This window comes from Armigeres subalbatus, chromosome 3, assembly GCF_024139115.2.
Source record: "Armigeres subalbatus isolate Guangzhou_Male chromosome 3, GZ_Asu_2, whole genome shotgun sequence".
Lineage (NCBI taxonomy): Eukaryota > Metazoa > Arthropoda > Insecta > Diptera > Culicidae > Armigeres > Armigeres subalbatus.
The window spans coordinates 139,942,145-140,064,040 of NC_085141.1; the positions used below are offsets into that span (position 1 = coordinate 139,942,145).

The window sequence follows — 121,896 nt, forward strand, 5'->3', positions numbered from 1 at the left end:
ATCTCCATTTTTCCTGGTATTTGAGAGGCTTCAGTAAGCTACCTTACCGGGGTCACGTTACCTACATCGCGATGATGGGGCTGCCACCTTAGGTATAGCTGACGCAGGAGGGTGAAACGCCTGTCATCCGCGGTACAGTGGCACTCTATCCAACATCGCTTTTGGTACTTCTGTTTATGGTACCCAGTTTCTGGGTAGTATACACGAATGCAGCGCTCATTTTGGGTGTTTGGTTCGTACGCAGTTAGTGCTCATTACCGGCATTTAACTTCTTTTGACGAAAACTTGCAATTGGTTGAGATACATCGAGCCTTTTGTGTTTGTATGGCTTCTTTATGTCGAAAAATAGCTCGTCGATACTTCCGAAGTTTTGTTATTATGAATCAAACGAACTTAAAACAAAACATTGTACGCCATATTGAATGAAAGGTGGGTAGGCGTATTAGCCTTCTCTTCAGTCCCCTGAGCTGAAGCGATACAGCATTTCGTTGATCAGCCGCTGGGTACCAGGCAGGCTGTTTGAGCCGCACCTCCTGGTGAACAGACGCTCGAGGCGTACCTTCTCACTCTAGCTGATGTCAGAAGGACAACAGTGCCCAGGCTGCACTACCAGCTAAGTACACAACCCTTAGCTGGCGGTCTTTTGTCATCGGACGACCCGTGGAAGCGTGAGATAGGGACTTGTGGGGACCAGAGCTCTGTTGGGCGCTTCTTCCTTGATGTCAACCCACCATTTAGCAACCATTGACGCATATAACAATTGTGCAATACTTACGCAACGTAGCAAAAAATTCTAGGGGACTAATTTAATCCTCTAGCTCCCCTGTAGTTACGCCAATGATTTCATATCAATTCATACGTACATTTGTAAAATACTCTCAACTCTCAGTTATGGGGTTGATGGACCGGAGACCTTTTGACAGTCGATGTATTCAAAAATCAGCCAATGTTCAAGGTTCAAAACTTAATAAAGTGTAATCAACTTGCTGTAGTATTTCGTAGAGAAATGAAACGATGAAAAAAAATCACTCTATGTAGCAAAAATTCTAGGGGGCTAATTAGATTCTAGGTGGGGCTACAGCCCCCCTAGCCCCCCGTAACCCCTATAGTTACTTCAATGCGGACAATACTCAGTAGACCAGAGAGGAATATTTCGCTTATCGAAGAGTTTCCACAACTAGAGCACAAATCGAACAATCGTCTCATAATGTTTACTTCACTGAGCAATATCAACACTCTCAACAAAACATTGAAGAAATTTTCAAGTGGAAAGCTAAATACGTTTCTGTTAAAGATTCAGAATTGTATTACGTGGTAAGATTTAGTAGCGGAATTTGTATGTATAAAATTTTGAAAAGAGTTTGAAAGGCCTTATTTAGCGGCGCAGCTGATTTTTTTTATGAAATAAAAATTCGAATTATTAAAAACTTTTTCCGAAATTCCGTTTAATTTCGTTAAAAGTATGATTTTTCCGTCGAATTTTTTGAAATTTAACGATACGAAACGAAATCAGAAATTCAGATTTCGCCATACTTAAATTCCGCGGAATTTCGTTTTGAATGCTCTAGAACGATTTTTTTTTTCGAAATACCGCATATGCTTACCGTAAACTACTTGTACCATCACTCCCCATAACGGATATCCCATTTCACCTGATGAAATAAAACGAAAGCTGAAATAGATTTAACTTTGGAATTTTGATACTATCCACCAATTTCGGTCGCTCTCACTTGGCATGGAACAATCCTGTGTTGTGCGACGAGTGGAATTACTTCATCAGCAAGAATTTTTACCGCATTCCGGTAGGGGCCATCGTCATGGCACGGCAAATATCATCCAACTGCATAGCATGTCGAATTGGCCATGCAGAGAAAAAGAGCTCAGCGAGCATACCAACTGGAAATTGTTTTGGACAGATAAATAATCGATTTGAAATTAATTGTATCGAGAAAATTTGTCCCAATCTGTGCGGCGTGCGCTCGACGCGTTTACCGATCAATTCATTTACATAATCGTTTGGATTAGTTTTCGGTACTGGAAAATTGCTGCTGTTGGCTGTTATGCAGGATTCGACTGAAATAACATAATGTACTTTGGGGTGTTTGGGACTGGACTGGTGTTGATCGTCTTCGAAAATATATATATTTTCTAAATAACTCAGTATTATTTTACCACGAACGAATTCCTTAAGGACAATTCGACATTTTTTAGGCAAATTCGAATGAATTCTCCGCTTGAGCACCGAACGAACATTAGTTTATCCACTATACAGAACAGAACAGCATCGGCCTATCAGTCCTATAGCCAAAGCTTGTGTCGCTTGAGAATTGGACGAGTTTTGTCAATTTCCCGCTTGTAAATTATTGTTTTGATTGTTTCCTTAGATTTCGATTGATGTTTTATTTGGAAATGGCTTCGTAGGATGTTGGGCGACGATGTCAGTTAACATTGATAGCTTGAATCAAAAGTATCAGTTTTCTACTATCATTTTCATAAAAATTTTCAGAGATTTCACATCCTTAGACTAAAATTTCACTTGATTCATTTCCAATTTGAAAAGCATCAACAATCTCAAAAATCGTTTTTTCGAAGGTGTTGTACATTTTACAACGGTGCAAGTTCCTGAGGGTTAAAATAATCTGACAATGCTATCCGTAACTGTGATTCAACCTATTCAACAGAGTAACATACTTTGAGCTGCAAGACCTGTCTTTGCTTGGCATTGCTATTCAGGAGACATGTTGATAATAAAAATATTTTAAGCTTGTAGTGGAGTGTCTTCCCTTGTCATAAAACTAGCTCATATTATCCCATTTACCACTTGATTGTATCTTCGAACACTCGAGTCCAATATGAGACACTGAAAACAGTTTTACTGTTGAGGTCGAAGTGCGCATCTGTCAAAGGTACAATTAAGTGGTGGAATAAAATGTGATAGTACGACATGACAAGTTTGACATGTTGATTTTTTTTACAATTTTGTGAATAAGTAGAATTTTCGACAATGAAAGGTGTTTTAGTACATGTTTGGATATAATGAGTGTTCTTTCTTGACGACCCATAAGACCCCAAATTTCTCTATTGTGGAAAAATTGGAGCCCCGGGTTCCGCGCCCCTTAATTAGTGTGTTCCAGAAATAGATGCGAACAATGACACTGCAGGGCTGCAGCTCCACAGAGCATAAACGCGGTTCATAATTAATTTTCCATTCGCCACTGTTTCCCGCTAGCAGTGCCAGCGTGATTCAAAGAATGGGTTCCTTCCTGCCATTTGAAACAGAGGATCTCATCTGGCGAGGGTTACCCATCAGAAGCCTCGACAGTAATGTGTTCATTATTCAGTTCTTCGTCACACACCGCCCGGAGTCGGTGCCCACAACCGAACAAAACCGCGAATTGTGCCCCGTTCTGCAAAGAGAACTCTCTTCATTGCAATTCTTTGGCGGGTGTATTTTTATACGTCGGGAAGCAGCGGCGTCATTGAATAAAACTATTGTTAATACCTGCATGGCGTAGGTTCTGCCAGGTTAGGTTGGAAATGTGGGTTCATCCACTTTTCTATGGCTTGAGAGTCGACCAATAATTAACGTTTCTGCGCTGCCGGGTGAAATCTTACTTTAAATATAGGCCATGGCATTATCCTTAATTATGATACCAAATGATATGAGCAACCATCCCCTGCAGGGAAAAAGGGGTTTTCCCTCCATTGTTGGTCGTTAATCAAAATGGGACCGAGAGATGAATAATTCATGTTGAGTAGTTTACTGAACCCTTTTGATTGCCGTAGTGACGCAGTAGTGAGGCTTCTGCTTTATATTTTCGGATGATTTTTTTTTTGTTTCACTTGGAAATTATTTATTTCGAAAGGATTATTTTCAGTTCCGTTTTCAACCTCACACTGTTGGATATATTTTTGGTTTGCGTGAATTTTATAGCCAACTCGCTTTTAGGAATGTTATCGATCGCATTTCGAACTGTGATGTCGAATATTTTGAAGGATGTACGGGAACTGTTCTATTTTCCATCTCACTGAACATATATTCATCTCATCGCAAAACAAAGAAATACAGCACCAATCTTGTCGCAAAAAGAATTTGCTAACATGCGTGCTCACTGTTGAAAAAAAATCACAAAAATAAGAAACAAATCAAATTCGTTTTTATTTCTTTGTTTTTTTTTATGAGATGAATATAGGAACTATGGGATGAAGTGCCGATCCATTCCCCTATATGGTTGCTGCTCCTGGATTTCACGTCACACTTCCTACATATGTTCATCCCATCAAAAACAAAGCAATGAAAAAGAATTTGTATTGTTTTATTTTGGTGATTTTTTCAATAGTAACCACGCATTTCAGCAAATAGAAGCGCCTGAATGCGATGTGCTTCAGTAAAGGTGTGGGCCAAAGTCCTCTAAGTCTGTATTAGTCGAAAAAATAATGTAAACATTGCCACCCACAGTGGGCGGGCGGAATGAAACGTCACGTCTGTTATAAAAATTGTACTGAGTATACCAGACGTGACGTCACATTCGGTCGCCTTCGGCCATCTTCGGCAACCCAGCTGAGAGTTTCTCTCTCAAAAGAGAGAATTTTCGTTGAACAAATACTACTTCAGGGTGTGGGCCACCCCTGTAGTAAAGCACATCGGCCTGAATGGTTGAATGCAGGGTTACTGGTACTCACCTCACACCACTCTACTTCAGTTCGGCAGATAGAACTCAAACGCGAAGCACAAACCATGCGTTCTTCACTCTAACTTCCACCTACTCAGTGACTGAGTAAAATTGTATTGCCATCTCTTTTCTTCCCACGGAAATTTTACTCAGTTTCCGTCAAAAGCAGGATTACTCATAGTTTTGAGTTGTCCTGCTTTTGGCGGAAATTGAGTAAAATTTCCGTGCGATAGAAAGAGAGAGCAATACAATTTTACTCAGTCACTGAGTAGGTGAAAGTTAGCGTGTTGAGCGAACGAACGATGTACACGCTAACTTTCACCTACTCAGTGACTGAGTAAAATTGTATTGCTCTCTCTTTCTATCGCACGGAAATTTTACTCAATTTCCGCCAAAAGCAGGACAACTCAAAACTATGAGTAATCCTGCTTTTGACGGAAACTGAGTAAAATTTCCGTGGGAAGAAAAGAGATGGCAATACAATTTTACTCAGTCACTGAGTAGGTGGAAGTTAGAGTGTAGGTGATAAACATTTTGCTGTGTGAATCGCTCGTAACACAAATTCCGTTCGTGCATGAATGGTGACGCTGCTGAGGATCTCAGCTGGAAACACGCATTGCGTCATCAATGATTCAATCATCGCATCACTTCAATCGGCCGATCACTCACTCGCATTGCATCATCCGCATCGCTTGTTCCAAGATTTTTTTATGTACAGGTTATCTAACTTGTCAATATCCCCAACTCAGCCATCTTGGATTTTTGTATGGAATTTATGCTCGTTTGTTTACGTTTTGCACTAAAAATGTATGTCCCCCCCCCCCGCGCTGGTTATTCCCATCTACTGACGAAGTCGAATAACCTGTATATAAAAAAAATCTTGGCTTGTTCTACACGATCAGAACTTCTGATTCAGAAGGCGAATTCTAGAAGGATAGAAAAAAGTTAACCGACATAAAACTAACAACACCAAACCTGTGCGTGGTAATGTTGTTCTGCTAATGATATGAGCGAGCTACTGCTGACCTCTGCTGACATGTGTTTTTGGTCATAATTTCTGTTAAAAATGCTTGTTGGTGATGGGTTGGATTGAACAATTATAGTTTTATGTTTTATCGAATGTGTTGTACATAGTTGATTTCCACTATGTGGTAACGTTGGTAACTCAAATAACATAAACATTATACAAGCATAAAATTTTAGGTTATTTGTTTAATTATATATTCGTTGACTTAATCACAGCAAAAGTTTCTACAGAGTTTGGTTTTCGATGTTTACATATAAGAATTTCATAATATTAAATACATTATACAAATCTACACGCAAATTTCAGTGTTCTTCATGCAGAGTTCAAAGAATGTGAATGACTTTAATTCTCAACTTCTAATTTGTTATAACCATTTTCATCTAATAAATGATTGCTTCCTATATGTTACATCGCTCTCAACAACATGTTTTTCATAATATATCTAAATATCATATTATTCACCGCTCCAAAACACCACAACTCGTTTATACCAGTGATGATAAAGGATCACAGATAAAAATATGTTGTGATTTTAAATGCATTCAGCGGTTTGCAATATGTTTGTCACCAGAGTTGTTTTTCTTCTATTTTTTAAATACTTCAATCGTGGTTCCAAAGCGTGGTCGAACAGCACCGAAAAATGTTATAGAGAGCCATTTAAAAAGTACGTCACACTTTTACGGGGGATGGGGAGTTCTGAGATGCGTGATCATTAATACAAAACACGCAACGAAGTGGGGAGGGGGTCAAAATCACATTTTTCGCGTGACCTACTTTATGGATCGTCCTTAAAGCGTCGTTTTCTCATTAAACGAATTCAAATGTGCAGTATTATGCATGAAAATATGGATTCATCCGCAAAACAACGAAATTAAAAGGACAAACCTCTGCCCTTAAATCTAATCCCTAATCTCAATAAAACTCCTCATTTACTCGTGGAAAGTGCTTCAAGTGCTTTTCGTCTTCAATAGATCGTAAGTAAGAGCACGTACTGACCATGGTCAGCGTCGTTGCTGACAATTTAAAATGTCTTTATCATAAGTCTACATAAAATTTGGATTGTCTGGTCGAGATGATTAAAAAGAAGCTACTCAATAAACGCTTATTTAAAACAGAAATAAGCTCTTCATCAGATTCCAATGTTTGTTGGGTATTCAGACAATAAATAGGAAAAACACGTAAATTGTGATTTGCTTTGCTTCCTATCTTCAACCCAGCATTTCATCGCGTTTAATTAATTACTTTTAACGAAATTTCGCTTAGCATTCAAAGAGCTATCCGATTCGAAATGTTCGTGACAGTTTTACCTCTGTTTCACCATATATTTCGAGAACTTGTTAATAATTTTTGTTAATCAATTTTTTCACTTGGTATAACTAGAAATAAAATGCATTCCATTATTAGAAAAACTATCGGTGTAGGGGCCATAAAGCAGTGCACTTTAAAAATTAAAAAACCCTGAATAACCCACCTAGCGGTTTTGGTGCCTTTCTCGTGCAAAAAATATACTAAAAAATATGAGTGAGTACTTTTTAGCGTGTTTTGCGCTAGTAGTATTTTGATCAAAACTTCTGATCCCATAGTTCAATCTGGCCAATTTCCAATAGCAAACAATGGGACAGAATTTTCAGTCGAAAGGAACCTGTTGCGAGTGATTCGGCCAATGCCAAGTTCCAAAAAGTGTGTCTACAAAATTTTATACACATAAACACATACACACACATACAGACATCCATTGGGGGCAGCAGGGACTTTGTCCAAGGGCTTGACGACCCCTCCCCACTGTAAGTTAGACCGGGACCATCGTCCCTAACCCCAAATCCCAAGGCGTCAAGCGACCCGTGCCGAGGGGATGCATGGCCAGGGTGGGGAAATAATAAGCTAGGCCTTTAACGGAGCCTATGGGGTACCTGGGCACCCTCCACAGTAATTGTCCCTTACCGCGTCATGCTGGGCTCTGGCGTGGTGGACCTCTTTTCCCGAGCAACTCGTGGGACCAAAATGGAAAACCAAGTCAATTCTTCAATAAGTGGTAGTAGTGTAGGCGACAACCCCTTCGCAAGAGGTGGGTTGTTCAGGTCTCCGCCTAGGAGGCCAGAGGCAATAGTCGGCAGCTCAGTGCGCAGCGCCAGCGTGGGTCACTTAACCATCTCCCAGGCTCTGCCGGTAGAGGTTATAGACGGCCCATGGCTTGTGAAAGCGATGAACCGCAAACTCGATGGGCTTTCGGCCTTCGAGGTGGCGACGGAACAGCTGGACGCCATCATCGACTTTGCGTCATCGAAGCATAATATCAGTAAGGAACTCAAGTGGAGCTTGCTGAAACTTCGAAAGTCGATGTTGGACGTCAAGCTGGAAACGGCGGTTGGGACGGCCAAGTGCGAACCCGTGAAATCTGTGGAGTCGAGGTCTACCCAGACTGAGGCCCAAGAATTCGCGGATTTGGGCAAGGTCGAATCGACCGAGGGCGTGCCAGCGAAGACGGTGGTGCCAAAGTATTCGATGGTGGTAGGCTCAAGTATTCGTGGGCACGTCTGGGGTGACTGCTCCAACGGAGCAGACACAAAAACGGGGAGACAGTCTCCAGGGGATGAGCTCCCTGGGGACCGCTCCAAAATGCGGAGGGTTACTACTCCAAACAAGGGTAGTGGGGCTGGGAAGCTGAACCCCGGCCAGGTACCTCCAAAACCGGGGGAGGAAGGACCTGGAAAGGTCCGCCCACCCAGGAAATACGGTGGTAAGGGGTTACGGCAGGCTGAGAGCTCTCAGTCGCACCAGACCAGGGAAATAGAGGGGGATGACGCCTCCTGGACCCTGGTCAAGAACAAGAGGAAGCCGAAGACGTCAAGGGCCGAAAAGAAGCCCCTGGCGAATGAGGGTAGCAAGAAGTCTAGGGTAGGCGCCAATCGCTCCAGGGGCGATGCCCTAGTCATCACGGCGGACGAGGCCAAGTACTCGGACGTCTTGAAGGCGATGAGGAGTGACGTCAAGCTCGGTGAACTCGGCGCCGACGTACGTCGAATAAGACGTACCCGGATGGGCGAGATGATCCTCGAGTTGAAGCGGGGCGTCTCGAAAAGGGCGCTGCCTACAAGAAGATGGCGGAGGAAGTCCTAGGCGAGACGGTCAAGGTGAGGGCACTCACGACGGAAGTGAATCTAAGGGTTAAAGACCTGGACGAGATCACCGAAGTCGAAGAGCTCGTCACGGCACTGCGGAGACAGTGTGAAGTGGAGACGCCCACCGCAGCCGTTCGGCTACGGAAAGGCTAGGCAGGGACGCAGGTAGCATTGGTTCGGCTATCTGCAGCGGACGCCTCCAAGGTAGTCAAGTTAGGGAGCGTCAAAGTGGGATGGTCGGTGTGCCCTGTGGGCATATACGAGCAACCCGAAGTTTGCTTCAAGGGCCTGGAACCGGGGCACAAGCAATGGGACTGCAAAAACCCTGACAAAAGCAATCTCTGTCGACGCTGCGGATTGGAGGGACATAAGGCACAATGCTGCACGAACCCTCCCAATTGTTTGATTTGTTCCAGCAAAGCTGTAAACAGCAAGCACCCCATCGGGGGTTCGATGTGCCCGGCGTTTAAGCGTGCTGCAAAATCACAGTGCAGTAACGCAGCTGGCTTGCTCGGCTTCGCCCGAGTGTTTGGTGTGCGCAGGTTTAGAGGCAACGGCGGAACACGTGTTGTTCGTGTGCTCACGTTTTCGCTCAATGCGTGACCACATGTGGTCTGGACACTACCCCGGACAACCTAGTTCGGAGGATGTGTAAAGATGAAGTTGGCTGGAACGCCGTTTTATCGGCTATCGCTCAAATCTTCTCAAGCTACACAGAAGGTGGCGCGTGGACTCAAGGATGGCTAGTTCAGGCGCAAATAAGAGGTGGTCCAAGGGATCGGAGTCGGCTTCATGGGTCATACCGGTGGTCATGCTCTGTGGTCGAACTCGATCCTTTTATGGAACAAGTGGCCGCGCGAAGAACAACATGGTGTCGTCGCTTTCGCGGCGTCGGTCAACCGGGCGGGCTCCGAGCCCGAGGACGCAAAGGGGTCCTCGTCAAGGGTGGGGCAGGCATAGGCACCGCATCGGCAAGTCCCTCTGTGTGCTGGCGAATAGGCCCTATCGCAGAAAGGTCAATTTGGGGTGCACGCGGCATCATCATTCTTGATACCAGTCGTGCAGAGGGAAGCAGGCGCGAAGTCGACCCTTCCCACCTTCCGAGGACATAGGGCGTGGTAAGGCCACCTGGAAAGCCGGCAACGCGCTGGCACGATACTACGGTGTTCTTCTAAAAAAGCGAGTTACGATGTTCGGTGCTACAAGGGCACGCAGCTAACCTCGAGGGTGTGTTGTGCACTGGCCCCCCTTTGAAGCATTACTTTCTGGTTGTACCGAAGGGACTATGGGCTTGGCGGCAATGGGAACGGTTTTTTTTTTTTTTTTTACAAGGGAGAATGCATTTACACACTAACCCAGTACACGTGCATTGTAGTTGCCAAACTACCACACGGAAGTGTACTGGAGTGTCGGACTCGACCATACCGGTAATACCGACTAAACTCCCTTGGGCTCCACCATCGTTCCCCCAGGAACTACCTCGCAGTACTACTTCTGGGGGGATGGCAGTACTAAGCGTACTCGCTCATTATCGCTCACACAGGCACTCGTCCTATGCGAGACTGACTTGGGTGCTCGCACACCATTCACTCCATTTGAGTCTTACTTGGATGCTCTCCCGGGCGCTCCGCTGCCATGCCTCGAGGTGTCAATAGCAGTGTTGGTAAAAATTCAAAATCTCAAAACTCATGGATGATTCAAATCAAGCGTGAGTTGAAACGCACCCAACTCAGCACCTAAAAACTCATGGATGAGTTGAATCATCCATTCGAATCATCGTAGGTTTTCTTTTGTTCTCCTTCGTTAAAAACAGTGAATTAACGTTTGTCGCATAAAATTATGTACACTCTTTTATGTATAAGCAATAAATTGCCCCCAAATTGATTTCAAATGCGTTTTTGAACCAAAATGATTTTTTGGCAAATGAGTGAAATGATGCGTTTTAGCATGAAAAACTCAAGCGTGATGCATTCCTTTAAAATCGCAGACGATTTCGATCGCACGGGAGCGCTCGTTGATTGAGGTTTATGAGTGATTTTACCAACACTGGTCAATAGCGGTAACTGCCTGGGCCTACAGATATTACGCTACGACACTCCTGCCTCAGCACGAGCAGATCAATCACACCACTGCCGAAGCAGACCACACGCTACCCTGCCGAAGCAGGGACACTCCCCATGCACCACATGTGCACAACAGTAGGTGTGTGGGTACAACCCACTGCTACCCTGCCGCCGAAGCAGCTTCTCCAAAGACCATTCGCTCCATGTGACCCTTTTTCGGGTGCTCACTCTAACACTCCACTGCCATGCCTCGAGGTGTCGATAGATACCTCGACTCCTACCTCAGCATGTGCAGTCCATACTCAGACTTCTGCTGCGCTTCGAGGTGACAAAAACGGAGACGCGCTATGACACGCCTGTCTCAGCACAAACAGATCTCTCACTCCCTGCCGAAGCAGCTCACGCGCTATCCTACCGAAGTAGGGACCCTCCCCATGCCAATTGGCACTCCCTGGGCTTGTGCTTTTGAAGCGGCACACAGTCGCTTTTATAGAGTCTGATTACGGGCACTTGTGGTTTTTTGGGAGGGATTTTAGCAGAGCCCACTGCTAAATCCCACCACGCCCTAGGCAGTTCTCCCTGACTCGCAGACAGCTGGGGAGGGGTCGTCAAGCCCTTGGACATGGTCCATGCTGTCCCTGCTGTCCCTGCTGCCCCCTGATGGAAACGGCTTAGCGGGTCGGGGATGTAGTCCTGCCTCCCTTGTTTGCTGTTGGAGGTGGTCCCTAACCCCGCACTTCCTGGACAACCCAGGATGTCTGTTGAGCAGATTTCCCCTCTAATGCTTAGGAAGAAAAAAAAAATACACATACAGGCATCACCTCAATTCGTCGAGCTGAGTCAATTGGTATATAACACTATGGGTCTCCGAGCCTTCTATCAAAAGAAAGGCAAAAAAAGAAAATTAAAATGGTGATGAATAAAAAATTCTGGAGATAGGTCGGGAGAATACTGCCGTCAAACGCATATTTGTCCCATGTTTGCTGGGTTTCCTATGTACATGGGACAATTTTGTGTATAACGGCAGTATATAACTAATAAATTTCGTACTTTAATACTGCTAATCAGCTAGTGCACTTAAGAAAATTAATGATAATAATAAAGCTACAAACTATACTACACACATATTTGGTTGATTGTTGTTACAAATTCATTATTTTGTGGTTATACAAAACAGTTCATCTATGGGTTCGTTTTCTACTATATACCAATATACCAATTTTCGGTGAATTTTCACATTGTACAAACTATATCAGTATATTGACACAAAGCTCTAGAACCAACACATTTTTTGCTATTATCAAATCAATTTTGACCAAAATGTCACTTACACCCCCTTGCTTCTATTTATAATTTATTTATTCAGACTAAGGCCGAAGTGGCCTGTGCGGTATATAAGAGTCTTATCCATTCGGCTCGGTCCATGGCTACACGTCGCCAACCACGCAGTCCACGGAGGGTCCGCAGGTCATCTTCCACCTGATCAATCCACCTTGCCGCTGCGCACCTCGCCTTCGGATCGTTGTCGAGAACCATTTTCACCGGGTTACTGTCCGACATTCTGGTTACGTGCCCGGCCCACCGCAGGCTCCCGATTTTCACGGTGTGGACGATGGATGGCTCTCCCAGCAGCTCATGCAACTCGTGGTTCATTCGCCTCCTCCACGTACCGTCCACCATCTGCACCCCACCATAGATAGTACGCAGCACTTTCATTTCAAAAACTCCAAGTGCGCGTTTGTCCTTCCACGAGAATCGTCCAGGTCTCGTGTTCGTAGAGGACTATCGGTCTAATGAGCGTTTTGTAGATTGTCAGTTTGGTACGGCGGCGAACTCTATTCGATCTTGCGGAGTCCAAAGTACTGTAACGTTTTACGTTTGTTTCGATTAAAATTTAAATAAAAATATTCAATTAGAACCGATAAAACAAAAATAAATTTTGAATTTAGTTTTAATTTATGATCGTGTGTCGTGTTTCGTTGGCGTTCGTAAAATCTGTTCGTTCCTGTATCAATTTCAAGTTTATAGTATTTGTTATAAAAGCTCAATTCTTTATGGCACGCATGTGAGCTGCAAATAGGCGGCAAACAGGCGCCATGCCTCCGATCGCCTTGCCAATCGGTTGGCGCAATTTTATTTGAATATGCTTTACAATCAAATTAGCCAGATTTGAATAGTTGAATAGTAAAATGATTTCAAAAGATTCAAAATTTCTTGGCGCAAGTACGACTCAGACTCGCTCATTTCGTCAACGAATCGACTGGAGAGCAGAAGTGCGCGAATGAAATACTTACGTTCAGTTCTTGAAAGTTTAAGATTTTGCTTGAGTAGTTTTAGTTTAATTTGAAGGTAAAATTAGTGAGTGAGTTTTAAAAAAATAAGTGGTGTTAAATGTTCTGTGTTTTTCTTCCTAGCTTAGTGGACCGAGATCCAATCGATTGCGTTTTCTGCTCAGATAATTTTATTGATCTCCATGTGGCCTTGTGGATATTTTTGCGGGGAAAGAAGGTGCTTCGGACTACCATTCCGCGAGAGGCTGCGAAGCTTATGCATCGTTGGCCGTTGTCATTCGATACGGTGTGCAGACTATCCGGTCCAATGACCGGTCCATACATTTTCTCCCTTCCTACCTGTGTGTTCATGTCACCGATGGCGATAATGACGTCCCGCAGTGGGCATCCATCGTATGTCTGCTCCTGCTGTGCGTAGAACGCTTCTTTCTCGTCGTCGGGTCTCCCTTCGTGTGGGAAGTGCACGTTGATGATGCTATAGTTGAAGAAACGGCCTTTTATCCTCAGCTTGCACAACCTTGCGTTGATTGGCTGCCACCCAATCACACGATGGCGCATCTTACCCAGGACTATGAAGCCGGTTCCCAGCTCGTTGGTGGTGCCACAGCTTTGCTAGAAGGTAGCCACTCGATGCCCGATTTTCCACACTTTCTGTCCTGTCCAGCAAATCTCCTGCAGTGCCACGACGTCGAAGTTGCGGGGATGTAATTCATCGTAGATCATCCTGTCGCATCCTGCGAAACCTAGCGACTTGCAGTTCCAAGCTTCCAATCGTGATCCTTCATTCGTCGCCTAGGTCTTTGACGATAATATCGAGTCGCATTATCTCTTAAATTGTTCGTCATTTTTGGTTTTCCAGGCGGCTTATTGGACCTGCGCAAACCTCCTGTCTCGTCGGAGGATCGTCGTGTCAGGGCTGATTAGCGTCCCACCTAACACCAGCACTCGGGCTTGTGCGCTTTGAGCGGCACACGGTCACTTTGGTGGGGACTACTTGCGGATACATGCAACTTTTTATAGAAGTTTAACAGAGCCGACTGTGAAACCCCACTACATCCTAGGCAAGCCCCACAACTCGCAGATGGCCTGGGAGTGATCGTCAAGCCCTTGGACATAGTCGCTGCTGCCCCTTGCTTCTAACAACCTGAATTCAAACTATTTTGTTCAAATAATGTACCCAACAGAAAAAAAAAGATTGCGATCTATCTTGTTGTAACGTCAGTAGAACGAAACATACTGCACCGAGAGAGAGAGAGTATGAGTCGTTTAAATTTCAAGGTCAAATATAGTTACGCCTATTTGAAAAAAGTTTCCAAATATATTTTATTACCCTTACGAGGTCTTGATTCCATGAATGGGAATGGGTATCTATGGTACAAATCTTCGAGGAAATCTAAACTAGTAAGGAGCGCCAATTTTATTTTATTTATGGGTTAGTTACTATTTGCCTTTATCGCATACTAAGAATACGCAAAGAACGTAGAACACCCCAAATCCGAACTTTTTGTAGAAGGCTCGGAGACCCATAGAATTATATACCAAGCGACTCAGCTCGACGAATTAAAGTGATGTCTGTATGTGTACAAAAATAATATGAGACAATTTTTTTTTAACTTAGCCTTATCCGATTGTATTACAACAGATTCGCTATTAAAAATTGGCCCAAAATCCAATTCAAATTTAAAATGTTTGTCCAAATCAAATCCAATCCAAATCTAGCCAAATCCAAATAAATAAAATCTAGCCATAGCCAATGAAATACTCATTCAAATTTAATTAAAATCCAAAGCTAATTTAATCTGAAGCCATCGAAGATCCAATTCGAGTTCTATCCAAATCCAATCCAATCCAAATTCAATTACTCATTCAAATCTAATCCAAATTTAATCTGAATCCAAATCCAATGTAATCCGAATTCAATCCAAATTCAATCCAAATTCAATCCAAATTTAATCCAAAACCATTCCGAATCAAATCCAATCCAAATATAGCCAAATCCAAATATTCTAATCCAATCCAAATGCAATACAAATCCAATCCAAATTCAATCCAATTCCAGTCCAAATCCAATCCAACACAAATCTAGCCAATTCAATTACTCATTTAAATCTGATCTTGAACCTGAATTTAATCTAAATCCACTCAAAACCAAATTTAGCCAAATTTAATCACTCATTCAAATATAATCTTTATCTAATCCCAATTTAATCCGAATCCAATTCAAATCCAATCCAAATTCAATCCAAATCCAGTCCAAATTAAATCCAATCAAAACATAGCCAAATCCAAATAAATACTCATCCAGATCTAATCTTAATCCAATCTGAATCCAATCCAATTCAAGTCCGATTCAATCTGAGTTCCATCCAAATCCAATCCAAATTAAATCGAAATCCAGTCCATTCAAGTCTTTTAATCCAATCCAAATCCAATGCAAATCCAATCCAAGTCGATTCCAAAGTCAATCAAAATTCCAATTCAAATCCAAGTCGAGATCTCATCCCAATTAAATTCAAATACAATCTAAATTAAATCCAAATTAGGTCCAAATCAAATCCAATCCAAATCAAGCGAAATCCACTGAAATATTCATTCAAATTTAATTTAAATACAATCTAAATTTAATCTCAATCTATTGCAAATCCATTCCAAGTCCAATCTAAATCCAATCTGAACCAAATCCAAATTCAATACAAATCCAGTCCAAATCCAATCCAACACAATTCTTGCCAATTCAATTACTCTTTCAAATCTAATCTTCATCCAATAATAATTTAATCTGAATTTATTGCAAATCCAATCCGAGTCCAATCCAAATTTAATCTGAATCTATTGCAAATCTAATCCGAGTTCAATGAAAAACAAGCCCAAATTCAATCCAAATCTCAATTCAAATCCAGATTCAATGGAAATCTCATTCCAATTGAATACAAATCCAATCCTCGTCCATTTCAAGTCCAATGAACATCTCTAAATCCAATGTCAATTCCAATAACGAGATTCAAATTGAAAATCCATCTTTAAATATAATTTTGTTAGAATATATTTTCTAACTCAGTATCAAATTTTAATCTTTTGTTCTTTTTTTTCCTTTTTGCTAATATCTGTCACCCGGTCTACTCCACTGTCCTTCCGTCAGGGAGTCTAACGGGGACGCTAGTCATTTTTGTTTTTGTTTTCATTGTGCTTTCTTTTTTGCACTTTTCTGTCACCTACCGACTTTTCTGACATCCTACCGACTGCGCCATTGTCGTGACCCGACCGAGATTTCTAGTCTCGACCGTTCGTCACAACAATACTCAGCAAACTGATTCTCATTAAGCTCTCACCCGATCATCATCCTACTCATCCTACTTGGTTGGCATGTGTACAAAAATACTTGTGAAAGAGTTAGTTCTGAAAATGTATTGCAAGAGTTCGGCTGGTGGCCCGGTGCTGGGAATTTGGTTTCATCAGTACTCGCTAAGCTGCGGAGGACGACGGAGGTCCTTCGTAGCTTAGTAGGGAAAGCACCTGTTTAGCGTACTGTGTTCGTGGGATGAAACCCCACCGAAGGGGCGGTCACCCTCCAATGCCTTTTCCGAACTAAATCTATCACATGTTGTGCATATGCATAATCGAGTTTCAGACATAGTAATTCAAAAAGTCTTGAAAATAATATTTTTTTGAGATTTTTGCCAAAATCGGGAAGAAAATGTTGCCAAAAACGGGTGTTGCCAAAATCGGGGTAGGCAAAAACGGGTGTTGCTAAAATCGGGATAGAACTGTATTCTAATTAGATATTAACTGAATGCCAATAACACAATGAAATAAAGTGAATATTTTTTCCGACACTTTATAGACCAGATCTTATCTACTACTGAAATTTGAAATTAAAAGTTTTTTTTATACCTTATTCTGTACATTAGAATGAGACCCTTCGTGGTATTTATTTTTGAGGTCATTACTCAAACATGCCTTATTTTACTATAAGTTCAGCAACTGAAATATAAAACGTCTGAGCCGAAAGTTTAATGAGCTACATGGATGTACATATCTGAAACATAATAAAACTGTTTATTTTTATTATGATTTTATATATTATTCATTATTTTCACAATTTGTGAGAACACTTCTTTGCAAAATCTTTTGACCGCTATCTAATTTAAGAGCAAATAAATTTTCTAATGTGTGAACAGTCAAACTGTATTCTATATGCCAGAAGACTGTTTGATGCTGGACATTGTGACTGCTCATAAAACTTTTATATCAACACTAAAATCCGGGAAAAACCATCGTTGAATGTTTGCTCTGCTGGTTAACCTCTAACTACCGGCAGAAACTTTTGTAAGTCTTCTAAACTCATCGTAACGCAATCAACCTACCTTCAACGGCACTGGCAATAATCGTCCAACGCAAAAGCCATTAAAAACATTAATTAATTTCCATTTTCCCCAACTTCTTCTTCTGCTTCTCTACAGAATGCGACTCGCAATGTTCGGACGACATCTCGCCGATGATGGAAGCCCCGCTGCCGCCTCACGCAACCCTTCCGATAGCGTTAGTTCCTCTGCAGAAATCATCCCCGGAGCGGAGGATCACCCAGAAGGAAATTATCGCCGGCGAGGAGCGGCCTAAATTCCTCACCATCAAGCAGGTGCAGGATGCCTCGCAGGGTAAGTTTTATGAGCTGTTGGTAGCCTTCGCAGTGTATGCTGTTAGTTTTCACTTGCATTCATCGATCGTTTCCTTCTTTCTCATTAATCAACCAATCAATCAAACAATCACAAGTTCGAACAGCATCTGAATGCAACTCATTTGAATCATGGAATCGGAAGCATCGAGATCGTTTCGGCGACAAGCCAAAATCGAATGAAAAACAGCACTAATCGCACTCTCTTATCATCATCAATCACCTCGGCGGAGCAACAAAAGGATTCATGGCCGGGTATGGGTAATTGACTACATCTTTTCCCGGCAACGATTTATTCATACTGACTTCTCATTTAGAAATTGGTTCCCTATGTGGCTCTACCTGAGATGCCTCATGATAGTTTTTTTTGCAATTATCTGCAAAAAGATTCAAACAACGTTTAAATTTTTTGTAATCTGCTTAGAACATTCACTAGTTAGAGCCAAAGTAAGCAGAAGCTAGCAAAAATAACAAAATTCTCGAAAGCATCATCAAAAATCAATCTCCGTTGTAAAAGAATATTGCAAACTGTAATCATTTTTAAACATCTTTTTGTCGTTGTCGATTTCAATCAAAGAATTTCAATTTAAATCATTCCATTTTGGGTACCATTTTCCATTTCCGAAAACCTCGAACCCACACGAATTTCACGCATCGCTGCACTCTTTGAAGCACGGCTGGTTTCGTACGTAGAATTCCATCCATTTGTTTTCGTACTGGCACACATGTCGGATCGATATTCGTCACTGCAAAGTCCATGCCAACACCTCTGCCTTGCACTAGAATTCGTAGAACAGTTTAGCGTAGCGTTTTTGACGCTAGGTCAATCGCATACCGAATCCAAGGATCCAACCACGTGTCACATAATTGATTGTGTTCTCTCTATCTATTTCTATGTACTTGCATGGCCTTTGTACATGTGGCGTTACTCGAAAACATGCCAATTATTCCTTTTCCATGAAATTCGTGGCACGGATGTTTCCCGACACTGAAATTCTTCTCGCAGGTGGTGATGATGATAAGAGCCAGTCGTCGACGTCGTCGTCCAAAGCGCCGACACAGCAGCGATACATCGTCGAAACCATCACGATGACAACCGTTACCGAGCGGACAATCATTCAGAAAACCCAAACTGACACAGAACCTCCTCCGGTTACTTCCACTATCATTGCAGTGACGTCGGGCAACGAGACGGGTTCCACGGCGGTGCCGCCTTCCTCCGCAGGTGCTGTCAACGCCAGCGATTTGCGAAGCTTGCAGCAGCAGCAACAGCAGCAGAAGCAACTAACTCAGCAGCAGAAATCTGGTTCCGGAGATACCGCCGGCACACAGCAACAAGCCTCTATCAATAGTCATTATGAAATAGGAAAGCATAAACCATTAAGCACGGCTCAGGCGATAAGCGGCATCCTGAAGGGCGGGAAACTGTGGAAGAACGAACACCAACAGCAGGGGCAACACCAACTGCAGCAGCAGCAGCAGCAGCCAAAGTCACAGCAGCAATCAGCACAGCAAACCCAGCAGGGGCAGCTACAGCAGCAACAACAACAGCAACAACTGCAACTACACCACCAGCAACAGCACAATCAGCAATCGAACCAGGTTAGTGGATTAAAATGAGGTTAATGGGAGTTTATGGGTGATTAATTTTAGCTACCTTGACCGGATAAATGGATTGTACTTTGTTTGGATAGCTTTCTAAGGGGGCACGATGTAGAGCCAACGATGTGATCAAATTATCTTTCGACTTCAAAGCGAATTATTCTCCACAGTTTACAAGTTAACTGAAATAGAGCACGTAATTAGGTTTATGAATTATCCTTACGTTGTGGGCTGTCTCTATCTACATCGAGCATCATTTTGCTTCGGGATTTTCATATCACATATTCGATTACGATTCAGTTTCTTTCTTTCAAAATAAAAATGGTTTATTTATTGTGTTTCATATGGAATATTTGGGTTGTTTTTTTTTTTCCTACGCGTTTATTTGGGTGTCAGGCCATTAGGCCGAAGGCCATTTGGCCGAAGGTCATGAGGCCGAATGGCCATTAGGCCGAACGGTCATTAGGCCGAATGGCCATTAGGCCGAATTGGCAAAAAGAAGCAAAAAGTTAAAAATGAGAAGTTCTTTCTTCCTTCTTCCATCTTCCTTCGTATATCTGTCTTCTTCCTTCTTCTTTCTTCCTTCTTCCTTCTGCTTCTTCCTCCTTCCTTCTTCCTACTTTCTCCTTCCCTCATTCTTCTTCCTTTTTCGTTCTTCCTTCTTTATTCTTCTTTCTACCTTCTTCCTTTTCCATTCTTCGTTCCTCCTTCTTCCTTTTTCTACTTTTTTTTCCTTTTTCTTTCTTCCTTCTTTCTCCCGTCTTTCGTCTTCCTTCTTTCTTCTTTTTCCTTCATTCTTACTTCTTCCCTCTTCCTTCTTTCTTCTTCCATCTGTCTTCTTTCTTCTTCCTTTTTTTTCTTCCTTCTTCCTTTTCCCTTCTTCCTTTTCCCTTTCTCCTTCTTCCTTCTTCTTCCTCCCTTCTTCCTTCTTTCTCCCGTCTTTCTTCTTTCTTCTCCCTTCTCCTTTCTTCTTCCCTCTTACTTCTCTCTACTTCCTTCTTACTTTCTTTTTCCATCTTTTCTTTTTCTTTCTTCTTCCTTCCTTCTTCCTTTTCCCTTTTGCCTTCTTTCTTCTTTCTTTTTCCTTCTTTCTTCTTTCTTCTTCTTTCTTCCGTATTTCATCTTCCTTTTTTTCTTCCTTCTACATTCTTTCTTCTTCATTTTTTTCTCCTTCTTTCTTACTTTTTTCTTCTTTCTTCTTCCATTTTCCTTCTTCCTTATTCCTTTTCCTTCTTCCTTCTTCTTTCTTTCTTCTTTCTTCTTCCCTGTTCTCTTTTTTCCTTCTTCCTACTTCCTTCTTCCTTCTTTATTCTTCCTTATTTATTCTTCCTTCTTTATTCTTCCTTCTTTATTCTTCTTTCTTTATTCTTCCTTTTTTATTCTTCCTTCCTTATTCTTCCTTCTCTATTCTTCCTTCTTTATTCTTCCTTCTTAATTCATCCTTCTTTATTCTTTCTTATTTATTCTTCCTTCTTTCTTCTTCCTTCTTCATTCTTTCTTCTTCCTTTTTCCTACTTCCATCTTCCTTCTTCCTTTTCCTTCTTTCTTCTTCCTTTTCCTTCTTTCTTCTTCCTTTTCCTTCTTTCTTCTTCCTTTTTACTTGTTTTTTCTTCCTTCTTCTTTTTTCCGTCTTTTTTCTTCCCTCTTATTTCTTCCTTTTTCCTTCTTTTTTCTTCCTTCTTTCTTCTTTCTTCTTCCTTCTTCCTTTTTCCTTCTTCTTTCTTCCGTCTTTCTTCTTCCCTCTTCCTTCTACCTTCTTTCTTCTTCTTTCTTCTTTCTGCTTTCTTCCTCCTTCCTTCTTCCATCTCCCTTTTTCCTTCTCCCTTCTTCCTTCTTCTTTCTTCCTTCTTCCTTCTTCCTTCTTCCTTCTTTCTTCTTTCTTCTTCCTTCTTCCTTCTTCTTCTTTCTTTTTCCTTCTTCCTTCTTCTTCATTCCTTCCTTCTCCTTTCTTCCTTCTCTTTTTTTCTTTTTTCCTTCTTCCGTTCTACTTCTTCCGCACTTCACACTACTCAATTCTCACTCCCCAGTTCCCATTCGGCCTAATGGCCATTCGGCCTAATGACCGTTCGGCCTAATGACCATTCGGCCTAATGGCCTTCGGCCTAATGACCTTCGGCCTAATGACCCAGCATCGTTTATTTGATAGATTCAGGCAGGCGTTCGTAGCACTTGATGAAGGAGCAATTTTAGCCGAATGATATTCACAATGGATGTTATCTAATTACTGATTACGAATAGTAGAAACTCAACATCAGAAGTTTACACAATTCCACACGCAAAAAAAAGGCGTTCATGAATTCATAAACTAACGAGTTCACGATCTATTTTTTCGGGAACAACAGTCACGGATTCGGGAATACAGTCACGTTTTATGGAACGTTCTGGAAAACGTGACTGGTGTTCCCGAATCCATGAGTTAAATCACGGTGTATTTTTGCTGGTACACGAATTCGGGATGGGCAGAGTTAAGATTTGAGTCAATCTGATCATTTGCTCATCCGTGGGCATAACATCTTGTGGCGTAGCACTGTGCTGTGGCTATTTCCGTGAGAACCATTGGCGTAAATAAGGGGGGGCTAGGGGGGGCTTAGCCCTCCCTAGAAAAAAATTAGCCCCCTCTAGGATTTGATAAGTTAGTTAGCAGTGATATCAGTTTTCAACATATAGCATAATGAATTACCGAAAAAGTTTGAATACTAAAGAGTTATCTCTTATAATCATTCTAATCATAATCATACTTAATGAAACGAGTGGAAGAAAAATTAGCTTGTTTCTGAATTCCGAGAAAGATTCCCATCAGCATCCGAGAAGGATTCTCATCAGAATCCGAGAAGAATTCTCACTTCAATCTCTAAAGAATTCTTTTCGGATTCATCGAAGTATTTCAATCGTTATCCAGAAGAATTCCTACTGGATTCTTTCCAGTATTGTTAAGCAATACCCTTGGGAATCTGTGAAAAATACCCTTTAAAATCCATGGAGGATTTGCTTTAGAACCGTCGTTGATTTGCTCCGGAATATCTCCAGATTCGTTTTAAGATTGGTTTAGGAATTCCTTGACAAATCAGAATCCTTCGGTGATTTGCTTCGTAATACTTTGAAGATTTAATTCGGAGTCTCTCGACGTTTTGCAAATGATCTGCGTTGGGATCTCTAGACGATAAGGAATCCGGTTGACGATTAGCTTCGGAATCCCGCGAAAAATTGCTTCAGAATCATTAGACGTTTCATTTCGGAATACATCGACGGTTTGCTTTAGAATTTCTCATAGATTTTGTTCAGAGTCCCTTAACGTATTTTTTTTTAAACCATTCGACGATTTGCTTCGAAATCCTTTGATGATTTGCATCGGAAACCCTCAACGATTTGCTTCAACATCCTTGGAGGATTCCCTTCGGGATCGCTGGAGTCGCTCGACGATTTGCTTCGAAGTCCTTCGACGGATTGCTTCGGAATCCTTCGACGATATGCGTCTTCATCCCTGGAACACTGCTCATGAAATACCTGAAACCATCATACTGGAATTCCTGGAGAGTTTCGACGAAATCCCTAGAATATTCCCCTTCAAATTCCTGAAATATTACCGTCGAAATTCCTGGAGGGTGAAGGATCCCTGGTACATTCTCGTCGGAATCCTTGAAATTTTTCCGTTGGAATTCCTGAAACATTCCTCCGAAATCTCTGGTGGATTCCCTTCATGATCCCTGGAGGCTTCCATCGGTATTCTTGAAGGATTTATGTCGAAATATCTAGAGATTCCCGTCGGAGTCCTTGGATCATTCCAGTCAGGATCACTAAAGGATTCTCATCAGAATTCTTGGAAGATTCTCGGCGGAATCCATGGAAAGTTGCACTGAGATAGATAGAATATTTATGTATGCAAATCACGGTGTTTAATTAAATATTATTTTTCAAAAATAAGTACCTCTGAAACACCCACCACGCGAAAGTATATGATCTCCTCTTTCATATCGTGGGTAAGCTAAAATGTTCTATCGGGGGATCTAGAACAATTTTTATTTTTTTCACTATTTTTGATGCAAATTCCATAGAAATCTCAAATGATAGCCGATTTAACCCCCCCAAAAATGTATGGAAAAATTACCCCCGAAAGAACATTTTAAAAATGCACTTACGTGAAAGAGGAAAACCTATACTTTCGTATAGTGAGTGTTTTAGAGATACTGATTTTTTGAAAATAAGCTTCTTCGGGCAAAGACACCGTGAAATATATCCACTGCCTAACGCTAGTCGAGCGCAATTAAACATAGACTGTGAGTTGTTGCTCACACGTGCACACGTGCACGTGCTTGAGAAAAGAGAATAATATGAATGAATGTGATGGATCCGCAATTGCCTTAGGTGGTTGGACTGCATTTGTCACATTACCGCTGATAACTTGATGAGATGTTAAAATGTTCGAGAATTTTCAAAAAGAGGGTCAATTTCGAGAAAAAATATAAAGGGGCTATGGCCCCCATAGGCATACGAAGGTAGTTACGCCAATGGTGAGAACGATTACGAAAATATGATGGAATGATAGCAGATATGAATATTGCGATTATGGGTATCTAACTTCATGGCTTTGCGAGACGATGATTATAGAAACATTTTCAGGATGATAGTCACTGTCCACACTGAGGTCTCCAGTAATAGCCTTACGAGCGAAAGCGTAGGATCGCCAATCCGGAGATGCCAAGTTCGATTCTCAGTCCGCTCTAGGATTTTTTTTTTCTGGTGGGGAAACAGGGACATAGTATATCCCTTGAACTTGCCACACAAGATAGATTCTCATGCAATGGCGAGCATAAAAAAGCTTTCAATTATTAATCCTCCCTTGATACCTTTTAGGCATCAAAAAATGATTTAAAAATCATAGCTCGACCGATTTTGCTGATTCAGCCATCAAACGAACCGGTTAGGTTCCTAGTTTTTATTTCTGGGAGGAGAAATGAGATTGGCCACATAGTTCCGGAGTAATTCCGAGGTCTTTTTTTTAAATATTTGATTTATTAGGCTCAGTCATGTATGACACTTTGCGGAGCCGTTTTCCCCATGTTTTATTATTTTGTATAATTTTTCACTTAAAGCTAAATAAAAAAACCCAGATTAATCCACCTAGCGGCGATGGTGCCTTTCTCGTGCATCGTAAAATGTACTGAAAAAATCACATAGGAAAGGTCAACAAAGCACTTTAGGGGGATAGATCGCATATTTTCTATCATTTTGCATGTTTTTGCATTAATTACTATGCATTTACACCATTCTTGAAAAAAAAATTTTTTTTTCATTTTGAAATTTTTTTTCCAAGGGGGGACCCTTGGGAAAAAACAATGATTTTTCAATAATTCCGGAATGCAATGTCCGATCAGGCCAATTTTCAATAGCAAACAATGGGACCGCATTCCCCGTCGAATGCAACTTGTTGCGAGTAAATCGGGTAATGCTAAGTTCCAAAAAGTGTGTCTACAAAATTTGTACACATACACACATACACACACACACATACATACATACACACAAACAGACATCACCTCAATTCGTCGAGCTGAGTCGATTGGTATATAACACTATGGGTCTCCGAGCCTTCTATCAAAAGATTGGTTTTGGAGTGAAATTATAGCCTTTACGTATACTTAGTATACGAGAAAGGCAAAACTAATCATGATAAACTTCTATCTGCTCTTTCGGAATATTAAGTGCTGTTGCTATTCTCGCCTTGTCGTCTTCAATAATTAGTTTGCGTTTGGTTTCATCTGCAATCCACTCATACGTTGGTACACTGAATCGCCGCTTCCCGAAAGGTGATCCTGACGAGAGCACAGTGGGACTGTCATCACTCTGACCCTCGCTTCTAGGTTCCAGGATCCATTGGTTGCTGTTGTTTTGCGTTCAATTTTTTCGCTTTCGGTTTGATTTTCGTGTTTCGTTCACCGTTGTTGGTGGTATCATTACCATTCCCGGACTTCTCGTCCGAAATTTTATACGCCGCATCCATCATCAAATGGTCTCCTTTAAGTGCTTTCACAAAGAGAGCCATATCAACTAAAGACGGCTGAGCAGCATTCTCAGGGAAAAGGAATGCCATCGTACTTTCCACCGTTGTTTCACTATACATTTCGACCGTGAATACCAGGGACAGAAAAAGTCATTTCAACTACACTCAAACAGCTGACATCCAACACACAATCAAGTTGCTAGTCCTTCCAGAATTTGAATGTGCGAATGAATAAGACGGCATGTGCACAAACAGCAGTAAGCGTCGACTCTCGGTGTCAGCGTTGTTTTGTGCGGTGTCAAAATGAATCTTCAGCTTGGCACATTGATATTCAATTTGAAATCTCAAAATGTGAATATCATTTTATACTGCGGTGCATGGATTCAACATTTTGAAATAAGATTCCTAAAATATATGCATCTGTTTAGTATGTAAAGTAAAATAATCATCTTTTATCGGTGTAAATCAACCGCAATTCAAAATATTCATTTCAGCCCCGGCAGATATTCATTTTTTACGCTCGATTATCAATCGGCTATTGAGGATCGAGCGGTAAATTTGGTATGGAAGTTTGACAGCATGCTGCGAGATGTTCGTACCTGCATTGCCGAGCGTCTGATCAAAACAAACACGAATCAATGACGAAGCTGCCTATTGAGCATCGATGCAACTGATAGTAAAACGAAGATTTCCGTCCCTGGCGAAAACCGTTGACGATCGAATAAGGCACAAGCGAAAACAAACTTACGAGTGAACAAACGCGTCTATTCACCTTGGGATGAGATCGTCTACTGAAATTCCGAGGTCTAGTGAGGTACCTTTTTTTATGAAGGAACACATTCTGCAAGCCTTGGAACTCATCATGGGGCATATCAAACTGTTTTTTTAACTATTGCGTTTATTTAACAGGCTCAGGTGTGTATAACACTGAACGGAGCAGAGACTCTTTATGATATTTATTAACGATATCATTATCATCAACAGTTAGTAAGGGGAAGGTCATGGTACACGAAACAACAAGACAGAGACAAGAAAAAACTGAGAAAGAAAAATAAAAAGCAGAATTAGACTTTGATGTCAGATGAGCAAAGAAAGGCATAGATGGCCTGCATATAAACCACATCGCGATCCCCCAAAACATCTCTTACTTCCCTGTAGGGTTGTTTACCTCGGGCCACAAGGGTATCCAATAGTTGTTCTCTGGAGACGTCGTTTTCCGAGCAATACCAAACTACGTGATCGATGTCATCGTAACCGGCTCCACACCTACATAAATTGCTATCGACAAGGGTCATTCTGTAGAGATGTGCGTTTAGTGAATAGTGATTGGACATAAACCGTGACATCGTGCGAATGAAGCCTCTACTTAAGTCCCCACCTCTGAACCACGCTCGCGCAGAAACTTCAGGAACTATAGAAAATAGTCAAGTTCGTTGTGTGACCAATTCATTTGTCAATTTGCATATCAAACTTTATGACTTCACAAATCATGATCATCAGAGTTTCTTTATAGGTATTTGGATGGGTTGGGCATGATCCGTGGCATGCTGGGAGCTTGGGTCGCTGGGGAAGTGGCCACTTTTTGATGGGTCCCGAAACCCGTCTTGCGACGTATCAAACTACATGATTTCACAAATCATTATCAACTAGTTTGGAGTCTGCGTGGTTGGCGACATGCAACCGAGCTGAATGGAGGAGACTTTTATGCACTGCACAGGCCACTCTTGATGTAGTCTGATAATAAATAAATACATAAATGGAGTTTGTTTGGAGGATCTTGGAAGTGTAATGGCATGTTCCGCGACATGCCGGGAACCTGGTTCCTCCGGAAAAGTAGCACGTCTTCCAACGTTTTTTGATCTCACAAATCATGATCATGATTTTATTAATCCCCCTAATTTTTTAGCTAGTTTGGCTGTAATTTGACTGAGCACGAGCAGTTTGAAGTTTGTATGAAATTTATTATGAAGATAGTAACTTTTGTAGAATACTTTTCCCCAACGTTGCCCATTAACCTCTTAAAATATATGAATACATTGGCAAGATAGGGAATTTAGCACGAGAACCGATCGTTTTTGTTGCGAAACGATTTAATGCTGACAAGAAAGGTAATAATAAAATACTGAATTGTGGGAAAATCGATTTAACCCGTAAAAGATAACATCAACATCATTAATGAGCATTTTTGTTTTCTTTATAGCTTTACTCACAACAGTCAAATCGCTTCGCAACAACATCTGACTTTCAGTTTAGGAAGTGTTCTATGAAGTCGACTTGTTGATTATATTCAGTTAGTTTATGGGCCACTTGACGGAATGGTATTCCACATAAGTAGCGATTTCCTTAGCGATTTCCATACTAACTTCAAATGCACATTCAAATTTCACCAAAACTAGCTAAAAATTTAGGAAGACTATTAAAACAGTAAATACAATCGTTGAAGCATAGGGGAGTCAAAAAGTCAAAATATGAATCACTCTAATGGGCATGCTCCGTGGCATGCCGGTAACCTGGTTCATCCGGAGAATTGGCCACTTTTAGCGGAATTTCGAATCCCAGCTTTGACGCTTCAAACTTCATAATTCCGCAAAGAACGTTTAATAGAGTATATTCGAAGGTTCTTTGGTGATTATGGACAAGTATTTTGTCTGATTTTTTTTTTTGAAATGTCCATTTCCTTGAAATATTTGGCATTCATATTCTGATCGTTTGGGAAAACATACACACTTAAAATTCGAAATTTTACTGCTGCCGAGAATCCAACAGCCGGGATCTCGGCATTTCGACGAATCTCGGTTTTTCAGTAAACTTTACAGAGTCATCGGTAATCGTTACCAAGATCTCGGTAAAAAGTAAATTTTGCCGAATTTCGGTAAAATTATAACGAAATTTCGGTAAAAGAATTACCGGATTTCGGTAAAAAAAAATACCAAGATCTCGGCTGTTGGAAACTCGACGAAAATTCTGCTGAGGTCGGCAAAATAATTAAAATGTGTAGGTTTCGAAATTCCGCTAAAAGTTCCCACTTCTCCAAAAAACCAGGTTCTCGACATGCCGCACAGCATGTCCATACCCATCCAAGTGCCTCCAAACATACTCCATTGATCATGATTTGTGAAATCATGCAGTTTGACACGTCGCAAGACGGATTTTATGACCCATCAAAGCGCACAAGTCCAACAAGAGTGCCAACTGGCTCTTCAGGATTAATACCAGTGAGATCCTGATTACGGTATACTGGTCATGGCAAATAACGCACAAACGCGCGCGAAAGTAATGCAAAATAAACGTAAATTAACAAAATATGTGTGGCTAAACATTCTTATTTAATATCAAATAGAGATAAAATAAGGGTTGCTGTTTTCATGTATTCAACCGTCTAAGACGAATTAAGTACTCTCCATTTAATTCCACTATTTAATTTTCGATATATTTCCAGATACGTATTTCGACCACAACTGTGTGGTCGTCTTCAGTGTCTCGTACTTGACTCGACTTGAAGAAAACAAGCGCAACTTACACTATTTATACTGATGTCGACGTATCTCCACCACTTCTGGGGTAGTATTCCTTGTTCTTGTAGGTTGTTCTCCAGATTCGCCATGAACAGTTCGCACAAAAACGGTGATAGTGGATTTCCCATCGGTGCTCCTTTCGTCTGTTTGTAGTAGTTGCCACGAAATGTGAAGTAGTTCTCCGTCATGCATAGCCTTGCCAGATTTAGGTACATCTTCACCTTTCCTCGCCATGTTGTTTCCGTCCTTTGTGTTGCAGCCAATCCTCTAGAAGATTCAGAGCATCTTTCACTGGAACGCTAGAGAACAATGACGCTACATGTGTATAAGGAAAATCACCCAATTACGGCATCAAACATTAAAATCTTAAGAAATGTCTCTTCCCCATGGAAACTCGATGTAGCTGAGAGTTTGGAAATCCACCGACAGGTACAAACAGCGGTGTTGAATAAGGATCAGGGAAACGGCAGCTCTTGGCTGTTCAAGTTTCTACCTAGACAATAAAGTAATTTACTGTATAGGTAAATAAAGTAGGCAAATAAGATTAGTTTAAGTACCTAGCGTAGCATAAATAGTGTAAGTTGCGATTGTTTTCTTCAAGTCGAGTCAAGTACGAGACATTGAAGACGACCACACAGTTGTGGTCGAAATACGTATCTGAAAAGATATCGAAAATAAATAGTGGAATTCAATGGAGAGCACTTAATTCGTCTTAGACGGTGGAAGGGTTGCTGATTAACATTAGATTTTCGATTGCTATCAATGTAAATACTACTTTATTTTCAATTTTAAACCCATTTCTTTTTTACTTTCCTTGCGTTAAAGAAATGATGACGCGGGCGCTTAATTCAAATGAACAATCGCTCACTTTGAGCGATTGATTATATTTTTTCGCGAAGAATGAACAATTGAACAAATTAAGGAAATGCTAATACTGTTGTAGAAGTTACATAGGTCACATAACTTTCCATGGTGAATCCCGATCTATGTTACTGATTACCCCACCCAACTAACACAACTTTCTTCCCGTGGTAATTGTGGAGATGCAGAGGTATTCTCGGTCTCTAGTAGCAACAATAACCACACACATGTACATTCCCTCCCTTTCCCAACTGACTGTAAGGACTTGCGAGCTGCTGAATCATGCACTTTGAGAATAGATGTTAAATCCCAACCACTATTCACTTGAATCGTAGTGCAATTTGCACCAGTTCTGATCAATCGCGGAGTAGCAACCATTGATATGTACAGTCAGTCTTATCTAAGCTAAGCTGCAACACACTTCTTTTTCTTCTTCTTCTTCAATGGCTCTACATTTCAACTGGAACTTGACCTGCTTTTCAACTTAGTATTCTGTTAGCATTTCCTCAGTTATTAATTGAAAGTTTTCCTATGTCCGCCATTGCATGAGTACGTATCTTGTGTGGCAAGATCAATGGATACACTATGCCCAGAGTGTCGAGAAAATTTCCAACCCGAAAACATCCTAGACCGAACCGAGAATCGAACTCGCCATCTCCGGATTGGCAATCCTACGCCTTTGCTCACAAGGCTACTGGAGACCCCTTCAACACACTATCGTGGGTGATTCTAAGCTTCATTTTGATAGAATAAATATCAAGATAAGTATTTGTTTTGACATTTTGGACTTATGCTCCAAACACACTTAAATCATTTCACAGATTTCGGTGAATTTTGCTTCAATTCACCGAAATCTCAACAGCAGATTTGTTCGGTAATTATTTCACAAAATTTTCGGCGATTTTTTCTTTGTTCAACTGTCAAAACCACCGAAAATCTGTAAAAAATTTCACCGAACAGTTCTGCTGTTGAGATTTCGGTGAAATTTCACAGAAATCTGCGATTTATTTTAAGTGTGAAAACACCTATGCTCTATAACCTTTGTAGATGGCGCTTAAAAACAGCGATAAAATGGTTTTTTCTCATGTTTTCTCGTATAACTTTGGTGAAAGTTTTTCATGTATGCTTTAAAAAAAGAATGATTTTTTTAAAGTTTTTATTTTTTTCAACTAATTTTATTTGCTAATTATCTAATACATGCATTTATCTCTTAGACTAGGTGTTCCGTGTTTTCTTAACACTATGATCCTTATATGCTATGTTACATTTTTAGTTATTATTAATACATTTCAATTGCCTCTGGTAGTTAGGATATTCCCTTTCGTTGAATTGAACCATGTAGGGAAGGATAATGATAATAAAGCTGATCGTGAGGTGTTGCCAAAGTTTTCAAAAGCTTCATTATTGAATAACTTGAAATTAAGTAAAAAAACACTGTTTAGAAAAGTATGAATAACTTATGAATGGGTAGATGGCGGCAGCTGAAATTCTGTTTGAACATAGTTCAAACTTATACTTATCTCGAATATCGAGAAAAAAAGGTGAGACATGTGGGCCTTTTTGTCGTTTTGGTCCAAATTTGGTATAAGTGTGCATTGAAAATCAACATATTACAGAATTTCCGAATGAAATGGATATACGATATCTTCCAATTCTTCAATATTTGGTAGAATCGTTCCTTTCCGGAAATTAATAGACTTATATTCCGTCACTAGGGTGACCAATTTCGGAATTTATTTTCTCAATTTAACACATTATTAAAAAAAATAGAGATATTGGGCAATCCGTTTTGGAGATACATTTTTTTAGAAATAAAAAGTCATTGACTACAAACAATACATATATACACCACACGAATATGGAGATGCATGGTTCCCCACCATGTTAATTGTATGGCGCCCGATAGCTCAATTTTTTCTATAATATGTGAAATTGGGAGATTAAATTTCATGGCTATTGATTGAAAATCAGACCAGTATTTCGAAAGTTAGGCCCAACAACTGTTTTTTAACGGTAATTTTCTGAATCACCCTATCCTATATTGATCACCCAAGTTACAGAATATGAAAGACAAGTCTAATAATTTACAAAAGGGTTGCTTCTACTAAATATTGCAGAATTCGGAGATATCGTACATCTGTTTCATTCGGATTTTCTGTAATATGTTAATTTTCAATGCCTATTATTACCAAATTTGGAATAATCGCAGACATATATATATAGACATGATTCTGATTCTGAAATTGCCTCCGTGGTATAATACCAATGAACTTCATAGAATTTCTAATATTGAGACATTGCAACAAATGTCCAATAAAATAATTTTCAATTTTAGACAAAAATCGTTGCAATCTTCTATTGCATCGATTAGTTCCTTGTACCTTTAGTATAAATTAGGTTATGTTTAGTTTAAGTTGAAAACATTGTAATTCCTACATGGTTCGATTCAACCAGAGGAAAAAATCCTAACTGTCAGAGGCAATTGAAATGTATTAATAATAATTAAAAATGTATCATAGCAAATAAGGATGATAGTGTTAAGAAAACACGGAACACCTAGTCTAAGAGATAAATGCATGTATTAGATAATTAGCAAATAAAATTAGTTAAAAAAAATTAAAAAAAACGTGGATTTCAACGATAAAAACCAGGAAATCAATTTTTCTAGGATGCGCTTGCGAAACAAGCGATAAAAGAGAACCAACGACAAAGCTTTGTTTTTGTCGGAGAGAATAATGACAAAGATCCGATTTTTCTATCAGCAACAAAAAAGAAAACAATTTTGTTGCTAACTTTTCATCCCGTTATTTTGCATTATCTCTACAGCAAATCTCGGTTTTAAGCTATCATAGTTTCTGCTTTTATGGAAATATTCGAGAATCTAACTATGATTACAAAATTATCATCGTATTCTCGGAAATATCAGAGCATGCAGGCCAAATGATTCTTGTCATATTGTGTTTGGGTTCTGACAAAGGCTTGTTGCGAGGTGCGTTTGAATAGTCCATCCTGGATATATGAGCATTAAAAAGAATTGTTCATTCATTTATTTAGTCTACATCTATACAGATAACACTGAATCAACAATTTGACGCCACAATACACGGTTCGAGGCCGCATCTCTCCATCCTCGAATACGCCCCACGCTCGCCAAGTCGTTCTGCACCTGGTCTGCCCATCTCGCTCGCTGCGCTCCACGTCGTCTCGTACCTGCCGGATCGGAAGCGAACACCATCTTTGCAGGGTTGCTGTCCGGCATTCTTGCAACATGCCCTGCCCATCGTACCCTTCCGGCTTTAGCTACCTTCTGGATACTGGGTTCGCCGTAGAGCTGGGCGAGCTCATGGTTCATTCTTCGCCGCTACACACCGTCTTCTTGTACACCGCCAAAGATGGTCCTAAGCACCCGTCTCTCGAATACTCCGAGTGCTTGCAAGTCCTCCTCGAGCATTGTCCATGTTTCATGTCCGTAGAGGACTACCGGTCTTATTAACGTCTTGTACATGACACATTTGGTGCGGTGGCGAATCTTTTTCGACCGCAGTTTCTTCTGGAGCCCGTAGTAGGCCCGACTTCCACAGATGATGCGCCTTCGTATTTCACGTCTAACGTTGTTGTCAGCCGTTAGCAAGGATCCGAGGTAGACGAATTCCTCGACCACCTCGAAGGTATCCCCGTCTATCGTAACACTGCTTCCCAGGCGGACCCTGTCGCGCTCGGTTCCACCCACAAGCATGTACTTTGTCTTTGACGCATTCACCACCAGTCCAACTTTTGTTGCTTCACGTTTCAGGCGGGTGTACAGTTCTGCCACCTTTGCAAATGTTCGGCCGACAATGTCCATGTCATCCGCGAAGCAAATAAATTGACTGGATCTGTTGAAAATCGTGCCCCGGCTGTTACACCCGGCTCTCCGCATGACACCTTCTAGCGCAATGTTGAACAACAGGCACGAAAGTCCATCACCTTGTCTTAGTCCCCGGCGCGATTCGAACGAACTGGAGTGTTCGCCCGAGATCTTCACACAGTTTTGCACACCATCCACCGTTGCTTTGATCAGTCTGGTAAGCTTTCCAGGAAGCTGTTCTCGTCCATAATTTTCCATAGCTCTACGCGGTCTATACTGTCGTATGCCGCCTTGAAATCAACGAACAGATGGTGCGTTGGGACCTGGTATTCACGGCATTTTTGAAGGATTTGCCGTACAGTAAAGATCTGGTCCGTTGTCGAGCGGCCGTCAACGAAGCCGGCTTGATAACTTCCCACGAACTCGTTCACTAATGGTGACAGACGACGGAAGATGATCTGGGATATCACTTTGTAGGCGGCATTAAGGATGGTGATCGCTCGAAAGTTCTCACACTCCAGTTTGTCGCCTTTCTTGTAGATGGGGCATATAACCCCTTCCTTCCACTCCTCTGGTAGCTGTTCGTTTTCCCAGATTCTGACTATCAGTTTGTGCATGCAAGTGGCCAGCTTTTCCGGGCCCATCTTGATGAGCTCAGCTCCGATACCATCCTTACCAGCTGCTTTATTGGTCTTTAGCTGTTGAATGGCATCCTTAACTTCCCTCAAGGTGGGGCTGGTTGGCTTCCATCGTCCGCTGAACTGACGTAGTCATCTCCTCCGCTGCCTTGACTTTCATTGCCTGTACTCTCAGCGCCATTCAGATGTTCCTCGTAGTGCTGCTTCCACCTTTCGATCACCACACGTTCGTCCGTCAAGATGCTCCCATCCTTATCCCGGCACATTTCGGCTCGCGGCACGAAGCCTTTGCGGGATGCGTTGAGCTTCTGATAGAACTTGCGTGTATCTTGAGAACGGCACAGCTGTTCCATCTCCTCGCACTCCGCTTCTTCCAGGCGGCGTTTCTTCTCCTGAAAAAGGCGGGTCTGCTGTCTCCGCTTCCGTCTATAACGTTCCACGTTCTGCCGGGTACCTTGCTGCAGCGCGACCGCCCGCGCTGCGTCCTTCTCCTCCAGAATCTGTCTGCACTCTTCGTCGAACCAATCGTTCCGTCGACTTCGACCCATATACCCGACGTTGTTCTCCGCTGCGTCGTTAATGGCTGCTTTGACTGTATTCCAGCAGTCCTCAAGAGGGTCCCCATCGAGCTCACCCTCTTCCGGCAACGCTGCCTCGAGATGCTGCGCGTATGCAGTGGCGACATCAGGTTGCTTCAGTCGCTCTAAGTCGTACCGCGGCGGTCGTCGGTACCGAACATTGTTGATGACCGATAGTTTTGGGCGCAGTTTAACCATCACCAGATAGTGGTCAGAGTCGATGTTAGCGCCACGATATGTCCTGACGTCGATAATGTCGGAGAAGTGCCGTCCATCAATCAGAACGTGGTCGATTTGTGATTCTGTCTGCAGTGGCGATCTCCAGGTGTACCGATACGGGAGGCTGTGTTGGAAGTAGGTGCTGCGAATGGCCATATTCTTGGAGGCGGCGAAATCAATTAGTCGTAGGCCGTTTTCGTTCGTCAGCCGGTGAGCGCTGAACTTTCCAATAGTCGGTCTAAACTCCTCCTCTTGGCCAACCTGAGCGTTCAAATCTCCTATGATGATTTTGACGTCGTGGCTTGGGCAGCTGTCGTACTCACGTTCCAGCTGCGCGTAGAATGCGTCCTTATCATCATCAGTGCTTCCGGAGTGTGGGCTATGGACGTTGATTATGCTGAAGTTGAAGAACCGGCCTTTGATCCTCAACCTGCACATTCTCTCGTTGATCGGCCACCACCCGATCACGCGCCTTTGCATGTCGCCCATCACTATGAAAGCTGTTCCCAGCTCGTGTGTGCTGCCGCAGCTCTGGTAGATGGTATGATTACCTCTAAACGTTCGCACCATTGATCCCTTCCAACAAACCTCCTGCAGCGCTACGATGCCGAATCCACGGTCCTTGAGCACATCGGCGAGTATGCGTGTGCTCCCGATGAAGTTGAGAGATTTGCAGTTCCACGAACCGAGTTTCCAATCGCTAGTCCCTTTTCGTCGCAGTGGTCTTCGCCGATGGTTCCGGTCCGTACTCTCTTGTTGATTGTTCGTTGCTTATGATTTTTAAAGGCTGGCTTGCAGGGCCTGACACCAAACCCCTAAATTTCCGGAGGACCATTCCTCCTTATTTCCGGTGGACCATGGTGCACAGTTTCACTTAGAGTCCCTCGCTGGCACTCGGACGATGATCAGCCGCCCCTAACATGGAGAACAGACGCTGTTGTGAGCCGATCCTGACATGGAGAACAGACGCTCAATAAGATTTGCACCTCCGGAGAGGAGCAAACCCCCCCTTCCCTGTCAGCATACGACCATAGTTCCCACCGGGGTTGGTTACCCGATCTTCCCTAAGGTTGCTCGTATCCCGGCCAGCACCGCGGGGAGGTAGGGATAGGAGTTGCTGGGTAAGAGGCTAAGGACCGCGAGATGGGGTCTATTTTATTCCTTCAGGTACGCGAAGTACCAATGGTACGCTTTACCCAGCATTTGCCGTGCCTAAAAAGAATTGTGGATCCGCTAAAACTCTTCTAATCAACCACTAGAACACCTTTTGTTTGACAAAATTCTTTTCAAAATGATGAAAAATCAACATTTTTTATTAAAAAATGGCTTTCTTTGAGCCTATTATTGCGGTAGTGCTAAGGTCCTATTGTTGTGGTATGGCTCTCCATTAGAAATACAAGCAATACCGTAACAATAGGACTGACCTTCAAAAAATATCGCAACGGCAACTGCGTCCTATTATTGCGGTAATTTGTTTTTATTGTAATAAAAAACAAAACAAAATAATTTTAGCATGATTGACGTAATATTTACGAAACTAGAGTTAACGAACATTCTATTCGGCCACTGCAATGTGAAAAAAGATGAACAGTTCATTTTTAATAAATTTTCGAAATCAATTATCGAAATCAAATACTAATACTAAGAATACGTAAAGGCTGTATGTTCACTCCAAAGACAAACTCCATAGTGTTATGGCTACTACTCGGTATAGTGCCTGACGGTGGAGCTAGGCAACCTAGGCGATGGACACATCTTTTCATCTTCGACGCTCACTGTCGATGATCTCTGATCTTCACGCCATTTTGCTGCAATGACAACATGACATGCGTTACTGCTAAGGTGACCAGACGTCTCGCGTTTCGCGGGACAGTCCCGCATTTTCGGCATTTGTCCCGCGCTGAAAAGTGTCCCGCAAAATGTCCCGCGTTTCACTTATTTCAAGATAATGTCCTGCGAAATAAAGAAAAAATGATAAAACAGCAGTAATTTAGTAAACGTTCTTCAAGAACTTATAAGATTTTGAAAACTTATTATATTGATTAATGGCATGCGTTTTGTAAGACTAAGTAGCAGAAACGATGAAATGAGAAGACACGCCTGTGTCTATTAACTAAGGCTTGCCATTAATTCCTCACCGAGAGCAATGAGCAAGAGTCAGAGTTCTTTTGATAAGCGGATATTAGCATCAAAACTCACAACAATGAGCATCATCACACCCCAGTTTGTGCGTCACAAAACAAGAGCAAATTTGTCGTTCATCTTTTTCTTGTGGAGCGCGTCACTTACTCTTACTCACACTCAAAATAGCCTCTATGATTTTCGTCACATACAAAGTTTGCTCTTTGTGATGGAGCACCCATCATCCTTAACGAAGAACAATCAATTTTTTTCCTTGATGAAGACATCGAACCCTATGCCGAAACGTCGGACAAAATTTAAAAATTTGTGCTAATAAATCAGACTGCATAGCCAAAAAATCTCGAAAATCAACACTACGTAGAAGTCAATTAACAACTAGAAATAATAAACAAAATAACAATGCTCATTTCGCTCAGATTATGACAGTTCTCAATGCTTGATTGGCTCAAGATCTCTGAATGTAGGATCCCTAGCTCAACAATTTCAACTCACATCGTGTTCGTATGTCGTTATTATTTCAGTAAAAACTTCACTTGAAATCTGAGCAAGTTCGACGAATTTTGAGTAGCTTGGATTATTTTTTTGTTTTAAGCTTATTTATAATAAATCGTCTGTTAGTTTGCGAGGAAAAATAAAAAAACGAATTGTATCTCACATGAAATGAAGCATGAAATAGTTCAGCGTAGTTTATTTTTATAATAAAATACTTAGTATACGAGAAAGGCAAAACCTGAGTACGATGTAGGAATCTTAGGCAAATTAGAGCGCTCACCTAATAACATAAGACGAATAATACGATCACTTTGAATGTTAGCAAAATGAATCATGTAACCAATACAAATAAGTTTAACCTTCAAGGACTCGCATCGTTGTTAAAAGTTGAACAGATTCATTCACAACAGGCAGGGGTGGGATTGCGTGATTGATCCAGGGCCAAGCGAGTCCCAGAGGGGTTTATCAAGTTTTAAAGTTTTAACTTAAGCACGTTTTTAAATAAAAACAAGGATTTAAAAAAATGTCCCGCGCTGGCATAAAATATATCTGGTCACTTTAGTTACTGCTCTATTGACCGCGTTCCACTATTTGTATTTCTATTATTTTTTGGTAGTTTTCGTGATCTTCATGTGAAAGCGAAAACATATTTTCAAGAGACAAAATGAAAATATAGCGTCCCTTTCTAAATAATTTGAATAGATTTGAGCAAACAAGGATGGTTAGTTGATAAAATGAAAATATTGTTCCTGATTTTTTAGGTAAAAGTAATAATAATAACATCATTGAGGCAGAGACAGCTTGTTTATAATACTTTGTTGCTCTTTCATGAAAAAAAAAAATCTGTGAAAATTTGGCGAAAATCCTTTCATTGTTTATATTTTCTATGAAAGCAAGAGAGAACTAAATGTAAATATCGCGCGACTTTTCGCAATGAAAATGAATATCTTAGTGCTGATTTTTAGACATGATGATTAAACAACAAAGCCATAAATCGGCCATCTTGGAAACCACCTGCTTTTTGCTTTTTGCAAAAATAAAATCATGAGCTTTTGGGCATGCTACTATAAAACCTCTATAAACCTAACATAAGTCTTCGAAGCAGCATTGCATGAGGCTACCGTGGTATTCTGCTGTACAGAATCCACACAGAACCTATTTTTTATATTTCCATTACTCATTATTGTTGCCGTTGCCAGTCCATCTCATCGTGAGTCCATTGTGTACATTTGTCCATGTTGTACATCCAATGATTGTTGCATTGTTCGGTTGCCATTCATCCGGTTACGTTGGAGGAATGCCTCCGAGAAGAATAATTTGTCAGTCGTCATGAGGCAGTCGTAACGGTAAGGCGCGTTCCCTAAACGCAAACGCCACCGTATGGGCTGCGCATCCGGCGACTGAAGAGTGACTGATGGAGGGGCTGGGAGTCGAACCAATGACCTTCCGCTTGTAAGGCGAACGTATAGCCAACTTTGCTACAGGACCCCGTTGACATTGCAATTGTATTGTATTAGGATTTTTGGCGGCTACTTGTAACTTTGTGCTTTGTGACCGTCCTCTTTGCATTTTCAACAAAGTTTCGATCTATTTGGACGATAACCGCTATCTGGCATCTTTACCGCTAGGTGGATTAATCTGAGTAATTTGGCGTTATGTTCAATTCTAGACCACAATTTGATCTCTCCAGTATTTTGTCTATGTATATAGATAAGGAATCCGAAGGAATAAATTTTGGCTGTTACGCCCTTTTCAAATGTTGGTCTAGAATTAATTTAAAAACTAGCCTTTTGATTTACTGTCAATAATTTCGCTACGTAATGTATAATTGGAGATTCCTTGGCTGGGCCTAGAAGTGGTCGTTCGTCCCTTCTCCTACGAAAAGTGAAGAAATTGGGTCTTACCTCCAAAATTCACATTAACAAAGAAAAAAAATTGTACACTGTTCAAACTGATTGATTATTTTTGATATTATTTTTATTTTGAAATAAGGAACTTTTGTGGGCCATAGCAGTACACTTACTCTACATTGTACATTAGGCAAGGCCTTAGAAGCACAATCGGCAGAGATTCGGCAGACAATCAAATCAGGCAAATATCAGGTGATGAGGATGATTACGGACTAAGGGATAGCAGATAAAGACAAGAAATTACCAACCCTGATGTGATGGGTTCGATTCCCGGCCCGGTCGAGGTGATCTTTCGAATGAGAAATTTTCACGGCTTCTGTGGAAAAAAAAAGTATAATCGTGCTTTGTCACACATTTCATTTGGCCTTATTGTTCAAGTGCATCTATAACATTGAGAGTTGTCTGTAAGCAATAAGCTTACAAAAAGCTTAGAAGAAGAAAGCCTTGAATATGTGTTAGGTATGTTTTAACAGAATATGTAAGGTAAAATATCCAATAGTGGGCCCGCCAGCCATATTTGCATTATTACTGCTATATTAAATGCTATGAAAAGTAAAAATAAAAAAATTGCGGCCAGACATTCTAAAATACTCACGCTCCTCTAATGTGGACGTGTACTATGCACATGTGGAAGTGTTGGCTTGAGAAATGGATTGCGAGTGATTTGACTATGCGTCCAATTTGGGAATCTCGAGCTCGTTCAGTAGCCGCTAGGTTGCGAAGGCCGACAAAATCAAAATCAAATCTGGTGTCGACTATAGGGAAGTAATTTCTTCTTATGGACCCCAGGGGGTCTACTATAGGGCAAATTCACTAAGGGCCGATTTCTTCACCTCCGCTTAGGCCTTAAACCAGGTTTAAACGTATGGGTAAGCACCGCTTAAGAGTTAAGCGAAGGTGAAGAAATTGGCCCTAAGGGATTTAAATGTAAATTTCGACGAATAACTTCGTGTTTTTGAGTGTTTCATGTATGCATCGTGAAGGAAAAATGCAGAACTTGATTATGTTGAAAATTTCCACTTTTTATGACAGGAAGAACAAAATTCCACTACTTGGGGGTCCACTATTGGGCCTCTTACCCTATATGTACACATAAATTGCATCCATAGGTACACAGCCCAACATTCATTTCTTTTAATGCAACCGTAAACGTGAATGCCCCATCGCTCACGTTGAAAAGTACGATTTTTTCCCATTCCCTTCAAATGATATTTTATTAGCTCGTATGAACGTGCTTGGACTGGGAATATTTGCCAATATTTGCTGTGCGATTCCTGTCGATATCGATTTTCATCAGACAAGGTTAGTTCGGCACCAAGAGGCTGACATTCTTAGTGAACATTTGTTTTTTCATCGTTTTCTATTTTTTTTTCATATTGGTCGTTACTTCCTGGTCAGTACGCACCAATGTCAAAAATTAATTGAAATTCAGTCAAAACTATTGTGTATCCGTCACAAAGTTAGACATTTTCTGTCGAAGATGGATTTTTCTCGAGATACAGGCAAAATTCCCAATTTCGGAAATAGTGCGCTGGGTTCACATAAAGATGCACCAAAAAAACGCATCCTTTAGTTTGACAGATGAAACTTCGGTTCAGAAGTCCCTACTTCCGAATTCTAATTTGGTGATACCCCGACAATATCGAACAGCATGGTGTTGGCGAACACCATTTTACGGAGTTGTCAGTTCCCTGGTCTGCACTCCCAGCACATTTGTGAGAACGGTGCGGAATTGTGTAATGGAGGGAGCATATTCGAAGTTCGACACAGATGTTCTCGCGAAGCTGTGGAACACACGAATGCATGCGGCTGGTTTTGATTTATGATTGAATTTTCCGGAGTAGATGAAATGACTGGATTTTCGCACGATGCTGCGCGGTTTTTCCACCTGAACCGACGTGACCTTGTTTGCCTGTAAAACTTTTAAATGTCTCCCTTCCACCCCAATAAATCGTTTTTGTCATGACAAGGCTTTCAGGTGGAAACGCTCAAACCACTAAGTAAAAAAGTGAGTGTTTGAGCAGAAAAGCTTTTGATTGCTGCCTGTCTTCTGTGCTTTCCGAAGACGATATTGACGCTAATATGAAGGGATAACGATGATGCGGATCATCAATCTGAGAGCTCTCATAATAAAATAACAACAGGTACCTACATTTATAGTAGATATGTAGCTCTATTTACATATTCGAACGTTTTTTACGCGGTTTAATTTTCGTTGATTGTACCCTTCGGGAAAAAAAATCCACAAGCCGAGGAAATCGATGCAGATGTGAAAATTGATTGAATGTTTTTGCCTAAAATGCTTTAATACGTATCCTATCCTCTATTTATCCGATTTCAGAACGATGACTCGACCAACGTCACGTCGGATGAGGAAACCAGTTCGAAGCGGTCGGTTCGCTTTAACGAGGAATCCACCATCCGGGAGGCGTGCTGCGACGGAGAGGTTCAATCCGGCCTAGGTGAAGGCGAAATGGGCACCGGAAAGCCCATCAACTACATGTCCGACACGCTCAAACGGCACTCGTCCGGGCTGTTCCACAACGCACTCCGACCCAATTCGGCCGTTCGGCAGCTGTTCCCCAGCACGGTCATCCACATGTCGTCGACGGCAGCGGCGGCGATGACGACGGCTACCACCACTGTGGCAACGGGTGCGATGCTGGCCGCGGTCAACACGACCAACGCCAACACCACGGCCGGTAATCCGACGGCCCTCACTCAGGAGGCACTGAAGGCATTTGACGACTCGAAGAAGGCCACCCTGGTCCATCAGCACAGCATCACCAGCAATAGTAGTAACAACAACATCAACACCAGTGGATCGGTGGCGAATTCGGTCTCCGGTGGCAGTCCGGGAGGTGGCGGCGGCAGTGGAGGCGGGGCTGGCGAAACCGATACCATCCGGAGAACGATTGAAAGGAACGCTCTGCGGCGGTCGCTCATCAAATATGAACCAAAGTAAGTACTCAACCACGGAATGCAAACACTGAAGCCTGGCGAAAAGGAACAGAAGTTGGAGATAATTTGGGATGAAGAAATTGGATTTTTGGGATGTGTGAAAAAGTCTCATCAGGATGGGGATTTTTTTTTTGCAAGCTTTGCTAGGGTTACTGAACTAGCAATGAATAGTTCGTGTTTGGAAAGCTTCAATTCAAAACCGTTCGATTAGATAAAGCAAGAAATTTCCTGCAATATTAAGGAGAAAAGAAAATTGACAACCAACCACTACATTAATTATTATTTTTTGAATGAGTGTTTGTTGTATGGCTCGGTGTTCCACTACCACCACAATCATAATCTTTCTAAGAACGGAAAAGAAAGACGACCCACCTCCGCACCGGAGATTAATCATTCAGAAAGCTTTTCCGTTCATATGATATCTTATATCAACACTGTAAAATGTTATTTTGCTTTTAATATTTTCCATGTTTTTGATGGGAATTACAATGTTTGACCCTCACAATAAGTTACGCTAGTTTTATAATGGATTCCTACCCCTAAATGTAATTTGACCCTTCTGGCAACACGGTTGATGTTTATGTTTATTTTATGTACTCTGTTTTTATTTACTTGACCATCAACATTGTTGCTGTCCAATGAGCAACTCGAAGTAGCTCGATATTTGTTCCCGTCCTGCTTGTTCTTTTTTGTCAACAAATGGGCATGAGCAGGACAGGGAGAAACTACGAGCTACTTCAAGCTCTCATTGGACAGCACTATTATTTGTAAATACGTTCAACTATGTTAGTTTAAATAAATAGTCCATTCTATCCGTGAATGTCCGCTGTGTTCCGCGATCATTTTCAGCTTCTGAAGTCGGTACGCGAGTGTCCACTAGTGCCAAGTGAGAACTCTGCACCACAACCAAAAGGTTATTGGCATAGAACGAAGATTAGAAGGCGAAAATCGTGAGAAAAATGATCCCGCGGTTCGTTTCGATTTTCTACCGCGAGTGCGCATCTTGTGTTGTGAGAAGATGGTGGATTTGGGCAAACTTTCGTTTGCAAAGCTCAACAACAATAATTGGGCGAGCTGGAAATTCCGCATGGAAATGTTGCTCATGCGAGAAGAACTCTGGTATGTGATATCTGATCCACAACCAAAGCCGGTGACTGCGCGGTGGAACAAAGATGAGCAGAAAGCCCCGGGCTACAATTGGTTTGTGTGTGGAAGACAACCAGTTTAGCTTGGTAAAAACTGATAAAACCGCAAAAGATTTTTGGGAACAGTTGCGCGCGTACCACGAAAACTCAACGCTGACTTCCCGCGTTTCTTTGCTGAAGAAATTGTGTTCGTTCAACTTGAGTGAGGGTGGGGATGTGGAGAAGAACCTCCTAGAGCTCGAAGAGCTATACGATCGGTTGTCGGCAGCCGTACAAAATTTGGAAGAGCCGCTGCGAATCGTCATGATTCTCCGGAGTTTGCCGGACTCTTATGGCTGGTTAGTGACGGCCTTAGGGGGTCTGCTGGACACGGACCTAACAATGCAGCTAGTGAAGTCGAAGCTGCTCGACGAATATGAGCGATGGCGGTTCTGGCGTTTCTGTGAATGCGATGAAGAGTTCAACGTCGCGGGCGAAAGTGGTGTTGCACATGAGCGGAAGTGTTACCATTGTGGAAAGTCGGGTCACATGCAGCGAGATTGCTGTTTGCTAGCGCAATAGAAGAAAAGTGACGAAAGTTTTTTCTCGACGCTGGAGAAGAAGAACGGCCCGAAAGTTGTCCTGGCTGACGGGGAAATAGCGAAGACAGCCGGCCATGGTGAAGAAACAGTGCTCGGTGATCCGGTCGATGTGAAGCTTGTTGACGTTTTGTATGTACCTTCGTTGACGAGTGGGACCATTTCAATGGACAAGCTGACCGCAATTGGTTTCACGGCCGTTTTCAGTGCTAACGGATGTGAGATCCGCGATGCTACCGGCTCATTGACGGTAGTAGGAGAGCGCGCTGGCTGTCTGTACCGGATGAAGCTAGCGGAATCATCAAAGAAAGCTTAAGGTAAGACACACACTACTAATTGTCAGCATCAATGGCACCGACGTTTCGGACATAGGCATCCGGATGTGAGAAGAATTCGCGAGGAGAAGTTAGGCACCGGTATGATCGTTACCGACTGTGGCATCCGTGAATGCTGCGAGGAGTCCAATTCCCAAATCAGCCGAGATCTAGTCCACACGGATCTATGCGGGCCAATGCGGACGACGACACCCGGTGGTAAGAGATTCCTAATCGACGACTACAGCGGATCGACGACTACAGCCGCTTCACCGTCGTTTATATTCTGGAGACAAAGTCGGAAGCACCGGAGAAAGTGAAGGAGTACGTTCGGTATGTGAAGAACCCTTTCAACAGAAGGCCGCGTATAATCCGCTCGGATGGCAGAGGCGAGTACGTGAATAAGGAGTTGGGCGGTTTCTTTGTCAAGGAGGGAATCAAGGCGCAGTATACGATAGCATACACAGGTCACGATCAGCCGCAACGCAAGGTTTTTGGAGCTGGACAACGGGTTGTCTCACGGGGCGGAGCTGGATCCTGCTGCCGTCGGAAGTTCGTCGATTAGTGGCAAGGAGTGGCCTCTTCCGGTAGTGCAAACGAAGCAGCAAACAGCAGAAGAAGAAACAGCCCCCTGCGGTGAAGAAACAGTGAGTGAAGAAAGTGAAAAAAAGGACTATTTTGATGTAGAAGATTCTGAGTCGGACGAAGATCCTCTCGATGTGAAGCAGGAGGGAGATGACAAAGAAGTTGTGAACGGTGCACGGAGATTAGGGCGTCGCACCCGCGGAACGCTACCCAGGCGATTGTCGGGTTATGTGTTTGGCGTCGTCAGGCAGCAACAGCAGGAACATTTCTTCAAGCAGTATCCAGTCAAGAGCGAGGTTTGTGGAAGGCGGCGATGGACAGCGAAATTTAGTCGCACAAGCAAAACGGGACGTGGGAGTTAGTGCCGCTTCCGAAAGGCAAGAAAGTGGTAGGCAGCATTTGGGTGTACAAAATCAAAAGGAACGAATCCAACGAAATGGTCGGCTGCGCGGGATAGTTGCCCAGGGGTTCACGCAATGCCATGGAGTCGATTACGACGAAGTGTTCGCCCCTGTGACCAAGCATGCCACACTACGGGTCCTGCTGTCTATAGCAAACAGTCCGCTCGATGTTGGAACCGGAAGCTAAGGGGTCGTACACTAATTACGTAAGCACTTATGGGGGAGAGGGAGTCTGCCGTTTTCTTACGCTCCATATAAATAAAAAAATATTTACATGGTAAAAATCTTACATGGGGTTGACAAACTCAAAAAAATTGCTTACGTAATTAGTATACAGCCCCTAACCGGTGTTCTGACGGAAATGGCATTACAAGTAAGTTCGGCGGATCCGTGCTTATTTGTGGCAACCAGAGATGGCCTCAGAGTACATCTGATCGTTTATGTCGATGATTTCCTCATCGGATCAGAGAGCGAGGCGGATATTATTTCAGAAGCAGCTGAGTCGGCATTTCGAGATTGTCGATCTTGGCGATGTGAAGCACTTCCTAGGTCTGGAAGTACACAAGGAGGATGACACGTTCTGAGTGAGTCTGGCCAACTACATTGATAAGCTGGTTGCACGAGTAGGCTTAAGCGAAGCGAAGGAGGCAAAAATGCCCATGGATCAGGGCTATCTGAGGAACGAGGTTGATAGCAAACCGTTCGAAGATGCTACGAAGTATCGAAGCGTGGTTGGTGCTCTTCTCTATGTGGCGGTGTGTGCACGGCCGGATATAGCTACCAGTGTGGGAATCCTTGGCCGAAAGTTTAGTGCCTTAAAGGTACCAAAGAAAGGAAGTTGAGGCTTGGAGCCAAGAAAACAGAAGAGTTGGTGGCATTTTCGGATTCTGTTTGGGTAGGAGATACGAGCACACGGAAGTCAACAACAGACTACGTGGTGTTCTACGCATGAGGAGCAGTTTGCTGGGTCAGTCGTCGGCAAAGTTGTGTGACCCTTTCGACGATGGAAGCGGAGTACGTCACCCTAGCCGAAGCGTGCCAGGAAGTAGTGTGGCTTAGGCGACTGTTAAAACACTTTGGTGAAGAACAAGTGGAAGCAACATTGGTAAACGAAGACAATCATGGATGCCTGAGCTTCGCCCGTTCGGAGAGGTCCAGCAAGCGCTCAAAGCATATCGAAACCAAGCATCATTTTGTTCGAGATCTTTGCAACAACGGCGAAGTGGTGCTTCTGCATTGTCTAACGGATCAGATGCCAGCTGATGTCCTGAAGAAGCCGTTGGGATTCGTTAAGCATCGACAATTTGCTGAACAGTTGGGGTTGGTCGGTAAGCGACCAAAGCAAGGTGAGGCGACTAACCATTAAGGAGGAGTGATGGGAATTACAATGTTTGACCCTCACAATAAGTTACGCTAGTTTTATAATGGATTCCTACCCCTAAATATAATTTGGCCCTTCTGGCAACACGGTTGATGTTCATGTTTATTTTATGTACTCTGTTTTTATTTACTTGACCATCAACATTATGTGTAAATACGTTCAGTTATGTTAGTTTGAATAAATCGTCCATTCTGTCCGCTGTGTTCCGCAATCATTTTCAGCTTCGCTGAGCATTTTCGCTTGAGCTGAGATTGGAACAGTCCCACTCACTGGATAGACACTGCACTGTCTTTCAAGCGGAAATATTTGCCATTATGTGTGGAGTGCAATCCACACTGCAGATAGCCAAGCAGCAATTGAAGCTCTTGCTTCGGCCAACTCAAGGTCGAAGTTATTCTTAATTTCTCACTTTTCAAATGAACTATTTGGCAAAATGACCTATTCGGCCAAATGTCCTTATCGACCAAATGACCCTTTCGACCAAACGACCCTTTCGGCCAAATGGTCCTTTCGGACAAATGACTTTCGACCAGATGGGTTTCGGCCTAATGATTTGTTCGCCCTACTGGCGCTCGGCCAAATTCGAAAAAAATCGAAAAAAATTTCCGAATTGCGAAAAAATTCCCAATATGTAGCTTTGTAGCAAGAAAAAGGGTCAGGTATCAGAACGTCGGCTTCAGGGGGATGTTCACCTCAATTAGGAAGATTTGTGCCATCGTCTACACAGCCTTTCTTATCACGCTCTTGACAGAAAAGGAAGTGACGTATACACATTCAAAAGTTCATATCTCCTTACCACAACGGGTTATGAACAAGATAATACTTGGAAGGTTTAGGTTTCTGTAGTCAATTTCACTTAGTAAAGCCTGACCATGTTAAATCTCGGACATCCATCTTCCAAAATTCACAAACCACTGACACAATCCATTTTCATAACAAATGAATCTCTACATTTTATGTGATGCTTTCACTTGGACATTATCTATGTGTCCGAAATTTAACGAGGACAGCAGTGGCGTAGCCAGAAAATTGGTCTGGGGGGGGGTTTTCTGAACAATTTTTTTTCTCGAAAATTTTTTTTTCTAAAAATGATGTCTCTGGGGGGGGGGGTTTATGCCCAAAACCACCCCCCTGGCTACGCCACTGAGGACAGTCTTTAAGTGTTTACCAAATATTTGGAAACGCAGTTGCATTTAAACTGGGCAGTTCTATATCAAATGACCATTTCGGCCAAATGCCCCTTTCGGCCTAATTACCCTTTCAGCCAAATGACCCTTTCGGCCTAATGACCTTTTCGGCCTAATGACCTTCTTGGCCAAACGACCTTTTCGGCCAAATGACTCTTTCGGCCAAATGACTTTCTGTCTAATGGTCTGTTCGGCCAAATGGTGTATTCGGCCGAGAGTTGTCGGCCTAGTGGCATTCGGCCAAATGGCATTCGGTCAAATGGCTTTCGGCCGAATGGGTTTCGGCCAACCGACGCTTCACCATTTTATCGGTGGTCTTCGCAGAATGTACGTAAACTCATTTTGTCTTCAAAATAATTGAATATTTTCGCGAAAAGAGCATTATGTTCTCCAGATCTTGTTCTTGGGAAGAACAGCACGAACTGCCAAGTTCGATAAAAAATATACTTAACCTTATGATAATTGATTATAATTATCTTTTTTTCTTTAGAAGTTTATGTATAAAACAGAATAAAAAGCTTAGGAAAGACGCAATAATCACGCCATTCCCCTTTCCAGGAAAAAGATACCGATCAAGGATGTCACTTCGCTGGAGGAACGTATCCGGCAGCTAACGTGCGATATCGATGAGCCAATCGACGAAAGTGCCGACGGTGAACAGGGACATGACGGAGACCTCAACGAGATGGAACGGCGGGATAGTCCGGCCGGTGAGGAGAACCCGCAACAACCGAAATACATTCCGGACAAAAGCTTTTCGCCTAGTTCGTCGGCTTCCAGTTCCTCGAGCGGATCCAACGGTTCGACCTACAAGAAGATAACAGATCTGTTCCATCGGGATCGACGGCATGAGAAAATCCCCGAAGCGGACGAGAATCCGATTGTGATTATCCCGCAGGTTTGTCCATCGGAATCGGTAGGTTAGGTTGTATCGAAATAACTTAAATTGGCTTTGGTTTTCTTCGCAGGACTGTCGCTGCCCGGCTGGTCCAGACATAGGAATGGGAGTTCAAATTCAGGGTGTTCACACGCAAATCCATCAACCACCTCAACAACGCCAGGCGGATTCACGGAGGCAGTTCCTGTCGACACTGGCTCCTTTGACGGCATGCGTTGCTGGTCAACGCGATGATCTGTCGTACTACACGCTGGCCCAACCTGGGGATAGAAACTCCATGGGAAGTTCTCAATGCACCGAGTATAGCTTAGGGGACATTGATGCCGCTTTGCATGATGACGACGGCAAGAAGGTTGCTCCGGATGTAATTGCCGGAACACCTGGTCAAGAATCGGATGAATTGGCAGCATTTGTACAGCAGGAGGGAGCTCGAACGGAACGTTTGAAGAAACGGTATAGTGCGGAGACATCCACCTCAGCACCCGCCTCGGGTGCTGGATCGGACGATGACGAGCACAATGATTACGGATTTAACTCTAGGCCTACAGTGCGAGGTATAAAACCTCGATTCGGGTCAACGAATGAAATACTTCAACAAATGCAAGCTCAACTGGCCACGCCTACACCACCTCAGGTACCACATTTTAGGTTTAATGATAAGCAACATTAGATTCACTATTGATATTTATTACAGGCAAAGTCTCAAACTAGTGCTGCGCCAACGCAACCCGTTCAATCAAATACGCTTCCAAGGCCTCACACATCAAGCAGTATGCAGCTGGCAGCAGCCAAGCAACAGATCACCACCCATCAGCATACCGCATCTTGGAGTTACTATCCAGTTGAAAGTCCGCAGACTAAAGCTGTGGCGGCAGTGGCTGCAGCTGCTAGCACTGGAACTAATATGGTCACGGCTGTGGATCCGCATGGAAACTATTACCACATTCCAGCTCAAGCTCGCCATAGCTACCACGGCCAAGAGGCTATCTATCAGAACTGCGCCCAATTACCGGCGGGCAACATCCAGGCTAATACAGTGCACGTTCAATCGCAGCAAATCCACACGCAACATCACGCCGTCCATACGGCTCATCACATACACCACGCCAATCAAGCGGCCTACGGTAAGTTTGCGCGAAGTCCAACGCGTAGACCGGAGTCTCCGCCCCCGCTGAGGAACTACCATCAAACGATGGTTCTAATCCCGTACAACGCAGAAACTTACGAACGGTACACGGCTCAGGAGCAGGAGAACTATCGTCGGCAGCACAATATTGTTGAGTATCAACAGGTGAGGTCTCTGAACCTGTGGTTTTAGTAGTGCGCCCATCCTGTCATTCATTTCCAGACCCGCTTTCATGTTCACTTAATTACGGTTTATTGAACTATGTCTAATCAAATTTATGGTTTTTAGGTTACCCAACAAACAATTCGAGTTCCAGTAGGCTACCCCCTACCGGGTATGCAGCTCCACGTAGTCGCTGGTCGAGGGACTTTGCCACCGCACTACTCTACCCTTCCGCGGTTGGGATCCAGCTCTAGCGCGTCCACAATCACCAACCCCACGCCCGGTCCCAACACCAATGCCCCCCAAGGAAAACCACCAGCCTATACGCAGTACCCCGTAGATAAGGGTGGCGTCAAGTTTACCGAGCGGGGCGCTCCCGAAGGGGCGGCCAGTGTTCAACCGAACGACGTCACCAGTTTACTATCGCCCACGTCACAAGGACACGGTCCACCAACGGCAGCATTGGGTCCCCCGACGTCCGCCGCCAGTGCCATCCAGGCTGGCAACACTGCCCAGAACAGCGCTGCCCAGGGTCAGGGGGCCGTATTCTACGCGATGAACGTTTGACACGGCGATTAGATAAATGTCACGATACGAATTGAACCCAAGTCCAAGTGCGCTGGAACCGCGGAGGATGATTCGATGCTAGCGGCGGAGGATTTGGGTGATGATGGCGATAGCGTAAGCATCAAAAGCGATCTCATCTCTCTGGCTGCTTCAGTGGCGTCAAGTGGCCTGGAATAGTGTGCAGAACGAGGGCGAATACAACGATTTATGTACTTCCGATGCGTGGGAGTGGTGTTGCAAGGGCATGTGTGTAAGTAATTGAAAGGAATGCTGTTACGGGAATGCTCAAGAGCTCTATTGCACGTGTAATATTTGTATTCATTAGATTTAGGCTTAGTCGAAAGATTGGCTAGACAACCGAAGATAATTTACCAAAAAATATGAAGTTGAGCGCATTGTACATAGACCGTTAAGTTGAAAGTTTAGGAAAAAATCTCGATTGGACTGATGCAGTCATAATATCGCTAATGTGCTCAATCGCATTCAAAACAAATGGAGCGAATTTAATTGTTGAACAAAACAAAATTTATGTTTTCTAAGACGCGATTCGGTTTGAATCTCTTTTTGAAGGCCTATTCCACAGAGGAATGTACATTCAAATAACCGCGTACTTCTAGCGAAAACCCTGGTAGTAATTCTTAATTTTGGAAGCGTTTCACTTGAAGACAAATGTTGATACGAAGGTTGATATTGAAAGCTATTTTTCCTTATTTGTTATCAATTTAGGATTATGGTGTATATGTTGGAATAGGATTGTGTGCGTAATAGTTTTGGCTCCAATTATCAAGATTATATTTTTATTTTTAAATCTACCCATCCTCTAAAATTGCCGGAGTAGCTAAACAAGACTCTGTTGTCTGTTATCTATCTATATATATAAAACTCAATTTTTGTATGTTTGTATTTATCTTCTTCTTCTTCTTATTGACCTTACATCCCCACACTGGGACAGAGCCACCTCGCAGCTTAGTGTTCATTATGCACTTCCACGGTTATTAACCGCGAGGTTTCTAAGCCAAGCTACCTTTTCTGCATTCGTATATCATGAGGCTAACACGATGATACTTGTATGCCCAGGAAAGTCGAGACAATTTCCAATCCGAAAATTTGTCTAGACCGGCACCGGGAATCGAACCCAGCCACCCTCAGCATGGTCTTGCTTTGTAGCCGCGCGTCTTACCGCACGGCTAAGGAGGGCCCACTATGTTTGTATGTATGTTCCAGCATAACTTCTGAACGCATTGACCGTTTTCAACCAAATTTGGAACACAAATTCATTATCATAAGGAGACGACGATAGGAGGTTAGGGATGCTCTTTACAAAAGAGGGAGGGTATGAGGGGAGGGGTATTGTTTAGCAATCGATCAACTCAATGTAAATTCAGCAATTCAGCATGACTTCTGAACCCATTTATCGATGTTCACCAAATTTGGAACCCATATTATCTGTCTAAGGAAGACTATATCAGACTGGGTAGAAGTGTCATAGCTGAATGAGAGGGATTGTATATTTATTGAACGAACAGTTTAGTATACCTTTTTATCAATTCAAACCAAACACGTAAACACGTAATCTCTACTAGAGGTGTGCGCCGCCGCCGACATTTTTGCATCGGCGCGCCGCCGTTTAAAATTAGTCACGCCGCTGATCTATAATTTTCCACGCCGATTCAAATTTTCAGTGGAAACTCCAAAGATTCAGTGCAATTTCCATATAATTTTCTGATAGATCTCTACAACATCACGTTGAAACTCCAGAGAATTTTCGTGATACCAATTATTTCCATGAAAATTCCATACAATATCTTGTTAAAATTTCAAACAGCTCTCAGTAAAAACTAAGCGTGAAAATTGCGTTGAAATAAAAAAAATCTAATCGAAATTGAATTTTTGATCAGTAAAGAGTCGTTCGGCAGGAAGCCAAGGCTGAAAGTTGTTAGGCCGAATATGTCGTTTAACCGAAAAGACGATTTGGTAGCAGCTTACCAGAGCAAAGCTTAAGAGCAAATCGATAACTTGTTTTAATGTTGTGCAATCATCGATTATGTTTACTTAATTAGATATCTCGATATATGATATAATCGTTTTAACGGTTAAAATAATAAAACGTATTTATAGAAGAAATATCTTGTGACTTCAAATCGAAAACTTTTCCTGCTGTTGATGAGAGCAAAACGAAGACTAATTTTGATATTGGTTTCCGATAACAAAATAAGTACACAGTTTGATGTCATATCATTCATTTTAAAAATCAACAGCAAAATGAGATCAATCATGTAAATCATCATAAACATATAAACATATCTGAAAACAAATTATGAATCAGTTTGATGTCAAAATCAAAATATTTTTTCTATATGCTCTCATTATGTTTTCAGACTTTGCTAGGATATCTAGCCTGAAGTTATTTGGCCGAAAATGTCATTTGGTCGAACAGTTCCTTTGGCTGAAAAAATCGTGAACATGTCCTTCGGCCGTTTGGTCGAAAGGGCCATTTGGCCGAAATGGACATTCGGTCGAAAGTGTCGTTCGGCTGAACTGGTCATCTATATAATAAAAATGAGTTGAGATTTTTTTCCTGACGATTTAACTCGCGAACGGGTTGACCGATTTGCAATTTTTTCCCTAATCGATTCGTTTTGGGATCCGCAAGTTTTGTGTACGCAAAAAGTTGGTGAATTTAACGAGGAAATGTAAAAAATCTATAGAATACAATTTTGGGTCAGCTGTTGAGGAAAACAATACAAACACACGGAAATTGATCTAGTGTGCGGTGCTGCAAATAGTTCATTGTGACATTTTCAACACCCGGGCAAAGCTGAATTTCTTTCGCTTGTTTGGGATATGATCAAGACAGACAATAACGGGAGAATCTTTTGAATTCCGCTTCAAAAATTTGATGAAGTTCCCCATAAAATTCTTCAAGTTTTTCCAGAATATTCATTTGAAAATTATTTCCAGACTTTCCACGGGAACTACTTTCAAGTTTCGAGAACTCTTTGGAATTACCAAGGAAAATTGTTTGGGATTTACATGAGAATTTTCAGAATTTTTAACAGGAAGTTGTTCCAAATTTCTACAGAAAAATATTCGGAATATCCATGGAAAGTTCCTATTGAGTTTCTGTTGAGTTTTCTTTGAAATTCACACAGAAAGAGATGCTGTAACGTTGACTTCCCCAATCTAGATTAATTAAGACTGTTAGTTTTTTAATCCTTTATTAGAGTGATTTTTTCGCAGAGAGAAGTTCATCATGGATTTCTTTAGAAAATTCTTTCTAATTTCGATTAAAAATTCTTGGTAAGTTCCATTGACCGAAAGCGACAGACGGGCGAACTGGTAATTTGTCCGAAAAAACGTTTGCCCTGAAAGGTTGTCTGGGCGAAACGATCGTTGGCCAAAAATGCCATTTAACAGAAATAGTTTTTTGACAGAATGGTCCATTTGGCCGAAAATGTCATTTGGTCCAACGGGTAATACGGCAAAATTTCAATGACTGAACCTCGTACTGAACGGGTAATATGGTCAGAAATGGCCACTTGTTTGGCGAAATGGTCTTTTTGTCAATTGACCATTGAACAAAATTCCATGGCCTCTCTATTTTTAAGTCGATACTGGCCTTTAGGCCAAAAGTGATCTAGCCAGGTATTATTTTGCAAAACTAAACGTTTCATTGAAACTGTTATCAGGTCAAAACTGGTTCACCCGAAAATGTAGTTTGGCCGGAAGCAATGTACAGCCAAAAGGAAAAATTTGCCGGACTTGTAAAAAGTTGTTTACCATAACAGGTAATTTGGCTGAAAATGCCGTTCGGATGAAAAAGTCGTTTGATCGAATATAGATCATTTGATCAAAAATGCCGTTTGGTAAAAAATGTCATCTGGCAGAAAGAGCCATTTGGGCCAAAAATGTACTTTCTGCAACCTTCTTTGAAAAGTGTCGTTCGGCTGAATTGATCATTTTGTCAAAATGACGGTTAGCCGAATAGGTCATTTGACAGAAAATGCCGTTGTTTTGCAGAATAGACATTTTCGGGCCAAATTACTATTCCTACCAAACGGCATTTTTTGTCAAATGATCTATTCAGTTGAACTTTTTTTTCGGCCAAATTATTAGTTCGGCTAAATGTCCATTTTCTCTACTGTACAGAGAATTTCCCGTAGAAATCCAATAGTTTCGAACAATTTTTCGTTGAGTTCTACAAGCCGCACTCTCGTACAATTTCAAGAATTTTCTGTGCAAATTTCGAAGAATACTGAACAGAAACTCAACAAGAACTTTTCGTAAATTTCCGAAGTTTTTCCTTAGTTAAGAATATTTTTTGTGAAAATTCTAAAGTTTCTCATGTAAACTGCGACTAATTTTCTGCTGAAATTCCAATCAATTTTATTTGGGAATTCCAAAGAGCTTCTCTCGGTAATTAAAAAGATTTCTCGAAACTTCAAAGTAGTTCCCGTGGAAAATCCGAAAATATTTTCCAAATTTTGTAAAAACTTATAGATTTGTCTGGAGAAGTTCATTAGATTTTTCATGCAAAATTCAAAAGATTCTTTTAATGTCTTGAAAATATCCCGAAAAAATGCAACAAAAATCTTAGAAAAACGTAATGAAAGAATCGCCACGCCGATTCACGCCGCCGACCAACATTCTGACAAACGCCGCCGCCGCCGACGAATATTGGACCGGCGCACACCTCTACTTAGGATTGGTTTTGGATTGGTTTCGGGGCTTACATTTGGATTGTATAGGACTTCTTTCTACTTGCCCAAATATCGTATAACAAAAAAAAGGCCATTGACCTCGTCAGGTTTGTTGGTCTTTAATCATCCAATCATTAGTTAGATCCTAATTTAAAATATGGAATAGATTTGTGGGACAAAATAGTAACAAAATTATGAATTAAGATTTGTCTTTCGCGACCCACCACTGAACAGCCCACGACCCCCATGGCGGTCGGAACCTCTGCTATAGACCCTGTCTCATTCCGCGTTAACGAGCTCATTTCTTAATCGATAGCCGTTTCCACACATCCCAGTAATTTCGCTTCTTCAACTCGTTCTCTACGAAATTCGCCGTGTTGAGCACAAACCTTGGCAAAATCTCTGTGCCAGCCGAGCGGCCCTTGACCGTTTGATTCTTCTCTTCTATATTTCATTTTCACTCGAATTTTCAATTCTCGTTTGCCTTAGCTAACCTAACTGCCTATTACAACAACAATTGATTATTATCCAACAGTTATTTATTACCCGCGAAACCAGTCAGTGTCAATGAAGTCCACATTACGTGCCATTACTTTCCTCTTAGCATTCTAATCACTTTGGCATCAAGTTTACTTCTTAGCTCCTGAGGTACGTGTACCTGATTTCGAAGACTCGGAAGACACTGGCCACAGTTCATATGGTGTTTGTTTGATTAAAATTTAATCATTAAATTAAATCACAGCATTCATACTTCTGTGCATCAAGTAAATTTTTTCCATACAAATCATTATTTATATGGAAAGTGATAAAATGGCAGTCCCCTCCCCCATCAGTGCTTACGTAATTAGTGTACGACCCCTAAGCTGCTGTTTATGTTGTTGTCAGAAGCACTTTTCGATACCTGGGTCAACATTGAGCTGCTCTTCCGTTGGGAGTGCCACTCCCAGTAGAAAATCTGTGGAATTTAAGGTGAAGGTGGGTTGAGTACCAAAACAAAGCTTTGAAAGTATTGGTACAATAAAAACAGTCATATACTGTAGTAGTATTGGTATCGTATTTATAAAAAAACAAAGAATATTGGTAGGGTGGTTTAAAAAACGACTCAGCACCACCACGCTCACTCGATTCCGTCCCATGCTCCGAGTGTCCTCCAAAAACCGATTTGAACAAAAACTGGTTGAGCGCAAGCCGGTTCAAGTTTGTATGAAAACTAGTATGGGAAACTAAACTTTTTATTACACTGGCTACAGTGCCTCCCCTCCAAACGCTGGCGAAAAGAGAACCCACATAGCTGAAAGCAACATTCCTGAGACTTCACTGAACGAAAACCGCACCGCAGGAAAAATCCATTGATTACGTAACGCAAAAATAACATTTTATACCCCACTCACCCCCACGTCACACTTTTTGTATGAAGCATTTGCCCCTTACGCGATTGTGTAGACTAGACTAGAAGTATTTTGCCCTGGTACGATAGATATCACAGACAAATTCTGGGTATTTTGTTGAATTGCACGTTTCACTGATGCCTTCTGAGAAGCCTAATGATCATGCTAAAGATTCGCAACCTCGCTTAAAATCGACTCCCAACTATTGGAACTACCATTCTATATGGATTGTCTGAGGAGCAGAAGCTCTTGAATATTTCATCCAGTCATATGGTCTCCCTCCTCGCCATCGCCCAATGACGAAGAGCCAGAATCAGAATAATGTTAAATTCAACCTCGCCATATCAACTGTCATACAAACCTGAAACGACCTGTACACGGTAAGCCTCTAATCAAACCAGCCCAAATCATCGGATGACACCCAACTTATAAATCATAATCGGCTGAGCGCGGCGGAGCGAAATTATTTTTTGAGCCACCCTATTTATTAGTTTGCTGCTGCTGGTGCCGTTGTTTACATTCGCTCCGCGATCAGTTTTTAATCGTTTTTTTCGGGCAAAAATAGCAGTTTATATTAAGTTTTCGCTTTAAACAAGTGACTGATTCCGAAAATTGATGTTTAATTTGCATTCCATCAACATTTCGGGGTGTTCATGTGCGGAGAAGTGAGTAAAAACTTGTGCCCTTTGAGAAGAAGTGAAGTGCAGTGGGTTTATACACCAAATCGCGAACGGCAAATAAATTGGCACGAAACTGCTAATTTATGATATTATTCGAGCCGAAATACATAGGACTCTTTGGATAAACATGTTCATTATCTTTTTTTTTTGTTAAATATCTTGGCTGTGCATATGCACAGCATATGTTTCGAAATGGACAAATTGATATGAAATTTGCGAAAGAATCCACGTGTCTTGGAGGGACTCGAACCCTCAACCTCCTACTCTCTAGATAGGCGTGATAACCCCTACACAACAAGACCACTTAAAGGTCACGTTTGCGGAAAAGCCATCAGAATCCGAGTACCAACCTCCACCGCGGTTAGCTCTTTTTAGCAAATTGAATATTTTTCGGATGCTTGATTTGCCCAATCTCACATTTGCTTTACTGTTGTATATCCACAGCCAAGCGAGTGCACATTGTTTATTAAACGAGAGGATCGCACTCCATGCCCCCCAGCAACGGACTGGGCGGGACGGTATAGAATGCGAATTCAATCGCACTCTGCTGTGCCAAAGGCTTGCTTGGCTAAAGCATTTGATGAGTTTGATTGCCTTTGCGTAAACGGTCGCGTGTACTCAGACGACTAATGACGGTGAAAGACCGACACTTGATTACAATTAATTGCATATTATTCGGCAACTCGGCCGTACGAAAACCATTTTTTTGTTAAATATCTTGACTGTGCATATGCATAAAAAGAGCTAACCGCGGTGGAGGTTGGTACTCGGATTCTGATAGCTTTTCCGCAAACGTGACCTTTAAGTGGTCTTGTTGTGTAGGGGTTATCACGCCTATCTAGAGAGTAGGAGGTTGAGGGTTTGAATCCCTCCAAGACACGTGGATTTTTTTTTCGCAAATTTCTTATCAATTTGTCCATTTCGAAACATGTGCTGTGCATATGCACAGCCAAGATATTTAACAAAAAATGGTTTTCGTACGGCCGAGTTGCCGAATAATATGCAATTAATTGTAATCAAGTGTCGGTCTTTCACCGTCATTAGTCGTCTGAGTACACGCGACCGTTTACGCAAAGGCAATCAAACTCATCAAATGCTTTAGCCAAGCAAGCCTTTGGCACAGCAGAGTGCGATTGAATTCGCATTCTATACCGTCCTGCCCAGTCCGTTGCTGGGGGGCATGGAGTGCGATCCTCTCGTTTAATAAACAATGTGCACTCGCTTGGCTGTGGATATACAACAGTAAAGCAAATGTGGAGATTGGGCAAATCAAGCATCCGAAAGATATTCAATTTGCAAAAAGAGAGCTAACCGCGGTGGAGGTTGGTACTCAGATTCTGATGGCTTTTCCGCAAACGTGACCTTTAAGTGGTCTTGTTGTGTAGGGGTTATCACGCCTATCTAGAGAGTAGGAGGTTGAGGGTTCGAGTCCCTCCAAGACACGTGGATTCTTTTTCGCAAATTTCATATCAATTTGTCCATTTCGAAACATATGCTGTGCATATGCACAGCCAAGATATTTAACAAAAAAATGGTTTTCGTACGGCCGAGTTGCCGAATAATATGCAATTAATTGATGTTCATTATCACCGGAAGTGAATAAATATGCTTAGTAATATGGTTAGTAATTTGAATATTTAACTTTTGTTAGATGCTGTTTGAAGAATTCGAATGCTGGTGGGAGAGGGGTGCGGGAGGTGTGGGGTTGACCCGTGGAAGGTCCGGTGCCATCTTGACTGCCATCGTGGTACTCTTCCAACTATGTCCTTAAAAGCATTTAAATAACCTCAAAGGTCTGGAGAATGTAGAAATATAATATTGAACATTAGTTTTATGTACGGAATCAAATCCAGAATTTTGCGCTTGGTAATGGCGGCGTAAGTTCCCAAGACTTTGACTTTCAAGAGGTAAAAACATTGGAACTCATCATAGTCAACATTGATTCTCAATGATTTTTTTTGCAATTCCTGATCATAATATCTGGTTTACAGTTCGTCTTTGAGTGATAAAACGGCCTACTTTTCCATACAAACGAAATGGGTGCTTTAATAAACATTATGCAACTCAAATGGGTTGCATAATATTCATTATAACACTCTTGGGTGCTATAATTAGAGGTGTGCGCCGTTCCGAAAATCGTCAGCGGCGGCGTTTGGCAGAATTTTGGTCGGCGGCGGCGGCGTTTTCAGCGTCACGCCGAAAGCCATTTCAGCCGGCGGCGGCGGCGTGAATCGGCTTGGAGATTTTTAACGTTTGTTTAAAAAAAAAATCTGCATTTTTTCTGGTGTTTTTAAGACTTCAACGGGAGAATTTTTTGCATTTCGTCGGAAAAATCTGATGAACTCTCCAAAATTCTCTGAGTTTCTCCAAAATTTGAAAATTATTTTCGGACTTTCAATGGCAACTACTTTGTAGTTTTGATAATTCTTCTTTATAATAGTTTCCAAGGAAGCACTGTGGAATTTCCAAGGAAAATAGTTTCAGTTTCTAAATTAAAATGTTCAGAAAATCCACGGAAAGTTTCTGTTGAGTATTCTTCGAAATTTAAACAGAAAATTCTTAAGATTTCCCGCGGGAGATTATTCAAAATGTAGACATCAACGAAACAAAATTAGATTTCAACGGCAAATTGTTCTAAATTTTCATAAGAAATTCATTGGAATTTGCACGGGAATTTTTTTAAATTTTCTATGGAAAATTATTCGGAATTTCTAAGGTGAACTTTATGGAATTTACCAAAATTATTTAAAGCTTCTACGAGTTTTTTTTTTGTTTTTTTTTTATACGGGAAACCGTTTGGTATCTTAACAAAAAAGAAAACTGATTTTTACAGATTTTTTTTGGATTTCTACAGGGGATTCATTGCATTGTCCATAAGAAATTCGTCGGAAATGCAATGAAAAATTATTAAAAAGAAGAAGGGTCGTTTAACCGAAAATTATTTGGCGAAAGCCGAAAGACCGAATAATACGTTAAGTCAATAATTATCCAGCCGAATTATATTTGGTCGGGGTTCATCCAAACCGCATCAAGCGGCTTTTTGACTGGCTTGTGATATTTGGTTCGCAAAAGGAAAACGGAAAGTATTTTATGTCAAATCATGCGTACATTTGTTGTAAGATATCCTTAGTTATGGCGTTGAACGATGTCCGATGCGATTTATGATCAATTGAATCTGTTACACGAAAACTTTGGCAATAAAATTGGAAATTTTTCATTGACGTTTGGTGTGATTTGGCAGAACCCCGACCATTTGATCGAAATAAACGTTTGGTCAAAACGGGTATACAACGAAAAACAGTTTTGCCAAAAAATTCATTTGGCTAAAGCAACGTACGACCGAATTGGTAATTTGGCCAAAAAAGCACTCTTCCCTAATACGTCATTTGGCTGATATAGTCGTTTAGCTAAATAGGTTATAAGGCCGAAAATGTCGTTACGCCGAAATGGATGTTTCACAGAAAGGGTCATTTGATCGAAAATGTTAATTACTGAACGGTAATATGGTCAAAAATATCCACCCGTTTAGCCAAATACCATTTTTGACCAAATGGCCTTTCTGCGAAACGACCATTACAGTCAAACAACTTTTTGGTCAAACGACTTTTTCAGCCAAATGGCCAGTCGGCTGAATGACGTTTTCGGCCGTATATCTATTTCAACTAAATAAAATTTACAATGTCATGAAAACTCATATGTGAATATGTACGTTATGTGGAAGATATTGATTTGAAAAATGTATTGGAGGTAACCACTTTCCCTTCGATGGGACTCGAACCCATGACCCTACAGTACGCTAGACTGGTGCTTTAACCAACTAAGCTACGAAGGCCTTTCGTCGGCCTTCGCAACCTAGCGGCTACTGAACGAGCTCGAGATTCCCAGATTGGACGCATAGTCAAATCACTCGCAATCCATTTCTCAAGCCAATACTTCCACATGTGTATAGTACACGTCCACATTAGAGGAGCGTGAGTATTTAGAATGTCTGGCGGCTGTACACATTCTTCATCAACAACTGTACTGATCAAGTTAGGTTGTGTTAGCTATTTGCCAGTCGGTCGTCAAGCTCAGACCCGACCGCATTGCGTAGGCAAGAGCACGCAACTCAGGTGAAAATATTTGGATTTCAACGGGAAATCCTTCGAAATTTACACTCGAAGTTTATTTTACTTTTCAAGGTGGTATTTTCGAAATTTCAACGGAAAATTGTATGGAATTTTTAAGAATATCATACCAAATACCAATTCCACGAAAAAATATCTGGAATTCTAACAGGATCAACCGGAAAAATCTACGGAAATTTCATTGAACCGTCGGATCTTCCACGGAAAATTCTGTGAATTTCATCAATTTTGAATCGGCGTGGAAAATTATAGACCACCGGCGTGAAAAATTTTAAACGGCGGCGCGCCAGTTCAAAAATGTCGGTTGCGACGGCGTGCCAAAAACTGTCGGCGGCGGCGGCGCACAACTCTAGCTATAATGAAAAATCAACATCAGAACAGTAGTTGCATGACTACATTTTGCTGATAAAGCTTGGGTAAGTGCTCAAATAGTGTAATCTATGCACCCCGTAATAAATTAAATAGTTTGGTGGACATGGCTTCAAAAATTTCCGAAGGCAAGTACATCTATCGCTTCACGGCTTATCGAACTATGCAATGTGGCACGATAACATGAAATCTGATTGTTCTCCGCAGCAACATAATTTATTGGCAAGAATGATCATGTAAAGTAAATAAGACTGTACAATTATGGTATACAGATTTATCAAATTAAAGTTTCATATTTCGTCATTACAAAAAATAGCGTTTGAAACTCGTTGCAAAACTCAATTTTTTCTGCACTCGTAGTATTCAATGTACAACTCGTGCTGAAAAAATCATCTTTTTGCAACTTGTTGCACAAAATCCTTGTTAAATATTTCATAAACCAAGGCAGACTTGATGAGTTCCAATGTTTTCTACCTCTTGAACGTCAAACTCAATGGAACTCACACCGCCATTACCGAGCGCAAAAAAATGGATATATGTCGAAATATTTTGAAAAGTTTGGCTCATGACTATGATCTGAAATAGAAGGCAGATCACAATTCCGGATCTGAAAATAGGGATGTCAGAAAATGTGTAAAATCTGGAGCATCCATAGATCCGTAAAGATCTAAAAATTAGTAAAATCAGGAAAATGCCTGAAGCACTTGAGGATTGAAACAAAAACAATTTCACCGTTTTCATTCAATGATTCTCCTGACTAAACACTTACTTACATAAGACAATGGACAACAGAAAATACCCAACAGACAAGTGAAAAATGTTTAGCTCATGGAAGAATTTAAACGACTGAAGCAGGAATCGAACCTTCAGCTCATAATACACAACGTACATACACATACTATACCATACGCTCAAACGACCGGCGCCGCAAAGCACAAGGCCACGATATCAAGATTGTAAAACAATGTTTTCAAAAATATTAAGAAAATCCAAAGTTATCGTTTCTAAGAAATCGAGTAGCTGGCTTCATACTGGGTGTTGAAGGTGGACGGGAAACAGAATTTTTTTGAATCGATTTGATAAGCTTTCATAATAAATAATGCATCAAGTGTCTCGGATTGACCCTAGAAAAAACTGGACACTTTACTCAATCCTTTATCGATTCAAAGTTCCCTTAAACTCGATAGTAAATGTTTCAAACATCTCGGGTAATTTCGGCTTTGAACTTATATGTGCAGCTGTATTTCAAAAGTCTCATAATGGGAAGCATCAGACAGATTCGCATCGTTAGGAACAAGAATCAAAAAATACCGAAAAATATATCGCATCAAAAGACGCAATTGGTTTACATATTGTTTCACGTGAAATAAAGTTTAACGGCTTCTAATATACTCTCGAGATAATTGGATTAAAGTATCAAAGAACAAATAGTAATGAAATGAGCTTAATTCTTCAACTCTTTAGTGTTTCATAGAACATAAGAAATCAATAACTACTACGACAAAACGACCGTTTTTGAATTTCACTTCAAATATATGAGTACTTATATGATAAAAGTAGGATTCGATATTTATTGGTGTCGATACTTTGAAGTAAAAGTATCGATACCTCAGTGGTATCGTTTCATCCCTACGGTCTCACTACTCATTTCTTGCTTCTCAATTTTTACAGTGAGAAGAGAAAAATTGAAGAGTGAGAAGTGAGACGTCTTTCTTCTCATTGTCATTCCAAGTTTCTCACTTTTTAAATTGACCTATTCGGCCAAATGACCCATTCCGCCTAATGACCCTTTCAGTCAGATGACCCTTTCGGCCCAAGTTCAATTTGACCGAAAGGGTCATTTGGCCGAAAGTGTCATTTGATTTGGCCGAAAGGGTCATTAGGCCGATAGGGTCATTAGGCTGAAAGGGTCATTTGACTCTTCATTTTTATCTTCTCACTGTAAAAAGTGAAAGCGCGAAATGAGCCAGCAAACAACGGCCGAATGGGTTTCGGCCAAACGACCCTTCCCCCGAGGTTTTTCCAATCCACAATAACGCCATTCTTGTTGCGTCGCACCACACAAAATTGTAATCATTCTAATCTGCAACAAATCCTATCGTCTTGTGGACTTCTGACTAACGCAGAGGAAGAGTTAATTGTATGTTGGCGTCCCACCACGCAGAATTGTGGACACTACGATCCACAATAACACAATTCTTCCCACCAACGCAGAGGAAGAATCTATTGAACGCGGGTGTCCCATCACCTAGAATGGTGATCATTCCGATCTGCAATAACACCAATTTTCTTGAAAGCGCCCCACTAGCGCAGAATAGAGATCATTACGTCTCTAATTAGCCTTGCGAACAAAGCCGTAGAACTGCGGATCCGGAGATGGCGAGTTTGATTCATGGTCCGGTCTAGGAGGAGGTTTTCAGATGGGAAACATTCTCGACTACCTGACCATAGTGTCTCCATTGTACTTGTCACACAAGATAGATACTCATGCAATGGTGTGCATAGAAAAGCTTTCAATTATTAACTGAGGAAATGCTAATAGAATACTAAGCTGTTAAAGAAGACGATCCACAAGAGCACTATTTTTCTTTTGAGCGTCCCACTAACGGCAGAGGAAGAGTCTCTTGAATGCGAGCGTCACCCACTATTGTAATCATTCCGATTTGTCATTCTTCTTGCGGGGGTCCCACCAACATCGAGGAAGAATCTTTTGAATGCAAGTGTCCCTTCACGCAGAACTATGATCATTATGATCCTCAATAATACCATCCTTTTTGCGGGCGTCTCACCAACGTAGAGGAAGAAACATTTGTGAAAGTATTTGGGGTACTCATGGAATAACATTTATTTATCCAGCTTTCCACGTTCGCCATAATGGCGACTGCTATAAATAAATCTGACAGTAACTGCTTCCGACCTAGGATCTTCCGACGCTTAACTGTTTTCGACGCTGATCTGAATTCAACGGTGCTCGTATCTTAGCAACAATTTTCACACTGTTTATTTGTATTTATCTGAGCAGGAACCGCATGGAAAAATTGCAGCAAATTCAATTCTTAGTATTTCAATGACTATAAACTATTTTATTATTTGACAAATATATTAACATTTTTATGTTGTAGGTGCAAGAATGGCCATTTGGCAATACGGAGCGAGCATCAATATCCGCATGATTGAACACAGCATTCAAATACAAAAAAAACAAAAAGAGGTCCCATACTGTTTGCAAAAGTACAAGCGCTTCTGGTTCAGTTTTCAACCATTTGCAACGCAACAAGTTTTAGTTTAGTTTTAGAACTCAGATCCGAGTATTTCTGAAGCAATCGGATTGAAGGCACATCAAATACAAAATCGGAGATTCTAGAACCCGTCATAAGACGAGTTTATACCATCCCATTGAATTCCACCACTTAATTGTATCTTGACAGATACGTATTTCGACCTCAACAGTAAGGCCGTCTTCAGTGTCTCGTACTTGACTCGACTGTACGAGACACTGAATACGGCCTTACTGTTGAGGTCGAAATACGTATCTGTCAAGATACAATTAAGTGGTGGAATTCAATGGGATTGTATAAACTCGTCTTATGACAGGTGAAAACATTCCACTAAAAAGCTCAAAATAATTTTCTTATCGATTCTAGAACGTTGATGGCAAGTGCAGTTATCCACGTAAGAGAAGTTTGAATTCTTCGGTAATACTTGGATTCAAGTAGCAAAATCTAAACCAAAAAAGTTCATATTAAGCGTGTAGTAATACATAGTAGTACTGTGAAATGTGTTTACCATATCTGCACAATTATCTGTTAAATACGACATATATTTGAATTACATATAGTCACGCTAGATGCATTTATAAAAATAAAAGAATCCGTTGCAACTAAGGAATAAGTTTATTGTTTGGGGCCTTATTCAAATGTGTTGTAATCTGTTTTACTTTCATTTATTTATAATGGATAATTGTTCTCATTTCCAGTAGGTCAATTTTAGAAAGTATATGAAGGAATCAAAAAGCTCACCAGAATTAATTTTAGTCACAGTTCTACATATATTATCTGACATGTGAACCTTTACCAACGTCATTTTGCTATTACCAACGCAGTATTTAGAACATGATTTTGCTTTGTTTTCAAGATTTATGTCTAATTTGTAACCGTTGGTTCCAATGTGTAGCTTGTTAGCTCCTGCATAAGCATCCCAATGTCTCGACCCCCACGCTAGTAAGCACCTAACGCCTAGTCCATTTCGAATCGATTTAGTAGAACAGCCCGATCCCAGATTCAAGGTACTTCCGGTAATTTATTTAGCATCAGTTCTATGAGCTCCTCCACACTTTTCCCTCCGTGGTTGAGATAGGGCTCATACCCCTGACTAACGGGAGTCCTAATTGCTACTACCGCTACGGTATTGCTGCCAACTTTTGAGAAGTGCTAAGCTGTCAAACTTCGACTCTTCTCAAAATCCCCAAGAATCAGCAAAAGAGGGTTGATTCTTAGACATAGTGTTAGTTTTGGGGAACCGAAAGACTCGCGGTTTAGTCAAGGTTGGGGAATACAATATTACAGTAGGAAAGGAATGGATTTTAGGGTACTTAAGTAATTACAAAGCTGTTCACAAAGTTGACATTCCTTGCGATGTTTCACATCTGTAACGGGACAAACTTTTTTTTGCGAGACAACGACGAGAGGAAGACATACGGAAGGGATTAACGACAGACATTGAAATGTACAACAAGAGGAAGACATTCGTAATGGGGTACGACAGACAAGGGAATGGGCAGACAATGATTACAGTCTTTCATCAGCAACTTTCATAAATTGGTGGACCAGGGACATGTACTCAAGATCAAGGCCCGACAACACTTCCCTAATAGGCTTTGGTTGTTTTCCTCGGACCCGAAGATGTTCCGTTAGCGCAGATCTGGGGTCACGATGCTCCTCGCACGCCCACACGACAATGATCGATGTCCTGATAATCCTCGCCGCAAACACAGAGATTACCTTCCGAGAGCCCCACTCTGAACAGATGTGCATTTAAAATGTAGTGATTGGACATTGGAAGACACATGGTTCGAATGAAGTCTCGTCCCGTATTCAATTTGTTGAACCATGGACGCTTCGAAACCTGCGGGCGCATTGAATACAGCCATCTACCAAACTCTTCATTTGTCCATTTCTTTTGCCAGTTGTTCAAGGTTTCCTAACGAACTAATCATCAAAAGAGGGTGTAAGTAAAGGCTGAAAGATTGGCCCGGGTTGTTCTCTTCCGTATCGACTGCCACAGTCGGCAGAAGTGCGCGCCGATCAGTAAAAGTTTCGGTCTTCAGATTTGTTTAAATTTTTACAAATATATTATCAAAAGTTCGTTTCTAGTGAAATTGGGAACTATTCAGTAGCCAGTGCATAGTAAGGCTAGCATAAAATAGGAAAGTAGAAAAAATAGTTATTTCATTGTTTTTCTTTGTATAAATTGTATAGTCGTAGTAAACACAACAGAAAAAAAAACATCCCGCACCGATAGCCGGTGAAAAAACATAAAATAAGGTAATTGTCTACCTATTGTTATAATAGAGAATGGTGAAGTATATGGCATGGTAAGAGAGTGACTATTTGGTATTAATCCTGTGGGGCAGGTTCGGGTCTGTTTCCGGTCCTTTTTTTTCCGTTGGCCTCGGGTGCAATACCCGGAGGACCCCAGCGACGACGACGACCAGCGGACCATGAAGAAATCTCATACGAAGCACGACCCAGTGCTTGACAACTTCCTTCCACAAAATTTGTTTTTTTTTGCTTGACTGGATAAATTGGGCTTCTTCTATGAATAAGGTAACGTGAAAATCCTCAATTTCAAAATTTCTCACTCGCATGTACCGAAGAACATTTTTTCAATTCTTTCCACAGTTTAATACTGAGATTCTTACATTAAGCTTTGGTCTTGAACACCTCAGAACACATTAGAATTTGGAAGCTAAAATGCGATGAATTTGATAATGCATATTGTATGGTTATACCCGTGCTGCATTTGTCATGTTTGTAATTTTCGAATTGTAAACTCCACATTTACAGGGGTTTCAAATCTCGCATACAAACTACTTGAACCTTCGGAGAATTACTTCAACCTAAAACGAAAATGCATATTATATTTGTGACGTTAGTTTAAATTTAGAATTAGTTTAAAATTATCTGAAGCTGGTTACAAAAAATCTCCGTTTGCTTCGAGTCTTGCTTTTTTCGATAACAATAAATAAACAATGTAAAAATGGTTGCTGAGATACAACCAGCGTCGATTACAAATTCAGCATCGGAAGCAGTTACTGTCAGATTTATTTACAGCAGCCGCCATTATGGCTAGCGTGGAAAGCTGGATAGCTAGCAGACCCGACGAACTTGGTTTCGCTTAAAATTTATTCATTCCATGATTTTTGTTTTAGATTCGCAATTATTTAAAAGACCGTCAATAAATCGATTCTCCAGGTGAGGGGTCATAGTCACCATTGAAACATTTCTTGCCTACCAAAACCTCCACATGTCACATCGATTTATGAAAAAATGTTTTTCGTTTATGGGAGTCTGGAACCATCTTAGGAACCTTCCCCGGCTCCAAAAACCTCTGCATGCAAATTTTCGCGCTGATCAGTTCAGTAGTTTCCAAGTCTATAAGGGTCAGACAGACAGAAATTCATTTTAATGTATATAGATAATTCTTATATTTCCGTTAACAATACTGAGAAAGTTTTCAAGTAGAAGATGAAGTATACTGCCGCTAACCGCAAGTCGAGCACATCTGTATATGGGCCTCCATATACAGATGTGCTCGACTTGCGGTTAGCGGCAGTATAGATCTGGTGATAGAAACTCATTCCGTGGACCTCCTTTAATTTGACCTTCTTTAATCTGATCACTTGAACCTCGTTAAAATTACAAATAGTTCGTCATTCATCACGTTTGAAACGGAAAAATGTAAACCGTGAAACGCAACGCAGCATAAAAAAGGCAGCAAAAAGATCAGTTTTTCTGATGCTCATAGAGTGTCCAGATTTCAAATAAAAATAACTACGTTGATATTGTTGAAGTACCTTACAAATTATCGGAGGTTCACGGTATTGAAGAAAGTAATAGTAAAAGGAAAAAGAATTCAAAATGAAGATCTTGACATTTTGTATTTTCTGTATGAGTTTTATTCGAACAAATTTTTATTTATTGAACATTCATTTTTATCACATACGCAATCCTATTTGACGGTATACACTGTAATACGGGATCCTTTATGACGCCATGATTAATTTTAAACCTGAGAATATGGAGCTTGATTTAAAAGATTTAATTGTCTTCTACAGAAATCCTCTTTCACAAAATAGACCACGTACTATTCGCTTGGTTTTACGCATGAAAGACACAATTATAAAATTGAAAAAAGTAGACAACCACAACATCAGCACAAAACAATAAGTGAATACACCAAATATAAAATTGAGGCAAGTTTTAGATAGTTTGACAGCTAATAAGAGCATAATACAAACAAAACAACAAACCATCACGTAAGCCAATATGTTTCAAATACTAAGCATAACAAGTGAATTGATGATCTACAAACATACACCACTTATTGTAAAGAAGTGAACAATAATTGAATGAAGATGTAAAACCAATTAGTAAACATCATAGTCCCCTCCGTTAGTGATCTCTCTCATGGAAAGTTTCAAGAAACCTGTTGTAAATATTGCACTCGAGTCAACCGGACTTCATACAGACACATACCGAAGATATTATAAACTAATGACTTAACGTAAATATAGCCCATTAGCGTATAGGTCCGAACGCATAAACAAAACTGAAACAAGTTGGAACAAACACCCTCTCACAAACAACAGACAAAAACTTTGATAAAAAAAGCTCACGAGCGCACCTGTTTTGATCATCGATTGTAACTATTACAGCAGACACGGCTACAATTCGGCTTCATAAAGTATACCCACAGAGTAAAATGTCCGAATAGTCACACGACACTCAAACACAATACTACTTACTACTTAGTGCCAAAGGAAGAATGGATCAACAAAGCAAACCGAACTCATCGCCAACCATCACCTCAACTATTTCCTTAACAGTGTTTTGAAAACCAAAATTGTTCACCAAAGATTGTGTCCAAATGTTAATTAAATGCTTTCGATTACGTTTATTTAGCGTTCGATTTACTTAGTCCTGTGTTAGTCGTTTATCAAAGAATCACGAAAGTCTTCTCATTTAGTTTTTATGGACCGCGCACTTCGCTAGAATCTTATTTAGGATACAATTTCCTCATTCATCACAACGGACGGGAATTAAATAGCTCTTAAGGCAATTTGTACATCGCACAACACATACACGGAGATGCAAAACATTTTTGTTGTTTTTTCGGAACGTACATACACATTGGCATTGCGAGCTAAGAATAGCAATAGAAGAAATACATATAAAACTATACCCTCAAAAGTACACATACATAGTCTTAAGTGGCAGCAAACACAAACATTGATAAAATTTTCTAGAGCAAACGCCAAGTGTGTAAATTATAGTAGGGAGGGTAGGAAAGATAGCATTTCGAAGTGATGATGTAACAATGTCAACCAGCAGAGTATGAGGAAAATGAAATTGAAAATATTTAAGAGCAGAGAAATGCAATCAAAAGCCAATGTACTTAAAAATGAGCATTATAAAAGCAACAGAAAACATGAGTGAAAGCATTTGCAAAGCACTATAAAAAAATCTCAGAAAGTCAACAATTCAGAAAAAAAGAACTTCAAAATCTCTCTTTATATATACATCAAACGCAAAACCAAAGTATTTATTGGAATCTCATCATTTAGGCATATTATTAGAAAAAGGTCTACGATAAAAACGCTAGTGAAAATTGTGTCAAGTTTGATCGTTATTTTGGTACGTTGACTCCAATGAATAAGGTGTGGTGGAAACCCCAGAAGCTTTGGAAAAACAACCAAAACAAAAAAGTGTGTATCTTTAAAAAAAAAAGTCTCAATTTGTAAAGATTGGTCTATGACACAAAGAAGAATGTTGTTAAACTCACTTACTAACAAAGTATAATAACTTAAAACAGAAATGCAAACAGTGAAAAAAAAACACATAGTAAGAAGGAAAAACTGAAATAAACAAGTAACAAGTTTAGTGATGAATAGATTATTAAACTGAAGAAAATTGAAATAAATTATTGTTTTTAATAAAAACGATTGTTTGATTTGATTTGCCGATTTGATCCCTAGTAGGGAATCGATTTTTAAAATGAGGAAGTAAACCTCCGGGCATATTAAGCTTGCATACAATATATACGTGCTAAATAATATAAAGTACTGAGGGTCGAAGGTTCGAATCCCATCGATGGAAAATATCTATCAATTTTATATCTTGAATCAAATCTGTCACATATCAAGCATTATCACATTGAGTTATGAAAACTTTGTGATTAATTGCATGTTACCGACTTATTGAAGCTCAATCATAATATTAAATTTGTTGCTTTGATCTTCATAATGGATAATGATTTATATTATATTGGCAAAATATTTGCATTTTCGTATCTTTCTCTCTTTTCAAAATATGCAATAAATGGGAAAATCTCGGATAATTTACTTCTCTCAAGGTCCAATTCCTACAATGTCAACCAGGCGATATTACAACTGGCTATGACGACTGGTACAGCCAATCAGCATCGCGTGTATTACCCGCAAAGGAAATACCGGTCAAGGTCAGCGGGCTCCCCAAAAACAAACGAGATCCACGGTTGATCACCACCGCCACCGTCGCTTGGCTTGGGAAGGTGCTCTGCTGTTGACGCCATCGTCATTAATATTCGCTCATGATCATCAACGCGGCAAATTTAAACACCCACTCGGACGGCGACGACGGCAGACAGTCGATTAACGAGAACGCTGTTTGACTTAGCACCATCATCGAGAGGTGCTTGCGGTAGGATGGGTGATGATGATGCCGTCACTTTATACAATTGGAGAGTGATGAGTAAGGGGCATTTCTTTTGTCTGGCAAATATTTGTTGCGGAGTTAACAGGGGGATATTTCATCATAATTGATCAACAACATTGCTAGATATCTCTATTCATTTGTCCAATAATTCGATGTTAATTATAAGAATCAATTTATATTGGGGGGAGATAGAAGAAAAAGAGAACGTTATTTTTGGCAACCGACCTGGCAACGAAATAAGGAGTATGATTGGAAACTCGGTACCTGGAATCTCAGGACCCTAAATGAACCTGGACTTGTGAGCCTTCTGGCTCGTGAACTGCAGAAGGTTGGAGTGAACGTGGCAGCTATTCAAGAAGTACGATGGCCTAGATCCGGAGAACGTGAATTTCGAGTCGTGGGCCCCACGACCAACACTGTATTCAAGTATAACATCTATCACAGCGGCGGCGGAAAAGCAGAGCATGGAGTTGGTTTCGTAATGATGGGCAAGCAGATGAAGCTAGTGATGCGGTGGAAACCCATTAGCGAATGAATCTGTGTGTTGAGGATAAGGGGCAAATTCTTCAATTACAGCCTGATCAACGTTTACGCACCGACAAACGATAAACCCGACGACGTTAAGGACACGATTTATGAATGTCTTGATAAAACCTATGGACAGTGCCCAAAGCATGACGTGAAAATTGTTATCGGAGACGCTAACGCTCAGGTCGGTAGAGAGGACTTTTTCCGTCCCATAATCGGTAGGGAGAGCCTTCACTCCGCTACCAATGACAACGGTCTACGGCTAGTAAATTTCGCTGCTGCCAGAGGGATGGCCATCAGTAGCACCTTCTTTGCACGGAAGAACATCCGAAAGCACACCTGGAGACACCCAAATGGTGAAACTTGCTTGGACCAGATAGACCATGTTCTGGTGGATGGGCGCCATTTCTCGGATGTTATCGATGTGCGGACATTCAGAGGTCCGAACATTGACTCTGATCACTACCTCGTTGTCAGTAAAATTCGATCACGGTTGTCAACTGTATCGAAGGAAAGATCACAGCTGTGAAATCGGTATTGAGCACACACTGTCGCCCAGCACACAACCTGCTCACCCGGTAGTTCGAACACCAAAGAGACCAACTTTTTAACGTTCAAAACAGCGTCTGCTTTGATGCGCGTATATCAGGGATGTATCGAGGAGTGCATAAATACTATGCATTACGTTGTACGATAGGGTTATCAAGCAGCCTCTCACAACAGCGAACGATGCGTTACAATATCCAGAAGGAGTATCGGCTGAGTACCGCCAGAAGCTCGACGGACGGATAAGTGCAATCAACGTTAACGACAACATCAACGATCTATGGGAATCGATCCATGGAGCGATGAGTACAACAGCACGAGAAGTGGTAGGCACTGCACAGAGGTGACCCAGGACGCGTTGGTTCGATGTGGAGTGTCAGAGAGTTACAGATGAGAAGAACGGAAGCCGGATGTTGGTGTCGGGTACCCGATTGAATAGAGATCGATACAAGGAAGCAAGAGCAGCCGAAAAACGAACCCACCGCAGGAAGAAGAAAGAATATGGTTAGCGAGGCGCAGGAAAAAATAGAGTAGAATTTTATGCGCAGGTTTTATGAGTCTGTCAATGGCGTGCGGAGAAAGACAGCGCCATTCCCCGTCATTTGCATCGACCAAGAAGGGGATTAGCTGACAGATAAAACCGAAGTGGCTGCCAGGTGGAAGCAACACATCGAGACTTTATTGAATAGTGGATGTGACGGTGCATCGATGAACAGAATAATTATTAGCGATGATGGACAAGCTGTGGAATCGCCTACACTAGATGAGGTTAAAAAAGCTGTTAAAGAGCTGAAAAACAATAAGGCTGCGCGGATGGACCAGCTCCCGGCTGAACTTCTCAAACATGGCAGTGAGCAGCTTTATGAAGTTCTGCACCATATTATGTCGAAAATATGGGAAGATGAGGAATTGCCTGTTAGCTGGTTGGATGGCCTCCTTTGCCCTCTCTTTAAGAAAGGGAACAGACTGGAATGCGCCAATTATCGAGGAATAACCCTCCCTAATTCGGCGTACAAAATTATGTCCCGTATTCTGTTCAACAGATTGAGACCGCTTGAAGAGTCCTTTGTCGGCGAATACCAAGCAGGTTTTCGTGAGGGCCGATCAACGACAGATCAAATGTTAACCCTGAGAAAAATCCGTGATAAATTTCGGGAGTACAACTTGCAGACACATCATCTGTTTATTGATTTCAAGGCGGCGTACAATTCAGTGAAATGGAATTAATTATACTTGAACATGGTTTTCCGACGAAACTGATACGGCTGATTCGTATAACGTTGGACGGATCGAAATCAAGTGTAAGGGTTGCGGATGAAATATCGACGTCATTTGTAACCTTAGATGGATTAAAGCAGGGTGATGCACTCTCGAATCTACTGTTCAATGTAGCGCTTGAGGGAGCGATTAGGAGAGCTGATGTGCAAAGAAGCGGTACCATTATCACAAGACCGCATATGCTTCTGGGATTTGCGGACGATATCGATATTATCGGGATTGATCACCGTGCCGTGGAAAAGACTTTTCTGCCTTTTAAGAGGGAGACAGCGAGCACATAACATATATGCATCTTTGCCGTAGAATGTGGTCCTTCCCTGATTTTGATACACTAGCGAACCTAGCGGTGGAAGTCAAGCTTTAGTCAACAAGGAGCATAAGACAGAGCAGCAGCGCATGCTTTTCTGTTTCTCTCTATCGCCTTGGATACACGGAAGGACCGTTCGTCGATTGTTGATACACAAAAAGTTCACTTTCAATTTTGCTATTTGTTCTATGATGTCTATCTGTTTTGTGCAGCGAGGATTGGACTCATGATCAATACCAGCAATACGAAGTACATGGTCGCTGGCGATCAACGTGGGTTCATTAGTGGTGGTGGTAGCGAAATGGTGCTGGATGGTGAAAAATTTGAAGTGGTAGAAGAATTTGTGTATCTTGGAACATTAGTGACGTGCGATAATGATGTTACCCGCGAGGTGAAAAGGCGTATTGCAGCTGCAAATAGGGCTTATTACGGACTTCGTAACCAGCTTAAGTTCCGTTGTCTGCAAACGAAGACAGAATTCGCGCTGTATACTACTCTGATTCTTCCGGTGACTTCATACGGCCATGAAACATGGACGTTAAGGGAGGCTGATCGAAGAGCTTTCGGAGTGTTTGAGCATAAGGTGCCGCGGACAATACTCGGCGGTAAACAGGAGAATGGTACCTGGCAGCGTCGCATGAATCACGAGTTGTACCAGGTGTATAGAGGGCTGGATATTGTTAAGCTTCTACAACACGGCGGACTACGGTGGGCTGGACACGTTGTTCGTATGCCGGAAGAACGTCAAGCGAAGATAATATTTGGTAGAGAACCCGGAAGAGATGGCTTTTTGCAGTTGAAGAGAACCTGAGGGCGCTCAACGTTCAGGGCGACTGGAAGCGATTGGCCCAGGATCGAGTCCAGTGGAGAAGGATACTCTATTCGGCGTAGGTTCATCGAAGAGCTGTAGCCTATCAAATTGCGCAAAAAAGTCAATTTCTATAGCATAGGTCAAATAAAAAGTGACATAATGCAATGCTGAAGGTGGCTAGGTTCGATTCCCGGTCTGGTCTAGGAAGTTTCCGGGTTGGGAATTTTCTCGACTTCCCTAGGCATGAATGTATCATCGTGTTAGCCTCAAGATATAGGTACATATGCAAAAAGGAAACTCGGCTTAGACACCATGCTGTGAAGCGCTTAATCGATTCAAAACGGATTTTTTTTTTCGTCATGTTTCAACATAAATTTTGGACATTCTTCTTCAAAAACGGATGCAAACCATGAAAAAGTAGAAATATGGGGAAAATAATTTTTTTGAGATCTTCTAGGGCTCCCAAACCTTCCTTGAGTTCAGATCTTGATGATCTACATAAACAACATTGATAAACATAATTGAACTATTTTTATCAAATCGCAGTGTTACCAGAACATCAACGGTACTCCGAACTATTCTTGAGTTCGGATCTTGGAGGTCTACAAGATCAACAGAGTAACTCATAGATTCCCGAGCTTGTGTGTTAGTTGAAGAAGCCCCATGGAACATCATTACAGCAGTATATACAAAATACAACATTCCCAGAATATCTACGGTATTCCAAACAATTCTTGAATTCAGATCTTGAAGGCCTACAAGATCAACAGAGTGATTGTTTGGTTCCAATTTTCGGTTGGGAAATTGTCTCGACTTCCCGGGGCATAAAAGTATCATCATGTTAGCCTCATGGTATACGAATGCAAAAATGGAACTTTGGCTAAGAGACCTCGAAGTTAATAACTGTGGAAGTACTTAATGAACACCAATCTTCGAGGCGGCAATGTCCCAGTGGGGGATGTAATGCCAATGAAGAAGAATTAGTAGATTGACAAACCTGTCATTATACTTAGCTCAAACTGTGCTTGACTTTTGACGCATGAGCTTTCTGAACATAGAAAGAGCATAATTTTTATGACGGTATGAGAAAGCTGCAAAAAACACAGATTGGGTTAAGTAGTTTTGAGATAAAACAAATCTTTCAATGTGATTTGCAAAGTATTTTATTGAGCTAAATCATTTTTGCCATAAACGTTACTCATCTACTGAACAAAAACAGAACAATAAATGCTTTATTTAAAAATTACTATGATTCACGAAAGTGACCCACCTTGACCAATACAATCGAATCGTTAATCGCCGACTTTCCTTCGGATTGATGATCAATTCATTGAGCCTCAAAAGAGTTCTGCAAAATTTAAAAACCCGTTTTCTCAGGAGCACAGTTTGTCAACTGAATGCACACATTGGTATTCGCATTTAGCTTTCCGCTTTCCTGAGTGTAGTTTGAGAACCATGCGCCCACACGAAACAAATATTAAATAAACGCTAGCCTTCGTATCGTGCGTAGGAACAAGCTCGTAAAAGCTCAATGACGCCACAACGTCATCAAATTTTTATTGCAGACTCGACGTCATAGACCTAATTCGCAGATTTTAAGCCACGAGTTCATTCACCATGCTGCGCTCTGGTCTTTTACCGACTTAGTATGGAACAGGTTCCGTTGGAAGTGGCAAATTGCAACACAGTTGGTACGTGGGCCTTCCGATTATAAAACTATGGGATGTCATAGTGGTCAGGATTGAAGAAAATATGTATTTATGCAATGTTGGTTCATAATGTAACTGTGTGTAAAAAGACTGGATCACCGTCTTTGAACAAAAATTGAGTTGCACTTGTGTTGCAATTGAATAGTTCAACACTAAGCATTAGACAATTGACTGACAATTTAAAAACACAATGTTCTGAAGACCAACAGAGAATTTCTCGCTTTCAGTTTTGTCTTTCAACTAGAAGGGAATCGAACCCACACTCCATACCCTAAAACACATATGATCGACTGACACTGTGCATCCACGAAGACCAGTAAATTTGTAAGTTTGAATGGTGAAGACCTGAAAATCCCACTGTTCGGTTTCAGCTGAGTTCTTCTCAAACTGAAACTAACCAAAAGAAGAAATGACATCAATTTTCTACCACCCAATCAAGTGCCCGCTCAAAGAACAGTACGGAGTAGGTACCTTCAGCAGTGTACTGGCGCTTGCTTGGTAGGTCAAACATTTCGCAAGCACGCATCGAACGGGTTACCCCACTTCTCACATCGGCCAAACATGCTTTCTGGCTGCCGGAGATTTGACCGTCCGACAGACTACGAACGGTCGGCGTCGCAGATTAATCAGTCTTTAACGAGGGTTGTGGCTAACAAACGTAGGTGTCAACGCAAACGCACATTCAGCGGGGTCGAAAAAAAATATGAATGAATTATGCATTTCTAGTTTTGTTTTTTTGCGAAGCTAAAAGTGTGAGTGATTGGGACTGTCGACCAGTCGGAGGGGATCCTGAACTATGGTGGTGGGAACTTTACTTATCTGAATTGGATGTTTTCGAAAGGCTTACTTTTGCGCCAAATTGTTTGCCATTCAAAATTCAGTTTACCCGTGAATCTCGTAATGAGTGGATTGCTTTTTCAGTGAAAGAAGTAGTCGAACTGAAAATGGTGCAACAGCTGTGATTATGTGATACTTAACTAAATAATGAAACAAGAACTCTACATGCAATGGGCGAAACGAAATTGGTTAGTGTTGCGTTCTGAAGTGTGTATTTTTGAATGAATATGTCTGCTGCAAAAGGAGCTTCTGAACAATGTGACGATAAAATAATCGTATTTGCAGTGGAATTGTGCAAAAAAGGATCAAAACCAAATTGCTTGACTGGTCCGGTATATGTATTTTGGAAAAAAAATCTGAAAAACGAAGAGTATAACTGACCAAGAATCTAGTCACATGAACAGATACAGAACTCTTATCATTATGTTTGGGGTCTACAGTAGCCTTGCGAGCAAAGGCGTAGGATTGCCAATCCGGAGATGGCGAGTTCGATTCTCGGTCCGGTCTAGGATGTTTTCGGGTTGGAAACATTCTCGACACCCTGGGGATAGTGTATCCATTGTACTTGCCACACAAGATACATACTCATGCAATGGCGGGCATAGAAAAGCTTTCAATTAATAACTGAGGAAATGCTAATAGAATACTAAGTTGAAAAGCTAGGCCAAATTCCAGTTGGAATGTAGAGCCATTGAAGAAGAAAGAAAGAAGAAGATCATTATGTTTATTACGAACTCTGTAGCAAATAGATTGTGATCAATAGACTCAACTTATGCCACATAATTTGGCAAATTTCACCGCTGAATGCTCACAAATTATTTTTTAATCTGCATGTTTTTTCCATTGTTCAACTGTTAAAACTACCGAAAATCTGTAAATTGTTCAAATAACAATTCTGCTGGTGAGAAATCTGAAAGATTCTTAAATGATTATTTCAAGCGTGTACTTTATCGGAAAGGATGTTTGTTTTAGTACGGACATTTATCGTATGGTATTGGCGAATAAAGGTTGCATGAAGAAGATGAAGTCGATTTTTTTAAACTCCTCTCTAAAATTCTAGAAGCAATTTAATTTTTCACCATTTGCCGATACTGAAGACACAATTTCACTGATCTTCGAAGATTCCACCGAAGGCGAAAAAATATTTAGATGTCGAAAAGAGGTGATGAGCTTATTGCCGAATATAGGATGCATGAAGAAGATAAAGTCGAAGGATGATATTCGAAAAAAATGCAAGGGATACTACACGGATTTTTTTTAAACTTTTCTAAAAACTTCTAGTAGCAATTTAAATAAAAACGGTTAGCAGTACGGGGTTGGACTACTCTTACACTATGTATAAGGAGCAATATCACAAAATGAAATTCAAAATATAAAGGATGTGTTCATTATACAATATAAGTAAAGTCCAACCCCGCACCTTTCATTTTGTTATATTGCTCCTTATACATAGTGTAAGAGTAGTCCAACCCCGCACTGCTAACCGTTTTTATTTAAATTGCTCCTAGAAGTTTTTAGAAGAGTTTAAAAAAAATCCGTGTAGTATCCCTTGCATTTTTTCGAATATCATCCTTCGACTTTATCTTCTTCATGCATCCTATATTCGGCAATAAGCTCATCACCTCTTTTCGACATCTAAATATTTTTTCGCCTTCGGTGAAATCTTCGAAGATCAGTGAAATTGTGTCTTCAGTATCGGCAAATAGCTGGTGAAAACGATGCATACACATTTTCTGTAATTTTATCCAACGTCATGGAGTATAGCGTAAATAAACAACTCGCACCGCTTAGAGACTACCGAACTATCAAACATTTTGGAGAGACTAAAGGTCAGCTCCTAATCTCCCTGTGCTGTGCTCATGCACTTCTTCTAAAATTCCGACCCCTAGCTTAGGCTAGTTTGACGACTGGCTTGCTGAGATCCACTGCTACGTTATCTCGATCCATCGGCGGTAGTGCAACCAACTTCCTAACTCGAATCCTCCTGACTCCCCCCGGCATCGAGGGTGGTCCACCAGTTCCGGTGAAGGAAACTTCCGCACTGATGGTGCCCGGACTACCGGCGGTTATCGCAGGAACGCTTTTGCGCATTGCGCCGTCTTCGGGTTGAAGAGGTGGTCCGACAGTTCCGGTGGTGGATGACGTCCGGTGCCCTACATACCCAAAGCACTTCCTTCTCCTTTCTATTTTCTTCGGCAGGTTGGCGGTTCGAGTACCGAAGTCGGTACGACGATTCCGGTTGGCAGAAGACTTCTGCTTCTCTGGCACCGCAACGACCCGAGACCAAACACCGTTCCATTATCCGCATTCCCCACTCCTGCTGCCACTTCACTATAGTGTCCAGTATCACCGCCATCCTCACATTTCTGGTATTTCTCCTTTGGTAGCACTCGATATCCTCTGCTAGGGTTATGCAGATTGGAATCATCCCTGCGATATCGCAAACTGTCTCCGACGAAATGGTTCGGTACGCACTCGCGACCCGGATGGATAACATAATCTTTACACCTTTGGGCAACTTCAGCGTCAGCACCCCGTTGTACATCACATTCCATAACGTTGGGCCTAGTATGGACCCTTGTGGAACGCCCGCCGCACACTGCACAATGGGGAAATCCGATTTCAAAGGTGGAAAAAATTAATAACTTTCTTCACGAACAACTTACAGATGAGATCAAGAGCTTATTCGAAAGGGAATTTTGCAAAGAATTCAGTGAGTGCTGATTCATGGACGTGGAACACTTCTGTATGTAGTTATTGAGCTCGTTTTGCCCTAATGCCCCATATATTGCGAGTTTCCAAACTATTTGTCATTTTATCTTCAAGACATTGGTCTAAAATTGTGTTTATCTCTTCACTGTGGATCCACAGAAGGGCACTAAATATATTTTCTTGGTAAAAGTTGGAAATTTAAGGGATTTTGGGGTCAAATTTGCATCAAAGTGCATTTTATGCGCAATTTTCATGTATTCTGTAAAAAATAGTAATATTTACAGATAAGTGTTGATATTATTGTCTCAAAGTGTTGAACAGATATTGACAAATGTTTGCCGATCAAAAATTAAAGAAATAAATCGTTTCACAAATGTTTTATTTGGTTATTTATTGAGTTAAAAACGATATTTAAAAACTTTTGAATAGCACCGATGCCAAACATTTCCAAACCATACCCGATAGCACAACTAGACAAGAATAGTCATATGTTATGAGTCTTGATATGATCATAGATAGGAGGTGATGGGAGATACTCTTTTTTCTTACCTTTTTGCCCAAATTCCCCTATGAAATAATATATCTCAATGATTCTGAGCAAGGAAATGATGTAGTAATGTTAATTTAATTGATACTTTCCAATGATATAATGAAATATTGAATTATAGGGGATTTAGGGGTCATACAGCTCATTTTATGTAACTTTTTATACAAAATAGGATAACTTTTCTCACGAGCGACTCACAGATAAGATTGAGGGCTTATTCGAAAGAGAATTTTCCAAGAAATTCAGTGAGAGATGTCTATAGACGTGAGACACTTCTGTATGTAGTTATTAAGCTAGTTTTGGCCCAATGTCCCATACATCAAAACTTTTTATATTTTGGTACTTTTATCTTTCAAACTGTTTTCCTCTTCATTGTAGGTCCATACATAGCACTATACATATTTTGATGGAAAAGTGGGAAATTTAAAGGATTTTGGGGTCAAATAATCATCAAACTTAAGGGTTAATAAACGGTGATTTAAAATCTTGTAAACATTGATGTAGCTCTACATATGGTCAATTTTGGCGAAATCTACAGACTATTGATTATTCAGATATTTACAGATATTAGTTGATATTATTGTCATACATTTTTTTTAACAGAAATTGATATCATAAAAAAAAACAAATATCCATATATTACATTGAAAATGGATTTTTAAGGCATTTTAGGACAAATAAGTGAAAAAAAATCATTAATTATGAATTAAAAAAAGGTTCTGAGGCCTAAGCCCTTGGATTTTTTATTGTTCAATGCAATCTACGAATATTTGTTATTTTTATAGTATCATTGACAAAATATAATTGAATCAATGTTACTCCATCATTTCTTAACCCAGAATCATTGAGCTATATTATTTCATAAGGGGAATTTGGGTGAAAGGTCTTGAGGAAAGAATATTTCCTATCTATTCCTATCTATTATCACATCGACTAATATATTTACTCTTATCTAGTTGTGCAAACGGGTATGGTTTGGGAATGGCACTTTTCAGAAGCATTTAAAAAATCGGGTTTTATTTATTAAATCACAAAACAAAACACTTGCGAAATGATTTACTTCATTAGTAATTGTTTCGCAAATATTTATCAATGTCTGTAGAATATTTTGGGGAATAATAATATTTTTATAAATTTTTACAGAATACATGAAAAATTCACGTAAAGTGCAATTTAATACTTATTTGACCCCAAAATCCCTTAAATTTCCAACTTTTACCAACAAAGCATGTATAGTGCTTTTCTATGGATCTATAATGAAGAGGAGAACACATCTTTAGTACAATACTTGGAAGATAAAAGCACGAAAATATGAAAAGTTTTGATGTATGGGACATTGGGGCAAAACAAGCTTAATAACTACATACAGAAGTGTCTCACGTCTATAAAACATCTCTCACTGAATTTCTTGGAAAATTCTCTTTCGAATAAGCCCTTAACCTTATCTGTGAGTCGCTCGTGAGAAAAGTTATCCTATTTTGTATAAAAAGTTACATTAAATGAGCTGTATGACCCCTAAATCCCCTATAATTCAATATTTTTAATGAATTATATGATTATTTGTTATTTTCATTATATCATTGGAAAGTATCAATTAAATTAACATTACTACATCATTTCCTTGCTCAGAATCATTGAGCTATATTATTTCATAGGGGAATTTGGGCAAAAAGGTAAGAAAAAAGAGTATCTCCCATCACCTCCTATCTATGATCACATCAAGACTCATAACATATGACTATTCTTGTCTAGTTGTGCTATCGGGTATGGTTTGGAAATGTTTGGCATCGGTGCTATTCAAATGTGTTTAAAAATCGTTTTTACTCAATACATAATCAAATAAAACATTTGTGAAACGATTTTTTTCATTAATTTTTGTTCGGCAGACATTTGTCAATATCTGTTCAACACTTTGAGACAATAATATCAACACTTATCTGTAAATATTACTATTTTTTTACAGAATACATGAAAATTGCGCATAAAATGCACTTTGATGCTTATTTGACCCCAAAACCCCTTAAACTTCCAACTTACCAACAAAATATATTTAGTGCCCTTCTGTGGATCCACAGTGAAGAGATAAACACAATTTTAGACCAATGTCTTGAAGATAAAATGACAAATAGTTTGGAGACTCGCAATATATGGGGCATTAGGGCAAAACGAGCTCAATAACTACATACAGAAGTGTTCCACGTCCATGAATCAGCACTCACTGAATTCTTTGCAAAATTCCCTTTCGAATAAGATCTTGATCTCATCTGTAAGTTGTTCGTGAGGAAAGTTATTAATTTTTTCCACCTTTGAAATCGGATTTCCCCATTGTGCACTGGCTCAAAAGCCCCCAAAACGTGCGTTTTTTAGTTTTCGACCTGGAAATTACATTTTAGAGTCATGATGTCTTCAGAAGAGTTGAAGGATATTTCTTGGGCTTTCTTTTGATAAGAAAACATTAATGATCTATCCACCTTAAAGGGCGGTATGAAATTAAAAAACCCAGATTAATCCACCTAGCGGTGATGGTGCCTTTCTCGTTCGTTCAAAAGGTTTGGAAAAATTTGGAAGAAATATGTGGATTGGTCTTATTTTTCATATTTGTTTATGTATGTATGTATGTATGTAGTTAGCCACCATCCTGGCTGGAGTCTTGCTCTGCATGCGGTATTTTGGCCATAACTTCTGATCCCATAGTCCGATCTAGCCAATTTCAAATAGGAAACAATGGGACAGGATTCTGCGTCGAATGCAACTTGTTGCGAGCAAATCGGTTGAGGATAAGTGCCCGAAAAATGAGTGACATTTTTTGAGTAGTTTTGCGCACACACACACACACACACACACACATACACACACACACACACACACACACACACACACACACACACACACACACACACACACACACACACACACACACACAGACATCACCTCAATTCGTCGAACTGAGTCGATTGGTATATAACACTATGGGTCTCCGGGCCTTCTATAAAAAGTTTGTTTTTGGAGCGATCATATAGCCTTTACCGTATACTTAGTATACGAGAAAGGCAAAATGGTATAATTTTCGATCCCATAGTCCGATATGGCCAATAGGAAACAACAGGACAGGATTCTGCGTCGAATGCAACTTGTTGCGAGCAAATCGGTTGAGGATAAGTGCCCGAAAAATGAGTGACATTTTTTACGCGATTTTTTTGTATGAATTTGTATTTTGGCCATAACTCTCGATCCCATAGTCCGATCTGGCCAATTTCAAATAGGAAACAATGGGACAGGATTCTGCGTCGAATGCAACTTGTTGTGAGCAAATCGGTTAAGGATAAGTGCCCGAAAAATGAGTGACATTTTTTACGCGATTTTTTTGTATGAATTTGTATTTTGGCCATAACTCTCGATCCCATAGTCCGATCTGGCCAATTTCAAATAGGAAACAATAGAACAGGATTCTGCGTCGAATGCAACTTGTTGTGAGCAAATCGGTTGAGAATAAGTGCCCGAAAAATGAGTGACATTTTTTACGCTATTTTTTTGTATGAATTTGTATTTTGGCCATAACTTCTGATCCCATAGTCCGATCTAGCCAATTTTCAATAGGAAACAATGGGACAGGATTCTGCGTCGAATGCAACTTGTTGTGAGCAAATCGGTTAAGGATAAGTGCCCGAAAAATGAGTGACATTTTTTACGCGATTTTTTGTATGAATTTGTATTTTGGCCATAACTTCTGATCCCATAGTCCGATCTAGCCAATTTCAAATAGGAAACAATGGGACAGGATTCTGCGTCGAATGCAACTTGTTGCGAGCAAATCGGTTGAGGATAAGTGCCCGAAAAATGAGTGACATTTTTTACGCGATTTTTTTGTATGAATTTATATTTTGGCCATAACTCTCGATCCCATAGTCCGATCTGGCCAATTTCAAATAGGAAACAATGGGACAGGATTCTGCGTCGAATGCAACTTGTTGTGAGCAAATCGGTTGAGAATAAGTGCCCGAAAAATGAGTGACATTTTTTACGCTATTTTTTTGTATGAATTTGTATTTTGGCCATAACTTCTGATCCCATAGTCCGATCTAGCCAATTTTCAATAGGAAACAATGGGACAGGATTCTGCGTCGAATGCAACTTGTTGTGAGCAAATCGGTTAAGGATAAGTGCCCGAAAAATGAGTGACATTTTTTACGCGATTTTTTGTATGAATTTGTATTTTGGCCATAACTCTCGATCCCATAGTCCGATCTGGCCAATTTCAAATAGGAAACAATGGGACAGGATTCTGCGTCGAATGCAACTTGTTGCGAGCAAATCGGTTGAGGATAAGTGCCCGAAAAATGAGTGACATATTTTGAGTAGTTTTGCGCACACACACACACACACACACACACACACACACACACACACACACACACACACACACACACACACACACACACACACACACACACACACACACACACACACACAGACATCACCTCAATTCGTCGAACTGAGTCGATTGGTATATAACACTATGGGTCTCCGGGCCTTCTATAAAAAGTTTGTTTTTGGAGCGATCATATAGCCTTTACCGTATACTTAGTATACGAGAAAGGCAAAAATACGTAGATGTACAAAACCAGTGGTTGTCCTCTGCAATGTTTTAAAGAATGTGAATTGGAACATCTTTTCTGAAGACACAATATTGGAACAACGGTTTTGTAACGAGTTAGAGCACGTTTTGTATGAATGACCCCCAACAATCATATTTTGAGCATAACTTTTTTGAAAATAATTTTAGCGGTATGGTTTGTTCTAGAAAGTTGAGCATAATGACAAAAAACATGTTTGTCTAGAAGACTACTTTGATCTACCTTGAAACCTTTCAAAGTTGTTGAGGAATCTTTCGAAAAATTGTCAATTTTCACATCAACATACCATCAAAAGCGGCAAGAGGCGGCAAGCCAAACAGCCACCATCTGAAAGATTCAGTTTTAAGCTATCGAATGCACAATGTTATCACGGCATGTTCAGTAGAACAATATTATCACAAAAAAATGAGCATGGCTAAAATTTCAACTACGTGAAAATATAGCTTCTTATCTTTCATTTCCTGGGTATTTTAAAAAAATTTACCGGGGGGGCCCGAACCACTTTTTTTTTCCTTTCCAAATGGAACCTGCATTCTAATCTAATACCAGCTGCCAGTCACGAGTCCCTCACGAGTTGACTCGTCATTTATTTTTTTAACTATTTTTCATGAATTAAATGCAAGGAATGAATATTTTTCATGTTCTTTTATTTTAAACCTAATTTAAAAGGCTTAAATATGGAAAAGCATGACGGAGCCAAAATTATTAAGTTCAACATTTGGCTAGCAAACATACTGCTTCGCAAGGGTTGAACCCACTAATATTTTTAACAGTGTTTGTTTAGTTTCAATTTTATACTTTTTGGATTTAAATGAAAATTAGCGAAATTCGTAGAAATTATTCCAGATAATTGAGAAATTTCAAATTGATTGTTTGAGCTCAAAAAACGGCAGGATTCCGACATTCAAGACATAACGATTTCTGAAAACCTAATGATTTTTTATAACATTTCCAAGATAATATAAAACTATTTTAACCTACCGAGATAAGCATGCCAAGACCATGCTGCAAGTGGCTGAGTTGTATTCCCGTTCGGTCTAGGAAATGTTTAGGTTGGACATTTCCTCGGCATTTCTATGTGGGATGGTTTTATAAAGATATTTTGGTTTTTAAAGTAAGGAATGCATTTTATTCTATGGAGTTTTTATAAATATTAACGGGGCTTAATAATTAGTAAAGCTTTTCTAAATTACGCTTCTGATCATTGTTGAGCTAGATTTTTCCACTAGATAGATGCATAAAAGTAAAGCTCATCGATTACTTCAAAGTCTGGTGGTTGTACCAAGAGTCATGAAAATAAGTGTCTTTTTAGAAGAAGATGCATTTGATGCATAGGGCAGGAGATTGATTTTCGTTTACTGGTTAACTTTTCTGAACTCTTAGGCAATTTAGATTTTATTAGAGTCATCCCATTTTGTGTCTAAAAATTCAATCTCTTCTCCAAAAATTCTTAAACTACCCTGGTTTTGATCGTCCAGGTTTTGTGTTTGCGTTTTATGTTGGTGGTATTCGGCTTGACCAAATAATTGAACGTTATTGAAAGTGATTGCCAAAAGCAAAATAGCAATAATGCGACAACACAATGAAAAGTGGATTAATTTTTAAATTGGTAATGAATTTCGTTTCGAATGACTATTTCTCCAAGCTCACGCAGTGCAATATCATAGAAAGTTGCATGTTTGCCACAACATTTGTAGTAAAATGAATTTGCTTGTCTGGATGAATCACTCGTTCTCATCAACTATGCATCGCAGCGATATGATCTCTAGGACAAAATACAGTAAGGTACACCGGGGCAAGTTGAAATGCGGGGTAAGTTGAAACAGAAGCTGTAATTTAGATCTGAAATGACCGAATGTCCTGATTATTTTTTTCAACAAACTACTCCCCTAAGCGCACCTTCTGACTGCCATTCCCGAAAGATTGCAGCTACTAGAAGCAATTCCTGCCATTGTTTATTTTCCACCCTTTGCAAAATCTAAACCAACTATTTGACGTGCCAATGAAACAGGTCTCAAAATGATGTTTGGAATAGTTTTTTCATCAAATTTGCATGGTAGGCAATCATCCAATGTTGAATAAGCATAATGATTATGAAAAATCGATGGAAGATCCATTTTATTTTTTGAAATATGGTCGTTTGAAATTGATCCGCATTTTTAACTCATCGGGGTAAATAGAAATGCGTGGTGTGGGGCAAGTTGAAACAACGATTCAAAACGTCACCCTCGCAATTTAAAGTAATATTTTTTCTCCAGAATTCAACATGGTCCGTATATACATTCGGAGAACATAAATTTATGAAAAGGTCCAAGCTTCTGAAAATAAATTTAATAAATTTCCGCCCATCCCGCCATGAATGCTACAATCTTTACTAAAGAATAGGATGAAAAACGGTCATGGTTAAACTGCATGGTCTAGGTTTAAGATTCTTAATATACTTCTCCTCGTAGTGAGCACTGTCACTCAAAAAATAAAACATAGAGCATGCAAACATTTCGGTAACTTCACTTCCCCAGTCCTCTTTTTCTCTAATTGAGGAATTTATGAGAGATACGCTGGTTAATTAATGTGAATTTATGGAGAAGCCACAACCGAATTAATTAAGCACACAATTCATGTGAACCAACTAATGAACCATCCTGAAAAGTATTCCGAGTGATCATCAGTAGGACGTAATCAATCTGATAAATTTTCAGCGTAGTGCGATCTCTAGAATTTGGTCCCTGAAAATTACGTTTGTGACTTTGTTGTATACTGTCCTTATTCGCATAAGAATTCAATATTTAAGTTTATTTTTCTGTAAAGGAGTATCAAAATCTGGAATGTGACTTGTATGAGAGTAAATAGCAAGATGAGACAACACAAATTGGAGTTGATTTTCAAATTTCTAGAACAAAGTCTACTATTTTATCATTTTTTCTCAAACAGGAGACAATTTTGAGCTCGTTTCTGAAAGAAAATAAAAACCGTCATAAATTTACATGGGACTCTTTTGCGAGTCCGGGCAGTACAGTCATCTTGATAACCTCGTGGATCTTGAGTCTCACTGAGTACATATATTTTGTTTTTAATACGGCAAAATTAAGTTATGTCTGTATATAGCGCAGTGTTTCAACTTGCCCCGATATGTGGGGCAAGTTGAAACAATGCATATAAAAAAATAATTTCAGTATACAAAATATTTATAAAAAAGTTGGGTAAGGTTTCTTATTTTTTATGCATAATCTTCGGCCCGAACTATCAAACACCGCAAACGGATTAAAAATTTATAAAAGGATGATTTTTTTACAGCACTTCAAAGTTCAACTTTGAAAAAACCGTTTCAACTTGCCCCGGTGTACCTTACATATTTTTAATTTTTTTTATACCCATGTCACTTTTTGTTAAAATCAGAAGAGATTTTATTTTAAACTAAAAGCTAGATATTTACTTCCATTTTTGCCTTTATTGTGCACTTAGCATGACTCATTTTTGCGCTCATCTGTTTACCGTATATCAATTGAAATCTGATTTCTATTTGAATGAGGTATTAAGGATTTCTATGAGCATGTTGGATAGTTTTTAGTGATAAATTGAAGTTACACAATCAAAATACGACAGAAAAAAGTGTAAAAAGTGAATTATGTGTATCTACATTGCTTCTCCTTCTTCGTTTTGGCATTACATTCCCCACTAAGACATTGCTGCCTCAGGGGATAACATAAATATATCGAGTTCGGCTTCGTCATGCACTTTGACGCTTGAGCTCCAACAAACTATTAATTTAGACTATAACTTGGTAATTTCGGTACCCCTGAGTTTATATATGATTATTGGAATAAAAAAATCCAGGAATCTCATTTTAAATGGGACGCGATAAATAATAATCGTTGGTCTTCCAACTACAAAGATCCGTTTCAAGGAGAAAAAAAAAGATGTTCGAGACCCCTCGGTAGATTTTTTTCAAATAGTCACGAAATGAAAGCTTAAGAGCTATATTTTCACGTAGTGAAAGTTTTGGCGATGCTCATTTTTTTGTCATAAAGGTCCCCCATACACACGCCGTGTTATGTTTTGTTCCGCCGTGTTTCACTATTATTTTGAATCAATTTAAAATAGAGCTAAATGTACATTTTTCAGTACAACTGTTACTACAGAGCATAAAGTATTCACTTTCATGAAGCACATTCACTCCGACTTTTGACATTCGTGTTTTGATTATTCAAAACATAGAATGACTTACTCAGTTTACTTCTTCATAAATTCATTCAATTGATTACCATTGAGTATCAGGTATCAGAAAATTGGCTCAGGCGGCACGTTCCCCTTCAAGAGGGAGATTTGTGCCTCGCACTCGACAGCCTTGCTCATCACTTACCCGATGGAGAAGAAGGGAATGTGGGATAGGAAAGGTAAATGGAAATTGAAGTAATTGATAAAAATGAGAAAGGATTAATTTCATACATGCACCCCTGATAGGATGTGTGTATGAATTGATATTGAACACTACTATATTCGACGTACAATAAATATGATCTCATTTCTGCACCCCCGAGGGGATACTGAAAAAAGAGTAAATCTTGACATCTTCAATGTCATCAATTCACCGTTGGAGGATTATGACACTAAAGACGTAAGAATTTTATAAGTTCTTTCGAAACTTATTTTCCGATAAAACTCGAGCTAAAACTTTCTGAAACCCATAGTTTACAGAAAATTTTTGTGTTTTTAGGATGTCCAATGAATCATTACTAATACTGAAAAAGAACAGTCTATGTCCTTTTTCAGTAGGTATGACTTTGTTAATCCTCCAAAAGTTTGCCAAAAGATTAGGATTCTGGAAAACTATTCTGTTCAGAATATCGTTTTGATTTAAATTCTCATTAGTATTCCAGGGAACACTCAAGCAGATACTATTCATATGAAGATTGAATGGTTCTATAATGAACCTAAAATCAATCGGATCCTTCTCATTTATCGCCAACAAACTTTGTTTTAACCAGTCATGGCTTTCCTGATTTTCCGGGGAAAACCAGATTTTTCCATACCTGAGACCAAAACCAAAGAATGTTGGGATAAATGAGTTAGCAGCCGTTTGATACAGATCCCTTAGCAGCTCGTCCTTCAATGCATTGGTAAATATTCCTTTTTCGAGGCGTATTTGCAAACGCAAGGAAGGCAATAAGCTTCTAGCTAGTTCTCCTGAAGAATTTTCACCAGATAAAGCAATTTTACGATTTTGCTTCTTTCTCTGGTTGTCATAATGTTTGCCTTTGACAGCAACATCACCAGTACCACCATTATTTGGTGTTTCTAAAGGCTTCGTATCTAGTAGCTCGTTAACAGCAGATTGGGCTTCTACATTTGCATTTGCAGTAAACGCAGACGAAACAAGCTCTAAGTGCTGTTCAGAGCCATCAGAAGTGTTACCTGTACGTTCAGCCATTTTGTTGACACGGTGCTTGTTACTCGCAATGAGAAAGATAGAACAGCGATCGACGACGTCTGAAAATTGAAAGAAAGAGCATCTGTTACGAGATGTCTTCAAAGGCCCACTTTTAGCAGTTAGTCAACCAATACAGTCAATATTCAACCGCTCATGTGAGCCACAATAGTATAGACAAAACCAATTGCATATGTATGGTGATATTCCAGTGGTGCACATGTTGTCATACTCCAATGATACCCCAACTACACGCAACTGATCATATAGTATATTCGATTATTTTACTTAAAATGTTTGGCATTTTCTAGCCACTCATAACACATATGCATGTAACAGATAGCGTACTGACGACACGTAATCTAGTACTTCAATCACACTATAAAATCCACTCACTAACTGGGAATGATTCGATAATAAGTGGTACACACTCACTAGCATCACACATATTCTTATGCTGAATACTTTGATAATCCATTTTAGATAGAAAATGAACACAGGTTTACATATTAATGCAGCCCCGTATCCACACACAACACTTTAATAGGTGCAAGTAATTGCGGGTACCTACGTGCACTGTTTATTATACACAAACCCATACAATAAATGGGGTACTGGTGAAAAATAGTCTAATGCCCCAAACAAAAATGTCAAGATGTCTATGGTATAGACATCTCAATTGAAAGTTAAACCTTGCGTAATCTACGAGCCTCGAATGAGATTTGTTATGATTTTCATAAAACAATTACCTCATTTGGTACATTTTGTACAACTATTCCGATCACTAGCACGATAGTATTGCATTCCATAGATTGTTTACTTACACATACTAGTTGAAAATAGAAAATCTGAAACACAGATTCAACTTTGAGTGCAACTCAATAGACACTCGCGAGTAACAATTATACTATAGGAGTGAAGTTTAACACATACTCATCATATTACATGATACCATGATTTTCTTAGTATGTGTAACGTAGCCATACGAGCTGAAAAATGAACATAATTTCACAATATAGAAAAAACTTATTTCACTATTTTTTCTTCATAATCGGGTCATACAGAATTTTCCTCATATTCCCGCATGCACTGCGACATTTCACATTACACTATGAACTGACAAAGGTACAGTAATAAGAGATAACACTGAAAAAATCCAACTAATTTAACAGGTCATCACAAAGGGCGTCCACTACCCAGGAACTACCACACGCCGTGTTATGTTTTGTTCCGCCGTGTTTCACTATTATTTTGAATCAATTTAAAATAGAGCTAAATGTACATTTTTCAGTACAACTGTTACTACAGAGCATAAAATATTCACTTTCATGAAGCACATTCACTCCGACTTTTGACATTCGTGTTTTGATTATTCAAAACATAGAATGACTTACTCAGTTTACTTCTTCATAAATTCATTCAATTGATTACCATTGAGTATGGTAACTGCGCGCGAAAAAAACAAAATTAGCCTTGATTATATTGACATTTGACGCTAAAAATGCCCCTCAGTTGAACGTCGGGATTAGATCTATGCGTGTATTTATTTAAATCATAAAAAATATGTTCAGTTTTACGATTATTTAATAATTTGTGATATTCAAATAAATACTCACTGACCCATATTCATTCTGAAAATTGACGGTGCAGAGCCGAATATGAATATGTTTAGAAGTGAAGTGACAAAGAAGGCCGATGGGCTTCATAAAAAATATTCGAATATTTACAGCTGGTTACTAATAGTTGCGGCCGAACCATCCTACGAAGGTATACTTTAAACCGCTTTAACTGGATCCAACAAACTCAAAAGTTCGTACGTCGGATATGGATACGGTGGAGTACAGATTATCTGTCCGGCCTACATCCGCGTACCAAATGGACCTACATACGCAACAACCTTTATGTGGTAATCCTCTACATACGCCCTCTTTGCATCTTCAATAACTGTCCTAATTGCATTCACATTCAACCGGAAAATTACCATCTACTAAACACTTCGGCATCACCATCCTGAAAAGGTCCGGAAACGCCAAAATCGTGGAATTTAGAGCCACATTTGGAATTCCATCCGGACCCGGAGCTTTCTTCATCTTCAAACCATTCGCCACTGATGACAGTCGTTGGAGACTTGCATACCTGCAGCGGTTACTCGGTTTTCATCTTTGTACGGCGTACGTGGTCGCGTCGCACAACCATGCTGCGAGAAAAGACCGTCCACGATGATCTTCAGCTTCACATTTCGGCTGGCGTCGCTGGACCCCTGATCTTCTTTGTTACGACTCGATAAGCGTTACCCCGAGGATCAGCGTCAGCTTTTCGGCACAACTGATTTTGATCACCCGTTTGAAAACCGCTCTAGTTTCACGGAAAACTATCTTTCGCTCCTCTCTGGCAACTTCAGACATTCCCCTCTGAAAGTGTCTCCTGGCTCTGGGACAGTCAGTGCGAAGGTTGGCAAGATTTTCGTTCCACCAGTAACTTGGCCGCCTTGGTCTGCATCAAGGTTTGTAGCGTCGCTGTCCGCTCGAAGTGCTTCGATAAAAAGATCCTCATCGAAGTCCTTGGTCTTCCATCTTCGCTCACTTGACCTTACCTCCCGTCGTACCATATCGGCGTTCGTGTTCCAACATTATATCGGATCGTCTGGTGATCGCTATGGGTATAGTCCTCACAAGATCTCCAGTTCATGTTCATCGCCATCGACGGACTGCATAACGTGACATCGATCATGGACTCCTTGCCATCTCTGTAATTGTAACCTCTGGTGTTAGTCAGTCTGCTTCCCCAAACCACTGCCCAAGCATTGAAATCTCCTCCGATTTTCGGACGATCAGCTTACGAAATGGTGAGTTGACATCCGGGAAGGAGCGCCTAGCATAGCTCTGGTCCTCACAAGTTCCAATACTCATGCTTCCACGGGTCTTCCGATGACAATTGATCGCCAGCTAAGGGTTGCGTACTTAGCTGGTAGTGTAGCCTGTCCTTCTGACATCAGCTAGAGTTAGAGGGTGCGTCCTGTGGGGTCTGCCTTGGATGTGGTGGGGTTCGACAGTGGGCTCTGTTGAACTTTTATAAAAAGCTGCATGTGTCCCCAAAAAGCCCCTATCAAAGCGACAATGTGCCGCTCAAAGCGCACTAGCCTAGTCCTGGTGTTTGGTGGGACTTTAAACAAATTTGACCCGACTGATCGTGCGTCTGTTCACCAAGGAGGTGCGGCCCCAACACCGTCTGTACTGGCATCCAGCGGCTGAAAATGAAATGCTATTCCCCGGAAGCTATTCCTAAGATGGCAGCCCCATCCCGGTGGATAGGGAACCTTGGGCCAACAACCTACTGTTCCCGAAACATCAATATGTTAGAGAATTCGATAATGAAAGAATACGGACTGATTTTACGGCGACGACTCTTAGCGCGAAACAACGGACACGAATAGGAACATGGAACGTTTTAACCCTAGCCCACCAGGGTAAATTGGTACACCTTGCCAATGAGGCACGCCGCATGAATCTTGAGATCCTGGGACTGAGTGAAGTCCGTTGGCCAAACTTTGGAGAACACAGAACACCGTCGGGACAAGTTCTGCTATACTCTGGTTTACGAGGTGAACACGCTCCCCGGCATCGCGGAGTTGTCTTCCTACTAAGCGCTCAGGCACACTCTGCGCTTATGAAGTGGAAACCTATAAGTGAAAGGATAATCGTTGCCAGATTTAGAACACGGGTCCGAAACCTTACTATAATCCAATGTTATGCGCCAACCGATGCTGCCGATCTGTAAGACAAAGAGAACTTCTACAGGCAACTCAATACCGTCGTAGATAGAATTCCAAAGGGTGATATCAAGATCTGTTTGGGCGACTTCAATGCGAAGATCGGATCCGACAATTCGAACCATGAGCGCATTATGGGACGCCATGGTCTCGAGAAAATGAGCGAAAACGGAGAGCTGTTCGCAGAATTTTGTGATAACGACATGGTGATCGGGGGATCGCTCTTCCCTCATCGACCGGTTCACAATGTCACGTGGGTCTCCCGTGACGGCTTTACAGAAAATCAAATCGACTACATCTGCATCAGCCAAAAATGGAAACCGAGCCTTCTTGATGTACGGAATAAACGTAGTGCCGATATCGCGTCTGATCATCACCTCCTCATCGGCGAAATACTCCTGCTCATTGCGCGAATTCGTCGGCAGGAGGAAAGAGTTGAACGACGATTCAACACACGCCGACTGGAAGATGCCACGGTAAAACGGTCCTTCGTTGAAGAACTGGAGACGCGTGCTGCAGATATTCCGGAAGGTGGCAGCGTGGAAGACCAATGGACCGCCATCAAGAACGCCTTCATCGCCACCAGCGAGAACAATCTGGGCGAACTGCGCACCCAGAGAAAACATTGGATCACCGGTGAGACCTGGAGGAAGATAGAGGAGCGAAGAGAAGCCAAAGCCGCGATAGAGCGATCAGAAACCAGAGGAGCCAAAGTCTTAGCCCGTCAACGATACGCGGCTCTTGAGAAGGAAGTAAAACGCTCATGTCGACGGGACAAGCGAGCGTGGGCAGACTCTCTGGCCGACGAAGGAGAGAGAGCCGCCGCAACCGGGGACATTCGCTTCCTCTACGATATCTAACGACGCTTAAGCGGGGCGAAGATGAATGCAACGATGCCTGTGAAAGACGCGAATGATCAGTTATTGGCCTACCCAACTGGCCAGCTGAAACGCTGGTCCGAGCACTTCGAACAACTTTTTCAAGTGCGGGCCAGGCCATTACCACCTCGGCATGATCTGCCTAGGATCCGACATATAACACGTGTCAATACCGAAGCTCCATCACTGCTAGAGATTCAAACAGCCATCCAAAGCATGAAATCGAATAAAGCCCCAGGGGTCGATCGCATATCAGCTGATATGCTCAAAGCTGACCCCATGATATCCGCTCAACTACTGCATTGTTTATTTCGTAATATCTGGGACACCGCAACTTTCTCGGTCGACTGGATGTAAGGTATCTTAGTGAAGGTGCCCAAAAAGGGTGACCTGACTGTATGCGATATCTGACGAGGCATTATGTTGCTGTGTACCGTTCTCAAAGTTCTATGCAAAATTATCCTAGCTCGGATTCAGAAGAAGATCGATGCGACTCTCCGGCGGCAGCAGGCCCGATTCCGTGCCGGAAGATCTTATGTGGACCATATTGTCACGCTCCGCATCATTCTGGAGCAGGTCAACGAATACCAAGAGTCCCTTTACTTGGTATTCATTGACTACGAAAAAGCTTTCGACCGTCTCAATCACGAGAAAATGTGGGGCGCCCTGAGACGCAAAGGGGTTTCTGAGAAAATCATCGGCTTCATCGTAGCACAGTACGAGGTCTTATAATAGAGTATAGTCCTGTCATAATAGTCTCCTGTCCGACCCTATCCGGGTCCCAGCTGGTGTGAGGCAAGGATGTATTCTATCACCGTTACTGTTCCTCATCGTAAACGACTTCGAATTGGCTGATGACGTTGCGCTCCTCGCGCAACGGCGCTCTGATACGCAGAGTAAGCTCAACGACCTTGCCAAACGCTCCTCTTCGGCAGGTTTAGTCATCAACGTCAACTAACCAAATCGTTGGAAGTAAACACGGTGACTCCTTCCAGTTTCACAGTAGCCGGGCAGCCAGTGGAGAATGTTAAAAGCTTCCAATATCTTGGTAGCAAAATGCCGTCAGACGGCGGTACCAAGATCGACATAGGCGCACGGATCAAGAAAGCAAGGGCTGCCTTTGTGAGTTTAAGAAATATCTGGAAAAACGGGCAGATAAGTGAACGCACCAAAATACGACTTTTTAACTCTAACGTGGAATCTGTGCTGTTATACGCTAGCGAAACATGGTGTGTATCAGTGGAAAACACTCAACGGCTGCAAGTGTTCATTAACAGATGCCTGCGGTTTATAATTCGGGCCTGGTGGCCTCACAACTGGATCTCAAACAACGAGCTCCATCGTCGTTGTCACCAGAAGCCAATAGCAACAGAAATTCGGGATCGGAAGTGGGGCTGGGTCGGCCACACTCTTCGTAGGGGCGGAAACGAAATCTGTAAACAAGCATTAGACTGGAACCCAGCGGGACATCGCAGCAGAGGCAGACCCAGAGCCTCAATAAAGAAATAAAAGAAGTCGACCGAAATCTAACCTGGCAACAGGTTAAAGCGATAGCCGGGCAACGCTCAGGATGGAGATCTTTCAAGTCGGCCCTTTGCACCACCGGAGGTGTACAGGATCCATAAGTAAGTAAGTCTGCTCCGGACTACCATTCCGCGGGAGACCTCAAAGTTTATGCATTGTTGGCTGTTGTCATTCGATACAGTATGCAGAATGTTGGATCGGATCACCAGTCTGTACATTTCCTCCTTTCCCACCTGAACGTTCATGTCGCCGACGATGATTTTGACGTCCAGCATAAGGGTATGGGATAACACATTTTTTCCAGCCCCCTGAAACGGCTGTCATCTGCATACAATATGATTGAAGCCGAAAACTTGGTGCTAAACTTGGTGCTAGCTGTCAAGCTGAGGCTTTAAGCACGGAACACAGTGACGCATGCGACAATATCGCTCGAGAAGAAATTTAATTCGAATAAAAAAATAAAGAAACATTTTTTTTAAAGCGCTAAAATATGTTTCATTAATGTATTGCAATTATCTCTATAGCTGATTCGTTAATTTCAGATACACATGTTTCGTTATAGCGCAAAAGTTATCAGCACTGTATTTGTCACAATAACAAATACCAAATTATTTATAATAACAAATTTGTCAAGTCTGCCTGATACCCATGTCGATATTTTAACGGTTTGATAGATGTCTGAAGGAATTTGACAAATATTTAGCCGTCTAAGACGAATTAAGTACTGTCCATTTAATTCCACCAGTTAATTTTCGTTATCTTTGCAGATACGTATTTCGACCACAACTGTGTGGTCGTCTTCAGTGTCTTGTACTTGACTCGACCAAAGTCGAGTCAAGTACAAGACACTGAAGACGACCACACAGTTGTGGTCGAAATACGTATCTGCAAAGATAACGAAAATTAACTGGTGGAATTAAATGGACAGTACTTAATTCGTTTTAGACGGTTTAATACATTCCACTAATTGAGCTTAATATATTTTTCCGCAAATATTTAGCATTGTGATGAAGAGTGGGCCTTTAATTTCTAATGCATCGTTCTGTTAAGGTGATTATACAATCAAGCCATGTGGTGAATTTCAAATTCACAACACGGTTTTCTACTCCTATTATCAAAAGTTCAAATCTAGCGTAATAATTATAGTATAATGCTGAAATTAAAGTCGATTGTTTAGCATAAGCAAGCAAACGATCTACGGATGTTTCATCCCCATGGGGGTTGGGGTTTTCCCAATTCGTGCTCTTGAAAAATCACTAGGAAAAGCACGTGGTTTCCAAGATGGCCGATTTGTGGCTTTGTTGTATAACCACCAAAAAACCAAATTTTTGCAAGTAGAAAAAATAAGACTGCAAACCAATTAACTGATTGATCAGCAGCAGTGATTCATTTTTCCTCCAAATTTAAGAACACTATTCTCGTTGGAATCTGAAGCAAAATAAAAAAAAATGCTGGTATCTCCATCGTATAACCCTGCTTGCAGGGCAAGATTACTTTTAATAGATTTACGTTTTAATGGTTTTGGGAGGTGCACCAGCCTTTTTTAAGACTGGGTATTTTTTAAATCTTCGAACTGGAACTTTCAAGTTTAGGGTAAATTTTGCATTTCGGATCCCTAGAGGAAGTGCTATATCCTCTTATATCTTTCAAATGCAACGTGTGATACAGGCTAACAAAGGAAGTGTGATATGAGCATCGGATGTTTATAAATCGCTGAGATTTTCAACTATCTGAAATGAAAATATTCTTCGTTTTGGAAAGTGCAACACATTTTGGACACCCCCCTTTTAGTCTGCTCAAAAATGAATTTACAATTTGCACAGGTCATTTGAGCTAAAGCAAAGTCTTATCTTTCGATTGACATGCATCAATGAGAAGATTGCAGCGATTTAAATTTGCAATTTCAACATGAACTGATTGTGTTCGCTCTGAGATATTCAATGATGCATGCTTTGAAGCGTAACGCATTGTAACGCTTGCCTTCTTGAAAAAATAGATTTCATCAAAATTTCATCCAAATATCGTTATTTTCGCACGTGAAATTAGTTATAACACATTCGCAGCAATCTTATTTGCAAAAAGACCATGCGGGATTCAGCAGCGGCATTGAATTTAGTTCAGATATCAATAAAATGTCAACAGGAGGGTCCAAAATAAGTAGGGGTCCAAATCAAGTTGGTTACCCCAATTTTTCGGTAAATGAGACGGACCTTAATGTTTGTTTTCACTCTGATTCTGATAAACTTATTTCTCGAAGGACCTTATCCGGCCGTGTGTTTACTGTGAAACAATATAAAATTTCCGGTTCAGGCATCCCTAAATTGTCAAAATCGAATGATTATTGTGGTCATTTACAGCATCTTACCAGCGCTAACGGCCGCTTATTTTAAGCTCTTTTAGTGGAATGCCTAGAAGTAGTTTGATTTAAAACGGAAAGTAGTAGATACGGGGTTCGACTTTTCTCATACTGTGTATCAAGTGTGATATCACAAAATAAAATTTGAAATCGAAAAATTGCGTTTATTATGCAGTAGAAGGAAAATCCAGCCCCGTACTGCTAACCGTTTTTAATCAAATTGCTTTAAAAAACTTCCCGTATGTTTCCTCGTGCATTTTTTTTTATTTCACGTAAAATGCTGGATACATGACGAAAACAGAATAATATAACTTATGTTATTGAAATTTAAATTTTCACGATCGAAAATCATTTTGCGATACATAATTAAATACCCACGCGAAATGTACGGTACAATATGAACGGAGCTTTAAACTTCAAGAACAGCACTAGCGCCACACCAACAAACGGTGGCTTCAAGAACTAGTGCTTGGTTCACGGGGTTGATTTTTTCCTGACGAAACGAAACGAAACGAAATTGGAAATGTTATTGTTGGTTCGAAACGAAAAGAAACGAAATTCAGATTTACTTCCGAGACTTCGAAACGAAACATATAAACGAAACATTATAAACATAATGCTAAATTCAAATACAAAAAATCCGCGGTGAAAACTAATTTTGTTTAATATTTTTAATGAATAAAATTTTAGTTAAACTAGCTGACCCGGCGAACTTTGTCTCGCCCAAAACTGATCAATTTACTGATATATTGTTTTACGTATGCAATTTATTTAAAAAAACAAATCGGTTATTTAAAATAATTTTTCTTTTTTTGGACATTTTTATCATGACACTTTTCGAATTAATTTAGTAGCCAAACCAAAATTAACACAAATCGATCTTTCCGTTATCTGATGATAATGTCAACTTAGATGACATGTTTTGAAATTACAATACAAAATGCACGACAAACCATTTCATCGGAGGGATTGGATTTTGATTGTCATTTTTTTTTCACCTTCATCGTAAATAGAAGAAGGAAAGGGATATAAATAAGCAAAAATTTGGCTGTCTATTCTTAAGTGATGCGCGGTCGTACAAATGCTAACTTTGTTTTATGTATATTGAAAATTGTAAAAAATCATGAAAAAAATCATGCAAAATTGTACGAAAAACCATTTCAACCAGAAGATTGGGCATTGATCTTTAAAGTACACAGCATTTTGTTTTCACATGATTTTTTTGTGGCTCGTATTTTTGATCTTGTGACAATTTACCTCCAAAATCTTCCCAACATGTTTAAAAAAAATCCAGCATAAATAAAAAAAAAATCATATGATAATTAATATGTGGTAAACATTTAGGATGAGTGGAAAATTGAGAAAATGTAAATCGTGTAAAAACAGAATCCAGTGTATACCAGTTTCATCATAACATTTTCCCCCGTAAACAGAAGAAGAAAAGGGATATAAATTAGCAAAAATTGGGCTGTCTAAATATTCTTGAGTGAAGCGCGGTCGTATAAATGCCATTTTTGTTTTATATATATATATATATATATATATATATATATATATATATATATATATATATATGATCAAAATTGAAAAAATACATGCAAATTGTACGAAAAAACATTTTAACGAAAATATTGAGCATCAATCTTCAAAGTATTCCATTTCATCTTAACATTTTTCATCGTAAATAGAAGAAGAAACGGGATATAAATTAGCAAAACTTGGCCTATCTATTCTTGAGTGATGCGCGGTCGTACAAATTCCAACTTTGTTTTATATATAGAAAGAAAAAGAAAAAAGAAAAGAGAATGAGGTCGATACAGATAATTAAAATTTGAATTATGTAGGGCAAAATACCTATTCTTGGCAGTCTAAGACATTCGCCAAATTGAATGATAGAAATAATGAATAATTACACTAAAACACAGGTATAGTTCAACTGATATACATTTGTATGCTCTTCCTTTGATGATTGGTGTTCACTTAATATAATATCTTTTACCACAAACTTAGTAATAAATCTTTCTTCTATATATATAAAAATCAATCTATGTATGTATGTTCGCTAACTACTTCTGAACCACTTGGCCGAATTCAACCAAATTTGGAACACACGTTCTCTATCCTCAGGGGAAGTTGACAAAGGGGTGGGAGGGTCATTTAGAAAAGGGGAGGGTTTTGTTTAGAAAACGAACAATTATGTGTAACTTGCATCTCCTAGGACCGATTTCAATCAAATTTTGTACACATATTCAATATAAGGAGACAACCATATGAGAGTGTAATCTTTGAAAGGGGAGGGGTCTGGAGGGAGGGTATGGTTCAGAAAACGGGTAATTCAGAGTAAATTCTGAACCCCTGCACCGATTTCAACCAAATTTGATACAAACATTCTCTACCCTAAACAAAAAGATAACAAAGCAGGTGGGGCGGTCATTGTAAAAAAGGGAGGGTATGGGGAGGGTTGTCTTTATAAAACGAGCAATTCAGTGTAACTCCCAACCCCAGTACCCATATCAACCAAATTTTGTACACATATTCACTAAGAGTAGTCGATCATATGGAAGTGTAATTTGGTAAAGAGGGAGGGGCTGGGGGAGGGTATTGTTCAGAAAACAAGCAATTCAGTGTATCTTTTGAACCCTGGACCGATTTCATCCAAATTTGGTACACACATTCTCTATCCTAAGGAGAAAATAACAAAGGGTGGTATGATCATTGGGAAAAAGGGATGGTAAGGGGGAAGGGTTGTATTTAGAAAAAGAGCAATTCAGTGTAACACCTAACTCCCAGGACCGATTTCAACCAAAATTGGTGTACACATTTTCTATCCCAAGGAGAAGATAACAAAGGAGGTGGAGGGTCATTGGGGAAAAAGGGAAGTTATGGGGGAAGGGTTGTCTTTAAAAAAATGAGCAATTCAGTGTAACTCCCAGGATAAATTACAACCAGATTTGGTACACTTATTCTCTATTTTTGGAAGATGTTTATTGAAAAGGTAGAAGGGCCAAACAAATATATAAAAATAGATTGATACAAAGGAACAATTCTATGAGCGGTAGATCTACCTCTGTGGGTTTTGTGCTACAGCATTGGACATTTTAATTGAATAATTTACTTTTCAGTCCCTAGCAAAGCCGAATACATATAGCTATTAGCTATCTATATATCTCGGATACTTATTCAACGTATGTGACGTATGTGATTTTGTAAACAAAAATTTAAACGTTGATTTCTGCAATCTGATAGCACTCCCACGCAAACCATCGCCACATACAGGTAGGGGGAGGTTTCGGCTACATGTTCGTTGTGTTGGTTTGCGTAGGAGTGCCATCATATTTGACAAATCGACGTATGCATCTTTGTTTACAAAATCACATACGTCCTTTTGAATAAGTACCCGAGATATATAAAACTCAATGTTTGTATGTTTGTGTGTATGCTCCAGCCTAACTTCTGAACCCATTATTGTATTGTTTAGTTATCGATCAATTTAACCATTTATCGAAATTATGGTTGCCCAGTGACAAGCAATGATTAATGTGTTTCCTTCTGGATGGTGAATGTGATCCCTTCTTTAAAAATAGACGTTTGCCCGGAATAAGGCATCGGTGGATGTTTTTCCTTCTTTAGAAATAAACGTTTGCCCGGAATATGGCGATTATGGGTTTGCTCCCTTCTTCAAAACCAGTCAATGTTTTCAAATGAAATCTGCCTTCTTCTGATCAAATGATGAAGTATCGATAAGAAAACGCAATTATCCTGTTGACCAATTGGTTTATTCATTTTCCGATTGTGAAAAAAAAACTGCGAATCAAACTGGCAATTCCGAGCAAGGCCGGGTACATAAAGCTAGTTTAATATAAAATAACAGGTCAACGTTTCTTCTATTGGCATAGCAATTTCTATTATCAGCAATGAGTTTGCTCCCTTCAGCAACTAGACATGGAAATAGAAAACTAACAATGTATTGGTGGCATATGCTGGTTGTTTATATCCTCTAGTAGTAAAATTCATTCATAATAATCGGCCGCACGCTCATCTCGCTGCACTCAATTTTGGAAGAAATTTTTATTAATTATCAAAACTGGCTTAAAACAAAACATGAATTTTAGCCTTGGCATCAATTTTATCCCCCTGTCATAAGACGAGTTTATACAATCCCATTGAATTCCACCACTTAATTGTATCCTGACAGATACGTATTTCGACCTCAAAAGTAAGGCCGTCTTCAGTGTCTCGTACTTGACTCGACTAAGTCGGCTAGTCGACTAAGTCGACTAGTCGAGTCAAGTACGAGCCACTGAAGACGGCCTTACTTTTGAGGTCGAAATACGTATCTGTCAAGATACAATTAAGTGGTGGAATTCAATGGGATTGTATAAACTCGTCTTATGACAGGTGAAAACATTCCACTAAAAAGCTCAAAATAATTTTCTTATCAATTTTATGTCATGTGGAAGAAGTCAAATGACATGCAGATGACATTTTACAAGCCTGCATTGTAAATCAAATCTTACCCCTTATGCGGCAACAAAAAACAGACGTGAATGGCAGATAGGGTACCCGTGTACCCAGATATTGACAATTTCATAACTTTTACCATTTTTAACCTATTTCAATAATGTTGGCCATTTTGGAGAAGGGAACTTACATACTTTTCGTCCGCTGCCAAGATTTACATATTTTGTCTTTTGTGATGCCTTAGAGTCTTCACGCGTAAGCAAAAGTCTATCAACCAGTTTCAAATATGCTCTTTACGGTCCTTAGATTTGAAGGTCCTTACATGATATGTTTGTTTCATCAAAATAATCATGGGGGTTGTGTACAACGACGTAAACTATGTAAAACCAAATCTATACACATAAGATTGAGCTGGAGCCACCTCATTCGTACACTACGTTTCACAGTTGAATAATTGATTATACCCTAAAAGTAGGCAATTATTTATGGTTGAAATGCGCTATGTAGGAACGGGAATGGTTATGATTTTTTTTATGAGCTTGGAAAGTATTAAAGTTGCAAAAGGAAAACGGTTCTGTCAGCCACATAAGGCTTAAAATACTACGGTGTAGTAAAAATCTGAATAGAAGCATTTGTATTCTAACACTTTTTTAAAATAAATGCCAACGCCGGATATTTTGTTCTTAGTTTTGCTAAAATCAAATCACATGGTATTGTGCGTGGTATTTTTTAGCGTGTGTTTGATATGCTCACAAACACATTCTCTCGCTCTATTCCGAAGTGCGCTGCTGTCAAAGAAAACGAACAATCCCGATTTTATTTAGTGAAACATAGAGCAAATATTGGATAAATTTGCTATTTGTGGTGATAATCAAGTGGTAATAAAGTGTAAAAAGTAGTTTACGTACCTAAATTGTCGTATCATATACGATAAAGAGAAGAAACAGGCGATCCAAAAAAGTAAGTAACAGTTTGCTTTTCGTCTGCTGCTTTCTTGGGCAATGCAATAATGGCAAGGATTTCGTGTGTGCAAATTTGTTTCGGTGATTAATTCGTCAAATCTTGCTACTTTTACACAAACAACTTATTCAAATGGAAGCCTAGACTTGAAATTGTGTGATTGAATCAAATTTATGTTCATAAATAGTGTATGTTTGCTGGAAATCGCAAATATTGTTGAGGGTGCCAACAAATGTCGCACCCTGCCAAAGCCGTATTCTACCCTACCACAACCACCCCCTCGAATTTTCCGGCGATAAAAAAAATCGGAAAATTATAAGGATTTAGAAAACATTCTTAAACAAATCCGAGGAGTTTTCCCATTTTTTTTTTTTCATTTTAATATTTATGTTTGATCTTTCCAGGACATAATTTTTAACTGCAACCAACAAATTTCATATTGATTAGATCTGCTCGCCATTTTGAAAAGTATTACAGATTTAAAGTGCCACCCATCCATTGCAATTAACATCTTGAATGAAGTCTCCAAGCAAATTTTCAACTAAATTAATGAATCTGTAAAACTTACCAAAATAGTCTTTTCAACAGATCTAAGCAGTATGAAAGCTGTTGATTGCAGTACAAAACTCGACTTTTCGACGAAAATCGTGACTGCTAGATGGAAACCTTTTTTCGTTTCATAACTTCACTTCTCACTCATGTTTTGCGAGAACAATTAGAAAAATTCTGTGGCGGAAATTAGAAAAAATCTATTCGGTAGTAGTCAAACCTTAACAATAATAGCCGAGGAATGCGCTTACTCTAGCAACACCATCACGCTATCTGTATGCAGTGCAGGCATTATCTTATAGTGCCCAAACGTCCCGAATCCTGCGTCCCGTATCTTGCTCGCATTGCCTGGTACCCGGCAAATGTTCCACATTCCATGAAAATGTAAAGAAATCTGTAACAGATCTGAATAATTAAGAGTAAAGAGGGGACTTGAGCCTACTAAAGTTGATGGTTTTGATGGTCTACTGAAGTTATAGGATGAAGGTAATTTTGAGTATCTTAACAGTTGTCGCAATAATCAAAAATACACAGTCAGTTTTAATTTCTGCAGTTCAGCAAAATAAAGAACAGACTTCCGTAAAAAAAATACGGTTATTGCTGATTTCCAGTAAACTATTTGCAGTGTTTTAGCAATAAAACTTCTCAATTGAACTGGTGAGCACGTTCCAATTTCCTTTATCTCTTCAATTATACTTTATTAACTTAAAAATTGAACATTAAATACGCACAGGGCATCGTTTGCTTCTATTGTCGCGGATATTGTTGGAGTCCCAGGTATCCGGTTCACGCTTTAGTTAGCAACGGTGGCTCTTCTCGACCTTCTATTCCCCGAATAGTTAGTACGAATAAGGGCGTCCTTGTGAAGTTTTGCTGTACCTGTTATGAACAACTAGCACATCCCATTCCCTGCACATTCTGAAGAAACCTTTCTTGCTTCAGAAGTGAATCCTTCTTGTAGTACTAGTCTTCGTAACATTAGGGGAACCATTACGGAGCATGAGATATGATCAAATTATTCGTAGTACACTTCACCAACGCCCCCAGCTGGGTGCGATGTAGATGACACACACACACATGACGCCCCACTCTAATATTACATACACAACTCAGTCAACTTAAGTAAAAATATAGCAAACCAAAACGATGAGATCTACAAATTATTTTTACTTCACTGAACAATATTATTTAAGGTCACTCCTGACGGAATACAATTTTCAAAGTACTCGCGTTTTCAAGGACACACCATTCGATACGGACGCAACGCACAACTGTCATTTTTATTTTTTCAGCTTTGCTGCGTCGCAGCATGCGTGAAAAAATAAAAATGACAGTTGTGCGTTGCTTCCGTATCGAATGGTGTGCCCTTGAAAACGCGAGTACTTTGAAAATTGGATTCCGTCAGGAGTGACCTTAAATCAACATCTTTTATGCATTACGTTTTATACATTTTCAACAAAACATTAATGGCATTTCCAATTGCAAAGCTAAATCCGTCTCTGTTGAAGATACATAATTGTATTATGTAGTGAAATTTAGTGAAAGAATAAATATATATAAAATTTGGAATAGAGTTTGATTGGGCGGCGTAGCCGAATTTTTTATGATATAAACATTGAAATTATTAAAAATTCATTTCGAAATTCCGCGAAATTCCGTTCAAATTCGTTAAAAGTACGATTTTTCTATCGAAATTTTTTAAATTTAACGATACGAAACGAAATCAGAAAACCAGATTTCGCCAAACTCAAATTCCGCTGAATTTCGTTTCGAATGCTCTAAAACGATTTTTTTTTTCGAAATACCGCATATGCTTACCATCAGTGGGCATCCATCATAAATCTGCTCCAGCTATGTATAGAACGCTTCTTTCTCGTCGTCGGATCTCCCTTCGTGTGGGCAGTACACGTGGATGATGCTATAGTTGAAGAAATGGCCTTTTATCCTCAGCCTGCACACCCTTGCGTTGATTGGCTGCCTCCCAATCACGTGTTGGCGCACCTTGCCCAGTACTATAAAGCCGGTTCCCAACTTTGATAGAAGGTAGCCGCGCGATGCCCCCTTTTCCCCACTTTCTGTCCTGTCCAGCAGATTCCCTAGATGTCCCTGCCCAAATGTGTCGAAAATGAAATTAACGTTCAATGTAAAATAAAATTCTGTATGCAAATTTCTTTTAACCTTGATTTCTTAGCATGACATGTTTACGCAGATAGTAACTGTTTATTATTGATTAGGATCTAGATAAATACATGTTTTGTTTCAAAAATCTGAGCAGCCCAGGAGTTGAGAACTAATCAAGCTGTAGTGAAAGTCATTCAGTTGTATTTCGATTTTATTATCCTTATCATATTTTAACCCGTTACTGTCATAAAAAGTTGTTAAATATAGATCAAATACAAAACGAAGCTATTAAATGTTTTTTTCAAAGTAAATTGACCTTTCCTCTAGTTGACTACACTATTTTCATCTCTTATTTCAGTTGAAAACTATTCTTCTAAGTATACTATTCCAAGCATCCACCGGAAGGCCGTTCTCATTTCCGGATGGAACTCGAGCAAACGGAGATCGTAGCGGTGAATCGCGATCACCGGAAGGTCGCAGCATTCAAGGTGGGTCCAGCCAAAACAAAAATCTGGACATCTACAGTCGATACAGCGTTTACGAACATGAAGATGAAGAAGACTACCACCGTAGAACATCGACCACTCCTCGTCCTTATGTCACTTTCAGTACAACCCGACAAGCATTCAACCAGGCACCGAATGCTCACTTCAATCGACTTCCACCGGCGAAAAACGACGAACCGATAGAAGCAGAACCCGAAGACGACTACGACGATGGAGATGCGGTGGATGGAGTCGACCCTCCACCGACAAATGCTGAAGCAGACTACAGCAGTGGCAGCACCGGATACGGTAGTAAACCAGTCACATTCAACAATTTGTTGTACAACTTCAATGACAACAACAAATTTGGCGGATTCGGAAATCTGTTCGGCGAGAATCGCCGCAAGTACAAACACAAATTTAAACGACGGAAGCCCGGGCAGCCGTGCATTCCCTATGATCTCTACAATCGACTCCGAACGGGTCGCGATTCCAACGGAAATAAGATTGACCCAAAAACGTTGATCCCACCGTTGAACTTGGTGCTGGCCGATGTGAACTACTACTCTCCGTCGAATAACTACAATGGGCATGGAGGTGCTCACGATACGAGTCACGCGGATACTGGAGGGGCCGTGTTCAACAACCATTTCTACGATGCCGTAGGAGGGTACCCGTGCACAGGAGGTTACAATCCACATCACAGACCACACCACAAACCACACGGAGGTCCGCTGGGATTCTTCGGACAGGGTGGACTGTTCGATTGGAGGCCGTCAGCCGATTCTGTTCAAAGCGATACCGGCGAAGGCGGAGTCGGAAATAAGCCGGCAGTGGTGTTCAACCTGAATGATGCCATCGATACAGTGGTGAGTTTTGGTTTGATCATTATGGTGGGACATATTTAATAAGCACGTTTTTTCATGAATTTTAGGCAACTAACTGGAGACCAGGTGAAAGTTTTCAAATGATGATGAAGGTTATAGCAGATTTCATTGCAACCGTTTCCGGGGCTCCTGGAGAAGTCGTGGGAGACGCAGTGGATACAATTCGGAAAGTTAACAAAGAGTATGCCAGTTTGCTTGGATAGAATACTCTACTGTGTAAATAAAAAAAATTAAAAAATTAAAATTTGTGCAAATTAATTATTCCAAATCCAAACCCTTCGGGATCAATGTCAAATCATTCAGCAAGACTAAGCTAAGGAGGTATGAATCGTTTTTCTCTACGTTCGAGAACTATGAAATTTCATTGGTTTCGGGATTATAGTGCTGTTCTTTTTTTTTTTTTCTTATAGGCATTACATCCCTCACTGGAACATTGCTGTCTAGCAGCTTAGTATTCATTCAGCACTTCCACAATAGTTAACTGCAAGGTTTCTAAGACTATTTTTGCGTTTGTATATCATGATTTTAATACGATGATACTTTTATGCCCACTTTCATGAATGGTTTTGCTTTATAACCGGGCATCTTACTGTACGGCTAAGGAAGGCCCCTGCTGAAATTGCTGGAAAACCAAAATTCAACATCTCTCGTTTGAACACACTCAGAAATCAGAAATCAACATAAATAACTTTTACATGTTGTATTAATTAAATAAATCTTAATGACAATTTTTAATACTAATTCTTCCTGCAATATTTCATGAGCTTTCGCATTTTCACCGGTCGAACTCGCTTTTTAGAGGCGTTTCTTCGTTGTTCATTCGTCCCATCCATAATCGACGACAGCAGATCACATAACCGGCACTGCGTACTTCCATCGGATTTTACGTTACCGGATTCCTTCGCCGTCTTCCGTGACCACTCGCGCATCGGTTTCATCTTGTTCAACCGTGCTCCCGGCAGCATCAGATCCGATGGGTGGGGAGCCGTCTCGTAGATATCGTGAAAAGGAAATTTTGAAAATGATTGCATCAGTGGTTGGAAATACTCATCCTTTTGTTCCAGGGCTGGCCAGGACACTTTGCCGCAGCTAACGGCCGTCAACCACGTGGTCAGACACAGCACCGATACGAGCAGTAGCTGAAACAAAACAACGAACGAATTTTCATCGAGCAGCGTCTTGACTCTGACCTTGGCCTTCGCCTAGTATAGATACGAACCATGTTTTTTCGATGATGGATCGCCGACTGACGGCGGTCAGCAGCTTGTTCCGCGGAATACGGCACATGTCTGACGGAAGGGCAAGCAACCATCTGCTGGCATCGCCAACCGTACAGCAGGCGCGCGGCTTGTTTTGGGTTTCGGTCAGCTACCTCAAACAAAACAAGCGATGCCGCCGGTATCGAAAGAGCACGCACTCTTGTCTCTCCGCATGCTAACTGTTCTACTGGCCTGGTGCTTCCGCGGATTATACAAAAGTCATGTATTTAGATGCGAGAGTTGGTGATCAGATGCCACATTCGCATGTAACCGGAAAGTAAAAACGTCATTACAGATTACACAAGATATTGATGTTGACATAACTGCACTTTTTGTTGTTATGCACAGACCAAACTCATGGCGCTGGTTATTACTTTCGTTCGGAATTGAGATCTCAGAGTTATTTCTCCATTTTACGTAGCTTACATAGAGACAAGTATGCTATGTATTACGATTAATTAAGTTTTATGAATTGAGGTAATGAATGTATGTGCGTGTGTAAAAAACGTGCTTTTGTGAATTTAACCTCAAATATTGTTTAAAATGTGATGGTAATTGCAATAAATCAATCAATGCATATTAAAATATTGGATTATTTTTTTCATCAAGTCCTAGTAGAACGTAAATATTCAATTAAATTAATTCAAACTCGTATAAGGTAGTGACATGTATTCCCGGTAGAGGTGGATTCCAATTCCGACCTAGGTCCAAAAACGAATGATAGCAATATTATTTTGTCAAAACTTCACTGAAGCTCTTTGCGCTTACTCGAGAATTTACGATGCAGTCAGTTGAAACAGTCGGGCAGCAGGGACTATGTCCAAGGGCTTGACGATCCCTCCCCAGGCCATCAACAAGTTGTGGGGCTTGCCTAGGATGTGGTGGGGTTTGACAGTGGGCCCTGTTAAACCTCTATAAAAAGCTGCATGTATCCGCAAGTAGGCCCCACCAAAGCGACCGTGTGCCGCTCAAAGCGCACAAGCCCAAGTCCTGGTGTTAGATGGGACGCTAAACAGCCCTGACACGACGGCCCTCCGACGAGACAGGAGGTTTGCGCTGGCCCAATAAGCCGCCTAGAAAACCAATCATTACGAACAATATAAGAGATAATTGAAGACTCTTATATACCGCACAGGCCACTTCGGCCTTAGTCTGATTAAATAAAATAATAGTTGAAACAGAATATTTGAGTAAAGTTGTCGCAGCGCTTTACACTACCGGGAATAGATTGGGGAAGGAAGGTTTCCTATTTGTCTACCGAGAATCAAAGTAGTTTTATAGTAGCGTATTTTTTGTATAGATCCTCTAGATAAATTTACCAATATATAGTAATTCATTTTTTTTGGATTGGCTACAGTGCTAATTGTGTTGGATGATTGATTTGTTTGGATTCCTCTGGAGATCTCTTCAGTGGATATAAAAAAAATGCTGAACGATCCGGCTAGAATAACCTTTGTGCGAATGTTTCCAATTTGAGTGAAGCCAGTCGATTGAAAAAAATTCTTGCGAGATCCAAGGATTTCCAAGTTGGCGAAATTCGCAAGCCAAATGGCGACTACACTTCTAGACCAACATTTGAAAAGGGCGTAACAGCCAAAATTTATTCCTTCTGATTCTTCATCTACATATACAAGCTTTATATGTAGACGAAGAATCAGAAGGAATAAATTTTGGCTGTTACGCCCTTTTCAAATGTTGATCTAGACTTCTTCTGACGAAGAAGCGTTAGAGCCCTTATTTGATACGCACTTCCCTGGATGTGTAGATATAGCATCTCCGGATGTTCCTGATGTCTTTTCATGTAGTCATGGGTTTTAGGCTCAGGCTCGTAGAATCAAAATTATCGCTTCAATGGGCTCTTAACAGTTTTGCTCCTTACAAATCCCCAGGGGATGATGGGATCTATCCCGTTCTTCTTCAGATGGGTTTTGAGGATACCAAACATGTTTTGAGAAACTTTTAGTATTCAGTTTTGCTACTGGGTATATTCCCATATCCTGGCGAGATGTCACTGTAAAGTTTATTCCAAAAGGAGGACGGTGCTTCGTATAAAGAAGCAAAGAGTTTTAGAACCATCAGTCTGACCTCATTTCTTCTGAAATGCTTAGAACGTATTATCGAGCTTCACATTCGTGATGACTGCTTGGCAAACATGCCTCTTCATGTTAATCAACATGCTTACCAATCTGGAAAGTCCACCGTGACTCTCCTACACAAGGTTGTCTACGACATCGAGAAATCATTTGCTCAAAAGCAATCATTCTTGGATGCGTTCTTAGATATTGAGGGTGCTTTTAGCAACGTGTCTTTCGATGCAATATTGGAAGCCGCACGTTGTCATGGACCTAGGATAGGATGTGCCAACTAGTCATTAAAAATCGTACCGATTTTCTGTCACAATCGTACCGGTTGCTGATTGGTTGAAACTGACAATCGATTACTTTGATTGGCGGCGGCGTGTTTTTCGTAGGGCAGCATGTTGTTAGTTTGGCCGTGTTGCTGGTATGTAAAGTTGATATTAAGCCATATACTTGAATGTTTGAGTTCGAGTTTTTTGACACAAAATTAATGCATATTGAACTGCAAACGCCATATAAATTATGCTCAAGTGTTGTAGAGGTTTCAAACTGTTGATTTTAAGCATTATCATTCACTTTTCTGTCATTTTTGATATCAAAGTCATATTCTCATTAGCGAAAACTTCCTTCTGTTAGTCTTCCGCTTCTCATACATAAATAATGGATGAAACGGAAAGAAAACCATCAACTTTTGATACATGATATTTGGAAGATTTTGTATCAAATTAATTTGGCTGCACTGGTGACCACCTCGTCAGAGCAACCGACTAAAAAACAACAAGGCAGTCTCAATTGAATTGTCACATCCTATCCTAGTCATGGACTACCTAATATAATAATCAAATGGATTCACCAGATACTTAAAAACCGACATCTCTAATCGACACTACATTAAGCAACGATTAGGAAATTAAGTGTCTGTGGCTGCCCCTAAGGGGGAGTATTATCTTCACTTTTGTGGAGCCTCGTGGCAGATACGATATTGAGATTACTCAATAATGGCGGTTTTCTTACCTATGGATTTGCCGACGACTATCTAATATTGATAGTCGGCATGTTTATTACTACTCTATTCGACTTGATGCAAAACGCTCTTAAGGCAGTTGAAAGTTGGTGTCGCCAATATGGCCTTTCGGTTAATCCGAATAAAATATCTATTGTACTTTTCACGGAAAAACGTAACTGTAATGGTATTCGTCCATTACATATTTTTGGTTCTGAAATCAATGTAACTGATCAAGTAAAGTATGTGGGTCTAATTTTAGATTCAAAGTTCTCCTGGACTCCTAACATTGTGTTCAGAATTAAAAAGGCGTGCATGGCTTTCGGCCAATGCCGAAGTAATACACTTCTGTTCAGATAGCCAAGCAGCTATTAATTCTCTCGCAACGGCCAACTCGAAGTTAGTTATCGCATGTCGAACTCAAATTGAGGAACCTAATTCAGTGAATACGTTACACCTTATATGGGTACCAGGTCATTCTTCCATAGCTAGAAACGAATTGACTGATGAGTTAGCTCGCACTGGAGCATCACGAGACTTTATTGGCCCTGAGCCAGCTATTTCAATATCTAAGTGTTGGGTGAAGCGTTTGATTAGTTCTTGGGCATCAACTCAGCACAATAGGCATTGGAGTAGTTTCGATTCATGTCGACAAACAAAATTATATATCCGAGAACCATCTCCGGTAGTAGCAAACTATTTAGCTAATCTGTCTAAACAGAATTGCAGTGTCTTAGTCAAGGTCTTGATCACTACTGCCGACTCAACTATCACATGGCAAATATTCAACGTGTGAATTATTTGTCTGTAATGGTTGTGAATCCGATTATGGAACTTCTTTTCATCTGATATGTAACTGCCCAGTCTACTGAATTGCATTTCCAAATATTTGGTAAACACATACTAAGTGAAGTTGACTACAGAAGCCTGAACCTTCAAAGTATTCTGTTGTTCATAACCCGTTGTGGTAAGAAGCTATGAGCTTTTGTATACGTTTTATGCCCTCCTAAAAGGTTTTTTTTGTCTTTATTAAAGAGACTTTCAGCCCGAGGCTGGCTCGTCTCCGCTCCTCAAAGGTCCCAAAGGTCTCAAACTCCAAACCCCAAACAAACCCATTTTTCTCCCATTCATATTCCTTTCCTTTTTGTTCACTTCATTTTCAGTCAGGTACGTGATGAGAAAGGCTGTGAAGGTGATGGCACAAATCTACCAAATTGAGGTGAACGTGCCCCTGGAACAGACGTTCTGATACCTGATTCCTGATTGTACCTGATTGCGGTTCCCCCACAAATGTTATGTACCAAAACCAACCTTTTTTGTACATTTTGGTGCCCCCACACACTGTCGGCCCCCTCGCCCCCTTCTCGCTAAATCCGGCCCTGAGTATGCTCCATGGCGCCGTAAAGTGTTATACACGCCTGAGCCTACCAAATAAACGAACTTACCTCCTTTCGAGTGCAACATTAATTGTCAGTTACTCTGTTTAGAGTAAAACTAGACGGTTTACCTATGGACTTAACCACGAGCTTCATCTTTTTCACGATTCTACTTCTTATCGGTCGGAAAAGTAACATCCGCTGCTGGCCGATGAATATTTCAATGAACTCGGATTTTTTTGGAAAAGGTCTATATTTTCAGTTTAATTTCAAACGTAAAAAATCAAAATGGCGGCCAATATGCCTTACGGCAACACCTCTGCAAAACTGCGTGAGTTCTAAAAGACGCAAAACACAAAAAGTGTTTTTTTACCATTGTACTGACTTTGGTACAAATAAAAATATCTTTAAAATTCAAAATTTAACTATATGGATACAGGGTTTGAAAAAAAATATCTTCCTTTTACTTCCATTATTTTTGCCTTTCTCGTATACTAAGTATACGTAAAGGCTATAATTTCACTCCAAAACCAAACTTTTGATAGAAGGCTCGGAGACCCATAGTGTTATATACCAATCGACTCAGCTCGACGAATTGAGGTGATGTCTGTTTGTGTGTATGTATGTATGTGTGTGTGTATGTGTATGTGTGTATGTGTACAAATTTTGTAGACACACTTTTTGGAACTTAGCATTACCCGATTTACTCGCAACAAGCTGCATTTGACGGGGAATGCGGTCCCATTGTTTGCTATTGAAAATTGGCCCGATTGGACATTACATTTCGGAATTATTGAAAAACCATTGTTTTTTTCCAAAAGGTCCTCCCTTGGAAAAAAAAATTCAAAATCGAGAATTTTTTTTTTCAAGAATAGTGGGAATGCATAGTAATTAATGTAAAAACATGCAAAATGATGGAAAATATGCGATCTATCCCCCTAAAGTGCTTTTTTGACCTTTCCTATGTGATTTTTTCAGTACATTTTACGATGCACGAGAAAGGCATCGCCGCTAGGTGGATTAATCTGGGTTTTTTTATTATTAATTATACGTATACAGATTCACTTTTATGCAAAAATATAATGTTTATTTGCAAACTGATAATATGTTTGAACGGGTGTTCAGTTAGCCTTGCGAGGTCCGGCATAGGATGTTTTCGGGTTGGAAACTTTCTTGACACCCTGGACATACACCCAACCAGAGAATGCATGCATGAATGTGATAACAATCATATAATCACAGGTAGAAAGGTAATAGAGATAGCAAAGGGTGATGTTAGTGGAATTGGCGCTATGTACGTCCTTCTCAGCCATCAAGCTAAACGTAGTCGGGAAGATTGTGTGAGCTGCATTTATACTGCTGTGCACGATGCACATATTTGTTACTGGAGGAGCCATCGAGAATCGGTTAGATGTATTGATCGAAACCAAATAAAACGATTAAGTGCAATGAGTGGGCGTAACAAATATAACATTATCTGAGCGGTTTGCATGCGAGATTTGATACAAAACGCTTAATGCAAAAACTGACACAACTTTTCGTTTGGGTTTAGTGTATCCATCGTACCAGCCAAAAGATATTTTAGTTACCTGATAAAGATTGCCGCTTCGGTTCCCTTTGTTCTGCTGCCCGAAACATGTGTGGTACCTAACTGTCAAATCGTATGTATTTTTCCTTCATTGACATTAAGATCCCCTATCCTCGCCAGCAAAAGATGTTCCGGACAGCGACGACAGCGACAATGTTTATCTTGTAACTAAAATATATTTTTACCTGCCACACAAGATACATACTCATGCAATGGCAGGCATAGAAAATGCTTCATCCACTTACCAGTTTTGTGAAAATCTTATATATAAAAATTAATTTCTGTCTGTCTGAACCTTATAGACTCCGAAACTACTGAACCAATCAGAGTGAAAATTTATATGCAAAGATTTTTGGGGCCGGGGAAGGTTCTTAAGATATCTTCGTTCTTCACCTTTGGAAAGGGGGGCTCCCATACAAATGAAACAGAAATTTCTGCATAACTCAAAAACTAATCAGGGTTTAAATCAATTTTAGGCGAAACGAAGTTCGTCGGGTCTGCAAGTAATAAATAAAACTTACCAACTTTGTGAAAATTTGGCTCAAAGCTACCGGGACCTCCCCTTAACAGATCCTCTTTGCCCAACTTTACTATCAGAAACCTTTGCATTAACCTACTTATGTCCTCTTGGTATATGTGTTTTAGTTGCGGTCCAAATTAATACTCATATGTGTCGCATGTCTTCCAGGGTCCTTATGTACATGGAACAGTTTTGGGCCACTTATAACCGCAGTATAATCATCTAAATCTGACAGTAAAACAGACAGCTTTTATTAAGAAAATTATGTTGAGCTTTGTTGTGGAATGTCTTCACTTGTTATAAGACGAGTTTGTGCTATCTATCTCATTTAATTCCACCACTTGATTGTACCTTGACAGATACGTATTTCGACCTCAACAGTAAGATCGTCTTCAGTGTCTCGTACTTGACTCGACTTGCCCACTTGACCAGTTGATTGTACTCGACTTATCGAGTCAAGTACGAGACACTGAAGACGACCTTACTGTTGAGGTCGAAATACGTATCTGTCAAGGTACAATGAATTGGTGGAATTAAATGGGACAAACTCGTGTTATGACAAGAGTCAGCTTTTTTCATAACATCACTGCCAGTCAATGGGGGCTAGAATGGACACACACATACACTTATAACCGCAGTTTAATCATAATATTATTGGCAATTATTGGCTATCAGGGATAAATAAAAATATGCTTGCAAGCATGCAATACTGTTACTGTAACTGAAATATAGGTGCGCTAGTGTTGTATGCAGCTTGGAATAAAAGCTTGTCTTGTATGCAATATTCGGTACAATATCCAGTGGGATGCTGCATCAGCTTTTTAATCTTCTCCATGCATCATAAAACAAGTATCGAAGCATACCAAGCTCAGTCCATCTGTCATTTCACTCCGATAGAGTGGAATTTCTTCCTTGTCATATGAAAAGCTAGTACTATCCCAAATAATTCCATCACTTAACTGTAACTTTACAGATACGTATTTCGACGTTAATAGTAAGGCCACCTTCAGTGTCTCGTACTTCACTCGACTCCCTGCATAAATCTCGCTTAACTTTTCAAAAGGACCTAAGTAACATTTTTTTTATGAATTAGTTTGAGTGCTGCATTCAAAGCTTTCATATTGATCTGTTGATTTTATTATTCAAATTAATTCATGAAAAACATATTATGTAGCGAGAAATATGAACTATGCGCAGAACTTATCTGTTATAATTTAAGGGAAGAATTATCGTAGTTGCGATGGTCTCACTAATAGTATTTTACTTTAAAAGGGCTGGCTCATATATTGTTTCAACAGTATCTCAGATGCTAAACGGACATATGACCATATGAGTAATGGGCGGTAAAGTATAATTTGCATAAGAAAGTTATGCTGAGCTTTTAGTGGAATGTCTTCACTTGTCATAAGATGAGTTTGCCTTCTTCTTCTTCTTATTGGCATTACATCCCCCTACTGGGACAGAGCCGCCTCGCAGCTTAGTGTTCATTAAGCACTTCCACAGTTATTAACTGCGAGGTTTCTAAGGCAAGTTACCATTTTTGCATTCGTATATCGTGAGGATAACACGATGATACTTTTATGCCCAGGAAAGTCGAGACAATTTTCAATCCGAAAATTGCCTAGACCGGCACCGGGAATCGAACCCAGCCACCCTCAGCATGGTCTTGCTTTGTAGCCGCGCGTCTTACCGCACGGCTAAGGAGGGCCCCATGATGAGTTCGTACTATCTCATTTAATTCCATCGATTGATTGTACCTCTGATAGATTCGTATCTCGACCTCAACAGTAAGGCCGTCTTCAGTGTCTCGTACTATATAGATTCGACTGTCGTGCCAAGTACGAGACACTGAAGACGGCCTTACTGTTGAGGTTGAAATACGTATCTGTCAAAGGTACAATCGAATGGTGGAATCAAATAGGATAGTTCGAACTCGTCTCATGAAAAGTATAATTAACATTTAAATCCGGTCGTTTTTGTTAATTTTTTATCCGATGTGCCATATACAGTGCCATATACAGTGAAAATTTCAAAGGAAAATAAACTGTTGGCTATGTTGTTTTAATACATTTCAATATTCATCTCTTCCTTCAGTGTATGCGCATATAGAAGAGTTGATTTTTTTCTAGGGGCCGTCCAGAAACCACGTGGTCATATATGGGGGGAGGGGGGGGGTTGCAAAATGACCACGATAAGCCACATGGGGGGAGGGGGGGTGTTGCTCTCGAACCACGTGGTTTTTTTTAGACGAAAAACTTTTGGTGAATAACAATAGCGGTGTAAAAAATACAAATCATTAAAATTCAATGATTTAATCATTAAACGCAAAGCGCATCTAAGGGCCGATGCCCACGTAGCGTCTTTTCAACTCAGCGTTAAAAAGACGTAGGTGTGCATTGAGAAAAATCGATAACGCAGTGTCGGTCGCAACGCCGATGCATATCTGCATTATTTGACCATCTTAGCCTAAGATCCTATATCCATACAAAAATAAACGAAAAAACAAGTTGCCATTCAGTCTCAATTTCCACAAAAAAAAATTTGGAAAGGAAAAATGGAAAAATATTTTTTTTAAAATCCGCCGCGGATGGTTTTTGGCATCACGCCGCCGACACTTTTGCATCAGCGGACTGCAGCTACAATTTTGAAAAATGTTCATGTTTTTACAATAATCCAAAAAATCTTAAGAAGAAAAATTCAAAAAAATTCCATGTGGATATTCAGGAAAAATCAAGTAAAGTAATTTCCTGTAAAAACTTTGACATTACTTCAAACAATCCTGATAAAGTGCTGGCATTCAGATTTTTTCTTGAACAATTCTCTCTGAAAAATTTTGCTTGGAAATTTTGCTACAAATTGATAATGAAAAAGAAAACAAAACATCTCCAGTGTAAATTCCGAAAATTTTTCCTTAAAACTCCGAAAAAAATCCATGTGAATTCTGTCTGAAAATGAAAAACAGTCCCGTGGGAAATACATATAATTTTCGGTGGAAAAACATTCTAATGTATTTCTTCGACAAGATCTTCCGAATCTTCACCAGATATTCTTCTTCATTTACAAAAGAAGTTTTTCGATCAATTTGAGAAGTGCACTTCAAAATGTCCAGTCTCCAGTTAGCCTTGCGAGGATTGCCAATCCGGAGATGACGAGTTCGATTCTCGTTCCTGTCTAGGATGTTTCCGGGTGGGAAACATTCTCGACACTCTAGGTATAGTGTATCCATCGTACTTGCTACACAAGATATATAATCGTGCAATTGCTGGCATATAAAAGCTTTCAATTTATAACTGAGGAAATGCTAGTAGAATATTGAAAAGTAAGTTGAAAAGCTGATCAACTTCCAGTTGGAATATGGAGCCAAAGCCACATGAAACACTTTGATATTCCCGTTGATTTTTTTTTTCAATTTTTCGGAATACTTTTTTACGCTCTTTGTGAATTCTATCACATTTTTTTAAATTTTTCAAGTATTCTTTTATTCGAGGCATTATTTAGAATTTCAATGGAAGAGTCTATGGATATATGGATTAAAATTCTTTGAATTTCCAAAGAATAAATCTTTAGAATTCTCAAGGTTCATGTTTTTTGAATTTGAACCAGAAATCATTTCAAAATTTCATCGGGATGTCATTTTGATTTCTTTGTAGGTTCAGCTAAACATTGCTTTAAATCTTTACCATGCAAAGATGCACAGGAAATGATTTAGAAAGTTTAAAGAATTTTCACATTTCACACTCTTTTAAATTTTGATTTAATTTTTCAAGGAATTCCTACTGGAAATGCTTCAAAAGTACGACCTTTACAAGTACTACAAAAGTACATTTTTTTTCGTTATTTCCACTTGTAAAAACATCGGAATTGGTGTTTCAGTCGAACTTTTTCGATTTCCTACTGGAAAATCTTAAGAATTTCTATCGGAAATATTTTGGCATATTCCGAATAATTTCTATTGGAAATTTAAAAAAAAAACTGCTGAAAATTTCTAAGAATTTCTTTTGGAAAACGAAAAAAAAATCCATTGGAAATTTAGAAGAATTTCCTTTGAAGATTAATTAGTTGCCCAGGATTCTGAAAAAAAAATCTTTACAGATTCTGTAAAAAAGTAAGCTGGATTTTTTTTCTAATTTACACTGGAAATTCTTCGGAATTTGATGTTTATTGGAATTGGAAATATTTATTGGAAAAAGGTTATGACATAGAGAAGCTTGGATTTGAAAAATCAACATGAAATTATAAATAAAATGCTTTTTAAATTCATAAAAGGGTCTTAGAACTAAGGAGATTCCTGCGATATGAAAAAACGTGGCAGTGTTCCAGAAAAAAAACACTCCTATTCCTAAAACAATCTGGGTTAAAAAATAGTGTTATAATAACGATTGAAATTGAATTCCAAAACAAATCTCAACCCTTTCAGGAATAATGGGTCATATATGCCCAGCGTTTTAGATTGTCTATAAAATCACAAAAGAGAACTAGGCCACCATTTTCTTCAGCAAAATTGTTCATCTAGATATTGGCTTTACAGAAAAAATAAGGGAGCTCAAATTTGACTGAC

General features: G+C 40.3%; 3 protein-coding genes across 3 annotated transcripts in view; 2 read left to right on the plus strand and 1 right to left on the minus strand.

Annotated features, from left to right (window-relative positions):
- Nucleotides 1-51,806, plus strand: part of LOC134219851 (uncharacterized) — a 444,111-nt gene extending 392,305 nt beyond the window's left edge. Inside the window, exons 6-12 of the mRNA XM_062698736.1 lie at nucleotides 17,634-17,828; nucleotides 19,020-19,447; nucleotides 41,989-42,608; nucleotides 48,758-49,115; nucleotides 49,168-49,731; nucleotides 49,792-50,388; nucleotides 50,512-51,806. Coding sequence (XP_062554720.1) covers nucleotides 17,634-17,828; nucleotides 19,020-19,447; nucleotides 41,989-42,608; nucleotides 48,758-49,115; nucleotides 49,168-49,731; nucleotides 49,792-50,388; nucleotides 50,512-50,952 — 3,203 coding nt within the window. The 3' untranslated portion in view covers nucleotides 50,953-51,806. The remainder of the gene's footprint in view (nucleotides 1-17,633; nucleotides 17,829-19,019; nucleotides 19,448-41,988; nucleotides 42,609-48,757; nucleotides 49,116-49,167; nucleotides 49,732-49,791; nucleotides 50,389-50,511) is intronic.
- Nucleotides 51,807-78,256: 26,450 nt separating this feature from the next.
- Nucleotides 78,257-109,745, plus strand: LOC134220936 (uncharacterized). The gene is made up of 3 exons (XM_062700079.1): nucleotides 78,257-78,394; nucleotides 108,501-109,496; nucleotides 109,562-109,745. The coding sequence occupies exons 1-3, from the start codon at nucleotides 78,377-78,379 to the stop codon at nucleotides 109,715-109,717; spliced, it is 1,170 nt and encodes a 389-aa protein (XP_062556063.1). The 5' UTR covers nucleotides 78,257-78,376; the 3' UTR covers nucleotides 109,718-109,745.
- Nucleotides 109,746-110,251: 506 nt separating this feature from the next.
- LOC134227622 (uncharacterized) lies at nucleotides 110,252-110,892 on the minus strand. The gene is made up of 2 exons (XM_062709236.1): nucleotides 110,734-110,892; nucleotides 110,252-110,653 (listed from the first exon to the last, which is right to left on the minus strand). Exons 1-2 carry the CDS (start codon nucleotides 110,824-110,826, stop codon nucleotides 110,252-110,254), a joined length of 495 nt encoding a protein of 164 aa, XP_062565220.1. The 5' UTR covers nucleotides 110,827-110,892.
- Between the last annotated feature and the right edge of the window lie 11,004 nt (nucleotides 110,893-121,896).

Excerpts from the sequence above, each read along its gene's own strand:
- LOC134220936 (XM_062700079.1), top strand. Across the intron at positions 109,497-109,561 it reads ATGATGCCATCGATACAGTG|GCAACTAACTGGAGACCAGG; the intron begins GTGAGTTTTGGT and ends CATGAATTTTAG.
- LOC134227622 (XM_062709236.1), bottom strand. The coding sequence starts at position 110,826 with ATGGTTGCTTGCCCTTCCGTCAGACATGTGCCGTATTCCGCGGAACAA. Across the intron at positions 110,654-110,733 it reads TCCATCATCGAAAAAACATG|CTACTGCTCGTATCGGTGCT; the intron begins GTTCGTATCTAT and ends GTTTTGTTTCAG.